The sequence below is a fragment of the Falco punctatus genome, assembly GCF_963210335.1.
Source record: "Falco punctatus genome assembly, chromosome: 13".
In the NCBI taxonomy this organism is placed as follows: domain Eukaryota; kingdom Metazoa; phylum Chordata; class Aves; order Falconiformes; family Falconidae; genus Falco; species Falco punctatus.
The window spans coordinates 23,142,047-23,263,942 of record NC_137593.1 but is presented as its reverse complement, the minus strand read 5'-3'; the positions used below and the strand labels follow the sequence as shown (position 1 = coordinate 23,263,942).

Genomic DNA, 121,896 nt, shown 5'->3' with positions numbered 1-121,896 from the left:
CCTTCCCCCCCCCCCCCCTTTTTTTTTTTTTCTTTTTTTACCGGGGATATCAGCAAAGCCATCATTTCACCTGGCTGCCGCAGCGGGAGGAGGCGGGAGAGCAGTGGCTGCGGGCCCCGGACACCTACGCTGGGGGGGGGGTGTGTGTGTCCCTGCCGGCCCCGGTGCGGGCGGGCGGCTCCCGCCCCGCAGCCCCCCCAGCGCTGCGGCCGCCCGGCCCCGCCCCGCCCCCGCGCAGGGCCCACCGCGCCCCATGGCGCCACCTGGCGGCGGCAGCGCTGCGTGCCGCGGCACGTCCCGCCGCAGCCACCCCGGCCCGGCAGCGCGCCCAACTACGCGGGGCCGGCGGCTGCTGCGCGGGGCCGGAGGCTGCTGGTGCCAGGGGACACTTCCCCAAGGGCCCTTCACCCAAAGGGTCACCATTTCACAGGCAGAACGCACTAGATAACCGAGGGCACGGAGCTTTTTATCCCCCCGAGCGTGTCGTGAGGCAGCATCGCTTAGTGAAATAAGGGCTGCAAAGCAGGCTGAACGGCCGAGGCGCAGCGGGGCATCACGCAGGCATGCTCAGCCAGGGACCAGAATGATTTTTCGGAGGAGCCTTAGGCGAATATCAATCAGCACAGAGAAGATGCCGTGGAAGGTTCTCCTTTACAAGCAGAAGCACAGGCATGGCGAAGTGATGCCCAAGAGAGTCAGTATGCTGCGCTGTGTCCTGCAGCTCAGCACCCTCGCACACAGGCTCCCGCGCTGCTCACTGCAGCAGAGGTGAAGACAAGTAGTTTCATTCTTTCGCTAAGTCCTGCTGTCACAGCCCCCTGCCTATGTGCCTTCAGGTGGACACCTCCAGCATCCAAATGGTCCACACTCAGAGGGATGCAGGATGCAGCAGCTGGCAGCCACTCTCTGGTGGGCACTCCATAACAGCCCACGGCTCTGCTCTCTGGCCACCTGGCCCTTTTCTTAACAGTCAAACTGCAAACCAGTGCTCAGTGCTGGATTCCAGGTCTACCGAGAGAGGAATTCCTCACATCTGGGGCAAAAAAACAGGTTTCTGTTACCATAAAACAAGGTGCATGGTTTGATACCACTCTTGAACTTTGGAACCACCCATCTGTTCCTCAAAAAAAAAAAAGCCATATTAAACATTCTTACAACATCCAGGCTCCAGCAACACCCAAAGCCTTTCCCCCTATGCCTGTGTTTTCACCTGCACATGCCGCAGCCTTTCCTGGCCCAATCTCCTTCCCACTGCCTGTAAGCTAACACTGCGGGGAGGGGGTAAGCGGGGGGGCTGCAGTCCCCCTTCAGCACTGCCCCTCGTCACCCCTGTAGCTCAGGGGGAGGGGAGGGGGAAGGGGATGGGACTGGACTGCAGGAGGGAAGGGATACATCCTCCTGTAGCTTGGCCATGAGGCAAGGTAGCCTGAGAAGCAGCTGAACTGCAATGGAAAACCCCTTGGAGCTGTGGGCTTGCCTAAGGTGCTCAGTTCAGCTTCTCCCATCAAAGGGAGAAGTCCAAGGGCCCTCTGGAAGGAGAGAAAGCAGGAGGCCCTTGCCCCTCCTTGGTGCAAGTACTACCTGTAAGGGCAGCCTCAGCAGCCTCTGCTGGAAACAGGGAACATTGCCAGCACAGCACAGGTGGCTGGAGAAGCAGCAAAGGAGACCTGAAAGCTGATGTTGCTCTTAAAAAAGACAAAGCAGAGTCCAGGCAGCAGCAGAGAAGGGAACCTAGCAAGAAAAAGCAACATTCAAACAAGATGATTGAGGAGAAGTACTGGAAAACAGGGGAAAACAGATAGGAACTCCACCATTTTTGCCTCTGCGATTATCTCTGTGTTCTAGGATACACTGTCCCTCCCCGCCCAAACCTGCCAGGAAGGAGTTTTGCACCTTACGCAGAAGGGTTTCTTCACCTCCAGACAGAACTCACTGTCTCTTCACGTGGACGGTCGAGTTAAACACCAGTCCCACCTCCCAAGGGCTGCCTGTCACACCAAAGCCCAGCCAAGGCTGCTGGTTCCTCACCTCTGTCCCCCTCAGGTCCATACTGACAAAGCAGGTCTGAGGCCAGGCTGTGACATCAGCCTGTGGGCTGGGGTTCATGGCCAGACACTGGTGTGACCAGGGCTGGAGACCAGCACGTCTGCCACATAGCTCAGACCAAGACTGAAGGTTCTGGGATGATTTGAGAGAGGCTCCTGGGCCACGGACAGGGGTGTGGGTGGAGGGCCCGGCTGAGGTTCGTCAGGCTAATTGGAGCCTATCTCAGGGGCCTGACATGGCAAGAGAGTAGCTTTGCTGACTACAGCTTTGTGGTGACTCCAGAGACCTCACTGACAGGCAAGGAGGGATCTAACATGGAGCAGTTGGCAGAAGCACGGGGAGAGGGCGTGCTGGTGTGCAGCGCCATGGCTGCAGCAAGGAAGCGCTGTACCATGGCCCCAAAAGCCCAGCTTCCCTGAAAACAGCACTTGCAACGGCAACAACTCCCTTCCAAAGTGACTAGACAGAGGGCCACCACGGATACCCTAGAAGAAAAGAGGAAGGAGCAACATATTTTGAGAGTAACTGCAAAAATCAAACATGTTATTTCAGAATTTCACAATGGTGTCTGTGACCCCACAATTAAGCAGGGTTTGGAGAAGCAGCTGCAAGTTTCAACAGTTTTCTGTTCCATTCAAAAGCGACACATGCTCTGTCTCCCTGCATTTGCAGCCTGAAATTTCGAGGCAGATCAAGCTTCACCATGCTGGATTTCCTCACCCTCAGCCCCTCTGGAAAACATTTCATGTGCGCATAGCATCTCTCCACAGATTTTATTCTCATTCCAAATCTGCAAGTACAAATATAGCAACATTCCACTCTCCTAATGCACACTTAGGAGATGTGCTGAAATGTCAGATGCTAAACGGTATAAAAAAGCACTTTAGCACATTCCTGTTGATGTGCGATATAACAGAGAAGGCAGAAATTGCTTTAACATCTGTTGATTTATTAGATCTGAATATTCTCCTTTCATCTGGCAGCAGTTAGAGCTATTAATGCTGCAACAGCTTCCTCAGAGCTTGCAACAGCGCGCTGGTAAACACATACCTCGAGAACAATCTCATTCCTGCAGGGTTTTGAATGCAACTCCTTGTATCCAAACCAGAGCCGCCAGAGCGGAGGGATTATAGGAAGGTGAAGCCTGCAGAGAGGAGCGGACAAGCAGGTAATACCCCTGCTGCCGGGAGGAAGCAGGGGTGAGGCTAGAAAGCTTCCTACCGCTGTAGCTATTGTCCCACTGCTTCCTCTGCCGCACAGCTAGGGAAACCATCGGTGACGCAGCTGGTGGGGTTGAACTAACCCAGCAGCAGTTGCAAGGCTCTGCCAACCTGATTGGAATTGGTTCTCGACAATTAGTATTGCTGAGTCATCCAGATGAAAGCAACACAGGGTCATTCCCCGTGGTTGGCATTGTTTCTCATGCTGCTAAAAACAGCCTGTTGGCAATATTCCTTCTGCACATTTGTATTACCCTGAAAACTGAGCTCAGCCAAAAAATTTGAGATAACAAGATTTTTTCCTCCTTCTGGATGGGAAACAAAATTCTTTGACATACCAAGAGTCTTCAGAATGAAAAAAATCAAGTTTTTGTTCTGATAAATCTGCATTTCCTCAGGGAGTGGAGGGCCAGGGAATCACTTTGTTAAAATTTCCCAGTCAGCTTGAATAATAAGGATATGACCTTAAAGAAGTCAACTGTGACATGAACATTTTCTCATAACATAAGATACAATCACTACCTTACTGTGGGTCTTAAGCAATATGACTGATACGCTGAACACCGTCCAAAGGAGAAAATGTGTGTTCAAGTGGCAGCATCTTATCCAAACCCAAAACTCAGTGTCTGGGCATCTCAGGGGAGAGTTCACATGCCCTTGCACCACCTCTGGTCCTGCCCTGCTGCAAGGTTTCTAAGGAGACAGTTGGAGCTTTTCTGCTTTAGGGAGGCAGCCTACCCCCTCTTGGAGGACACGTAAGGAGAATAGCTGTCACGGGCTGTTGAGTTGTCAGCGCAGCTTGCTGATGTGTTGGCTTTTGCAAGGGTTTCAAATGTCCTCCAGACTGACCCATTGCTCCCTTCCCTGCCAAGGGCACGGGCACAAATCTGCTCCGAGCACCAACCTGTCAGCTACAGCAGCTGTCAAAACCCTTACGCTGAAAAAATTGTGAGGACAAATTTGTTTGGAATCAAATTAGAACTTCACTGTGGGATAAGCACCAGGTTAAGCTGAACCACCTCAGGAGCATCCTTTAAACAAGCAGTCCTCAGTTCTCCTTGTCCGCTGGCAGGAAGCCTCTTGACTTCAGCATATCACTTTACTCAAATACTCTTACATTTTCCTAATGCTGAAATCGTAAACTGCCAGAGCAGCTAAATATAGGAACAAAATCAACTACATGTACAAGAAAGAAAAGCTTATTTTGTGTCTCTTCTGGTTTTTTTAATAATATTTCTTTCCTTTTTCTAGAGTTTCTTGCTGAGCTGGAAAAAAAAAAAATCCTTGTTGCCAAATCTGTACTTAATCTGATGTTTCTTTCTATGTATTTGTCATATTTTCTTTCCTTTTTTCAGTCAAGGTTGCTCTGTAAATTCAAGTTCTCCACATCGTCCTAGCCAAAATATGTGCTATATTAGTGGGAACTAACCTGTCAGTACTCAAGGAGTGAGTCCCAAGGGATTTTTCTTCAGCAGAAGGTCTGTAATACTAAGAGCACTGACAAATACTGCAATTCATGTCTTTCATATATTGTGTACAAAAGTTAAACTTCTCACAGCTGCATTTCTGGCTGCGATCTCCATGGAGATGTCACTGACAATTTCCCCCCTGACAAAGGGAAATGTGCAGCCTAAGATGGGACTTGCATGGCTCCTAGAGCACGCTCATGCTGCAGCCACGCAGCCCCTTCTGCCGCCCGGAGTGTGGCATCCCAGCCGGCACACTGCCCTGCAGCCAGGCTGGAGGGATCGCTCCCAACAACCGCTTATCTCAGTGCGTTTGGGATCAACCCTTCCATCTGGAGCACTAAACCAGTGGTGACCTGAAATCGACAGTATAGTACAAACGATCCTGAAACATTTTTCTGCATCTGTCTGTGTTAAATCCAGCTAACTTTTGCCATCTTCTGGAGGAAGGAAATAAAATTAGGATGCTCAATTGTATTTGTGCTTGATCAAACTTAAGGCATTAAATAATCTATCTCAACCCCTTTCTTTAGTTATGCTGAAATATATATTGCAGGTATCCCCAAGAAAGCTCATGCTGTGATGACATTACACCCACTTCTGTTACTCACTTGAGGCTCTAAATTGAAGATATGACTGATTTTCTGCATTACGCAGTAGTGACCGTAATGGCATATGTACTTCATTTAGTCATTTGATCTTTATTTGCTACTCACATAAAGATCGATAAGTTTGTAGACTCAGTGTGTGTGTGTGTGTGTGTTTAACCATTTCATCCCCAGTTCTCCAATGATGTTTTGATTCCACCTCAGACTCCAGAAGCAGCTTTTATCTGGCCAGCTTGTTTCATTCTGAGTCCTTTGTTCTCTTCTTTTATTAAAACATAGGGAATTTCTTTACACCATTCAACCCTTTTGACCACCTCAGAACTCCTAACTTCTACTTTTTTTCTATATTTGATGATGACAACCCTGATCTCCAGTGGCTTGGGAATGCCTAGCCCTTGACCCAACTGGGTTTCTAGGTTATTATAATGCCCAGAGGCAGGTCAGGGATGAGGACAAAGTAAAGTAATACCCAAGACATGGACAAGGTAGAGGACTCTAAGGAGGCCAAGAGCTGGCAGGCAACAGCTGGGGTGGTAATATGGACTAGAAGAGGTCCGATTCATGGGGACACTAAAGATGACACCTCTGGAAAAAGCAGAATATGGTATTTCTTTCTCCCTAGCAAGCCCAAGTGTGCAACGCTGAACTCAGTATGAATTTGCCATTGACTTCACACTGGTGCACTATCACCTTCTTCATCAGAAATGTTCCCAATGTATGCAGGGCATAGTTGGGGTCTCCTGACAAGTTTTTCAGCATTGCAGCCTGCTGAAAAGAACTGCTCAGTACCAGAGCAGTGGTGCATTTCCCCTCAACTGCAAAACCTCCTTCGCAGGAGAGCTGTGCTTTCCAGTGATGGTGAACTCACTTCCTTCTGTTTTGTTTATAGCTGTATGGGAGGTTTTTCCTCTTCCATTCCCTTTTCCAAAAGCAATGAGACAATAAGACATTGTTAAGTGTTAAACATCCATGTTTCTATTTCTTGTCTTCATAACAGGCCTATTAGAATGATGAGAAATGAAACAGGGAAATGATGAAGGAGAATGGCAAAATTTAACTCAGATTTTTATCTGAAACAGCAGAAAAGACATTCAGAAATGGCCCAGCAGTGTCTGGAAACCTTTTTTTTCTACACCGCCACCACCACCCAGAAAAAATACAGATTAACCATGTAACATTTAATGAACATGCAAACCATGCTTAAATAGAAAACTTTGTACTCTAGAAAAGGCAATTTGAACAGTGACAGCTGTAACAGGGCATAGGAATGAAGCAGTACAGGTCACTAACAAAATGCAGAGGTGCCATGTCTAACAGCACCAGGAAATAAAGTATCCATCACAGAACTACAAACATAGTGATCCCCTGGACTTCTCAAAAAGGTGCCCTCCCTGGAGGAACAAGCGACAAATGCAGTTGTGGGAGGACCTGAGGATACCTTCTGAGATGAGGAAGCTCTCCACAATGTATGGACTAAAACTAAAGGAGTCTGAGCCTCCTCACACCCTGGGGAGAACCTCTAAGGCAAGACAAAACGGAGCTGGAATGGCTGACCCAAAACTAGGAACCAGTGCAAGCCCAGGACCCAGCTGTATGGGGATGCTTACCCACATGGACATCCAGCCACAAATCAATCACTGCACAAGATGAGGAAATTTTCAGTTTGCCACTATCCTCAACACCCTGGGTGTGGTGGGTGTGACAGTTTGTCCTCGAGCAAGAGAAGAACACACACAGGGACCACGAGCAGCTTTGAAATGAACCTTGTGGTCAGCTAAGAAGATCCAGAAAACACATGTATTTGGTTTAATGAGAAGAGTCAGCCCAGCACATGGATGATGGGAGTTGGCAGAGAGGTTTGGGCAGCACACCTGCTCCAGCAGGCATCAGAAATTCCTTGGGATGCTTAGCTGTCTAATGTGTGTCACACTGATCTGCCCAAGCCAGAAGCCTCACTACTGCTCCCATCCCCCTGAGACAGCCTTCCAACAGCCTGATGGTTGACCACATCAAATCCATTTTTGCTTGCCAAGTATGTTACTCCTCACACAGTAACAAAGCACAGTTAACTGGGCATGACTATAAATAGTCTTAGTCAAAGTCCCCAAGCCAAAGGTAGAATGTGATGTTAAGATAAGAAATGGCCTGTTTTAAAGGAGGCAGATTCTGATCAATATTTAGCATTGTTAAACTAACAAATAGATCGATTAAAATATCACTTATTGACTTTTTTAGCCCAAAAAAGTTTGAGAAGTTATGCCATTTTACTAGCAGCTTGCATGTAGAGGGACAGACAAGGCAGAAACAATTAAAAAAAAAAACCAAACCAACTAACTCAACAATAAAACATTTGATGTAATTTGGATCGGCCAGTGTGAAATGAAAATGTTGCCATAAATATCAACATAAGGAAGCAGCGATTGCAAACACCAGTGATATTGCAGCGGACAGCCCCGAGGTCATATCAGGTTCTCATCTCACCAGGGGCCGCAGAAGAGGGGAGCCAGAAACACCATTTCCAGCTCCGAGAAGGCAGGACAGAAACAGCAAACCCAAACAGCCAGCGTGGCACGGAGGAAGGGCATTGCTGCTGCCGGACACATGGCAGCCTGGGGAAAACCGTGACTCTGGGGCATAGCGCGAGATCCCCAGGAAGCCTTTAATTTCTATGTAATTTTATTTATGTAACTATATGCATAAAGATACATAACCACCAAAGAAAGACCCTCCCACATACTTTCTATACGTAAGTAGTATTGTTTAGGGCTGCTCCAGGCTTTGTTCTCCTAAAGTGAAAGCTTCCAGATTACACAATAAAATGTCATTTTCTTGCTGCTTTCCTTCTTTTTCCTATCTCATAGCTTTCCTTAATTTTTTTCTCCTCTTTTTTTTCTACTTCTTTCTCTCCCCGCTTCTATTCCTGGTGTTGCCTACCCCCCCTCATTAGCATTTCATCTCTCCACTCATTCTTACTCCTTTCCTGCTGCTTCTGCTCTTCTCTGTCTTTCCCAGTCACTCATTTCTTTCATACTGAATTAATTCTACCCCTGGTCTATGCATGCTGACAATCTATCTGTTTTTAATTGTTGCACTAAACTTAGCTGGACATTTCAGAAAGACGTGTACATTTAAACCGAGGACCTTTTCAAAGTCTTCATAATTCAACTTGATTCCACATATTTGATACAGGAGCCATATGTTCTTGAGGATCACGTATTGTTTCGCACATGTGAATACTTACAGAACAGACGTGCATTTGGGTATCAATTGCTTTTGCTTTCTGAGCTGTCAATTAATTTTGTGCTATGTAATAGCATGGATACTTTGCAACATGCAGAGATTTCCTCCATACTTCTAAAAATACTCTGTAAATGTAACAAATGAGGGCTCACAGTGCTGAGGGGACCTGGTTTGGCATCCTTTCACAGGTGAGAAAGAAGCACTCACAGGTGACTCCCTGCCTAACAGGGCTAACAGGATGATAGAGACTGAGCAGCATCCAGACCACATTCCTTCCCCACCACCATCAGCCTTGTTAATGGCTCTTCACAGACACCACAGGTATTTCTAGGGTCTATTGATTCATCCCAATAAATCCTTAGATACATCCCTAGAAATGACCAATTCATCTATTGCATCCTCAGAGCAGATCTAGTAGCATTTACTCAGACAAAATTTTTCCTGCATCACACGCTGATGCTACATCTGTAAAGAAGGGGAGAGAAGAGAGAGAAAATGATCACGGATGCTGGCAAAGGTGTGTAAGAACGGACCTTTCCTTTTCAGCAGTTAAAGCATGAAACCAAACATTGGAATCCTACCCTAGGTGTCCCCAGCACATCTTTGTATCAAATGTGTGCATCTCCAGGGAAAAGTGGACAGAGACTAGCACTGATCCAAATGGAGGGGAAAAGTTCTCACACTGATTCAATTAGAGTAGTATATGTTGTAATATAGCTTCAAGGGATAACTGAAACTTTTGGAGAGGGCTTCTTTTTTTTTTTTTTTCCTTTCTTTCCCTTTTTCTTTCCTTTGGCTGCTGCCACATGGAGCTCATTTCACATTTCAACTATAATGTAAGTGATACAGAAAAACAGTTCTCACATTGTGTCAGATCCACTGGTGCCGAATCCACAGGCACCCTCCTTCAAGGGCGCGTAGAGCTTTATCTTTCCCACCCTCATCCTGCCCCACCTGGGTTTCAAGAGGATGAGCTTTCCTTCTGACCGCTAGCCAGAAAATACCAAGTGACCACCAGAAAACAATCCATCTCACTCAGTTCTCTGGGAAAAAGTACAAAAGTTAAATCATGACAGTTGTTCTGTGCTACATACAAAAGTTAAATCACGACAGTTGTTCTGTGCTGCAGCGATGTGGAACACAGGATAAAGAGAAAAGTACTATTAACCGAATATGTCACTAGAAGTAGAAATCCACATCTAATATGATGAGGCTGTGCTGACTTTGTTAACTACTGTGTTGACTTGCACCAGTGAAGCATCAGTCCTGGCAAGTTCTCTTGCAGGGCATCCTTCCATCTGAGGCAGCCAGCAGTCCAAAAACATCACAGAATTATTTTGACTGGGAGGGTTCTCGAGACGTGAGGCTGCTTCATATACGGTGGTATTGCAGCAATGCTCCAACCTTGAGATGTAAAGCTGCTTCATATACTGTGGTATTGCAGCAATGCCCCAACCTCGCTTGAACAGTAAACAAACAGAACAACAGCTACAAACATAAACTGCAAAAAAAATTCCCCTTCCCCCTGGAATTCCCAATGCGAGGTGAGTGCCTCCCTCTCAGAAATGGCCAGCAGCCCATCTACCCACTGCGCTGCTCGAGCTGTGGGTGCTCTATGCGTCTACCGTTTGGCTCTGCTCTGCCCTTTATTTGGCACTCAGAAGATGAAAGATCTAAAGAAAAAACAGCCCTAGGAAATCAGGGGGGTCGCTAAGGGTGGAGAGGTCCCCTAGCTCAGCCCTTCCCACTGGGCGATGACATCCTACGGTCAGAGCTGTGGTGCTGCTCGGTCAAGGCTGAGCGGGAAGGTGCTTCACCCCTGCCGGGTGTCGGGGGGGCTCCGCAGCGGTTTTACATTTTGGTGTTGGCAAACAGCTCACAGCACAGCTCACCCTCTGGCTGGGCCGGCTGCTGGGGCACAAGGACTGGAGTCATCTCCGTCATCTTCCTCAGCGGGTACGGAGAAGAGGAAGGTGGGGAAGCCCCGGCAGCCCTGCTGCCAGCGCCCACACGCCCCTGCCCAGCCCCAGCGCAGAACCGAAAGGGGGAAGGTCCCCTGGCAGGCCTCCTTGGCCGAGCCCATGTCAGTGCAGGGAAAACCAGGACTTCCCTCTGCAGCCTGAACTGTTTCCCTGTGCCTTGTGCTTCTCTCGAACCCACCGCACTGGATTTTCTCCAGCAAATCTTCTTTCTCCTAATACTTTATAAATATTTGCTTCTTTTTCAAATAAAAGGCGATAGCTGATCATATAAAGAACATTACAATTCATGTAGGATCTAATAAACTGTGAGCACCTTAAACTCTGCTACAGCAGGAACTGCAGTGCTCGGTGATTTTGTTCTGTAAATTACAAACTGCTGCTATAGGCTCGCCGCTACCCTGCGCCCGTACATGAGCACACGTGAGCAATGTATGGAAAGGGGTATTTCCTTCACCTACAGCCTTTTTTTTCTTCCTCATTTCACATTTCATAATCACAGATGTGCTCATTTGCTCAAGATCAATGGACCAGACTGTGACTTTTTGGGTCTAAGGAATATAAAATGAAAGTTTATCACCAAAAATTTCTGCACACGAGTACAAACCCCTTTTCTATAGTTATAAGGTCTCAGTTGCCAAAGGAGGATTTTTTATATAAACAGGTATTGTACCCCGCAGGTATTTACAAGGAAATTGGGCTGTGATGATTACTTGACACCTTCTAACTCTCCTACCAAGTGCTGCTCTCCGCACCGCTTTACTAGTGTTTGTACAGTATTTGTACACTGTAAAACACAAGGACTCAGAACGACTCGTTACATAAAGGGTTTTTTCCTTAAAGAAGAGATTAGTTGTTAAAACTATGGACTAACTGTAAAATGGCAGAAGCCTGCTGTCAGGGTGGAGAGCTCCATGCAGCCCTGCGGTGTCAGAGCCAGCGAGCGGTGACAGCAGCAGCAAAGAGGAAAGGGGCGAGGGACAGGCAGCTGCGCGCTCCTGCCCGCGGCACCTCCCCGGGACCCCGCGGCACCCCCCCGGCAACCCTCCGGCACCCCCCGGCACCCCGCTGCACCCCCACGGGACCTCTCCGGCACCCCCCGGGACCCCCCCGGGACCCCCGCGGCTCGGGCCGGCGGGAAGGAGCTGCCCCCCTCCTCCCGTGACTTTCCGGCGGCCGCACGACCCCAGGAGCAGCCGGCGGCGACGGGCAGCGCCCGCTCCCTCGGGGGATCCCGCAGCCCCTCCGCGCCGCAGCAGCACGGGGCGCCGGCGGAGTCGCTCCCCGGGGCCGGGACGGGGCGCGGCGGGACCGGCAGGGGGCAGCGCCGGGACGGGCCGGCGGGGGCAGCGGCGGGGGCAGCGGCGGGGCGGGCGGGGGCAGCGGGGAGCAGCGGCGGGGGCAGTGGCGGGGGCAGCGGCGGGGGCAGCGGGGGTCAGCGGCGGGGCGGGCGGGGGGCGGCGGCGGGGCGGGTGGGGGGCAGCGGAGGACAGCGGCGGGACCGGCAGGGCGGGGGGCAGCGGGGGACCGGGCGTGGGGCAGCGGGGGTCAGCAGCGGGGCGGGCGCGGGGCAGCGGGGGACACCGGCGGGCCGGACGGGGGGCAGCGGGGGACAGCGGCGGGGCGAGCCGGGCCGCCGGGGCTCGGGGAGGGAGCTGAGGACGCGAGGGCTTCCCGCATCGGGCCAACTGTAACTACTTAGGCTGTATTCCTGCTTTAAACTCCAAAACGTGTAATGTGGAACATCAGAAAGGCACACTGGTGAACTCTCCGCCTCTAATGGGAAACAGTTGAGAGCTCTACCAAATCTGTCACTTTTTAAATGAAAACATGAAAAAGGGCTAAGATAAAACAAAACAACAAAAAAAAAGAGAGTTGGAATAATGCACTTTGATTCAGATACTGAACAATTTTCCTCAAGGAATGGAAAAACTGATCGGGGGAACAACAAACAAAAAAAAATAAGAAGAAGAAAAAAAGAAAAAAAAGGCAAACCGAAATCTTATGGTGCTTGTAGCAGCCTGGGCAGACATTCCTCCCTGTAATCCCCTCGCTCCCTTCCCGCTCCGGGAAGGGAAAAAAAATCCACCCAAGCCTTCTGTGATGGCTCGTCGAGATTTTGGGACCTTAGGATGTTTAAACAAGTGGTTCCCATTTCTATTGCAGGGCAACTGGTGACTGTCCCAGACAACACTTGGCTGCTCTGGGCTGAACTGAACGGTAGTTTATCAGAAGAGGCAAACCGAGGGGCTCCCAGAGCAGGCGCACCGGCCCGGGGAAGGGGCAGCCGAGCAAGGGCTGTTCTGTGGGGTGCAGCTGCCGCCGCCGGGCAGGAGGTGGGATCCAGGATGTGTGTTTCCAAGGACCCTGCGTTTGGAAAACGCAGCCACCTCTCGGGGGCACCACAGGAACCCGCAAGGCGACCTGTGGGGCGGCGGGCAGCACAGCCGCCCCTGCCCCGCGCCCCGGGGAACGCGAGGTCGCTGTCATGGCAATCCATGAGGACACGCATTGCATTGAGGTGTCCCGGGGATCCACCTCCCGCGGGCATCCCAGCGGCCGCTTCCGGTCGGTGCGGTCCCTCCTGCCCCGGTGGCGGACGGGGCTGGCAGCGCCCGCCGGGACGCCCTGAGAACCTTGTTGCAAACGAATCCGGGGAAAATTGCAGCTGCCAGACCTCCGCCTCCCGCGGCCCGCCAGCCCCGAAACCCTCACCGGGGGGGGATGTGTCTTTCATCATCCCGCCCGCCAGCGGCGCTGAGGGGTGGCCAGGGCCGTGCGAGCCGCCAGGGGCAGCGGGGCCGCTGCGGGAGCGCTCCGCAGCCCTGTGCCGGCTGCCAGAGACGCTGTCGCTGATAAGCGCCAAGCGATATCGCCTCCTGAAAGCAGGGAGCAGAGGAAGCTCAGCACATCGGCAACATCGTGTGCTCACCGCTATCATATCTTTCTGAACATCTCGTTAAAAGCGACACCTGAAAACCGATGGGCGGCGCGTGACAGCTTTTTGTTTCTTCCCCCTTTTGATAACTTCGGACGTTACGCCTCGTGTTGTGCTCAGCCTCGCCCTGTCCACCGGTTGTTTGGGTTTTCACAGAACGATAGTAATAAAAAAAATCACAGTTACGGTGAGCAAAACCCGGGGGAACAGGCGCGGTATCTTAAGCAGCGGGTCACAACTCCGCTTTGTGGAGCTGGCAGTGAGCCCCCAAAGCCCGGGTCTCTGCACGCCGCTTCCCGAAGAGCTGAAAGCTGCCCCGCCAGCCCAGGAATCACGATTCCTGTCCCCTCCCTCGTCCAGAACCCGTTTACCGAAGCCTCACGGTTTGCTCAGACCCCCCCGGCTCGGCCAGGTGCCAGAGCTCCCACCAGCTGCAATGCTCCCCCGAGGGCCAGGCGGCGGGTCCCGTGCGGGCATCCACACTGTGCTCCTAATGTCACCGAAAATAGGCAACGGGAATGAGAAATGTGATGTTCCATCCCGTTACTTCGTAATCGCTCCCAGTTAGCTGTTCATGTGCTGTGAGGGGGGAAATCCCGTTAGAGAAAGACAGAAAGAAATAAATTAAACGAAGGCAGGTGATCAAATCATCTGCCAGCAAAACTGTGACATTGGCAGGGAGCCGCTGGGCAGTCGGGAGCCCCCGCCGATGGCGGGAGGCGGCTCCTCTCCCGGGCAGGCTGCGGAGCCGGCGGGGTGCCCGCGCTCCCGGGGAAACCGTGCTCGGGACCCCCGGGACTTGAGGGCAGGGTATGCTCCCTCCCAAAGGCCGGGCAGGGAGAGCCAGTGCTTCAGTGCACCATCCCACCTGACGGGATTTCTCACCGTGCTTGCTCGCTGTGCAAGTTGAGGGCGAGCGGGGCTCCCCTGCCTTGCGCAAGGCGCCGGTGCCCGCAGCGGGGAGCGGGTGGGCTTGGCCCAGCCTCGGTGCCCGCCGCCCGGCTCCGTGTGCTGGGGCGGCAGCAAGCACGAGGTTTTGTCGAAAGCCGATTTCTGCTTTCAGGCAACATGCAGCTGATCTTGAACGAATTCCCACCAGCCCACCAAATCCTGCAGCTGCTTGTTTGGCTAATAAAACCCCATGCGGTTTCTAAACTTACAGAAAGAAAAAGGAAAAAGATGTCCATCCGAGTAAACTGTAAGTGAAAACTCATTGATTACCTCCGCCTTCCTGTCTCTGATTTGATTAATCGTTTGCCATCATGCTTTCCGAATCACTTCTGTGTTGGTTTCCCTCTGCCTGAATCCTGCAAGACTTTTCCAGAAGGGCGGCTGTGATGTTGAGACCAACATACTGTAAACAACCACAAGAAGCAGAGCTAATGTTTTCAATACAGCTCAAGGACTAAAATAAACTCATTGCATTAGGCCAGCCTGAGCGATTGTTTTGGTGAGCGCTGCCCAGGCCCGCTGCTGAGCACATCCCCGGGGCTACCTGCGGCGGGCGGCGGCGGCCCCGGGCAGCGGAGCGGGCGGGCGCCGAGCCCCGCCGGGAGGACACCCCCCCCTCCCCCGCCTGCCCGGCGCGGGGCCGCATCCCTGCTGCGGGGCAGATGTGACGCTGCCGCAGAGCTGAGCCCTGCCAAGATGCCCCGCAGACCCGGGGATGCGTTTCTGAGGGGTTGCCCGTAGGTGGATGGAGAAGGCGCAGAGGAGCCGCAGGGGCGGGACCCCCGCCCGAGGCGTGCCTGGGGATGCGCCCGGGGCTCCGCAGCCGGCTCGGGGCTCTCCAGGCAGGTTACCCCGGCCCTGTCCGTCCCTCGCTACAGCGCCTGGCTTTTTCGTCCTCGCAGTATTTTTCCCACCGCCTTCCACTGCCTTAAAAAGCACCACGCCGGCCGGCCATGCTCGGAGCTGGCCCCCTGCGCTTGAGGCTGGCCGGCCTCCGCTGCGAGCGGGCAGGACCGGACCCCGCGGGGCGGGGTGGGGGCGAGGAAGAGGAGGGGTCCCGGGTCCCCTGTCCCTGCCCGCCGCCCGCCCCGCCGAGCTGCCCTCCGGCAGCGCAGGACCCGCGGCTCGGCCCGGGGCAGGCGGCCGGTCGGGGCCACCGGAGCTCGCAGCGCTGCCGAGCGCCGGGGCACGGCAGCCGGGGAGAGCGGCCGGGAGCCGCGTCCGTCACACACGCAGAGCGGAGATTTTTTAAGTAACAAATGTACTTTTTTATTTTTGAAACAAAAATATCGTTTTCGGCTTAACAATAGCCGGATCTCGCTGAATGAAGCCTTTGCATATTTTCCTGTTTTAATTGGTTGTATAATAAACAGTCCTGACCCCGCACTCTCTTTTCAATGAGTTCAGGGTGAAACGCGGACCATGGGACTGGAAATGACTTTTTTACCACTTAAAACACGGACAAGAATACCAGGAATCAGGCGGTATTAAACAGCCGCACCGGCCGGGACGGGAGGGGGCCGCAAGGTGAGAGCTCTGTGTGTGCCCCCCACCGCCACCCCCGAGTACGGCACTGCCCTGCCCACGGGCACCGGCACCGGCGCCCACTCTCTCCGGGCACGACAAGCGGAGCCGAGATGCCCCGGGGCGCGACCGCTCCCCTGGGGTCTTTCAGCCGGGCGGCGGGCCACGCGCTCCCGCCGGGCCGCAGGCAGAGGGCAGCCGTGCCGTGCCGTGCCGTGCCGTGCCGTGCCGTGCCGGTGGGCAGTGCTGCCGGCGCCGAGGGCTCTGCCACCCTCCAAGCACGGCGGCTGGCAAAGGACCGGAGAGGAAGAAAAAACTACGGCCGCAAAACAGCCCCGCGGGACTGGCACTGCCCCGAGGGCTGGAGCGGCCTGAGGGCGGTGGGAGCCCACCCAGCCCCGGGGAGCGAACCCTCCCCTTCCCCCGAGGGGCACGGCGGCGAGCTGCGGCGGTGGCCGAGGCGGACAGGCTGCTTCCACGCCCGCTCCGTGCAGGGAGAAAACAGCCGTCGCTCTTCTGCTTTCATCTCTCGCCAGCGTTGCATAAACCTGGTCCGCTCCGGCAGGGCAGCGGCGGCAGCCCGGGCGGGTCAGCCGCCCCGAACGCCCCTGCCCCGGCTGCGGCCCCCGGCGCTGCCCCGCGGCGGGCGGCGTCCCCGAGGCCGAAGGAGGCTCCGCGCCGTGGGCTGGCCCGGCCAGTGCGTCCCGCTCCACGGAGCGTTCCTCCTGCTGTCATTTATGTAACGGGGAACGGCCTTACACAACGCGCAAACCCAGCTCCGGCCAAGGGACCCGGCGCTCGGCCGCTTGCTTTCGTAAGGGGCCGCCGGGGCTGGGTGCAGGGCGGCCCGGGGAGTGGTGGGAGCGGTGGAGAAGGCGCGGCGGCCCGGGGCGAGGCGACGTTGGCTGAGCCGCCGCGGGCACCCCCTGGCCCGGCGCCGTTCGTGCCCACGGGGCTGCCTGCACGTGGGCTCGGTGCAGACACAGCGGCTACCGCCCCAGCTGCCAGTGTCCCGCGCTGCGGGCCCGATCCTGCACCCCGGCAAGGCTCGCCAAGCGGACCTGGGCGCGGGGGCGCGGCGAGGCGAGGCCCTTACGGGAGGCTGGGTCCCTGCGTGCCAACACCTGGGTGTTTATCAGCGCCCAGCGAGGCTCCCGGCGGGCCGGTGCCCGCGGCCCAGGCAAGCACCAGCGGGCAGGGATGCGATGGCCGCCCCGCTTCGCAGCCCGGCGGGACCCGGGCGGGAGGCCTGGTCGCTCCCGACAGGAGCAGAGGTCGCGCTGCTGCCGGCGGTACCCGCACACCGCGGGCAGGCCGGCCCGGGACGGCGGCCGGGCTCCGCTCCTGTTTCCCTTCCCGACCGCGCAGGGCCGGGGGCAGAGCGGGGAGGCGCTGCCGGGGCACGGCCGGGGCTGGAGGCAGCTCGGGGCCCCGTAGGGCCCGGGCGGGGGAGCGGGCTGCACCGGGGCTGCCCGGGCGGTCCTGAGGAGCCAGTGAAAGGAGGGGGCTTCAGCCATGCCCAGGACACGGTGGCTGCTCAGTAAACCACGCGAGTTTACATTCAGTGCAGCCTCTGTTTATAAAATACAGAAAACGATCGTGAAAACATCCTACAGGAGCGACGGCGGTACCGGCTGGCTCGGGGATGCACGGATGCCGGTGAGCGGCAGAGCCCCGGCCGGGCGCAGGGATCCCGGCAGACGGACAGGCCCCGGGCTGCCGGGACGAAAGGTGTCCCCCCACCCTGCCTGCCCGCATCTCCCCCCTGCTGGGCCCAGGTCGCGGAGAGCCGCAGTAGAGAGCCCCCGCTGGGCGAAGGCTGGCCGGGGACCCCGAGGGCACCTTTGCCGGCTTCCAGGAATGCCCCACACCCGCGCACCGGGCACTCCCGGGCCGGGGGGGGCACGACCCTCGCCGAGGCAGGGACTACCGGTGATCGAACGGCAGTCAGACGCGCGGCTCGCCCCTCTGTATTGACGCGGCCGGGTGCCGGTCACACACGGCGAGCCCCGGCCCTCCCCCTGCGGCGTCACCGCTCGGAGACCCCGCGGGAACCGGAGCAGCCCCAGGGGCCGCACGGCCCTGCCCGGTCCCGGACTGCCGCCGCCGCCCCCCGGCCCCAGGCACCGCCAGGTATCGCTTCACCCAAGGCCGGCGAGGCCCGGGGCGTTTGCCAAGGCCGCTGCAGCTCGGCCGAGCGATGGCACAGCCCGGGAAGGAGCCTGGTGGACGCTGGCGGGGCTGCGCAGGGCCCGGGACGGCGTTCCCGCCCTCCCATCGCCCCATGACCCCGGCCGGCGGCGGGAGGGGGTTCCCTGGCGAGCTCGCCGTGGCCCCGACGTACCCCGGAGGAAACATGCGGGACCAGCAGTACCTATCGAGCAGCAACAGGCAGCCCAGGCCCTGACCCTACCGCTCGGGGCGTGAGCGATGCCTCCTCTCACGTCCTGCCCGCGGGCCCGGGCACCCTGAGGCTCCGAGCCCGAGCCCCGCTCCCGCCGCGGCCGGCAGGGCCACGGGCGGCCCAGGTGTGAGTCGAGGCCGTGTGCCATGTGCGCTGGCAGCCCCGGGGCCTCCCGCCGGCCCACCCTGGCCTTTTGCCTCCCGTTACATCAGTGCTCGTGTAGGGACCAGGCTCGCTCTTCCCTCCCGGTCCCCGCGGCAGACACTCGGCCCCGCAGCCTCCTCCACACAGGCGCCCCACAGCGACCCCGTTTGCCGCAGCCCCCCGTCTCTGCCCGCCCGGGGGCGAAGCCCCTCGGCTGCACCGCCACTCCCAGAGCCCTCCTGTCCGGGCCAAGGCATGTGGAGCGGGGGCAGGGGGAAAAGCAGGGCATCCAGCCCGCCCTGAAGCCGTGCCGGCCCGGCGGGTGGCCCCGGAGCCCTTCTGCCCTGGCCGTGCCCGCCGAGCAGTGCCGCAGCCGAGGGGCGACCGGTCCCCGCGTCCCCCCCCCGGGATTTTTGCGAGGGCGCAGGAGGCTGCCGCTTCCTCCCGTGCAGGGAGCCTGCAGAAGGCCCTGGTAGGGAGGGAGAGCCTCAGGCAGCCGGGCAATAGGCCTGTCTGCACTCACATCTCTGGTGGGCCCCCGCTGCAGGCCCCCGGTAACGGGATGGGGGGCTCACCCCCGGTACCGGTTTCAGCCCTGACACCCCCTCTCCGGGGGACCAAGCTGCCCGTGCAACCCGGAACAAGTGGGACACCCGCATCCCCGCTCCCGCCTGTGGAACAGTGGGCCTGGCCCGGGCTGCCGTCCAAGGGGACCGGTCGCGTCCCGGGCCGGCACCGGGTGGAGGCCACCCGGGCTGCTCCGCTGCTCCGTCCCCTCCTAAGCCCCCGGGCGCCCGCGCAGGGGCCGCTGCCTGCAAGCGTGGGCAGGCTGCGAAGCGAGGCCCAGGCCTCGGGAGCGCCGCTGCCGGAGCCACCGACCCGGCTGAGGAAAGCGAGCCCAGCCAGCGGCTCCCGGCACCGGCCGGGGCGCAGATAGGGGGGGACCCAGGGCAGCGCGGCCGGGCCGGGCCCGGGCCGACACGGGGCTGCGCGGCATCGCCCGGCGCCGCGGCCCCGAGCAGGCGGGGAAGAAACGAAAGCGGAGCCGGGGTCTGCGGCGGGCACAGCCCCCGGCACTGCCCGGGGGCTCTGCCTGCCGGCGCCCCGCCGGGCCGGGCCCACGGGCGAGGGGCCGGCGGCTGCCCGCGCCCCGGAGCGGAGTGGCTCCCCGTCCCGCCCGCGGAGCCAACAAAACCGTCCCCGCACCGTGTCGGCGGCCGCCAGGACAGCCCCGGGCCGCCGGCCTCTCCCGCCGGTGCGCGTAACGGAGTCGCTCCGCCGCCCAAGCACACAGCCCGCGTATTCCCCGCGGCGCGGCGGAGCGGAGCGGGCGGGCGGGCGCGGCGGCGGAGAGCGCTGCGAGCCCGGCGGCGGGGCGCGGGGCCGAGCGGGGCCGTGCCGGGAGCAGGCCGGGCAGCGCGGAGCGGCCCCGGCACACGGCGCTCGCCCCGCTCTCCGCCGCCGCTTCGCGACCGCCAGCACGGAGGAGCGGAGAGAAATAAAACGATATGAAAAGAAGGAAAGGCGTTTTATTGGAGACTTTACAATGCTAGAACGTACAAGAAAAGTGCTAGTTCACTCTAGAAAAGTTGGTCCCAAAATGGTACTATGCCACAGCATCTATCAGCTTACATAAACATTTACAAAATCGCTATGAACTGGCCCCTGTATTATAAACGCTATTTTTTTCCACGTTAATCTATGTAAAATTGAAGGATCAAAACTTTTTAAGAAAAAGGTCAAGCATTCAAAAGCAGAACCTACCGGAAAACCCATTTTGGGCCAGGTTTGGGGTCAAAAACCCCGAAGATAGATTAAACTTTCATTATTAATAACAATATGCACACGGAAAAATATTCCAATTTACAGGAAACCGTTTCTATTTTTTTTATAACATCAAAATATTTTTTTAGACCTGTATAAAATTACTTTTAAGACCTCAGAGGACATTGTCTCCTTTAAAAAATATATTTACCACTGCCGAAACGTTTCACGAGTGACCCTGGTGTGTTTTGTTTGTTGGTTTCTAATAACCAGCAACATCGCCCATCTCTGCTGTTACAGCAGTCCTCACACAAGTACTATTTTGACGAAAAGACCCAGCCTGGATGAAGCGCGGTGCTTTGCAGAGCGAGGAGGAAGGAAGAGAAGATGAAGAGGAGGAGGCCGAAGGCACAGGGCGCTGGCTAGGCCCGCCAGCCCCGCACCGCCACGCGTGGAACTGCCTCCGCTATTTACAAGCTGCGCTTCACTCTCCCCGAGACTGAGCCCCAAAAGATGACGGCCTAATTATAAAGGAGCAGAATTCTGAGGGCTAAACAGCCTATTTTTAACAACGTACCCCCCACCCCCCAACCCCTCACGAACAAACAGACGAGCAGAGAAACGAACGGTAAATGCGAGCGCGCCCGGAGGCAGCCGGGCCGGCCTCCGCTGCGCCCGGCGGGACCCCCGCTCACACTGCCTTCTCCTCACCGTGGGACGGCTCCGGCACCGACACTACACCCGGAGCAGGGCTGCTCTTCCCCACCGCAACAGTTTGGGCACAGAGGGAGGAAAGTCCGCAGCTAGAGAGGAGGAGACAGACAGGAGAGCGCAGGAGACGTCGGATCGGAGAGGGGCAGCGGGGCCGGCGCAAGGGCCGCGGCCGGCCGGGGCCTCCCTAGATGTCTATGCGGGAGTGCAGGGCGCTGTGTTTGCTGTCGTGCTCCCAGTAGGAACAGTGCATCATGGACAGCTCGGCGGGCTGGCGAGCGCAGGCGAACTGGAGGCCGGCTCCGTTCGCCGCCGGGGCCGCGGGCGGCGCGGGGCTGGCCGAGCTGAGCTGCTGCGGGTGGTGGGCGTGCGGGTGGTGGTGGTGGTGGCCCATGCCGTTGTAGGAGTTCACCATGCTGGGCAGCGCCATGCTCTGCACCCGCGAGTAGGGGCTGTAGGACGCCGGGCCCGAGAGTCCTTTCACGTTGACGGGGCTGACGTTCCCACCAGACATCTGGCAGGAGGCGTAGGGCATGGGCGCGGGGGGCTGCGCCAGCGGCCACGAGTTGTTCATGAAGGTGGACTGCAAGTACTTGGGCGGGGAGAGGTAGCCGTAGCTGTCGGGGCTGAAGAGGGTCTTGCCGGGCTGGAAGTGGGTCGGGGGCGGCCGGAAGGGCCGCTTCATCCTCCGTCTCCTGCGGTAGTTGCCCTTCTCGAACATGTCCTCGCAGGCGGGGTCCAGGGTCCAGTAGTTGCCTTTGCGCTCGCCGCCGCCCTCCCGGGGCACCTTGATGAAGCACTCGTTGAGGCTGAGGTTGTGGCGGATGCTGTTCTGCCAGCCCTTCTTGTTCTTCTCGTAGAAAGGGAACTTGCTGATGATGTACTGGTAGATCCCGGACAGCGTGAGCCTCTTCTCCGCGCTCTCCCGGATGGCCATGGCGATCAGGGCCACGTAGGAGTAGGGGGGCTTCTGCGAGGGGTCCGGCTTCTCGGGGCCCTTGTCGGCACTCATCTCCTCCTTGCCCCGCTCCGGCTCCTTGCTGCCGCTGGTGTCATGAGCTAGCAGTGCCACTGTGTCCTCCTCGCCGTCCGGGTAGCTGCTCATCATGGTGCCCCGCGTCCGCCGCCCCGCCGCCCGGGGCGCGGTGCGGAGTGCTGCCCGGTGCGCGGAGCCCGGTGCTGGCGGCCGTCTCGCCTCGCGCTCGCCGGGACCGGGAGCGGGACCGGGTCCGGGGTCGAAGCCGAAGCCGAGACGGCGAGCGGAGGCGCCTCTCGCGGCGCCGCTGGTCCGTGCAGCGCGGCGGCGGCGGCGTCCCTGCCCCCGCGGGCTCCGCTCTCCTCTGCCGCGGCGGCCGGGCTCTTTTCTGATTTGTATGGGCCCGGCCGAGTTCCGCTTTCGTCAGGAGCCCGCTCCCCTATCGCCGCCGAGCCGCTGGGCACGGCCGAGTTCACCCCGCAGTCACGGCGCCGCGCTCAGCCCCGCGCACACGCGGCCCGACGTGGCCCCGCGGAGCGGCGCGGAACCGCCCCGGCTCGGCCGCGCCGCCGGGGGCGGGGGGGCCGGGGGGGGCGGCGTCCGGGGGGCGCTGAGCCTCCGTCGCCCGCCCGGGGAGCTCGGCGGGGCCCGCGGCGCTGCGCTGCCCTCCCGCCCCGGCAAGGGGCCGCCTGGAGGCGGTGGGTGCGAGGGGGTGTGCCCGCAGCCGCGCCGCTCGCCCCTGCCCCGCCGGCTGTCATACGTCCAGCCGCACACGCGGTCGCGTTTATATGTCTTGGCCCCGGCCCCGCCAACTGATCGCGCCCGGGGATCACAAGGAGACTGTTGCCGCTCCCGGCAAGTCGGTTCTTGCAGCCCTTATGCGCAGGAGGCAGAGAGCGAAAGGTGTCGGGGCGCCCCCCGTGCCCCCCCGCAAAATGCGCGGCGGCAGCAGCGCGGCGGCAGGGCTGGCAGGCGCCCGAGGGCCGGGCAGGGTGGCGAGGCGGGGGCCGGCACATCGGGCAGCTCTCCCGCTCGCTCCCCTGCGGGGCTCCGGCTTATTTCACGGTTCCTGGAGCAGCATATGTGGCACTGACATTGCCCTGCTTCTTCCCCTTCCCTGCCTTCACGTAGAGCCCCCCCGAGCCGCAGAACGGCAGTCTCAGCCGAGCACCAGAGGTGTCGTGTAATAGAGCAAATCACTGACACGGTGCCGCTCCAGTCGCGGGTGCCGGAGCGGACAGAAGACACTTTGCACTGATTTCTAACGGAGCCTTCGGCCCCATCCCCGGGAGCGGGGCAGCCCGGCCCCGTTTGTTCCCCCCGCCCTCGCCATCAGCCAACGCGGCCGCCGGCAGCCGCAGGAGCCGGGCCGAGTCCCGCAGGGCCGGGGCCACCGGCGCTCCCCCGCCGCGGCTCTGCAGTGAGCCTGCTGCTGCCCGTGCGGGCTCCGCACGGACCCGACCTTCCCTCCCCTACTCGGCCACAGTTCGGTGTTTCCCCTCTCGGGCTGCCCAGGAGCGACCCACGGAGGAGCTCACACGGCTGGCGGCACCCGCAGACCCGCGGGCCGGCAGGTCACGGCCCTCAGGCTCGCTTCTGCCCTTCTCGAACGAGACCCGCCGCGCAGCGCTATTCCCCGCCCCGCGCATTTTGCGTGCTGCATCAGTTTTCGTGACCGGACGCAAGCCTGGAGGGCCAGCAGCTCTCAAGCAGCTTGCCCGGGGCAGCCCGCCTCTCCCGTAGGGGTGCCCCGGGGCTTCGGCACCCCATGCACGGATCTCGGGTTCCTCTGCCTGGCCACGGGCACACGGGTGCCTGCTGCCTTCCCGGGGAGCGGTTGTTTGTGAGAGAAGGCTGTCGAAGATGTAGAAGCGTATTTTAACCGAGAAATATAACAGCCCTTGGGGCAGCTACTATATATTATAGATATTATTATATTTCTCGGTTAAAACACGCTTCTGCGTCTTCGCCTATAGCCATAGAACGAATCCCTTCTCTCCAATCGGCGGAGAAACGCACCGTCTGAAACCCGGGGTGCATCACTTCGGTGGCAGGAACGAGGCCCCTGTGTTTCCACGCACAGCCGCGAAACAGCGCCCGCCGCCCCTCAGCACCCCCCCACCGCACACAAACGAAACCGCGGCGGGTCGGGGCCCGCCGGAGAGACGCTGCGCTGCCCGGCGGGCCCCCGGCGTCTCCCCGGCGGCTGGCTGGGCGCGGAGCGGCGGGGCAGCCGGAGCCAGCTGTGCCTCGCCGCGGCGGCGCGCCCGGGGCCGGGGCTGCCGGGCTCCCCAGGGCCGGGGCCGGCTTCTTTCTGCCGGCCACCCATGCTGCTCTGGGCGCTCCCCCTCGCAGGCATTTCCGCGGCGAGGGCCGGTGCAGGTGTAACAGCACTGCTGCGTGTGTCATCACCTCCGCCAAATGGCAGATTCCTCCCTTTCCACTCCTAATCCGGGCGCGCAGCTCTTTACCAGGGCTCGCTGGCTCGCAGAGGACATTTGGCATCCGAGGGGCTTGTTTGGTTTTTTTTTTTTGACAGCCCCACCAAGGGAGATTTCGGATGAACACCGGGGCAGAAGCTCAGCCCAGCGCTGGGAGCGGCGATCGGGCTGAGCGGCGGCAAAGGTGAGCGCGCAGCCCCGTGTGCGGCGACTTGTTTGGGTGACACCGGGGCCGGCAGGCGCTGCCGGGCGCTCCCCCCTCCCCAGCGCTCGCTAAGTCTTTCTTGGGACATTAAAGAACCACCTGAAAACGTAGGAGCACGCCAGTGCAGCCGAGCCTGGGCACTGTCGCTGCAGTTACGCGGCGAGCCGAGGTGCTGACGGCACTAGGAAATGTGGCAGAGAGGGGAATGCATGTCGCAGGGACGGGCAGCGAGCACGGCGGCGCGGCGAGCGCTTCCCCGGCGAAGGGGCGCGGGATGCCGCCACGGCCCCGGGGAGCGGCCCGATCTGCCGGTGCCGGTGCGTCCGGGTGAGCCCGCGCCCCGCCGGCCGCCGCTGCCCAGGCCGGGCCGGGCTCTGACAGCGCCGGGCGCAGGGTGCGCGGAAGGGGCCGGAGCCGCTCCCGGGCCGGGCCTGCAGCCGCCTGCGGGACAGGGGAGGCAGGAGCGGAGCTGGGAGTGGCGGGGGGTCACGGTGCCGGTGCCCGGACCCCGGCCCGCTGGGGCGAGGGGCAGATCCCACCGCGGGACGCTGAGGCGCGGCGGGGAAGGGCCCTCGCCTTCTTCACACGAGGGCGGAACAGTCCCGGCCCCAAACCGGTTCCCGGTGCAGGGAAGCCGGGAAGGAGGCGGGCAAAGCGGGACTCAGCCCCGGCCACGCAACCCCGCTAAGAAGCGCCTCGCGAGGGGCTGCGAATCGGGGCTTCGCCCTGCTTCTCCGGTACCGAGCCGGGCCGGGTCGCCCTTCCCAAACAGAGCACGGGACCCTCCGCTGCGGCCCCAAGTCCGGTATTCTGGCTGGGAAGCGGCTGAGACCGTACTGGCGGGTGGCACCGTTGTGCGAAGCGGGGCACGGCAAGCTGCGGGGATCTCCGCCGAGGGCAGCGGTGAGCGCCGCCCCCGCCTTGCGCCGGCGGCCCGGGCAGGGCTTCCCGCGGCGGCCGTGCCCGCAGCTGCCGCGATGTAACACTCGAGTAGCCCGGGTGGATTTTTCCTACTCACCCCCATGCAGGCAGCAAAGCCGATTTCTACCTGGAAAGTTTGGCGTCGGTTTGTTTGAAAATGTGGCAGGCTTCCTTTCCGCAACACCCCCTCCTTTTTTTTTTTTTTTTTTTTTTTTTTTTATGTCTTGGAGAGAAAACGTGTCTCCGGCGGGGAGCGACGGGACGCCCCTGGCTCGGCGCGCCCCGCTCCCGTCCGGCCAGCGCAGCCAAGCCGCCGCCCGCAGGCACCGCGGCCGGGCTCCCTCCTCCCGCACCCAGACCCGGACGGGGACAGGCGACACGGCCCCTCTGTCTGTCCTCCGGCTCCCGCTCCGCTGCGGTGCCGCGCCTCAGCTCCCGCGGGCGGGCGCACGGCTGGTGCCGCGGTGTAGGAGCCACCTTTGGGGACCCTCAGCTCGCAGCGCTGCGGCGTCACCGCTTTAGCGCGCTTTCGCTCGGCTCGCGCAGGGACGGCGCGGACACGGCTCCGCAGGCGGAGGGAGCCGGGCGAGCCCCGTTCCCAGCCCCGTTTTCCCGGCGAGGAGCCGGCCAGGGCCGGGCGCGCTCCGAACGCGGCGCCGCTCCTCGCCGGAGTAGCCGCGACGGGTCCCCGCGCCACCCTTCCAGCTATTCCTAGCTTCTGCCCTTCCTCTCCCCTTCTTTTCCCAAATACTATTAGTCTTTAGGGTCGGGGAGTATGCGTTACCGTAGCAAACACCGGAGAGTAAGGTTACACGCAAACCCGGCATGCGGGGGTCTGTGTGTGCTGCGCGCCGGCGCTCCGAGACCTAACAAAAAGTACTGCGGGACATACAAAATATTCTGGCCTCAATGAAAATTAATCAGACTTTATCTACTAAAAGGCTGGAAGGCAGAGGCATGTCCGTCTGTTAGCTACGGGCGGGAGCGCCGTGTCCCTGCGGGCAGAGCAGCGCGGGGTGCCCCCGGCCCCCGGCCCCGCAAGCCCCGGCGCCCCCGGCCCGGGCCGCCGCCACGCTCCCTCCCCGCTGCCCTTTTGGTCCCCTCTCGATCCGACACCTGAAGGCAGGGCTCGATCCTGGAGGTGCCGCTCAGCGGCAGGAAAAACAACCTTTGTAACCTCAACACGACCATTGTGTGAGGCGAAACTGCCTTGTCGCTCCCTCCAGAGCCTGAACCCTGGCTTGGAAAAGCTTTCCTTTCCAGAACCTCACCTCCCACTTGGCCTGCAGATCACCTCGCTCATCTAGGGACACCACAAACACACACGATCCTGCTTTCCTGTCTGGTCAGGAATCCCAGCAGCGCAGTCCTGAGCATTTCATAAACGCTCTTTAATTACATTACTTGGCGTGTGACGCCAGAACAAGGCAATATTCACCTGGAAAGTGTCTTCTTCTGCATGAATGAGTCGCATTGTCAAACCCTTGAGCATATATAGGTGCATATATGTTTTGCAGTGGAGAATTTAGTTTCTCGTTTATACTGTAAAGCTAAAAATTCTGGTAGCTTCAGGCTTGTTTTTACAAGCTCCCAGCCGTACAAGGATTTCTGTTTTTACAGGAAAACTAAGCAGTCCATAGACCACGATGGCTGTACATCCATAATGTGAGTTTCATGAGGAACAGAGCAACTTTATTATGATCTGGACTGAAATCCCATTGAATAAAAGTCCATCTAACAGAGCCTGAGGGAAAAGTCACAAAGGGGCTCAATTTTATACCTGCTCCAATGGGAATTTTCGAGGGAAGGTATTAGGATCAGGAGAGTAGATTTCCCCCTTCAGCCGACACTATGAAGATACTTTTCAACTGTCCCATTTCATTCTGAGCCTGTTCCTACTGCCTCAATATCAAAGAAATCTATCTCATGAGAAAAGGCAGCCCCAACCTTTTCCCTCTTGTGTTCTTACTTCCCATCTCTTCTCTACTTAGTTTCTCTTCTGTAGCCCGAGCCAGAGTCTTCACTGCAGTATATTTGTTTATGCTTAGGGGACAGGCCTACAGGAAAACAAACTATATATTTCACTCTACCATTTGGTAGTTCCTCTCTTTCATCTGAAAACACAGCCTGATCCAGGGAAGGTTCTTGAATTCACACAACCGGTTACATGATGAAATGCAAACAGTTTCTTGTGGTATTAAATGGCAGCCCGCAGCAGAGTTCAGGTTGGCTGTTATGGATTCACTGGTTACGTCTCTGCAGGATAATCCTGTGTTACTGCCATCCTGCAGTTAGTGGCCTACAGCAATGCTGCCGAATGCTGCAAATAAAAACAAACAAGCCAGCCTCCTCTTTTTAGACAGAGTAGAAATTATGTCTTTTTAGGAAGCTCGAAGCAAATATCGTTTGTATCAGTCTGACAACTTCCAAAGCAAGCGGCTCTTTCTAGCACGTCAAAATTGATGCTTATTTTTCTACAAAACATGGGTGGGGGAAAAAATAAGGAACAAACCACCTCTGAACCATACAAGTCCACTCATGTCCAGATCACCCTGAAGTTGCAAATTAATAGCATTGTACAACAAAATTAGAGCCAAAGCAGGCTTCTCCTACTGTTGCTACTGAGACACACTGTTTACCAGATCACTTTTAGGTAATAAAAGATCTGCATGCTGGATTAGATTGTTTCAAAAATTTCACTGTTAAAGATCCAAGCAGGGAAAATGGTACAAATTTCAGATTATTTGGAAAAAAAAAAAAAGGTTTCAAGAAAAATTCTTCCAACCAACCTAGGGACATCAAAGATAATTTATGTCTTCTATTATTTCTCTGGGAACATGGGTCCCAAACTACAGCCATGATTCTCTCTGAACTCATATAATCTACTTAGGTTTGTTTTCATCTAGGATCTAGGACATTACTGCTTTGAGGAAACAATATTTGAAAAGGTTATCCAGGTTACAAGTTGCAACTCCTAAATTTAGGAGACATAGATCCGTCAACATAACATCACACCACTGGAGTGTTAGTGACTGGGAGAAGAGCAATCCCTCATCTGATAGAACTTGATTGACAAAAGCCCTTTTAGAAAGACAGCCGAACTGGCAAAGCTGTTTTAATCGGGAGAGCCTGTACACCAGGCTTGAGGCTGAAGTAAGCTCTAGCAGTTGACACTTAGTTAGCTGCGTCCATACTGGCAGCGCTGTGCTGTGGCAGGACACAGGCATCTTCAAGCTGAATCTTGTGCCAGAGGCTCCCACTCCTACAACAGACCTGGCCAGACAGGGACATGCTTGCACATGTTTGCAGCTACGCCGATTTTGGTTTGAGTGAGCAGCTCATGGTGACTCACTCAGGCCACTGAATTTGGGCAGGAGATCTGTGTAATCTGAATTCAAGTTTTGTCTTTAGCAGCTTCTTGAGAACTTGTGCAGGGCATGTTCAGTGCTCTCTGTCCACTTCCTGCAGGCTCCTGCAGGGGAGGTGCTGCCCCGGGAGCAAAGCTATACAGATACAGCAACGCACTGTAAGATCCACATGTTTACTCAGATTTTGCTGTCTGTATAATGGCCATGTAAGTCATGCTCCTTTTCCATTTCTGAGCATTAGAAGCAGTCGGACTTGGTTAAAGCTAAGTAGTCATGTCCCAAGCTCTTCCAGAGGTTGTAGAAGGGGCTAGGTTAGCCAGAAACAGTGTGCTTTTGTTTTAAAATAGACTGTCCACATCTGGAGTTTATGTACATGTTACCTACATAAACAATTTGTGAATAACTCCACATACACACAAGCTTCTCCCCATCTGCTTATTGAACAGAAGCCCTGGCTGAAACACTCAGAGAATATCCTGCCAGATCCAGAGGGCAGAGTTAAGGTGAGGGAGGACTACCATGCCCCTAACAAACTGCATCCACCTCCTCTTAAAAACTGGAAGTGTTAGATGCAGCCCATGCTCAGGAGGAATACGTGCCATTGCCACACTGTACACGCAGTATGCACAAACTGGAACAGTAAAGCCACTTCTGTTTTCTAAGCTCCCTGGCTGGAACTGGTGCACTTGGGACAATCTACCCCCTCCCAGCACTAGCTGTGCCTCTACTCAATACCTGCTGCACTTGAAAACCATTAGAAGCACAGGTCTGTTTCCTTTTAAATGTAACTACTATGTTTCTAAATGATTCTGAGATTGCAACTTATATAATTAGGTCTGTTCTGAGAACAAATCTGTTCTGTTGGATCAAACCACATACCATGTCTAGAAAATGGGGTTAAAAAGTGGTGTGATGGAAGTAATTGTCTTCCTCCTGGAGGAAAAGAGCTAAACTTTGGCTGAAGTCAACTTCAGATTACACACAGTCCCCCCAAAACTTGAATGTATGACTTGAAAGTGTGCAGTCATTGGAGATACAGGTTATGGTGCCAGTGGAAGGTGGATCTGACCCTCGGACACCTGTTAAGTCCCTGTGTTGTCCCAACCAGCCAGTGGGCTTGGAAGCACAATGCGATAAGATTTCCCTTCCCAGCAAGAACAGAAACCTTGAAGAAGCTGAGTATTTCAGTTTAAGCTCAGCCACCTAAATTCTGGAAGTTGATTTTTGTCTGCACAATCACCCCAAGGTCTTTTTGTTTATCTCAATCTTATTTCAACCTTCTGAGTATGCAAACCTGAACTGGAAATCTACCAAGCATAGGAATTTGCATGACATTTCCAGCTTGTCCTACTTTTGACCTGGCCAGAAACAGCATATCAGAGTTGCTCACAGTTTTCCAGCATTTCTGCTCTTGGTTGCAATGAAAGCAAAGAAATGCAGAGCAGACCAAACAAAAAAATAATTAACCAAACTTTCTTAGACTCTCAGAAGGGGCTTGGTTCAAATCCAGTTGAGATGTAGATGAAAGTTCAGCCTCTTCATTTTATTACAGTTGGTTTACTTGCATATAATTTCATTTTAGCCTGTTTGCTTTTTTTCATCCATTTTGTAGCTCTCCCTTGCAGCAAATAAAAGAGATACACCCATTATAAGAATAGCTGTCGGAAGAACTTAAGGCTCACAGGCAAGTCCAGCCTGTGCTAGGCACTAATAACGCTACCCCGTGACCCAACAGTTCAAGCCAAGGATTCTGTCAGAGCCACAGCACAACCTGGTCAGCGAGCAATGACTCTGCATGCTCAGGACCACTAACACCTTCCCAGTGGTGCGATTCGGGGCTGGCCGGCGCTGCCCACCGCCACGACGCTGCCTGGGAAGGGGAAGGGTGAGGAATGCCCTCAGTTTCACAGATTCAGCCCATCTCCCAGAGACCTTTGCCACAGCAGCTCCTGCAGAACTCTGGCCAAAGGCACTGGTGTATGAAGGGTAAAAACCCTCAGGGCTTGTAAGGATGGCCATGATGCCCGTAGTGGGGTTCAGAATATAAACATCACTTACGTTCTTTAACAACAAAATGCAATTATTCACAAAATGAATCTCTCTCCCACTTCTTCCTTGTCCCGTTAGGTACCTAGTTAGCTCTGTATCATCCTTCTTCATCTTCCTGGTGCCATAGGTGTCTCATATTAAGCATAAAATAATGTTATTTGCATAGGAAGGCTACTAGCCAGTGTGCCACGTGACTGAATGTTGTATTGAACCAGTTCTGTTCAATGGCTTCACATTTGGCTTAGCTCTTGCAGTGCCCAATAAATACAGAGGCATGTCTTGCACTCAACGTGTGCTAAAATCTTCAGCAGCTAGTCGGAATAATAGTTAAAAAAAATTACAATTTGTTCTTTTCCTGTGGTTCATTTTTTATGGGCAGGGCAGAAGGCTTGATTTTTTTAAAACTTGATTTTATCTGACTTAAATCAATAGCAGAGGAAATTAAGGGGTTTGGCTGTTTCTCTTCTGTTCTGTTCTTTTCTTAAAGATTTTTGCTTTGTGTATCCTAGCATCCTTACAGATAGCAGCTCTGAAAATGTGCAGTGCATATCAAGAAACAGCTGCAGCCCTATACATGGCTTACACTCCTCAGCTTCACCCAATAAGTTTAGTGCATCAACAACTACAACTCTCCTTAAAGCATGAGTCTGTATTAGCTGATGTTGTGATTGGAATAATACATGGCATTTAGGCAGCATGTTACATTTCGGGCACTTCAAGTATTTTACAAACAGCATCATTGCTGGAAGACATAAAGCAGAGTTTCACTTGCTGTTAGATCCTCCAGTAGTCATTTAATGGCACTTTTTTGTATGTGCGGTTTCTCAGAATTAGGTGATGCACGGTATCTTTAAATGCACCTGAGAACTCATGTGTCTAAATACTGGTCAAGATTGCTAATGTCAGACATCTCAGTTTGAAAATGTAGCACTTGGTGATAAGAGGCATTAAAAATAACGAATGAAGGGCACTTCAGCAGACTTTCAAGGGAGGTATCACTCCCACTGAAACCAAAGAAAGAAAGAGAGAAGGTAACAATCATGTGTTACATGCCCTTGAAGAAATGTTCCTGAGTACCAGCCCAGAGGCAAACCCTCTCTGACCTGTAAAACTGATCTAAGGATGTAAAGAGCTGTACGTCTTTTCCCTGCTTGTAGGACAGCAAAGTGATAGAAACACCAGGGCTTTAAAACAGGCTTTCAGATACAAACCTAAATTCTGGTTCTTTTGAAGCTAAAGAGGAATTTCCCTCTTGTTCTCAAGGGCAACAGGATTTCCCCTACTGTTTAAGATTCTTCATAATGAAAAGGTACTTTTCTGTTTCAGTTCTTTCTGTAGTGTGAGGTGTTAATCCAGCATTATAATGGCCTCACAGCCATTTTGCACATTTGCTGGGAATTAACAAAAGGAGAAACTACAGTTTGTGACTAATTTGAAGCCTAGTTTTTCTAGTAAACTATACACTTAGAAACCAGGTTTTTACAGCCAGCTTTGGGACAGGAAAAAAAAAAAAAAGAAGTAAGGCCATCTATCCCTTCTTGCTCAATTGTCTGTGCATAGAATCTAACCTACCTCAGAGAGTTACTACCTTAAACGTTACCTATAGAAGGACTAATGTGAGGGACAACCCCATAAACAAATTGATTCATGGAGCTGGTGTAAGCCTGTATTTTGAGAAATCATTAGTTAGGAGGCTCCCCCCTTTCCAGAGAGACTGTTAGATTTTTAATCTTTGTTGTAAAAGAGATTCTTCCCTGAAGCGAGTAAAACACTTTGTTTTTGAAAAAGAAAATGTGTTTTTATAAACGACTATTTTCAGCTGAACAACATAATAAAAAATCCCAGCTTGGCTTTAGCTTTTCATTAGAAATACGGTCAATTTTTGACAAAAAGCAAAACGGCCTAACTATTCCTTTGGGCAAAGGTCAGCCTCTCACTTAAAACTGTTTTGAGAAAAGATTTCTGATCAGTACTGCCCTGTGTCTCTGAAATGTCCAGCTGAAAAGTACCCTGGGCAGGAGCAGAGGCTGGCAGCTGGATTTGAGCGATGCATGGGCCAGCTGTGGCTTTACCTTCAGCCCACAGGCAGCGGTGAGATGCTTGTCTCCTGCTGCCACGGAGCACCTCCACTGCCTCACACCCCAGCCAGGTATCAGTCACCAGATAAAATGTTTCAGGGAAGCTTTAGACCAGCAGTATGTTTGCTGCTATCTAACCAGAAGAGCTTTTTCACAGTTTGGTCTAGTATTTTAAAATTGATGTTATTGTGCAGCAGCTCCTGCGATCGCACCTACAGTTGTTTGCTGGTGGGTTAGAGGCTGCTCCCCTCTTGCCAAACAGCTGTAAGGGACACAGTGCTTATTGTGCAAATAGCCGGGTCATCCAGCTACAGTGTTTCCTCTCAATTTCAGTGTTTCTGAAAATTGGCAGAAAAGCTCTCTCTCAGGTTCGTATGCCCATGACATCAGGGCTATCACATCACTACAACCCTGATTAAACCAAAAAAAAGGAAAAATCGAGCTCATGTAGCTTTTTCTAAATGGTGATAACTGTAGTAAATCAATAGAACTGCTGTTTGTATGACTGAGATTGGCTTACTTTGCGCCATTTCTTCCAATAAAAGAATTATAAGATCCGTAAGGGCAGGGTGGCTTGCTCCCTCTTACCTCCTTGTATCAATAATTAGCTACCACGTTCTCCCACTCTCCTTCCCCCTTTCCTTAAATGTGATTTCTCGAGTCCCATCATGTGTAGGCTGCAAGGCTTATTTTAGTTCTTTAGTGGCTGCATTAGTCAAACACACAGCAGATGTCAGTGCATTACAAAACTTGGTTTGAGAATAATAAAAGAAGTTACGAATGAGAGAGTTAAACAAGAAACCAAAAATGCAGGGAACTGCAACGCTCTGAAGCTATCGAGGAGGTCATCCCTCTGTGACGCTATCTCAGTAACCACTGGCACTGGGAGCGTTCCTGCAATTTGACAGCTTCTCCCGTTGAACCTTTCTAAAGCTTTTAAATCTCTCACCCACCCAGGCTGTCCGGGAACTGTAGCACATGCTTCCCAGCTGGCACGGGGAAGCGATGCCTGGGTATTTTTTTCCCCTTATGCACAATTCAGACCGTAAAAGTGCAGTTAGAGAGTGGGGAAAAAAATGAAAGCATTGCTGCTGCTGGCTTCATTCTGTAACTAGAGATTCTCTCCCTGCTTTAGGAAAGCCAGTCTAAGCAAAATATTTCCCTGGCCCGGGTGTCACGGCTGAAACAGAGGTGGGTCATTTAGAGTCAAGCTACACATACCCTAAACCAGACCTCGGTCCTGCTCCTGATCCTCCCGATTTCGTTGAAGTCGCAGCAATCCAGGAACAAAAGCGAGATCCAATTAAAGGCCTCCCTTGTTTCCCCCAGAACAGAGAGCGCCCTGGAAAAATAAACAGCGGCTCTCCCCCTCCGGGAGCCGCGCAGATAAAGCCCCCGGAGTGTGTAGGGACCCTTGGGCGATAAGCACATTCTCAGGAAGCCAGGGACACACACCTCAGTCCAGGGGGCTTCCTTACTTTGTACACCCAGTTTCCCCACATGACACAGATCATTGTCTGGCAGTGGAAAGCCTCAGCTCCAGAAAGCAGCTCACATCCAACTGCCTCGCAGGAAACTGCAGAGGGTTTTTTTTTTTTTTTTTTGTCCTTCTTGGAGAAGCAAAGCAGAATGTTTATCTTTCTTATCTCAGAAAGGAAACCTATGGGAAATGCTATGCCATATTCTCCACTGTTCTCCTGTCATATAATTATAATGCATTACACAAAGCAAAATCTTTTGGAAAAGCAGTAGGGCTAATGAGAAGACAATCCCTTATTAGAAGGTGCTTTCCTTTTCTTTCCAAATTCTACAAGTCTCATCTGAGTAGCCATTGGTATAAAAACAAAAGATGAGCTAAATATTTGTGTCAGGAAAACACAACGCACCCCGAGGGTCCCATGGCATTAGGAGAATAATTGTTACACAAGGCAAATCTCTTTTCCCCAAATAACGAACCTAGGCCAGATTTTTTTTTCGGACTTCAAAGAAAGAACACAGTAGGGCCTTTCTACTGCCAAATTGCTAAGTGGAATAAAAAATTGTGATTTTGCCATTAAATACTTGGTATAAATTCAAGATACTTTTTTTTTTTTTAAACAGCAATGCTATTGCATTCTATACTGGAAAAGGATAAATTAGAATTTCAAAGCCTCGAAATGGTCACTGGAGAAGAAACTGCACAAAACAGTTCTGCACCATGATGCACAGCTTACAGTGTTCATGATTACAACCCCCACCAGGCTATGTTCTAGATTTTTTTAAGGTCAGCACAGATTATACCAAAGAAGCATCTAATGCTGATGATTGGTATGTGTCTTACACTCTGCCAACAGAATTTTCCTTTCAAGACTTACTACAAAGCTCACAGTATTTCTCTAAGTTCCACTACATTAGATTAAAAAAAGGCTCAGGAATAGTTGGGAAGGCTGACATGGACAACATCTCTAATGAACTGAATTTTCTTAGTCAAATGCTTAATGAAAATCTGAAGAAGAGGATACTGAGACCATATAAAAGGACAGTAACAAACTCAGTTCTCCAACAGCGCAGTCACTGCAGAAACTTTAAAGAGCTCAGGACTAGATTTTGAAGACTTGAGCACACACAGATAGGCACAAATACATACTTTAAGGAGTGCTCAGCACCCAGTTGGTACCACTGTGACTCTAAGAAACAGATACTTAAAAAAAAAAAAGTCTAAACTGCTGGGCTCTTTTCAAATGTAGCTACTTGTAACCAGACCTAGGTGGGAACCAAAATCCTTCGAAAGAAAGAAAGATCCATATTATTTTCCGATTCTGCAGCCTGTACTCCTCAGGATTGGCTACAGACACACACTCAGGAAATGATACTGAATTAATGCCTAAAGTGGATTAATTAATTGGCCTCAGTCCCCAACTTATTTACAACCAAGAGGCTTTTAAGCTAACTAAATTAGAGGCAGTTTGGAGCACTCAAATTCTAAAAAGAATTCCTACACAGCATTTTAATGGCGTTAAAGTAGTTTGCTTTAAAGTCACATCTTCACTTAATTTGTTGGGGTTTTTTTAAGCCTTCCTATGTAAATGAGTGCTAAGGCACCACAGAAAAAGGAGTTTGGATAAGTAAACTTGTAATTTCTAAGCAAACAAAGAAAATAATTAATATTGGTAAATATTCCCAGATCATTTAATGAGGGCTGTACAAGCAAGCTTTGAAAATATGCTGTTTTTTAAGCAAACATAAGTACAGCAGCAAGAAATTTCTCCAATCAGAATGCTCCCCCACAAGTATTTGGCCCGCGGTGTAATACATACAATCACCTGAAAGTGTTTGCAGGTATTCCAGGCTTCTTAGTAGTTTAAGAAAAACAATGTTGTGACCCAAAGAATCTGATAAAACCAGTGAGAATAAAACGGCCCATCTGAGCCCTGCCAAGCCACCACGGGAGCCCAGGAGGTGTGTGCTGAAGGGGGTCCCCAGCCCTCGCGGGGGGAGCAGAGGGGAGCAGGGCATCCTGGCTCTGGTGCTCAGCGGGACGGGGGCTCAGCTGCTCCCAGGGCGAGTGCAGGGATCCTGCTGCCCCATCCCTGGGCTCACTGCCTGCCTGCGCTGCCCGTGCTCAGGCAGGTCTGGCTGCAAGAGTTAAGACAAAAGCAGGTAAAAATGTGTGTGTTTCTACCTGGTGATAGCCGTGACATGGGCATCCTCCTCCTGTCTGTCTGGAACCAGTTTTGTAGGAAAACAGGCCTACCAACATGGATCCTTTGACAGTTACTGAAGTGTACCAAATCCACTACTACTGGCTTTTTTTGTTCTGGTTGGAATTTTGGTTTACTATAATACATCTCTCATTGCTTCTCTTTTCTCAGTTGCTGCTTAAAAATAAATGGTTTGTGTCAACGAAGGTCTATTACTTGTCAGCTGGCCTCAAGTTTAGGTGGCTTGTAACACCTTACATTAACAGGAAAACCCTCAGCTCTTTCTGTGAAATATTGCAAATCCAAAAGCTTAAATAAAGGGAGATAAATTATTTATTCGGACTTCAGTATTTGTCATACTTGCTTGCATCAACAATAGTAAACTGCAAAAGCAGACAGCACGCACCCAGTGTGACAGGCAGTGGGAGCTTTGCAAAGGACAGTCTGTAGAAGGTTTCTCTGAGATGTGACTGCAACACCGCTGCAGCCCTCGTGGCCCTCTTCAAATGGAAACATAATCAAAACAAACGCACATCATGCCTCTAGATGAGGCCTCAAAGGCAGCTGATTTAAACTCTGTGTTCCTTTATGTGGAACTGTTACCCATATCCGACTATATGGATGACACCTAGAGAACATGACAATCCAGATGTTGCTCCCTAACCCAGCTTATTTCCTACTTTCCACTTACAGAATGAAGATGTGGTGCCCGTCATTTGCTGCTACCGCTGCCCTAAGTGCTGTGGAACACTTCTGGCAGACCTGGCCAGAACCTGACCGAGAATCAGACTAGCCCTCTGCTCACACAGGAAAACAACTCAAAAAAAAAAAAAAAAAAAAAAAGATGCAAATGTTGTCTGTGAGATTCTAACTTCATTGTTTACCGCTTTACAATGGCTAAAAGTAATAATCCAGACTTACATACTCCTTAGAAACAACCATACAAAAAAGCAGCCAACCTGTTACTGCCAACCATCGCCATTGCATTCCCTGCTTTCACAGGATGACTTAACTACGCAAAGTCCATTTACAGCCTAAGTCAGTGAACTGAAAAAGAAGAACCTCCACGCTATTGTTAGATTTCATCTACATATTATGTTTCATCTGCCTATTTCACATTTGAGAACAGGGCTACATAGAGACACCACAGCTCTGGAAAAAATAATTACAATAGAAAATGTTTGTCCCAGAGCCTATACTCGTCAGTTACAAAAATAGTAGTTACTGCGCAGTTTAATATGTGAATAAAGGACTTGATACATAGGAAGGTACTCTTAAACTGGCTGTGTTTTCTAGCTAGACAAGCTTTTTTTAAGAGAACATAACCAGAACTGAAAGCCAGAAGAAAAGGCATACCGCATTTCCTGGAAATTCAGTAGTCTATAGAAGATTTCACTGGAGCCTTTAAAGCAGTATTAAGACAAGCTAAAACAAAACAAGAGCATCTGTGGGTTAAGCAGCAATATAATGCTTCTTTTATCTCAAATAAATTTAATCTGATCAAAAAGTTATTTAAAAGGCAATGGAAATTATTATGGAAATGTTATTTGTTGCTTATATTATAATGAAAATAGTATTTGCTGCCTTTCAGTGCTTTGTATACATCCTGGGATCATAATGCAGCTAACAGAATATGGAAAACAGAAGCACTGAGTTTCTTTGCTGTCAAAACTATACTCCTACTCAAAGCAGGAGCTTCATTACAAAGCTATTTTCAGTGGGTGTTAAACTGCTTGAATGGAAGCAAATAAATACTCCTATTTATGTTGCACTTGCATAGTAGCACAAAACAGTACAAGAGGGGAAAAGGCTAGAGACACACTTGTAAATCCAAAGCCCTCGTACTAAGCTGAGTTTGAGGCTAAATGTGCTCTGCTGCAAGCACATGGCTCTTGCCTAGACATGCATGCAGGCAGCGCTGGGATCAGAATCAGGCAGCGCTGGCTACTGTGGAAATGTCCCCCCTTGCGTGAACTGCAATTGCCTTTTCAGGGCTGAAATAATTCAGGATGTGGGTAGTTTCTGATCAAGCAGATTTTCAGAACAGGACAGAAAGTAAAGAATGAGCTTTTTTTCATCACACAGTTTCCCAAGGTCCCTTACACACACATGAATCAAGCTGGGACCACAGTTCACTTGCTCCTGCTTTAAACTCCTCTGACAGATCACTTGCTACCTCTGCCTTTTGTGCAAGGCTGAAACAGAAATTGCAGCTTCACTAAAGCAAGTGGAAATTTACCCTTGACTTTACAAGGTCCAGGTCTACATGGGTCTTAACAGCAACTAAAATTATACAAAATTACTATTTCTATAAAAACCAAAGCTCAGAATAATTCACTGAAGTGCAATACTTTCATGTAGGCAAGAGCGCAATCAGATGCTTACAAGGGTGTATGACAATCGCTGTAAATAGGCTATATTTTTTTATTATTATTATTTTAATAAATATCAGTGACACAAACTGTTCCCTTCTGGAGGGTCTTTTAAAAAGTGTAAGCTCTTTTGGAGCAAAATGCTATTTGAAATAATTAAATTTATGCACGGTGTATCAGCAAGACATTTAAAAAACACAATTACCAGATATTTCCCATCGGAAAATATAATACATAATGCTAGATGCAGAAACATCTAAGGTTCATATACATATAACAAAGGTATTCAGCATCAGTTTCCCTGAGTATATTACTGTCAGAGGGAGAAACGCATCACTTCATCCTCCACTTCTCAAGTAGAAAGTTTACCCTCTATGTACCTTTTAAAAAGCCACACAAAAGGGGCTGTCAAAGCAAACAGAGAGGAACTGCTTGTTGGTAATACTTATTGGAGGGAGATAGTATATTGCTGTAGCTTCATAAAGTTTTAAATCTGTGCATGGTTTTGGATTTCCTCACACACTGTCTCCAGCTGCCTTCTCCTGCTCTGGTGTTTCCCAAAGCAACCCAACTATCGTCACCCAATTAGTGCTGGAGGGAAAAAAAGGGCTTCCATCAGACAGAACTCCTTAAACAATTTAGTACAGGTCCTTAAAGACGTGAATTGGGGTTTACAACCTATTGTAAAGATTCATGCATCAAATACTTTCAAATTTGTGAGACAAAAGGAGTGGAAAATAAATTAAAATTATTTACCACTGAATATAGTGAAGCTTGTGAAAATATTGGCAGTAGAAGTGTATAGCAGAGATCCTTATCGCAGCAGTTCAATCACAGGTGTTTCCCCCCATTACTAGATTACCCTTATCCAGAATAAATAATATTAGTATTAACAAAGAAAATCTGTAGCTCCAACAACAGCCTCTGTGCATTTAAAGCTCAGTGACAATTATCCGCTTCAAAACCAATTGAATAGTAAGTATGAGACAATTTTACACAATACAGGTTTTCAAATAGTAAAGAAAAAGCTTCCAGTCCCCCGAGGCGCCTCTTCATAAGCCAATACTCCAGCCAGTTCTCCCTGCTGGGAGGCAACTTGTTCAGAGCAATGCTTTTTAGCTGCCTTGACTGATCTTTTATCCCCACAGATGTCTTCACTTGTGTATACAAGTGATGTATTAATGTAACGCATCCATCCACTGCAATGGAGGACAGGATTCCTGACAGCAATTTGTTGCTTGTACCTCTCAGGAGCTTGCACTTCAACTCACAGTCTTTTCTCCTACTTTGTAAATCCCCTCCACCTAGGACTCAGCACAAATTTAATTTTGGTGTAAACAGCAGTGCTGAACCAAGGTGGGATGATTTGAGAGGAATCATTTGAGTGTACTAGTAGTGATTAACACTTGATGACTTGTGAATTAAGGTCTGATCTTGCCCGAGTGGGAATGGGGAAACCTCAGAAGAAGATTCTCAAGCCTGATACCCCCAAAGCCTGTGGCACTCTTTCTGCCAGTGACAGACCTTTGGGTTTTTGGAGAGGGGCATCCAAGAATCCTCCTCTCTATGCTGAAACTCCCCAGAGTTTTAGAAAGATGCAGCAGTTGCATAGCACTATGGTGCTACCAAGAAAAGTCCGAAGCCCACATTTGTGATACAGAAAATACTAGGGAAGGATCCTTCGGGTATTTTGGATGTATGGAGAACGCAGACCCCAGCATGGGCACTGGGATGTGTAGCTCAGGGGATACTGAAATCATTACGTAAGATTCACTGGATGAAATGAGAAAATGGGTTTCCTGCTATAACCCTCTCTGAGATGGCATACAAGTGCAAAATGGATGCGATTACTTTCATGCAGCTTAGATACCAGGTGATTCTTCCCAGCTTTAAATACTTGAACACTCTCAATACACAGCTAAGCACAAATTCAGCTCACACACAAAGCTTTCATCTTTTTTCCTAATTCTCAGAAGAAAAGCAGCAAAGAGAGGGTAGCAGAGACATAGGCTTCTACTGCAAAACTTCTTAATTTTCTAACTGTCAAAGCTCTTCATAGCCTTCTCATTTTCCTAATTTTGACCTCTTTCTCATGGAAATTCCTCTGAAAGGTCTTTCATCATCAGTACATTCAGGCTTGACTTTCCACCTCTTCTCTACCCTTTCTATATCCTGTGCCTTGCAGGTCCCACCACCCTTGCAGCAAAACGATTCTGTAAGTGCCTTCCCTTCCACTGCTGAGCTCAGACACATATCCCTCCTTTCTTGGGGGATTTTGCCCTTCTCAACCTCTCCTACATTCTTTTCTTATGAATTACTGAGGCTGCAAGTTCTACCGGCTTGTTCTCCTTTATTCACTCTTTTTTCTTTCTCAGAATTTTATGAGTGGTTTGGAGGGGATGAAAATCATCCCTCCCATTGGAATGACTTTACTAGGGAACTTAGGGAGGTAGAAGATGACAGACCATCAGCTCATGAGCCACATGTGCTACCCTGAGGTCCCCCAGTGTGCATTTGCTCCACCCCTGCTATGTCCCTATGATCACTCATGCTCTTTCCACTTTCCTTTTCCTAGTTTCTTCTCTCACTGTTTCTTCTCTCCTAATGATTCCCATCCTTCTTTATTTCTAACCAAGCAACTCTCCTTTTTCCAAATAGTTAATTTCTGGAAAAACATATCACAAGTTGTTTTCTTTTTGCTTTTCCTTTTCTAAAGCTGAAGTACATCTGTCTGGATTTGGTTATTTCTTATGGCATTTTCTTCCTTTTTTTTTCTGTTTTAGGAGAAAAAAGAAGAAAATTCCTTATGTCTTTCACACTATTTTGGCAAAAATTAAGGTAAAAGACTCTAAAGAAAATAAAGTATGTTTAACAGAACACCATTCTTTGACCTGATCAAAACTATCAGTGTTTTCTTTCAAGCAGCCTGCATTAATCTACTGGGGGAGAAAAGAGTGGTCAAGAGTGTGATGAAGTGGTATGGGGGGGAGGATGAAGATGGGGACGTGGAAAACCTTTGTGAGCAAACCCGGCATCTTGTGTCCTCCTGCTGAGTACAGCTCTAGAGCTGGGTCCACTCTAGTTGAGTATAGGCAGCAACACAGGGCATGAAACAAGAGCACAGCGCTGCACAAGATCCTTCTTCTGTAGGCTCTTTCAGTAGCAACAGTTTCCTTTGAATATAATCACTTTATCTTGTGGTTTTAAATCCAGGCCTGCCTCCAAATAGCAGAAATCTTTATCAGAGATAATTGCTTTTGGCTAGAAGCAATTGTTAAAGATGACTGATAAAGGCTGTGCAATTATTGTTGAAATGATTATTTACAATTAACAAACACCAATACATCCTCCGTATCACTTCTTACCTACACATTTGCACCTTTTCTGCTCATTCCTTTTCCTAATGCTCCTGTGTGGATGCAGAGAGGGTGCAGCTCACCCACTGCTACAGCACAGCCCACACAGAGAGGGCAAAGCTGAAGGGGGCCCTGTTGGTGCTACTGACCCTCGCCTGACCGCTGTGCTGCTCGGCTCAGCCCACTGACCAGTCTTCTCCAGTTGCTGCCCCCTGCTCTTTCCTTCACACATCTACATCCACCTGCAGCCTCTCAGATTAAGCTCAGGGGCTTGGGACTACCTTGGGTGTGTGTGTGATGAGACATGGGGTCTCTGCTGCAGGCATAAGGCTCTCCCTGTTATCACAAAGCAAACAGGGCTGGAAGCTGCCTGCAGCACAGACCCGATGGGCTGAGCTCCGATGGGGCTGTGGTGGTCCTCGGCATTCCCAACACAAAGGAAGCAAGCCAGCCGTGCTCTACGTCGTGGACACTTAGCACCGAGGGTCCTCAGGGAGACCAGGGCATCTGCCCTGTGCACTGCCCTGCAGGGACCTCGAGGACAAGCCCACACTCAGCTGGGTCAGACAAGAGTGGACGGAGTCAGGCGAATTGCTTCCATACGCAGCCCAGGCATCCTCAGCCGGCCAAATCTGCTATTCTTAATTGGAATTATTTACAAATGCATTGGATTTCTTTTTCTCTTGTTTTAGTTAGTTCCAGGAGCTATGGACTAGATTCCAAAAAATAAAAAGCTGGGGGCTTTTTGGTTGGTTGGATCTTTTTTCTTTGGATAAGACAAACAGGGAGATGAAAAGCATCTCCAAGCTTTCTATATACTCATGGGAAGAGTAATTTCCATTAACACAATCAGTGAAATTGCCTGATGGAATCAAAACTGTTTATACAAGCAACAGTTAGAGGACTGGTATGATACCATATAGGTGGAAATAAATGGTGCTAAATTCAGCCTCCTTTTCAGTAAACACAGGATGATATCATTTTCTTACGCTTCCTAAGATAAAAAGTCCACTTTGTCTTCATGTATGGCACAATACTGTTGTATTAAAAAAAAAAAATATAAGGGAAAAAGTACTTGTTCCTGCTGCCTCACTGTACCTACATTGTAGGGTACAGTAAGAGTCTCTTTTCAAAGTCTTGTACAAGTAAGGCTGTAAAGCTGGGCTTTATTTGTGCTGAGGAATGCAGCATTAAAACCAGGCTTCTCTGTGGGACATCTCTGGGGGACCCAGAGGAAGCCTTGCGCGAAGTGCTTCCTGCATTTTGCTGCTTCTCCTGGGAGGGGATTAAGATTAGGGACCTAATTCCACTGAACAACCTCGGGTTTTTTAGCTGTCCACAGAACTGGCTTCTCGCAAAGAGCCTCATCTAATTAACTTAAACTGATGACTGACTGATGCGTGCTATGTTATGAAATCTAGATATGATGGCATGTTTTCATACTGCATAGCTGAACTGTCCTTCCCCACAGTGCCATCAGGATGGCACTGTGAGCAATATGTTTAATGTAGGCACGCTGCCAGCAAATATAGAGGTTTCCTGTCCTTTCATGGGTCCCTCATACTATCTTGCCTAAAAGATTGAACATATTCCACAGTTCTAATAACAAACATCGTAACCTTGCAAATAGCGACACTTGGAGTTTTCTTTAATATTTATATTTTTTGACCCCAAAAGGGAAAAGAATTTACCATACATAGACTGGAAAAACAGTGTGCTAATTTCACTTATCAAAGGCGTTCAAACCAAAGAGCCTGCCACTAATAATAGTGTGTTAAAAAATATTCTTGAACGCAACATGTGTTACTGTATTTTAGTACATGCTGGTACCTAGCTCTAAATGTCAGTATTTTTACAGCGTAATTCATGTCAGCTTCCAGCTTTTATGACATCAGAGGATGAGTTCAAAGGAATGCAGTTTTCTGCTTTATAAAAACAGTTTAAAGATAAAAGCCAGTTTCAACTAAAAAAAAAAAAAAAGAGAGAGAGAGAAAATGAAACTATTAAGCACTGCATTAGCCAAACAATTCTATGAAAGGCAAATGCCAATCAAAAGAAGATGACAGTACTTCATAGTGAAACCATATTAGTACAAGTGATCAACTGCTGTTGCTTAATGCCTTACACGATGCTCAGTGTCTTCCCCACTAAATCATGCAGTTGAGGAAGTGGTAAAAACTGCATCAGCTATTGAACAGAGAAGATTGAAACAGAACTATCCTTTTTTACATTGCTGGACAATGTTTAATACATGTAACACATCTACTATCCCTAAAACAACTTTTCTATCTGGGTGAGTATGCAGGAAAGAGAAAGTGATAAGAGTATTATTTTCCATATTTATAATTAAAACAAATAAATATCAATCACATGGCTTTAAGCATTTAGTTTTCTGTAGATCTTTCAAAACTTTTTTGACCCAGCACTCGGTGCTCTGGAGCTTATCAATGACACCAGGGGTCAAAAGTGTTAGTGCGACTAAAATTACTTGGACAAAGCCAGAACCAGGTCAGATCGCCATGGGATAGTCCCATAAGGCCTCCTGTAGGCTGCTGCCACCAAGGAGTTCTAAGGAAAAGAAAGGAAAGACCATGAATCAAACATCCCAGAAAATTCACAAGCAAATGTGTTATTAATCAAGGAAAATAAAAACAAAGTTTATTAAAATGCCTTGTAATAGTACATTTCAAGACAACACAAAGACATCTTATGTGATGACCATTTTATCACTGAGGCTCATTCCAATCGAGTTACATTCTTCAATCCCAAAGAGCCACAAGTGTGCCAGAAAAGAAAATAAACACTGGAACGATGTGTGCAGTCACACATCTAATTTGACGATTGATCTCACAATTTAAATAGACGCTTTCCACCCAAAATAAATGCAGAAGTCTATCAATGGCACTTCTGCGAGCTGAAGCTAATGGTAGGAATGGTACAATTTACACATTTCTATCCATGTTTAGCTAAGAAGTTCAAAATAGGACCTGAATCAAGTTGGAGAATAAGAAAACAAAGCAGAAGGGGTCTACTACATTCTGCATGATTTGAAACACCATATTAAAATTTTTTTGAAATTACTATAACTTTATTTATTGCATAAATATTTATGAAGGGGACGGATCCTTACACAGCATGAGCTGCCTTCAATCCACTGGTTTCAGCGAGTCAAAGTCAAGGAAGTTACAACAATTTACATCAACCATGAATTTGCCCTGGCGTGTTTACACAGGAATTTCAAATCGAATTCTCTGCTGCTCCGACTCTGGGGAATTGATGGAACTGTGACAGCACATGAATTAGTCTTTTACGCTCTAAACAGACATCAAAAGATGGATCCTGTTTCTCCCCTCCCACAAGCTCTTGTTTACATGAATATTGTCTGTGAAGTGACTCATGGGAGTGGGGATTGAACTATTAGGGCTGCTTTTGAGCTAACGAGGCTAATACAGAGTGATATTTGAACTATATCAAGTTTTTAAGCTAAAGATGGAGGTCAAAGTTACAATTTTATCAGTTACATTTTGGAGCCCTTCACTTGATCATGACAATACCATGTTCATAATACAATTATTGTAATCATATTTCCAGTATTGCTTGCCTTCAGTGGAAACAGATTGCATTAAACTCAAAAGCTGCCTGAAATGGTATGCACATTTCAAAGTCAAGTAAAGGTTATAGAACAGGACCTTTGAATTCATGTGCAGTGGATAATCAGTACTTGATCACCAAAGATATTTTTGAGGCTTTCCTGAACTTGGCAATTAGGGTTAAAAATAGGCATTGTATGAGACGGGATAGTTAATAGGTAATAAGCAGCTCACTGATTGTAAAAACTTTAGCAAGGCCATGGGTAGAGCTGCGGGCTCTACACGATGCCTGCACTGTTATGATTTATTCATGGATAGAATTTATACCAGAGTGCAGCTTATGTCCCTGTTGCTGCAGTAGAGATCTTTACAATTCTCCATAGCTTGCCAGGTGGTGTAGGTCAGTAAACCTTCACTGCAGCCAGTGCCCCCTCCTGCCAGGATAGAGCTTATTTTGACTTGTTTCTGTTCAAATCTCTGTTTTATTAATATTTACTAAAGAAATCAATTGGGAAAAAAAAATCACTTTTGTATCTTTATAACCTTGCTTTCTGAAAACCTTTACCTGTTAGTCTGTGCAGTTATTAATGATCTCCAGTCACTAAAAAATAATTATATTAGAATTAATTGCCTCCAGTCTTATAAATCCTGAAGTAGCTTGATGTAAAAATGAAGCTATCATATTACCAGGGAACATAATATAAGTAATATGTGTCTTAATTATTTGAACAGAAGCTGGATGAATATTTATCACCTCACTAGCTCCAAAAGATTGATGACTGGAACAAAAGAAGTTTTGTTCACTAACTAAATCAAAAGTTTAAAACTAATTTTTTAACTTTTTCTCCAGCTCTCATAGAAATGAATTTCTGTTTTCAGAAGTTTTTTTTTTTTTTGTTTGTTTGTTTTTGTAGTGGGTTAAATAAATCCTTTTACCTGTGCCAAGGTGAAACTCTGATTAAATTTTTCAGTTTTTGCCAGTTTACAGAGTTACCTAAATTAAAACTTTGGATTTCAAAATAAAAATGTCTTTTCATTTACGAAATGTAAACTTTATATAAATATTGCAAGAAATGCTTCTTGGAAAATCTATTCCCTTATGCATTAGAAGTTTTAATTTTAGTAAAGGATTTTGGAACTGGCATTTCTGGTGAACAATAATAGTAAGCTGAAAGGCATAGAGTTGGGTAACCAACTCTAGCTATAACACTGCCCATAATCAGGGAAGAAATCACAAAGCTCACTAGAAGTGCATAAAAACACTCAAGACGAAGCGAGACAGAACATTGAGTTTATATGGGGAACAATTTGGTTATTAGTAGGTTTTTGTTGTTGTTTTGGTTTATTAGGTTTTCATTCTTATGAGTAAAGAATTAGCCAGCTGCAGGGGCAACTCAGGGTCTGAAAATAATGGCAAAATCCTCTTCTCCCTGGCTGCAGCCTAGCTCAGCATTAACGCCACAGGCTCATTTACGGAGGATCTCCTCCATGTCTTGCTCCACAGCATTGTCGTGTCTCCTCCCTGCCATATGTCTTACATCCACACATCACAGCGCTCCAAACAGCTCCGGAGCCAGTTGCTCCCAGCGCCTGCCAGCGCTTACACAAAGGCTGAACTTGACACTCCCCGGCAGTTCCAGGGAAGTTCCTCAGACTCTGCACATGAAATTAATGGGGAGTACAGGGACATTAGGAAGACCCGAGCCTAATCAGAGACACAGTAGAAGAGGAGACTTGAGTAACAGGGAGGATAAGAGTTCTCTACAAGTGGCATATATGTATTCAAGCTTGCTGTACACGCTCTTTTATAGTCCCAATAGATGTGTGACCCAGAGTAAACTTTACTAGCCCTAGTACTTTATTTAATTTTTATAGATTGTAAGGTGATCACGTAACATGTAGTCTGACTTCCTAAATAACACAGGCCAAAATAACCTCGCCTGCTCTTTTCCCTCTCCATTTGTACAGGCTGTCTTCACCTTGGAAAATATCACTGATGCGAATACGCAGAAGAATGAGCAGAATGCTGTTTCCAGCACGGAGTCCTTGCTGGAGCGTGCTGGCTCCTGCTGAAGCCAATCCAGCCCTTGTGCATGCAGAGGGCAGATTCGAGCCCTTGCTGCCTAAAAAGAAACTTTACGGTGCCATGCTACTTTTGAATCAAGAGTTTGGGGGTATTTTTGGGAACTCCCAGCTAGGGTCTAAAGGCATTTAGTCTCCCCAGCCTGCGGCAGTTCAGCACCAACCACCTTAAGAAATCTGGCTCTGATGTTCTGCAGTCAGTCTCAAAAATGAGAGTGTGTGCTCCAAGTGCAGTACTAGCACGGAGCTCTTGGATGGCTCGTGGCAGTTTGCAACAGCCGGATCACAGGACTGGAGTCTTGGTTTACAGCTGCTTCAGGGCAAGAATCATGGCTTTGTCATTTGCTTGTGAGATCTATAGCTCCACAGCTCTTAGTCTCTGGCAGGATGAGAACACCAGGCAAGCTATTTGGAAGCGGGTCTAGCTAGTTTAAAAGAATTTCGGTACTTCTTTCATGTCTCTGAGTTTGCAAGCTCACACTGTCAAATCCTACTCCAGTAGGTAGAGTTGATCAGAAAGATAAAATGCTGTGGAACCTCCAGGAACCAAACCTTGCCGGGTACCTTCCAGAAATCCTGACTGGGACAACCTGGATGCAGCCTTTATCCTAGGATAAGCCCTGGGAGGGAGTCACTGCAAACACTCCCACTTCAGGTTCCCCCCTCTGAAGAAATGCCATGAATTGTGTGCTACGTAGCGCTGGATGGCCTCACAAGTCCCTACTACAGGTTGCTGCTGTGCATGTCAGCCGTGACTGGGATCCAATAATACACTGGGAATTTTCCCAGCCCACAGAGATCACGTCTATGAAAACAGGAAGTGATGAGTTCCTAGATATTCTGAAACGCTAATATTAACACAGTTTTGGTTTATATCAGATGCAAAGAGGACTTTCTTTTAAAGTTTGCTTTTTTATTGCTGGTTTTATGATAACAGACTTAAAAGGAAGAGATTAAATATTGCCTAAACTTAGTAAATGTTTTCCACAAGTGCAAAGATTAAAGCAGAAATGAGTGGTGGTCTATACTGCAACCTGAACTCCACTAAATAAACCAAAATATTCACTTACTTGAACATCTAATGAAGGTTAAATATAACCCTTAAAGCATGAAAAGAATTATTTCAAAAGTTTCCAAGAGCCTCTTAACTCTTCCCCCACTCTGCGCTGAGATTTTGGGGCAGTGATGAGTGATACTTCTTAGCTGCTTCAGTAATTGCTGAATCTCTTATTAGATATTTAAGAGGGAAGTTTTCTCCTGCTTCACTAATGACTCTCAGGCTGGGGTTTCCAGCATGGACTGAGACGAACATTCTCCCTGGAGCTTATACAGGTGTCATTTGTATGAGCCTTCGGTGGTTTTATACAAATGATCGCCCCAGGGTTCTTAGTAAAACCAAACAGCCTCCTTCCTTTAACATATTATTTAAGCAATAACCTCACTCTAGCCTCAGGCTTGCAATGCAACAATTGCAACCAAACTAGCACTTATCCACAGAGACACAAATGATATATTTAAATATAATAGCAGTATGTAAGCTAACTTTAATTCAGAGAATAAGTAATTGAAGTATCTGAAGAAAACATTAAAGAGATGTTAAGGACTTATATCCACATTAAGCTTAATCAGGAAGCTAGATTAACATATATTATAGCTAATAACATAAATGATATAATGGTCGAGTAACAACAGTTCGCATCAACAGTTGCAACGCTCAGAGTAATAAAAGCGAGCAGAAAGAGTACCATACTTTGCAGGACAGTTACTGCAATAAACTGAACTATCTGGGTAAGTTGGCTAGCCTGTTACAGAAAAAAGGAGTTGATTACCATGGGTAAAACACATACCTCATTTTACCACTCAGATCTACTTGATGACACATTTCCTCTCTCCTCTTACAGCCACACAATTTTTCCTTCTCACATAAAACTTTAGCAAGATAAAGTTTCCATTTAAAAATGAGATGACATTCCTGCTTGTGAGGATTTTGGTAATAGAATAATACACACTATCAAACAACAAGCGTCAGCGATGAAATCAAATTTTGCAATGTAGGTCTGAGCTCAAGACACAGAATCATAGAATAGTTTGGGCTGGAAGAGACCTTTGAAAAGAAATCATCTAGCCCAACGCCGTGTTGCAGGCCTCCTTGCAGCATGGCGGGGTGCGCGGCTGAAGCATCACACCCGGGCTGGGTCCAGGAGCTCTCCCGGGAGGAAGCACACGGGGAACAATGGCAGCAAGGGGTGCCCAGCTAGCGGGGCTGCGTGCCTGCCTCAGCTCTGCCAAGTGGCCTAAGGGCAAAGCTGTGGCTATGTCAACATCTGTGAAAGAATTTCCTATCCATTGTGCACTCGTACAGGACAAACAGCGACAAAGAATTAGACTTAGAGAAATGAGGAACTTGCTCAAACTTTATTAATTTGCTCTGTCTTACACAACACTTGCCAGGTGAGGTAAGCTCTGTGTACTCACACAAAGCAGTTCTGCATGCGTGGAAAGTAAATCTTAACTGGCCTCAGCAACAGAAACAAGAGCTTACATGACTCGCCTACAGAGCCTGTCCGGCAGTTTCTGGCTGAGCCACCTAACAGTTATTTCCTGATTTTAACCATTGCCACAGTCTTACCAAAAAGCAGCTGTTTTAATCTCTTTTAGCTATTTAAAACTAACAAACCCCTTTAGAAAAACAACTAATTTGTATTAAGCTCAAGTCTTTTGGAACACTTTAGTGAGACACCTAAACTCCCTTTTTCCTAATGAAGACAAGATCTGTATATCTAGCTCCAAGCACAGCAGCCTCTGGAGTTTGACTGGGGTAGGTAGGCACCAAACACAAATAAAAAGCATCAGAGGTGTTTCTAGTTAGAAAGAGGTTTCTGCAGCCAGCTTGCCTTGCTAATTGGAAGCAGGGTGTTGCCTTCCCCAAGCACACAGAAAGAAGGCACTCGAGGCTGGTTAGGATGTGCATTTGCAAGCAAAACCACAAGCAGCAGTGGGAAAAATACATGAAATTACTGGGAAAGTGGGCCCTTAAGAAAGGAAACCAGTAAGCAGTCAGTAAAAAGGATGCTGGACACAAGCACTGGGGTTGACTGTGATCTGCAGGGTATGTTTTTCTCCTTCCTCCTTCTGCCCCCAAAGGCATTAGCATGGATTTCAATAGAAACTGGTTCTCAAACTACTATTGCCTGCCTCATTCACTTTGGTAAAACTACCTTTAACTGTGCTGAAGCCTGAAAGCCTGTCCTGTGCTACCTTGTCCTGTTACATCCACTGCCAGAGAGCACTGTACGGAAAATACTTCACGTACGAACTAAACAGCAAAGTGTGTCCATGTCCTGTGGTGATGTGTGGGGAGAACTTTGCTGCCATGGGCGGTGGGTCTGAAGCAATGACAGTGTTACATTTCAGCAGTACAGAACTGTGAACTCATTAAGTCAGTCCTTCCAATCATCCTGTGCTTGGTAGGTATTCAACTTTATTTCTACTTGAAGAGTTCTCTCTGTCCTTCCCACACCCTACACACACCTATTCTTAAATGATTCTTAAGAACAGGAGCTGATGGGAACATTAGAGGGAAAAAAAAATAATCAATGTACAAATCTATTTTATTTGCATGGACACTCTCTGTATTTTTTGTATTGTGCTATTTGCCAGGCAGCAGAGGTAATTTGTTAAGGTCTGATTTTATTCTTGTTACCTCTCAAATAAAAAAATAGCCAATATGGATAACGTGTGTGGGGTCCTCCTCCTATTTGTTTTTGGTGGCCAACCTTTTTACTTTAGGAGGGTTAGAGAAATAATTATTGAACCCTCTTTGGGTAACAGCCAGAGGTTGTTTTCCTTAAGCTGCTCCAGATTGTTACAAGGCAAGGTTGAAACTATAGGCTTTCACATGGCATTTGAAACGTAGGTGGTGAGTCAGAAAGGCAGCAAGACACAGGAAGGCTGCTCCAGGTGGCAGAAGCAACAGGGTCAGAGAGAAGGCCACTTCTAGCTGAACAGAGGAGAGCAAAGAGGGGAGGTTATTTAGCAAGGTTGGAGTTAGCCCAAGAAATCCTGGGGAGAGGCCTACAAACAAGAAGGGCAGTTTTGAATTGCATCGGGGAATAATGGAGCTATTTGAAGTTGGAGGCTTTGAGTCTGTGCTGCTTTATCTAGGAGGCTCTGGGTGGGAAAATTGCACTTGCACGGGGACTGTAGAGGAAGCAGCAGCACGAAACTGAAACATGTGACAAGCCATCATTAAAACTGCAGATCTTGGCAGTGTGAAGGACCAACAAGCTTTAGGCATCCGATGTTGAACGCCAGTTGCCTTGGGTTTCAGCACAGTCAGCAAAAACAACACCAAAAAGCAGCTCTTCCAGAGAGCTGTTGTAGCCAAACAGAAATTGTCTGAGCTCCAGATGCTTAGGTAGGTGGTAGGACTATCCTGCTCTGGAAAGGGAGATGGATGAGAGGAGGCCAGAGAGCAGTAAGGGCCACAAAACAACAGAAGGTGCTCTCACGTGTTCATAAAAATCAGTACTTCTTTCAGATATTGCTGCCCAACTCCCATGCTGACACCAGCGGTCCACTTTGCAAAGAATGGTAGAGAAGGTGGGAAGAAGGGATTTCAATCAGTATTTCACAGCTCAGTATCAGCCTAAAGAATATAACAAAATGACACAAATTATTAGTCTATTAGCACAGAGAAGGACTAAGCCAAAAAAAAAAAGAGAATCGCATTGAGGTGTGGAAATGGAGCAAACCACACAATTGTATGGGCAGGTGTGCAGCTTGGCACAGGGTTGGATGGAGGGTCAAAACCTGCACACGACACCAGAGAGAACGACGAGGGCCTGTCCAAGAGAAGGTGGCATCTGATGTGGCCAAACATCATATATATATATGTATATAACTCAGCTATATATACACCATGTGCATATGAATTGTACTATATGCCTTAGAGTTCTGAATAGCCGTATCTGCAGACATTGCCGTAAAGAATGCTTTTTTATATGTTGAGATACTGTTGTGGTCTCAAAAAATCTGACATGTTAAATAAAAGCAATCAGAAGAGACCTAAGGGATTTGGGGATATTTTTTTTTTAAATACGTGATATTAAAATCTATGTAATAATATCAAGAAACTCAAATGTTTGAAAATATGGAAAAACCAAAAGCATTTTGCAGTTTGAATACTATAGCAGGGACATTCTGAGAGTATTTCACTGGAAATCACCAGAAAATGTTGTATAAAACAGAAGTAGATACCTGAGGAATTTCAGATATTCCACTAGCCTACATGACTGACACTCTGGCAAAGCTAATTTGTATTTTAGAGATTTATTGAAAATTAGATTTTGTTCCCTTGACTGACATTCAAGGTGCACTTTACTAGCAAACATCTGACTGTACAACCAGGGAGGGAAATTCAGTGTTTTTGTTATTCAACAGGATTAGCAGCCTAGATTCAGGTTAAAGTGATACAGAAGGGCATTAACTAGTTCTAAATGACTTAATTCCCTGAAAACAGTATTTTTTAATGTGCTGCTAATTAAAATATTTAAGAACTCACTGTAACAACATTTTGAAAACAAACCAGAAGAACCAATGTAAACAAAATATCATTTTACAAACCAAACGGAATCACTTAAAATCCAATGTAATTCTATGTTCCAATAAAAACAAATATATATACAGGTGTCACGTTAAGATTGTCAAGCACAATCCCAAGATACCATCTAAAAATGAACCAAGAAGTTAAAATTAACCCCTCCTGTGCTTGTTCTTACTTTTTGTGTCTGGCAATATAATTTCCTGTGTAGCACCTACCTCTGAAACCCATGGCACTGCCACACCAAGAACACAGGAGTAGGAGAGTCACTAAGAAATGCTTTGGTGGAAGTTCACCAGAAGTATCCTGCAGGACTCCAGTGCACTTTTACCAATATCTTACATTTTCAGGTTTTTACTCAATGTTCCTAAAAGCTAGAAGACGTTCTCTGCAGTATTTTTCTTATCTGGTGACAGAAATCTCAGCATGGCAGGTGGAGATTTAAAAAATATATGCTGTGCAACATGACAGTGATCAGCAGCCTTGGTCCTCTTAATGACTGGCTTTTTAAGCAAAAGATTACTCTTGCTCTTCTCCAATACCTTGTATTGACACAAAATTACATAAAGAGTACATGCTTTACAGGCTACAAAATTTTGCGCCTGAAGTTCAGACTTATTTTTCCATGTTCATTAGTTTGTTAATCCTCGGAATGTTTTAAATACTGCTTAACTGTGGTGTGGGCAGGATAAGAGCAAAACATTGAGAAATAATCATTGAAGGCCAGTTGCATGAAACAAACCTTGTGCCTCCGAACAGACTGATCCCTCCACCCGGAAATAGCTTCTTTATAGAATCTGGTATTTGCACATTTCAGACCTGTGTCTCTTCTTGCATTCAGCTGCTTCGACACAGCTAACTAGCTAGCTTCAGGAGAAAGGGAGAGGGGACCATCTCTTCCTTTTAATTGACTGGCATTTCCCTACCATTTCCGAGTCTTCATGTTTTAGGTTGGGAGAGATGTTCTTGGCCATGATTTTGTGGAGCACAATTCCATGACTGTGCATCAGTCAGAATATCACCCATGTTCAGTTCAGACTTAATCTTTCCCTGGTAATCTCTCTACTGTACTAGCAGTCCTGGTATGCTGTTCAGGATAGATTTTCACCTATATAAAAATGTTTACTAGACTGCATGTCATTATCCTCCTAAGACAACACCTTACAACCATCTAGTGCAAAGAGATGCTCAGCATATAGATGACAGACAGCAGGAGAGCATCAAATTGTAGATGTAGTGCTTAACTCTAGCAAGCCATTATTTTCTGTGTACCAGCCAACATCAGGTTACTTGCAGTGTAGCTTAGGAAGTTTTTCCTCCAGGATTTATTTTGGTTCCAAATTTAAAAACCCAACATGGGATAGAGGCTATTTCACAGTTGGAATGACAATATTACATCAGAATTCTGTTTTGTCCAACAACAGAATATGGCTGGTAGATTCAGGACAGAAAAAAAAAAGCTGCCTTTCCCAAATAATCAGGCCAGCAGGTTCCTCACCTTCAGCATGTCGGCAGGGACCAGTGCTAGTACAGAAGACAGGAATGTTTCCTAGGTGATCTAATAAAGCTAGAAAAAAACCTCAAATCGATCAGCAATAAGGGGATATTGCTGATAAGCTGTTGCCATAAGCTCTGAACTCTCTTGGATGTTTCATCTTCCAGAGGTTAATTTTTCATCTATCAGTTCTTACAAACTAGATGATCTTGGCCATGTCATCAATGTTGTGGTTAAATTCAGTACTACATTTCAAATGCCTTAAATTTGACAACTTTAAGGTGACAAAGGAGAAGATGTTGCACTTCCAGTTACTTGCCTCTTCCATACACCCAGTTCTAACTATTACCTTTGTTGATGGAAAGGCCCAGACAGCCATTCACTACTCAGCTCTATCTTTTCCTGAAGACTGGAGTAAGTGTCTCCCAGAGTGCTGTGAAGGAGGTAGTCAACATGGACCACTTTCTCTCTGGAGTTTCAGAGAGGCACCAAGGTAAAAGAAGGAACGCACAGCCTGGATTCCTACTTCGGATCCCCCCACCTTTACTGGCAAGTGGCTACAAAAAGCAGAGATATGGGGATGCTGCCAGAGCAAGGCTGTGGAGTCATCTTGACTGTGAAACTGTTGAAGAGAAAGGACAAAACTGTCTATTCCACCACCTCCCGCAACCAAACCAACTCATCACAGTTTTAGAAGCAGGAAATTTGCCACACGTTTCTTTGCAGTCCTTACAGTCATCGGCAATTCCCACACGGGTACAGGATTCTCTGCAGATCAAAGATCAAACTGAAGGGTCAGCATGAAAAAATAATGTATTACCTTCATTAAAGGATCTTGAAGAGCTCCTCAAAAGAAAATTAAACCCAAATATTATTTTATGTTCCTACTGCAGAAATGAGCGCTGCAGTCAACTGAATGCCAGCTCTTAACCAGCTGGGCAGAGAGCCAGAGGGGCAAGAGGGTGTCAGATGGAATTTCGGCCAGGCAGGCAGGAAACACCAAGAGGAAACACCAGCAGCAGCTGTAGAAGCAAAAGAATGGGCAGAGGCTCTAAGACAAATAATAACAGGCAGCAGTAGCAGATGTCAGACTAATGCTTTCTGGAGGGGGATGGGATGGCACTTGTGAAGAAAGGGGATTTTTTTTTTTTTTTTGTTAAATCGGTTTGCATTAATTATCTGAAAAGGGATTCTTCCCTCAAACCCTTTGAAACTCTGTTATTTCGGATGAGTTTGTGAGGGAAGAGATTGAACCGAGTACCCACTCAACATGTGCAATGCCCGGGGCAGGCACTGCTGCTCATCCTAGTTTAGTTTCATGTATGGGTTTGAATTCCCCCAGAGGCTTGTGGAGGTGTTAAAAATAATTTTAGAAATCAGTTTGGTAGAAGGATCCCTTATTTCTAGAGTGGTTTTACTGAATGGTTTTCTGGACTTTCTTTAGGGTTCTATAACTATTATCAGGGAAAAGGAGGAAGTTCTGCTGTTCCAAAAGATGTTGCAATGCTGCTTTTGTCAGGACTGTAATTTGTAGGTTAGTTGGTACTTGTTCAATGTATCAATCACATCCATCAGTTAATTGCTTCACTGGGTAATGAGAAGGAGCACGTGCATCACAACAGACTGTGTCATGGTGATGTCTGTCACTGAGTTTTGTCATTCCTGAGAAACCGGTCCTCGTCCATGCAACGTAAGAGGCACTTTGCAGAGAGGGTACTACACTCACTCAACCACGTTTACCTAATGCTGTATTCAGGAGGTGGTAGGTGAAAGAAGAGCTAATCAACCATCCTCCTCAAACGGCATCAAAAGAGGAAGCGTCACCTGTCCAACTCCAAACAAGTAGAGCACGAATTCAATCAGGAACCAGAGAGCCTTATGAAATAAAAGATGTGAAGAGAAAAATCTAGAACTAAGCGATCTACACTAATTATATCATCTTTGTTTCACTCAGAAAAAGCAGTGTCATTATACAAATAAAGGAAGCACAGGACATAGCTCAAACAGCTTAATGAGTTTAAAGACAGGGGATTGGCTTTGGGAAGCAAGTCACCACAACTGGGAGGGACTGAAACCACACATTAACAGCATTAACCCAGCGGCTACTCTCTCACATGCACACATTATAATCAATGGTTAGACCACCAGCTCCCCAGATAATTAATGAGGTGAACCACCTCCTGCTCCCTGTTGGCGTGGCGTGCTGTGCGGCAGCCCAGCGCACTGCAGAGCCCTCCAGGTGGTCTCTGGGGTGGTGAGACACGGTCTGGCACAGCTTCTGTAAAGTGCACTCGCCAACAGCCGCCAGCCGCCTTCTCCCCGTAGTATGAGGATGGCAATCCGGGGCACGCCAGCCCTTCAGGAGGCACCTGGCATTTAGATGAAGTAGAGCTTATAGTGACATTTGGATTTCTTAATCCCTGCCAGAACCTAAGAAAGGCATGAAGTAAGTAATTTTGATTAGATACGGATTATGTTGGGGTGAGGAAAAAAGGAAGAAAAAGGGCAAAACTACAAACTCAGCAGTAACGAAAGGAATGCTTACAAATTTGTCAGGATTTTGTTTAATTGTTCATGCCAAAAAAGCAAAAAGATTCTAAACAAAATACTTAATTTAATTTTTTTTTAAATGAAAGTGTTGTATTCAAATTGTCTTTTCATCTCGAGGTCATCTTCAATTTTATCTTCAAGGAAAACCGCTTGAAATGAAAGGTAATAATTTTATTTCACATGAGATCATTTGGTTGGGCTTTTGAAAAATCTATTTCAAGAGTTTATTTTCCCAGTTTAAAAAAAAAAATATCAAGGTCTAACAAAGATGATATTCTCACTTCTTAGGACCCTTGTTGAACCTCACCCTATATTTCTAGATATAGATATATTCTAGAAATAAAACATCCCTCCAGAAAAGTTTTGTGGACCAGCTGGTCAGAAAACACACAAGAACAGAAACAATTCTTTACTGGCTCCTGAGCCATGAACATCACTTGATTCAAAATGTTCCTAACAAGAACATTAACGCTGATAGCGCATTGCTGCTTGTAGAAGCAGAACATCCATTACACTAGTGCTTTAATTACAGAGTATGAAGCTTGTTAAAAGAAAATTAAAATTAGAAGGTAAACCAGAAATTCTTGTACATGATTTGAAGACTACGGGAATATTTAAATACACATGTCAATGGACAGAAAATGCACAGCTATCAAAAAAAGACTTGAGAAAGACCCAAGAGACTGGAATGGCTAAGGGTCTGCTAGAATATTTCTATGGAAAGATAAAGTTGGGTACAAATGAAGAAAATAAAAAACCCTCAGGCAAGCCAAAGGTAAAAGCATATTGATGTAGGTCTAATAGACTTTAAAGAACAACATATTACAGCCATAATGACTAAAATCACTCCTCCTTCAAATGCATCAAGAGCAGAAAGCCTACAGGAGACCAAACTATGGTGCAAGTGTGGAAGGCTCACTAAAGAGGTTAACAACATTGCAGAAAGACTAAATGAATTCTTACAACAGCGTTCACAGTGTGAAGGATGTTAGTGTGACACAACCTTCCCTAACAGGGTACGTCATGAGTGATGTATCTACCTGCTAGTGTAAGTTTTAGAATGAGTTGATAAAACAGTAGAACAGGAAAGTACAAGACAGGTATGAGCTCTAACCAAAGTCCCGGTGAAACTGCAGCAGTTAATTTTTCTCACAAGGGCTGGAAATTGGCAAAGCTGATACCCAGTTTAAAAGATTCTGGAAAGTGAAGGAATCCAACTGCAAACCTGTAAACCTGGCATAGATACCGTTAGAAATTATACTTAGGAATATGAAAGAATAGAACCATGAGACATGTGGGCAATGAGATGTACAGATAAAGATTCCCCCTGTGAGAAGGCATTATATCTCTGAAATCTGTTTTCAGGAGTCAGTAAACACAGATGTAAGTGATCTTACTCATATACCCTACCTGCATCCCCAAAGAGCTCATGACAAGTTCTTCTCCCTCTCAGCTTTAAGTTGGTGAAAGATTAAAAAAAAAAAGTAGGTCTTCACATTCATAAATAACTTCTCAAAAAATACAGTAGGAGTCCTTTTCCACAGGAAACTACGGAATTCCACAAGAATCTGCTTGTGGCGTCTAATGTATTTGTAAGTGACTTAGAAAAGAAGGTGGAGAGTGAGATGAAGTTTCATGATGATATGTGGTTTTCAATATAGTAAAAACCTTAAGCCAACCATAGAGAATTACATGACAATATTATAATCTATTATAAAACGCCATATGAAATTCAAGTTTTCATAAATGTGGAGTGATTAAAAATACTCTCGATTTTAGACGTGCAGTGATGGACTCTGGCCATTACTATGCAACAGAGGTATTTTGAAATAGGTGGTTCTACAAAAATATCAGCTCAGGACCCAGCAACAGATAAAATAGCAGGTGGAATATTATGAATTATTAGGAAAAGAGTAAGGAACATAAGGGAAAACATTCTTATATCACTACCATATACCCATGGTTCACTCATATACTGAATACAACATGTTGCTTGGCCCCATCTCAGAAAGGACAAACTGGAGCAGGCACAATCAAGGGCAGAAAGAGAGATACGGAGCATCTTTCACAAACAAAATCACAAAATAGACCAAGACTTTTCAGGAAGGAAAAATACACCATTGACAAAGACTCAACATCAAGTAAATAAAACTTAGCAGCGTGGAGAAGATGAACAAAATATGCCTTAGATCCTTGTACTAATGCCTGTCTTTCTCAAGCCCTGATCAGTCTATTTGTCCAGCTACTCCCGGCTTTAGACCAGGATGGCTAAGACTCCAGCAACTTCTAAATTGGGTTTTCTCCTTCCTTATTCCCTTCTTTGATCTTAATATTTCCATACATGTAAGTGGTTGCACATAACTGTCCTTGCACACCCAGCCTAAGCTGCCTCCTCACTGTTCTTTCTGATCTCCTTGCCCATCTGAACATTTGCTGTTCCCCAGGAATCATGTGCTAACCTATGCCTTGCCTTCGAGCACAGCTCACAATCTTTCTGAGTTTAACTCCAGTGAACAACTTCTGTGTGCTGCTTGGGCGTCAGAAAACCCCTTTCTCCTCTGCTGCTGAAGCTCTCACAATGGAAAGACTGTCTGTAAGGGTGAAAGCAGCCCAAAGGGTTGGATATAACACTGCACCTACATCTCTAGAAAGCATATGTAGTGTAACCAGTCCTCTCAGGAACATACTGAAGCTCTGAGAGGTGAAGACACACTGAAATCTGGTGACGTCCACGTAAGCTTGGCACATACCATGACAACCAGCTCCAGTCACCGTTCTGCATGCCTTGGGCCAACAGAGGAAACATGCACGCGGTTCCTCCACGGAGTGCTGCGCAGGGCTGTGGGCTTCCTGCGAGGCGGTGAACTTAGTCACTGCTCTTCCTCTGCTCGCAACACCCTCTGTCTTGTAAATCATCTGTCAGCAAGAGCATCCTGTATGAATGTGAGGGACAAGGGAAGATCTAAGGGCCATGATCTGAGGGTCATGGTCTACACAGCCTGTAATCTTCCGCTGGCTTAGGAGGAAGAAAAGGACTCCTCCTCACACAGCTTGGGTCTTTTCCAGATCTGTCTCAGAACAAACCATAGGCTCACATTAGCTTTTCTGAAAGGGCAAGCAGCCTCAGATGGGACAGACAGTCAGCAGCCTACTATAGACAACATTTTCACTGATGTCAACCGCTTCCTCTCCTCCACACATGCCAAACTGATACATTCAGCCTATTTAGACAGGGCCAGCAAACATCTGGTTGACACGAGAATCAGAAGGTCCCAGCCCACAGTGTTTTGAGTTTTTACTTTTTTTACGTGCTTTTAAGTACACCAAAGATATCAGTGCAACAAATGATCCTAATCCATTCCCCCACAACCTTGTTTCTCTCCCTCAGATGTGATTCATTATATAGATGCAAAGATCTGTCTCCCTTGCTGAACTGGTCAGATATGTGACTGAATGCTCTGTCCTGGCAGTATTTTGTGAGTTGATTTCAACTTCATATTTTATAAGCCATTTCTACCACTCAAAGAGGACAGAAGAGCCAGGGTAAAGTCCTTTGGAATTTGGTTATTGGCTTAATGTCAAAGGAGCATAAAATCTCCATGTACTTAAATGAGCCAGTTGATGCTTACTGACAGCCTTCACTGAAGCAATAATACAAATTTATTGCTCCTTTAATATATGTTGAATTTTTACACCTAAATTAGCCGCAAGAATAGAATGAATTCTGAGAAACTAAGTAAAATCGCAGGCTACAGTTTATTCTAATAATTACCTTTAATTTAAAATTGAATTTGTTAAAAGTAAAGATGGAAGTATAGTGCACACTGTATGTGGGATTTTTTATTTCTTATGCATGTTGCTTCAAATGTGAAGATAGAAGTGTACAACAGTTATTTTCTTGAAGCATAAAATTTCAAGTCTGCGGATTTTTCACATCACCTTTTATATAACTTCATTTTAAGCTTTCACAATCCCTTCAGATTCAACAATGTAAACCAAGTCAATCTAGTGCCTGTCAACACTTTCTTTTTCACTTCCAGTGTGCATGGATTTGCATTTATTAGCACTGAGCCTGTTTATTTCTGTATCACCCATTTATCTAGCTCAGCTAGTTATGCGTATTAGAGATGGTTATCTGTTTTATTTCCTGATTTGACAGGTTTTATCATGCAGCCAACCTCCAAATGTCATTTTTGACTAAAATTTAACTGAATGAATACTGATTTGGTGACTACTGCTACCATGTAAGAATCAAATTCTCTTCCAGATGAAGTCAATGACACTACTGTTAACTATACACACAATTTCAGGAAGAAAGAAGTAGAATAAGTATTGATAACTTATTATTCTCATAGTTACTGATGCATATTAATATTACTGACAGAGTGCTAAATCAGAAATTCATGTCAATTTAAGGACATTCCACGATGTTAATCTGAAATCTACATTATTAATTACATAATTAAGTTTTCCTGAATATCCTACTAGTCACTACTCTTGCAAGAGTTAACATAGCTGTACTTTTTAAAATAATGCAATCCCACCAGTCCTCTTTGTTGCTTAATTTATGTATTATGCATTGTTCAGCTTTTGTAAGAGTCATGGTCATGGACCAGTTTTGGCCTGGTATACTACAAAGACAGAACACCAGAAAATATTTTGCATAGTATAGTGATTTGTAGAGCAACTACTTTACTCTTCTAATGGAACCTCGAAGGAAGTACAATTAGGTTAATGCAACAATTTATAATTCCCACCACCCCCCCCAAAAAGATTTTTGCATTTGTAATGATTTAAACTCAAATATGGGTACTTTAATGGAATATATTAAATATTGTGTTCATTCTGTAAAATAGACCAAACAAAACACATTAGCATCCACAATACCTTTTCATTGACAGATCATAAAGCACCTGACACACATAAAAAAGTTCAGGTAACCTTGCTACATAAAGAGTTCAATTTCCTACAGAAGCGTTAAGCAATTTCAGTATAATCCTGTGGGCAAAACCTGTATATTGGACCTTGGGGAGTCTCAGCTTTATCAATTTGGACTGGTTAGAGTGAAACCTGTGCTTAAAGTATCTCATCTATAAATTGCAAGCAATTATTTCCTTCCTTTTGAGAGGTTATGCAACACCTCTAATGTACATGAAGCTGATAGTCAATTTGAGGTAGATTTCATGCAGTTAGAAGAAGTAAGAACATAATACAGGACCTTCTGATCCTCAGCCATGCACCTGTTAATGAATCAGACACTGAAGAAAACAAAAAATGAAGCATTCAGCTTCCCAGATAGTCCTCCCTCCACTTGAGAGAGGAAACCGATCATTCTGGCACTAGTATGGATGAAACACTCCCAGTCCTCTAAGTTTTTTGGAGGATTACCTCACAAAGTTTAAACTGAGTATAAAGCATCCCTTTTATACTGACTGTCATGGTCTGCAACTGCCAAAACAACCTTATTCTCAAGAGCCAACAGTACAGACTTAATGTTGAGTGTTTATTTATTTATTTATTTAATTATCTTTTAAAAACAGTTGCGGTGAGGTGGAAGGAGAGGAAGGAAGAGGAAAAAGGTTGCTCCCCCTTTAAGATCTAGTTGGAGTACAGGTGGCTGGACTGAAGCATCTAACACAGCTGTACTCCCAGAGCGACAAAGATTTGGTGTGTTCAAGAGTGACCCAAATCTCTAGTTTCAGGCAAGTGCTGAGCTTTTATGTTACATCACTCCACTGAGATGAAAGCAGCACACTGATAATGCTCTTGTCTGTTTGTATGTCGGATTAACAGTATGAAATACTTTCAATTCTACTTTGTAGGAATAGTGAATATTGCATTTTTTAAAAGATGGTGTATATGGAGGAGAGCAGTTGTGATAAGAGAAGAAAGCAATACATCTGTGCAGGGATTTGAGCAGGCGGAGGTGTGGAGTTTAGTTTTAAATACAGGCATGCAATGCAGTATCCCACACAGGGCTGGGAGGCTAACAGACAGCACTAGATCTCAGAACTAGCTACCTTCCTCCACTCTTCTTTATTGACAAATACCAAGAACTTCCAAAAGACTTCCCCAATTCTTTCGTTTCAGAGGATTTCTGAGATGAGAACTTATTTCGAGGCAATGACTCTATTAGAGATACCCTGAATGACTTTCTGTATTTTTTTTAACCTCCATTTCCTGTACAGTATGCAATTACTAGAAGGGTGGAAACTTCTGAACTCCCTAGGAGAGTTTGCTATGTCTCTCATTTCAGCTTAATAAAATATAATATGAATTGCAGCATCTGTAGGACAGAGTTGTTCCCTCTCCAGCTGTTCTAACTCAGGTTATTCACAGGATGGGGAAGAAAAGAGATTTTCAAGAGGGATGCTGAAATTATTTGGTAAGAATAACATTGCTAGTTCTTCAGTATTTTAGCGTGTTTCCTTGTCAAAGTAGTTGAATTAGAAGGAATTGCCACTGTTGTGCTGACTCAATTTATCTTTTTTAGATTGTCTGCATTTTTACATGCATTACGACTTAATTGATACATTCTCTGTTCATTATCTCCCTAGGCTACCTCAGGACTTTCATGACAGTAAATGAATCTTCTGATTTAAAAAGCAGCTCTGCCAGAATTCAGATGATGTGGGGTGTTCCTCTAGTAAGTTTGCTGCTATGTATTGGACTTTGCACGTGCACATGAACTTGAGTCAGCTGGAATCCACCGGAGCGGTGCTACACACCATCACTGGGCACGCAGGAGCCACGGACACGGGCAGCCGTACCATGGGTGCCCTCAGAAGCGATGTACGGAGCAGTGGTCAGAACAGGGTGACCTGTGTCTGTCAGTGAAGGGTGTGAAAAAGTGCAGAAGTCAATGTCATCAATTTGGAAATTCCAGGCATTAAGTTGTGTCTCATTTTTGCCGTTGTACCAACTGGTAATAAACCCTGCAGCTATTTTGCAAAATTTGGTGCTTCTAAATAATTTATTTCAGTTCCTGGGAAAAAAGGGCAGCTTTCTGGAACAGAAGTACTACCAGTTAGAAGGTTTTGAGAGTTTATTACCAGGAAGCAAAAGGGGACAGTATACTCTTACCAACACTGAACTCTCATTTACCCCTTAAAAAGAGAGGCTTCATATAGTCATATGAGAACAGTCCAGCCACTTAACAGGTTCATTTAACTAGACCCTTCAAGGTGAAGGAAAGGGTAAAACCAGCAACATGAAAGTGGGGAAACCAGAGAAAGCTTAAGCAAAGTGATTGTTAGACCCAGAGCTTTTATTTTGCTAGTTAATTCCCTCAAATTATTTGCTGTTGATCACTGAAATCAAGGAAGCTGAATCTAGCCCTGGATAGAACACTCCAAGATTAATCTACTGTGAAGAACTGAAGTTCAACTGTAAGAAACTACAGCTCTCTATCAGATAGTTTAAACCAGGGTTGAATAGACACTTATTTTAAAGAGTGAGACACTACAGATACCTTCCTTTTTGGTCAACAGCTCCAGCAAGAGGAAAGTAAAACCTCATTGATTCCCTCTGAATGCGGAGGCATACAGTGAATTTTCTCTGTTACTTCTCATCCATAAAACAAAAATCCATTTAAGATGAGAAAAGGAGGAAAGGAGGAAAGGAGGAAAGGAGGAAAGGAGGAAAGGAGGAAAGGAGAAAAGGAGAAAAGGAGAAAAGGAGAAAAGGAGAAAAATAAACAGAAAAAGAGAAAAAGAGAAAAAAAGAAAGCTAAGGAGTCAAATCCAGCATGATGGATTTCCACAGAGACGTGTTTGACCACATTAGATTTTTATGGGAGTTATTCTAATATGTGCCTAGCCAAACTCTGAGTAATCAAAGAGTACAAGTGAGTAATCAAACCTTGCTTCAGCTAAAAGTTCCTTCTGTTCAACATTTGCTTTTTAAGAGTTCTTTGGTAATCTGTATACATTTACACTGCTTACAATAAATAAAAGAGAGCTTCACCTGGCACACAATTTATTTTCAGGAAAAAATACGTGATGAGATAGGAGGGAGTTACATATTCATATGTCTGGAATGACACTAAAATCAGCTACTGGGAAATAGCTTCTTTGTTGCTGATCATCCCGCTTTTGTCTAATCCAGATTTAAGACTGAAATAATACATTTATGAGATATATAGTATTTATATTTATATTTATTTACTTACATTTTTAGCCTTTGCAACTCGCTGAATTTCACAGCTATAGATATAACTTGTACATTAAATATGTTCCTACACCATGCCACAGTGAGGTCTATTTTTCTGGTATTACAGAATGACACAAGTGCATTAGTCCCAAAGCAGTGTTTGCACTCAGGAAACGTCTCTCAACTACACAGGGTAAAAAAAAGGTCTTCAGGCAACACAGAAATGGCTGTGAATTACAAGACAGGGAATTCTTTTTTTATTTCCTGCTGTACACTTCCTAAAGGCATTTGCTGACAAGGAATTTGCAAATCTTGTCTTGTTAACGACTGTAATGCTCCTTGGTATTACTCAGATATAATCACCTGTGTACCTGTCCAAATACAGCTTAGCAACCGCCAGTCTGCCGAGCTGAGAGTTTCCCTCTCTGACTTTTCACCAGTGATCAAATAACAAAGTTTGCCTGCAGTAACCTTCTCCCCAGTATCCTTGCAGATGTTGCCCGCCCCCTCCTCCCGAAGGCTGTCCTGGAGAGAACATGTAGTTCCAGGGTGACTCATACCCACACACTATCCCTTACTCATTCAAATAGTTTCATTAAAGGCACTGGACCACAATAGATAAACCTTAATTTCATTGGGAGCCTGTTTCAGTAGGAACACCCTAGAGAAGAGAATAAAGACCAGGACAGGGGACATCCACGGATAAAGGACAGAACTCAGCTGGGATGCTTCTGCAGATCACAGCACCCCTTATTCAAGCATTTATAAGTGTTCATTAATTTCTACATCGCAGAACTAGTGCAAATATCTACAGCCCCCTCCTGCCCAGCAATGTTGACATTTGCTATTTTGCTTATTTATTTATTTCAAATCTTTAAGGAAAAAAAAAGAAAGAAACCATATATGCCTCCCCCAGCTCACTCCTTTCTTTATGAAAACTGAGAAGTGCACAGAAAGCTCTAAGCTCTCCGGCTGGCTGTATGGGACTCTGAAGTCCATGAAGCACGGATGAGATTTGTCACCAAAATGGTACCCTATATTTTAACACATCTTTAAATTATTTTGAAATTAGAGGCTTTCCTTTGCATGCTTCAGTAACCTGAGAAGTGCAATACGGTCCTACTTCTCAGAGGATAAACTGCAAAACCACAGAATGTAAAGGCCACTAAGTGTATAAAAACAGTTGAGGAAACAGTCAGCAACCACTGAATCAATCCTCTGCGGACAAAAACCTGGTTAAGAACTATCACAGAAGAGAGAGAGAAATGGCAGGAGCAAAGGAAGAGGAGAACTAGACAGTATGGTGGCACGACTGGTAAAAGACAGATCAAGGTGACTACTTGAGCTATTCTGGGCAGAGACCACCACCGACATGCTGGGAGGAGAGGTACAGTGTCTCCAGTGCAAAGGATAAAGCCCACAAAGCTAATAATGATTTTCAGTGAAACAGTTCGTTTGAAGTCAACAGTTTGAAGTCAACATCAAGCAGGTTCATGCTTTTTTTTTGTTTTGTTTTGTTAATTGTCTGCAAAAATGAGCTAGAAAATGCACGAGCACATTCTAATCAACCATTGAAAAACACATCTGAATTTTCCAGGAGGCTCTCTGCATGAGGGATCCTGTAAGAATCACACTGATCTAGGCAGGACAGGGAAGTACAGGCTGCCCAGCCCTGCGAGCAGGCAGTTCTTACAGTGATCTTCTTATACATGTCATGAAAGAACAGTTAATATATGTGGAAGTTATCAGATAGCACTAAAGCAAAGGAGCAAAATTCATAGAAAAGGTGATTTGCTGAGGATTTTGCTCTTGCCAACATCCAGAGTGCTGCAAGATCCACAGCCACCCACGACAAGTCAGACCTAAAAATACTCCTTTCTCAAAATAAACCAGCCATACTGCTGCTGCCAGTGCAGCTCCTGTCCCTCCACCTTTGTATTTACAGCCAGAGCTGCAAAAGCTTATTTTTCTCTTTGGTTGCTTTTTAGACAGCTGGATACAGTTTGTGAAGTTATATGAGAACTAAAACAGCCTGACAATCCTTTTCTAACCCTAGAAGTGCTAATTTCCTAATAAGCTGCTTTGATTAACTAAGAAAAGGCAGAGGACATGCTGACTTTGTCTTGTTTCCCCTCCCCCAATTGCATTTTCACAAAACTCCAGTAGAGTCTTAACCAAAACAATGTGCTGATAGGAGAAGCTGTCTGCATTCCTCTTTTGCAATTCACCTTACACTCTACATGTTACTTGAAGATAAGCTCTTCTAGATGCCAAAAAACTCCAGCAATAGGTGAAGGCTTCTTTGCAAGGGGTTGAGCGCTGCACAATTTTGTCAAGTTATTCACTGCATTCTTGTTTGCGCATCCCCACCCTTAGTGTAATCCCTGCAGTTGCTCCTCTTCCAAGTGACCCCAGCAATGCTTCGGGGTGGGAATAGCCTGTCTCAAACCTGACTATTAGATAATCAACATTAGATACTGATTTAACTTCTTCAGTTTCACACTCATCTCTCTATGGAAAGCAGCAGCCCACTAATCTGACACTTGCAATAAGCCTGCTCCGTTTCCCCTGCAGGAGGCAATATCCAGGGGGCTTTCTTCATTAGCAGGGAAGTACCCTCATATTCTAGGATCTTTTGAGTGGGAAAGGGAGGGGGGAGGAATAACAGTTCTAGTTGTATTATTTCAGCTTTGCTCTAGAGAGGTGCTCTCCATAAACAGTAGATAAAAACATTTAAAGGGTATTAGAAGAAAAATGCTTTCTCCGGGACACATTTATATGCACCACCACCCCCCCCCCAACAGAATAACTGCAAAAGAAACACACAGATGTATTGAGACTTGCACTATCAAATAGGTGCTAAGCAGCAACAAATGCTGTAAAAAACTAAGGTATGTCAGGACGAGCTGACAGTAAAGTGGTGCTTTCTGACACAATTCAACCTTCCCTTTTAGCATACACGTTTTATGACTTCTTTCCACAGAAGGCATGTTCCCATCATCCCCCCCCCCCCCCATGTTGTAGCTGGTACCAGCAAAACAGAACTCAGCTTCAAGAAATGGTGTCAGCAAAAAGGAAGAAAAATCCATGAATCTTTGAAGAAAATCTGAAAAAGCATTAGGAGAAGGAATTACATTTAGTCCTAAAGCAACTTTTTGGTATCTCCAAAAGACCTCCTGGAGCCTATGTGAAGACAGAAAATGCAAAATTACTTAGGCCCTTTTGAAATTCCCAGCTTAGGCATAATTTAAAGCTTTTTCAGGGAAATGATGACAATATGTATATGTAGTGACTTGGACAGTAGGATCCTGAGCCTATTCTGGAGCTTATTGCAATGTTACTAATAAATATCACTATTGGAATTAACTGTTCATCTCTCAAGCGTTTCTCTGACCTGAGAAACAGAGGTCTCGTGCTTTGTATTTAAAAATAGCAATTAGCAAAAAAACAGCTTTGAGGGAGAAGATAAAGCTGAGGTTAAAACATCAGCAGATGAACACATAGTAAAGAATTATACAGATAAGACTGCCTTGTGGAATCAAGCCCTTTAAAAACTAACATAAAATAGAACACAATTCCACTATTTCTACCTTTTTTCAATGAACGCACCTAAGTGACATGCCATGCAGATCACAACACTTTCAAAGGAGCCATCTGATTCTGAACTATAACATAAATAGTAGTAGAAGGTTATCTGAGAAAGATCAGAATCATTAACTAATATTTAGTTATGCAAATCTTTGGGCACGTTGAAATGAAAAAGATATTCTAAAACTAAATTCAATGAAGTGTTAATGCCCTTTAAGTCTATAGCAATATTTCCTCTACCCACTTCAAACCAACATTATTTCATAAAATTAGAGGTGAGTAAAGGCTGGAAAATGTCCTGTCACCAAAACACAACCACTTCTGTGGTGAAATCCAAAAGCTGCTAAGAAAATCAAGCACCCCTGCAAATTAATGTTTTGGGTTTTTTTTTCGTAGTGCTAATTTTTTAGCTACCTTTAATTATTCAGTTGTTTTCTCTAGGAAAAGATTACAATTTCTCCAAACCACATTAAGATTGGGAAACAACTGTAAGTCAAATAATTGATTTTGGGCTGGTTCAAGTGCTGCTTCAGAAGAGCTGAGTGGCAGTCTGAAAATGAATTTGCTCATTGGCTCCTTTATTAACTCATGAAGTCAGTTTAAAAGTACTACAGTTCTAGGTTAGGAGAGTTTAATCTCCCCCTCCTTTTCACATGTGTGCATGTTCTGTGCATGTAGAGAGCTTCTTCTTAATAAATATTTAAAAATATACATTACACAAGAGAAATCTATATGTCTTGAAGTTGTGTTGGACAAGCTAACATTTCCCCCTGTTATTTGGGAACATAGAGCTGTTGAAAGTAGTATAACAAAACTCACAAGGATAAAAAAGAGCAAATATTTACTAGATAAAAGGACTGAATGTCACAAATTTAATGCAAGAAGCAATGTGACATTGCTCATTTAATCTGAGCTCTGCTAATTGGTCTACTGCACAAGGAAAAAATCTTTGGGAGTCCTTCTGGGAATGTCTCACATCATTCCCTATCAGCTGTTGACATACAAATACTCTGGTAATGAAAATATTTTCATTCCTTCATAACAGCCTTCCCTGTCCTGTTTAATCTTATTTTCTCTCTTTCTAAAAACAAGCTTCTGTGTGGGGTTTCTGAACTAACGGACCTGATGCCATGTATCAAAAACGTCTCGTGCTCCTGTCAAACTTATTAGGGGTCCACCCAAAAAAAGCTAAAGGGAAAAAACCCAAGGATTTATAGCAATGACATAGAATTTTAAACACCATTTGAAATTCATCTCTGCATCATTCCAAAGGACTGTGAATGCAACTGGACTAGTGTTAAGCAGTACCTGCACTGCCTTAAGAGTCGCCATCACTATATACAATGTGTGTACATCACTATATAACAATAAAAGTACCTGGCACAGGATCCAGCCTGGATTGCATCTGAATCCAGATTCCACATATTGGAAAAGGGGAGGTTTGCAAATTTCCAGAAACATCGCAAAGCAGAATATTTAGCCAATTTTTACAACTCTACGACTGTAGTGAAAAAGAACATTGAGGAGCAAACAGCTGGGAATCCAGGGTGCCTTCCTGGTCTCCAGCCACGCTCTTCTAAAGCCTGGGCTCCGGTTCATTAACCATGAGGACATCAGGGGTGTACTACTGGACGTGAATAAAGTGGTGTTGAAAAGACTTTAGCAACTCCTCCCATGCACACTCCCATCTCCAAGAGGGTATCAGCATCCTCACGGCAGACCCTTCTGCAGAGGCTGCAGTATGTTCCGACCTAACAGCAAACCTTACTTGGAACAATTTTTATTTTCAACATGTTACTTCTAAGTATTTAGAGCCCCAGTTCATGCTCAGGCAGCTCAGGTGGCATTCTGCTGTGCATGAAATCCATGCAGCACAGTCATTACTATAGTCTCAGAGCAATTGCTTTTGCAAATTATTTCCAAAGTTACTGCATTCACATTGTGCTGGAAACACTTCTCTTCCCCTGGGAAACTCCATACCTAAACACTGCTCTGAAACTATTTGGCTTTTTAAAATATTTGTCTTCAATACCACAGTTCTTCCAAATTCAAGGTCTGAAATGCGATGCAAGATCCTGTTCCTCCCTCCCCCATCCCTCTCCCCCCCTGGGACTTGTACCTCCACCCACATCCTGCTGCCCAGGTTGTAACATTCCTTTCTGCACCCTATCACTGTCACACTCCCTCCTGGAAACAGGTGCAAGATTAAAAACCCACTCATTCAGCTGGGATTTTCATCTGTTTGCACCTTCCTCTTTGCCACTCCTATATGTCAACATCTCTTGAGCAGAAGGTGGTGGGAAGGCGCTATCTCTGTCGGTTCATGTTGTTTGCTGTTTACAGTGAGCAGCCGGAGTTTTATTTGAGGGACAGCTATATCAGGAGATAGGAGAAAACTTAAAATACAGAGGCTTTAAATTTGGTTGCAGGTTTTTTTTTTCCTTAGAAAGCGTATATGTGTTTTGTTAAAACTAAAGTTTAATTTGAACTGTCAGTGGTAACGGATCCGAAAGGGTAATCAGGTAAACAGATCCAAAATTTTTGAAAGATACATTAATTCTGTGTTATGCTTTTTAATTCCTAGATTGTTCATGATCTGAGGATTGAAATATTGTACCATTTTTTTAGTTATCAAGTCATTTTATGTCAAGCTGTCATTGCAACACAAACAGAAGACTTTGACCTAGAAGAGACATCATTCCATGCTAAGCGGTAACTGCACTTAATATTGTAAAAACAAAGATAGTGTCGTGACTGAAACTGCCTTCCACGGTAGTGCTGTACTGCTGCAACTGATGTTGGGAAACAGTATAACAATCTTTGCACTCCATTTGAAAAATTCAGAAACATTTCTGCAGACATCTTTTTCCTAAAAATTCCTAAAATTGAGGAAATGTTTTGGGTCCTGTTCACCCCCCACCCCCCCCTTCATGCTGAATCAAAGCAGCCTTTACCCTCTTACCCCTATTTTCAATTGACAAAGTCTCCTGCAAACAGTGTTTCTGGGTTTTTTTTATTACTTGAGCACTTGCACTCTTTAGACTTGTGGTCTGTGTTACAGAAGTATTCATCTTTGCAGGAACTCTCAGTTTTCTATACAGAAGGAGCTCTCTGGAATTCCTTGGGGAGGACAGGCCTCACAGGGTAAGGACTTGTCTGTAGGCAGATGTTTCCCAGAACAGCCGTTCCCAACACTCCCAGGAGAGTCCCTGGTGTGCTACACACAATTAGGATCCACACAAGATCCTGGCAGAGGAGCCACTCCTGAATAGGTTGCTAAGAGCAGGCAGACCTTCAAGTCTGAAGTTGTTCAGTGCCAAGGTTACATCCCAAAACCGATTAAAAAAAACTGCTGAAAACTGATGGTTTCACTCTCTTTGCTAGCAAAGTGCAGGCTGCATAAATGCAACCAACTGGAACTGAACCCTCAGGGGCAGCTCCAGCAAATGATGTGGATCTGGGTCATTTTCTCATCTCTGTAACACCGGATCTTTAGGGCTAGAATGGAGAAATGCAGCCTGGAGCTGGGACACTTTTCCTTTTGCTGTCTGCCACAGGGGAAGTATGGCATGGACACTGGTCAGCAAACAGAAGCTCCTGGAGTCAAAAGGGTAGACACACTCTTGTGTCACATTAAAGGGTTTGTTGGAGAGGGAAGGACTATGTGAGCAAGAACAGCTGTAGAGATTGGTCCTAATTTTTCAAAGATAACTTCTTAATTGTTTTGTAAGGAGGAGCTTGTTTCAGATGTGATGCTTGAGCTAAAAATGCACAGGTGAACACACAACTGCAAACTGAGTGTAGCTGAATGTGCTTTTTAGAGCTTTTTTGGTTGCACACTTACACACAAAGATCTAATATTACACACACATATCTAATAGATGAAGTGTTTACACCTCCTTCCTTCAGTGCCCCCCTCTCACGCAGTCACAGGTTCCTACTTGCAGGAAATGCCAGTGGCTGATGAAGGACTCGCCAAACAAAAGCAATCGGGATGGACCCGTCCCCAGAACGTACCCACCAGCACTCCCACCCAGGACCAGTGCCCTCCGCTCTCCTCCTGTTTCTGGGTAGTCCTGAACGAAGATTTTTCCCTGATGTGAGGCAAGGAGGGCAGAAGGGGGCATCAGTGAAACGGTGAGCGGTGGAAGGGGGCCCGGGGTGAGGCAGGAGCTCAGTGCAGCAGCAGGGCAAAGTGCCTGCTGAGGCATTTCTGCAGGAGCCTGAGCTTTCACCCGGCCTTGCCAAAGATCTTATGCTCTATAAACAAAGTGAAAACACTAAGAAAATGCCAAGCAACAGATATGGCAGTTTCTCTTCTGAACAGGAGTACTATCTTTGCAGCTAGAAAAATCTACTAGCATGCAACGAAAGGAAATAATATACTCTTAATGTTTAGAAAGATTTTGCATGGCTGTTTGAATGTAGCCAATGATTAGGGGAAAAGCGTGAAAAAGCATGTATTATCTTCCCTGTCTAATCTTATATGCCAGGAAAAAAAGAAATTTAAATTTCTATTTAAAAGGAAATTATTATTTCAAGATTTGGTTTTTCAAAAGTAAGCCAAGAAATTTGGCAAGTGTGAAATATTGTTCCTAGCAGATATCAATTCATAAGAAGTTCTGGCTTTGTAAGACAGGAGAGAGAAAATTTAACTGATGAGTTTCCAATTGCACATGCATGTGTTAAAAATACCACTATTATAAACAATCCAATGGTGCTTTCAAATTAATTCCTACAAAGTCTCCAAAGCCACTCTCAACATTTTTTAAAAATAGCAGGGAAAACATTAAGTCAAGGGAAACCTGCAGTACTGTTGCATTTCCAGCTCTTGGTAAGGACCACAGTAGTAAGCTAATGTTTTAAAATACATGTGTTTGCAAACATTTGTTGTCATCCTTGCCTCAGGTACTGCCAAGCACCATGACCTGGCCATGAAGTGCTGAGCGATGCTCTTCAAAGCCCCTTGCAGAATATCTGCCTTGAAATTTCAGAGTCCACCAGGTCAGAGCCAAAGCAAATATTCTGCTCTGCTCGTTTGCCCTCTCCTCATCCACGCACTTCAGCTGCCTGCTTCAAAATCCCTTCAGTTTCAATGAGAAAATTGTGCAAGGTAACTCTGAGCACGACAGCACCAAATTACACCCAGCCTCCTGCTGTCTCCTGGCTGGGTGGCAATGATGCCTCAGCACACTCCTGGTACTAGGACAGGATCAAGTTGCTTAGCTCCCTCTCTATTTTAGCCAATCCTGCCTACATCCCCACTTCCTCTTCAACTTTTGTCTAGTATCGCCTCACTTGGCTTCTGCTTTATGCTCTCCCACATTGAAAAGCCATCCAGTAGCCACAGCCAGTCACTGGGTTTTTCCTGGAAGCACATACTCCCTGGTCTAAAGAAGTTTTCTGCCTGCAGCCTCATGTTGCAACTCCTCACCTTTCCTGGCTTTAACCTGAGCAAAATACAACCCTTACCCCATCCCAGGAGCCGGCACAGGGGGTGTGTCTCTCTTGCTAAGTCAGGAGGGAAAAAAAAGAAAAAAACAAAGAAAAAAGAAAGAAAAAAAGGAGAGAAGCCTCTTTCTCTCTTTAGTCCCACTCATTCACAGGACCCTTTAGGATTTAATCTGTATTTTAATTTGGTATTACAGAAGAGCTATGTGTATCCTCAGAGAGGAAGCTTTTAAGAAGGTGGGTAGCTCAGCAGGATATATGATCATACTAATTTTAATAAAAGGTGTATGTCATTCAGGCTTCCACAGTCTGAAAATCTACTCCTGCTTGAAAAGTCACATTTTCCCTTTAAAGGAAAGAGGAAAAAAATACGTTTGTCCTTCAGAATCCTTAGATGTTTTTACTGATCTTTTGTTGACCATTTTGTGAACTCAGAAGTCTGATGTCAGTTGCTCTATAGAAAGGATACAGGCTGTTCTACCATAACTGGAATTATTTTTAAACACTTCCCCCGACGGACTAAATCCTTGGGGCTAAGGGGGAAGGCAGACCAAGTGGGTTTATATCAAGAACTGGACAACTTACAATAATTTAGTTCAGGAAAAAATAAGGAAAGTGTGGTGAAAAAACACAGGTTATACATATTTGTGGTGGAGGTATTTTGACAGTGTCATGGGAGACAATCAACAACTTATTTCTGGATACAAAAGCTCAGGTCAAACATTTCAATCAATGTGCCTGCATATTTGCATCCCAGTCAAACTACTGGCAGATTGATACGTCCTCACGATTATTAATAATTATGTCCCTGCTGCAATTATCACAGCTATTTGAAATACCCACTCAAAGCCTGGGCGTCAGAAGTTTCTCCCCTTTACACATACAGAAAATTTCCTTCGCTTTGAAATTCCAGGCAGAACATCTCAGGAAGAAAACAAAATAAAAACAAGCAATCAAGCCTTCTGCCTGAGTAGCTCAGCCACAACAAATAACAGGGGGAGAAAATTTACTGGAACGACTTGGGACAAGTCACAAAGGATACAGAATCTGTAACTTCTGAATAGAATATTCATGGAAGTATATAAAAGCAAAATAACAGAAACAGGCTTGGTAAGATTTACTTTTAGTGGAAAAATATTGATTTTTCAGCTGCTTTCCCCCTCAACTTGCAGATTTTAATTTCAGGTTGATTTTAGCCTCTCAGGTTGAGGTAAGAGGTGACTATAGCCCTATCTACTGGGGTTACAGTGAGAAGCAGCTGAAGCTAAACTGCTAAGATCAGTGTCGAAAATACCAGAAACAACAAAAGAATAATGCTTTCCTTTAACTCACTTTCAAAATGATCATAAGGAAAACGTAACACCAAGCAAAACTTTCCAGCATTTGCAACCAGCTGTATTCTCAATGTCAGGTTGCAGATACTTGTTTTTAAAAAGATATTCTCTCACTTGTCTCTCCTGCAGTTTTCCTGAGGACACAGTCAGAACAGTGGAACTGGAATTGGTTTTTAAAGTACTGATGACCAAGTAGCATTCCTGTCCTCTGTCACACACATCTGTGCCTTATACCCTCTTTTCAAACTAAACATTCCTACTGCCAGCTTCACAACACTGCAAGGATTACTTAATAGTTCCAGTTTGAATTCGACTAAACTCAGTTTTTCTTTGTTTTTGTAATTCCTACTACTTTTGAGAAAGCCTCAGCTGTTGCAGTCACAGAAGACTGCAGCTTCTACGTTGCAAACGATCACCTATTCCACTTAAAAGGTGAGGGGGTTTGCGTCCTGTGATTGCAGATAAAAGTTAGAAGTAGAAAATGATAAAAAAATAAATGCAGTAAAGTATGTTGCATTGAGATACATTTTAAGTGAATCTCACAATTTCGGGGACTTTTAAAAAAAACTTTTGGTTAACTACAGAATAGGAATGCAAGTATGTAAAACTACAACAATAAATACACTCAAATTTAGCTAGAAAGGATAAGACTGTGTTCATGTTAATGACAGCTATCCCAGAAATCAGAAAGAGAGCTTAATTTAAAGATATATGCTACATCTCTGGCCTACTAAATTTCTCTTTCAGATTTTAAAGAAAAAAAATCAGTAATCCTTCAGTGTCATCAAGTGACAACTAGCACAATTGAAACAGAACTTGTTTTCTGTGCTGCCCACTGCAGCAACTGAAATTTGCTGCAGACCTCCATAAAACTGAGCTCATCACTGTACCTGACAGGGTCCCTGGGTCACTGGAAGCAGGCCATCTACCAGATGTCACAGCTTGCAGAACCTTGTCATATCCTTCCTCAGGACCCTTCCGAAGTGTTGCGCTTTCTGAGAGGTTTCTCAGCCTTGCTGAGGATGTCTGTTCAAGAAACAAATACACACTTCTTTCAGAAAACAAATACTATGCTTTTAGTAAATTATTTGTCTTCGGGTATTGAATAATACTATTTATGTACCTGGAAGCACAGCTGAGTGTATATCTTTTTCCATTAATAGCACAGATTTAATCAGTACCACTTTTAATATGGAATACTATCTAGAAAGTTTTCTTTAATGAAGTGGACAGAGTTTATCAGACATGTTACAGAACTGCTGTAGTTTTCAATTTTTATTTTTTTTTAATACACTACACTTTCTGTGCCACTCAAGTAGGATTGTTAAAGTGTTAAATCTCTAAATTCACCATGTGCTTTTTACAAAATTTATGTTTACTATTCATACACTCAAATGAATAGAATAATATTTTTACACAATCTTAAACAAGTACGTACATTCTTTAGTGAATGCAGAAGTGTATTTTGAGTTTAGTGGGACTGAGAGTAAGACAAGACAAATTCAGGAGATAAACACATCAAAAGCATTAGTAAGATTTATGTAACTGCCTTATGCGTTTTGGCCATCCGATAGGGTTAGATCTTTAGAGCAGAACTGATCTGCGGTTGTTCCCACTACCCCAGTGTGTCCAGATGCAGAAATGGCTACAGTCTTCCAGTGCCAAAGTGAAGCACAGAGCCGGTAAGTGAAGAGCAGCTGCCCAGCTGCCGTGCAGTGAGCAGAAAGAGGTTATGTAGATTTTTAGTGCCTTAAACTTAACTTGGGCATGCACTGTTCAGTCACTGGCACTCACACACAGAGTGAATTTCTTTGCATTTGTCTTTCTAGATGGTGTAAGACAAGACAGAGATATATCAATCCCAGCTACACTTCTTATGTGTATTGCAAAATAGGCTTCACTTGAACTTAAACTGATTCACCATTAAATGTTTGTGGGGTTCCAACAAGGATTCCACAGTCACAGCCCAGCCCATCCATGCAGCGCTAATCCCACAGTCATGGCCTTGAAAGCACTCGCATTGTATTAACACGCAGCTTAAAGAAAACACTCAACTTATTCATTCTTTAAAATGCATTTAGAGCTTTTAGGGGCCCTGCTGAGATGAAGGTGAAATCCATGGGGACGTGACCAGCTTGGTTAGACCTTCACTGTCAGAGGAGCACATGTAAGGATGCTGGGGCTGGTGGGCTGGCCCGCTGAACTGTCTTCTCTTTTTAGCTTAGGAATTACATAGGGAGTAACTAGAACAGGAAACTTCTCCCTCCCCCCAGCTTATTAAATGATTTCCTGTCCGTCCTTAGAAAAAGCAACTAATTGCTCAAAGCCTTAAGGAGAAGTTGTGAGTGGCTCACGCCCGGGCCAGGAACAACAGGAAGGGAAGGACAAGCAGAGCTAATTGGCCTTTTTACACTTTGCCGGGGTAGCCAGCGTGCCAGAGATAAGCTTTCTTCACTAGCGATACCCTGTCGGTTTCTTCCTCTCTTTCATTCTGCTTTGCCTTTAAACGTGATCACGTCAGATGTGATGCTGGCCCACACCCACGGGTGACTTAATGACCTTCTCTGCATATCGGCTTTCATGGAAGCTACATTTAAATCTGGGCACTCCACCATTTCCCATGCACAACAGAAATAAGAGGTTTTTCCAGTGGCCTCATTCACGTCATTAAAAAACCCCAAACCATCACTAATAAGATCACCTAATAAGTAATTACCTGACTCAGCCAATAAGTGACACATTTCATTGGTAGAATTTATAGTCATAATTTGTTAAAAGATGCACCTTCTCAAAGTGATCTTTGTAAATGTATATCAAATGTTCTTCATATTTTTTTCTGAAACAAGTACCTTTCCAACAGCAGCCTGGTAAGACAGTCCCATAGACAAACAGCTTGTCATCTAGACAACTAACTAGCTGGTACTATATGCTAGGTTCCAGTAGTCCCAGTCACAACACAGCATCCTGCTGTGTCCATACAGCCATGCTGTGCAGACACATTTTTTCTGAGGTAGGCTCTAAAGGATCCTTCAAAGAACTAAGTATTCGCACTCCTTTAACCGCAACTGCAGAGCAGCTATTCCTTTCTATTTTCATGGTCTGCTGCCAACATGCAAGCACAAAAAAAGGGCACTGATTATATTAATACATACCTGATTTACTGACAGATCTGCATGTTTAAAATGCTAGACAAAGCCCATTAAAAAAAACAAACCTTGCTTTTATCAAATTCTAGGAATTACTTGTAACAAGTCAATGAGCATTATCACAGTGACTTAGGCCCTGAGTGACATTTCCAGACCTCAAAACATCCTGAGTGCTCAACACCGAATCACCCCCATCGGTACAATCTGTTCTGCATAGGATGCCCCATGCCTAGCGCTTTCCAGCACTGCTTGAATAAAGTAGTTACTTCACAGGTCTCATCAGTAACATTCCAATACTCCAGTGTAGCGTGGGCCTTTCCCCTCAACAGCATCATAGTGTCAAGGCACATTCAGTGTGACATAAAGATGAAGGAGCTGTAGTACCTGATACTACATTAGTCACTGACTATTGTTAGTTTATGCAGTTGGTTACTCCTGTCCTGGGGTGCTACCTCACACTCATACTTCTTGACTAGAAACCTGCAGATTCAATCTGTACTCTAATCTTTCAACAACATTTTTGATGGATGTGCCATACCCAGGGTCTCTGCGGAATCCCACCCTAGAGATCCTTCTGTTTGGCAGTGAATTGCTGATAACGGCTTGAATACAGGTTTCCACTATGCTTCTCACACACAGGCTTGGCAGCAAAATTCAAGATCAAGGTGCAACTTGTACTCTTTCCACAACTTTTACTTGGGTTCAGATGTTTGCAGCATTTGTACTTCCTATTCTGTGCTGTATTTAGAGCAAAAGATGATGGCACATCCTGGAAACATGTACTCTTAGAGGTGCCATCATTTATGACAAATAAAAAGATCTCAGTAGAATTTAATAAAAATCCCACCATTATTATAGATGCAGAGCATAAAAATAAAATAGGATGAGCACACTTATTATTATTTTTTTTTTACTTTTGACACATCACACTTCTGTCTTGTTATTTTAAAAACACATTTGTTGTGAACTATCACAAAGTTTGGCCATCCTGAAGAAGCAATTTGTGCAATGTGCGCAAGCTGGAAGGGGGAAACAAAAAGCACCTAACGGAAAAACCACATTTCTCTACTGATAATCAAGCTTTTCAAGTAAAATGTTCCAATGGTTATACTTCATCTAACAGTTAGAGATGTTTCATTCTGCACTGAAGACAGGCACTTTTTTTGTCTCCTAAAATATGTTTCTAATTTAAGTTTGAAAAAATATTTCCATTGTGCCATATATGCGGTAACTCAAAACCAAAATGAAAGGATTAAAATCAGGGCTGCACAGAATGGTTTAAATTAAATTCAGGTAGTGGGGAAGACTGCCGTATCTGGCAAGCTCCCACTCACTGAGCTTTCTGGCCAAAAGGCAAGATGAAGCATAACAATCCTTACCTGCCAAGTCTCGAGCAATTTTGAGGCTTTTATTCATCTCTTAAAATAAAATGTTAATGCTTTTGGATGGTTGCCTACCCATACAGTAGATCTCACCTGTCTTTTCTTTATCCTCACACAAATGTACTATAGTACGCTTCAGTAATGACTGAAAATGTTTTCAATCTTTTTTTTTTTCTTTTCTAAATACATGGTACTTAAACTTGTCGCCCATTACACTTCAATGGAATACGTGACTAAATCCTACAGGTATTTTAAAAATCTCAGCTAATAGGTTACAAATTATTGCTAGCAACACAGCATATGAAGAGCTCAGATTTGGGCTGTGGAATGCCCTTTTTGCCGTCCGTCACTTATCACACCTATAAAACCTCTTCTGTCCCCACATGGTATTCCTAACTAAATCTACACCCCTCCAAGTGCTTCTGTTTATGATAGTGCAACCTGATTTATTTGTGATTCATATCATTACTACAGCCAACATGAAACAGCCCCAAGACTTCCCCAAATACATAGTTATGCCCCTCAGTGGATTGCTCTTGGCTAAGGAAAGAAAGGGTGAACAGAGCTCTGTCTTTCAGAAAAGGCATTGGTGCTGAAGAATTAAATTTTTTCAATGAGTCCCTTAGGAGATGCCTCAAAATAGTAATATTACATTATTTTTACAACAATTTGGGAAAAAAGAAAATATGTAAATAATACGTAGATGTCTCTGGAGCTTTCTCCTAGTCTTGTATGAGGTTTAAAGATTTTCAGATGGTACCAGTAACAAAACAATTTAGTAACAGCCTGGCCTAATAAGGCCACAGTTAATCTGTACGGATCATCTACCTTCAGAGAGTTCTTTATTCCAAGCCAGGGAGTTCCCAAACTTTTTCTGCTGCATGTACAACCATCAGCAACAGCAAATACCTTCACCAGCAGCATCAGCTCCCATTTGTTTGCCAGGCTGTGTGCCGTTTTAGTTTGTGCCCTTCCAGGTAGTACATTCATCACATTATCTAAGCTGTTACATCCTACAGCGATCTAAAAATCATTACTTGCTGTAAAACCTGAAAATTTACAACAACAGAATCACAGAATCGCTTAGGTTGGTAAGGATCTTTAAGTTTGAGTCCAACCGTTAATCCAGCACTGCCAAGCCCACCGCTAAACCATGTCCCTAAGTGCCACGTCTACATGTATTTTAAATACCTCCAGGGATGGTGACTCTTTCCTGGGCAGCCTGTTCTGATGCTTGGCAACCCTTCTGGCAAAGAATTTTTCCCCAATATCCAATCTAAACTTCCCCTGGCACAACTTGAGGCCGTTTCCTCTCATCCTGCCACTTGGGAGAAGAGACCGACCGCCCCTGCCTGCAGCCCCAGTCAGGCAGTTGTAGGGAGTGATAAGGTCCCCCCGAGCCTCCTTTTCTCCAAGATAAACACCCCCAGTTCCCTCAGCTGCTCCTCATCAGACTTGTGCTCCAGCCCCTTCCCCACCAAGAGCATACCAAGTCACAGGCATGGCTGATACGCAGAAACTGCTACCAAATCCAGCGTTTTAACACTATTTTCCATCTCCCTTGAAGATTTTTTTTTAGGATACATTAACTAGGAAATTTTGACAACTTCATTAAAAAACAAGTTTCACATCTTTCTGGTTGGGACTAGGGGCATTGTAACAGGTCAAACCCAGAAAAATTCTTTTGTTTTGCTTTATTATATATCAAGATCATGTCTGACAAAATGCCGTGAGTTCTGAGCAATTTGGGGTGGACTGACAACAAGTAATGGGACTACTCCTAGTACTATTCATTCTGCAAAAGAGTAGTTTAAGAAAAAGTCATAGAATCATTCAGGTTGGAAAATACCTTTAAGATCATCAAGTCTGTTAGCTTTGTTCTTTATAATCTGTCAGGAAAAAATGAAAGGACTGACTAAGCAAGCTTGTAATAAAGGCTGCTTTTGTTAATAATATTTTTCTTTCATGGACCACATTTTATGAAATGGGATAGTAATTCTTGGAAACTAATACTCACCACTTGTCACTGAAAGGGAAAGTAGGCAAGGATGCCTCAAGGCAAAGAGGTGGTACCCAACTTGCCCTTCTGCAGGCTGCTCTCAGATTGATGTGTACTCCAAAACATGCAAAGCTCCATGTGGAAGATCCTGCAAAGAGGGATCTGCCTGATACATGGTCTGCAGAACGGTGGAGTTAATGTGAAACTTGGCAACTCTGACCAGGGCTGAAAGACCAGGGAAAGAAAACTGCACTGTCAAACAGGAGGTAAGTTTTCAGTTTTGCTTAAACTCATGTCCCAAGTGACTTATTTCATGACAATTTCAACTGCCACATCAGTGACCTTTGTGTTCAGAATGTGTTTCCAGTACTGGCACATGCAGAAAGCTTTCTTCTTAAATTACAGAGAGTTCAAATAAGTATAATCCTAAACGGGATCTCAACTTCAGAACAGAATCAGAGTCACTCGTGCCATTATCAGATCATCTTCTCAGACAACCCGAGGTCAGGCCAACCTAGGCAATTATTTATAGTCATTTGTGTGGAACTCATGGCATTTGAAAGCCTTGTGAAAGCTCATCAGGCTGCACAAAACTCCAGAGGTCATTTCTGTTCCCTCTTATTATACCAGCTCTTAACAGTGAGGAGATTAGAAACACTCCTTCAATTCTAGATGGTGATATTTGGCTTATTAAGGAAAACTGATGTGCTTCAGCCCACACTGAAGAGGAGACTGAGCCTAAGGACTAAACTCATGTGGCAAGGCTGTTCTGTAACATGAGACATCTCATCAAGAACAGCCTCCCTGCATGATCACAGAAAGTCATGGAAACACTCTGCACAGCTACAGGCTGAGACTGAAAACGTGGTCACCTAGCTAGGAAGAGAACAGAAGCACTGAGGTTTTGAGCTTGCCCACATTCATTTCTTCTGAATGCCTTAAAAGTGAGGTGGACTTCAAACATCATTATTAGTACAGACAGGGTGCTGTTAGGACACCACCACACAGAACTGGGCTCCCGCACAGGTGGTCATCTAATGGTTCAAGGCGGACAGACCTAGCTGGATATTGCACTGTAAGGTCTGACAAAAAGCTAAGACTTTTCACTACTGTTCTCGTCTCCAAGCAATTCTCTTTTCTTTTCCCAGACCTTGCTCTGGTTTGTGAGGAAACCCACAGAAATCAGATAAAGACAATCATAGTACATTTGAAAAATATATACACCCCACATCCCATTTACCAAAATACCACTAATTATTCTGATACAAAGATACTAAAAGGTAGCTATGGAAGCAGAAGATACCCTTCACATTAGAGGCAAAAGTACTGCTGAACTTATTACAAAAATTACATTTAGGGAATTTAAGCAATCTCCTCTTTTAGTACGTACCATGAACTGGATACAGTGATCTTTCTCTGCTGGCAGAAAACCAATCAAACAAAAAAAACCCAGCAAGAAACAAAACCCCAGCTGTATTACTGCTAGTCTGCCAGACAGCAGGCACCCAGTGCTTCAGCAAGTAGACACAGACCTTTTGCCTCAAAGGGTATTCTGAACTTTTTCAGTACACATAGCAGAACCGAATGGAGCCCTGTGCCTAGGCAGTGGGCACCAACACACTGAAGCACAACATGGCAGGAAAGCGGCATCAGCAGGACACGATGAAAACTCTATAGGAGCACAAGGAGCTGATCCCACCCATCCATGTCCAACTCCCTCATTTGTTATGAGCTGTCAGAGTAATTATAAGTTCCATATTTTCCACATCTACTTTAATATATATATTTACATAAAAACAGTGTAAAGAGGAGTTTAATTCTATTAGGCAGCTACCTTTCTACTCCCTCATCCAGTTGCTGGGAGCCAAGATCCACTGCTGAATAGACTTCATTCTTAATTTCTATTCTGCCTTTTATCACTCACTTGCCTGAAAAAACAATCCCTTTATTCATGTGCATGTGTTCATTCTTTCAGGCTACTGCTCTTAATTATTACATCGGTGATGTGTAAAAGGAAAAATAATCAGCATGATCTCTCCACTCTCTTCCCCCACAGAATTTAGAGATGATCTAATATTAACTTCTGTTTATACAGCTATGCCTCTGACAGTGGAGTGGCTGCTTTATTATTTTCAATTTGGCATATCTCTTTAAAAACAACTGTTGCATTCCCTTCTCTAATACTGTTTTACTTGAGCATTTATCAAAATGACAAAGGAAAAATGTGAAATATGACAGTATGCACAGCTAAGACGTGTGCAACATGGCAGGTTTACACTATTACTTATTATAGAGAGAAAGAAGTAGCAAAAAAGATCTAAGCTGATTAATACTACACTACTTTGAGTGTGCACTGTCTTGGTAAAACATAGTGTATAAAACTGTGGTGGCTGTTCTTGTTAAAGAGCCTCAGAGCCTGAAGACGTCACAGGCTGGAAGCAATCTCCTAACATTGTATCCCTCTAAGATGACATACCTCCCAACATCTAGTGCAGGCTTAGGGTATGTAAAAATGAAAGACACTCAATAGGTTCTGGACATAAATGTATAAAGCCTAAATAAACTGAAAATTCCCCAGGATGTATAGTGTAGGAAAGGATCTATTTACCCAAGATAAATCACCTACTTTTTAGAAATTAAAAGATTCTTGGGTATTCCCAAATCTCTCTCTCCAAATATTTTAATGGACTTGGAGAAATTTCTTCATTCCCAGGGAGCATCTTCTAACATCACTGATTCAGTAGCATAATTCTCCGCATGGCAATGCTTGGAACCTGCAGTCCTCACCTGGATCTTGACCATCATATTAACATGTTCCCTTTATGCCCTTTATCTAAGTTTGTCACGCTATCAGGTGACAGATAAACAGGTGTGGAGAAATCAAATTCTACATGCAGGAAAGGAGTTGATCCATGAACTGATGCTCTGACCATTGAATACCTCTGCCTGCAGTTTACTTCTCCACAGCCTGAACACACCAGCAGATGAACTGGTGCATTACAATCTTCTGGACCATGCAATGGGAAGTCAGGATGACAACCTAAGACACATTGTTAAACTCCAGCATAACAGAGATACCCCAGAAGCTGTGTTTTTGGTGGTGGTTTTTTTGTTTGTTTGTGTGTTTGGTTGGGTTTTTTTTTGAGAATTAATGCCAAAACAGCGGTCACAGCTTCCCTCCTCTCTGCCCACGACTATCAAGCGTGAGGCTGAACAAACTGACTGGTAGGAAGCTGAACTCATAAATTTCATTACAATCCCCAAGTCAGTCTCAAGAAACAAGATACTTGCTGGGGTATGTTCCCCATCCTAAGAAACACAGGGAGTGAGTATGTCTGCCATGACTCCTTCACACGCAGCACAGGTTTTGAAGCCAATCGGAGAGGTCAAAGCCACATGGAAATGATCCATTTATAAATAAATAAGCATCCATCACAGAATGGTCTTCCCAGGGCTAGAGCCTGGGAAAATAGAAGATCTGTGAGGGCACTGAAGGTAAGGGTTAATTAGAAATCCGTGACGCAGTTCAACTTAACATAGAGAGAAGACATTTGGCTCTGGCTCAGCCAAGCAGTTGAGAGAGGTTGGGAGAGAGATGCGTATGCTGCCCCTTTTCTGCCACACACAGAACATGCGGAGGCTGCATGGCTCTGCAGAGCTGCTGGTGCACCCCTTCGCTCACTTGCACAGGTCAGGCATGAGTTCAGAGCTAGCCTTTGCAGAAGAAACGTATCTTCAAGAATTTGAAAGCCATCGGGTATGTGCCTTTAAAACCAGCTGGCTGCTATTAGGATTTCATTACTGCACACTGCTCATGATTTTGGCAAGACCGTGTGACAATTAACATGAATTCTTCTGGGAGGGATGCAACGTATGACATCATGCAGTAAATCTGATATTAGAACCTTTAATTTGTGCCCTACTATACTTGTTAGGGTAACAAACTCAAAATGAAAAATGTAACTACCCAACAGAGCTTTCGATTGTATCATAAATTAACTTCTAATACTCTAAATACTCGCTCTCAAATCTGAATCTGGCACAAAACACAGTGGAATATGAAACTTGACAGATCTAATCAGGCACTAATCTGATTCTTCGACAGACACTGATTTAAGAGCATTTTATAATGGAAAATCTCAGGTAAGATAATAAAATAAAACAATTAGCCTTCTCTGACTTACTGCTGGATGCTGAAAACTCACATGCTAGCAAATGCTAAGCAAAATGCAAGACCAAATAAAGCTGTCTCAACAGGCAGCATTTTGCAGCCAAATCTTACTGGGAACAACTTTCTGAAAATATTGATAATACTGGAAACCAGTTGTTCACAAACCTGAAATTGTTTTCTGAAGCTCTCCTCGGTGAATTTTTCCTAACTTCACAGGCGAGTATTTTAGACAAAGATTAATAATATGACTTTAAAGAATAGTCACCAAAAAGATATAAAAAAGTAACTTCATGAAACAAAAGCGAACACATCTAGGATTTACTCAGATCATTAGGACAACTCCACCTTAATCCTCCCTCAGCTTTATTGGTGTAGTGAATTACTCGACAGGAAAAAGGAACTGTTATTCTGTACTACTTTTAGGCTGAGTTACCAGGTTTTAGGACTTCATGTACTTTTATGCACTCTCAATAGCAGATGATTTAAACAAATAACCATAGGCCAGGCCTCCCCACTAGTTTTAATCACACTGGTATTAACTACCCCTTTTTGTATGAACTTCAACTTTTGGTTAACTGAGTAAACAAGACTGTTCATGCCCCCTCTTCATTTCCTACTTAGTCTTTGTACTGATCACTATAGCTAGAAAAGGTCACAGAGGCAGACTCTTCCGCATTTGAGTTCACTAACACAAGCAAACTACAGTATTCATTTTGAAAGCTATGACGCTATCCCATTACAAATATTAGTTTCTTTCTTTTGAGCTGCACTTTCCAAAGATACTGTGCAAGAACAACTCAGCAGCACTCCAAAGCTTTACTTTTCTTGGTATTTTTTTTTTTTACAGGGGAATACTTAAAACTTCAAAAGAAAAGCTGAGGCACTGCTAACATAAATTTTCCAAGCTTCATCAACTACAATAGGATAAGGGCAGCATACATCCTCAGAGAATCTAGCACAAGTCCCTTACCAGAACCATGACACAACACTGTTTTCTTTCTTAAGCAAAGATACAACCTTTCAAAACAAATTTGAGACCTATAATCTTCCAATGTTACAGACTTTTCTATTCTTTCACTGAAAATTTATTCTACTTATTCATATGCAATGCATTGTCCTAGAATTAGCAGCAGTGAGAAAAAATTGAAAGCATACTTACTTTTTCTTTGTTTATTAATTCAACAGAAGGCAAAGCTGTTTTAAAGACCTTCAGCCCTGTGTGCTGGTTTTTGAATGATTCCACCACTAGTTTTCAGCAAAAGCAGAAAATAATTGGAATTTCCATAAAGATTGAGAGCACACCTTGTTTTAACTTTCATGTATTCTGCCAACATTATCTCCACCATCACAGCAGGGTAAAAGCCAAAAAGACCCAACCCCCTACATAATATATTGAAGGTAAAGCAGTAAAATAGATCAAGGTGGGATGACTCCAAGGGATCTCAATGACAGAAATGAAAATTCAGCATATGGTATAGAATTATAATGAAGAAGGCTTCAAAATGCTCACAGCATTGTATTTGTGGTATTATACTAGAACAACATGATTTGGCTAGGTGATCTTCCATACTTCTAATTTTCCCTAACAACCTTATGTTTTACCTTCCACTCTTTTCTTCGGCTTTCATTTGTTTACTTTCCTTAGAGCACACACATCTTCCAGCTCCAAGGTAAGTATAAATGAGATCTATGTCAGAGCTTGTCTCCAGAGTTATCTTTTGATACTTGCCTCAAAACACCCTCATCTTAAAGCTAAGGAGATGGCTGATTGCCTGTGATAACTTCTCACAAATGAAAACGCTAAATAGCAATTCCAGGCTATAACTTGATCCACCTCTCCTGCATACCTTTCAAAATAACTTTTTTGTCAATTGTAGATTACAACTTTAAAAAACCCTCTTCATTTACATCTGTTCTTCTTGTAGAAACAAAAGTTAGCTGAGCTGCCTATAAATACCTAATATTCAAAACACTGAGTTCTGATTATTGCAAACTAAAAAAAAAATCTACTTCCTAGCATTTTACCTTATCATCACAATCAATCTAGCTAGAGGCCTTTACTCTGTAAGACTCAAATGTTCTTTAAATTATTTCCATCAACATAGCCTGAACTACATCATAAATCCAATATTCCTGAAGTGCATAGGTAACATAAAATTCTTTCACATCGTACAGAGCTGAAATCCACATGGAAGCGCGAGGGGCAGCACATGCCAACAAGCAGGGAAAGGATCTGGACTGCATCCCCAGCTCTGCCCTTGATCTGCTGTGGGACCCCTTTACCTCTTTGTGCCTGTGTCTCCTGTCTCAGCTGTGCCTGTGATACTGCTCAAGCTGCAAGCCTGTTGCTTCCCAGGAGGAAGGTTACAAAAGCAGTTGCCGATAATACTAATGGCATTCTGATTTTGTGGAGACTAAGCGTTCTACTACAATATCTAGAAATAGTAACAGTTAAGTCCCACTGCCCTGCTGCTTGAATTAGGATAAGTTTGTGCAGCATTTTGCACAAGTTTGCTGACAGCGAGTTCTTCTGCAGGAATGGCTCACATCCTTAAAGAAGCAGATCATTTACTAAAGATTTGCTGGGCGTTTTAAGCCAGCCTCGATACACTGCTTTGTAGATCAGTTGTTTCCAGCCTTAAGTTTACATTCAGTTCACTGACATAAAGGACGTAAAAGTTAGATGTGCAAAAGCTGACTGCAACTCTCATACACAACAGAAGCTAAACTAGCCAACTTACAACACCAATGCATCCATCAAGAGGAAGGAAAGCAGTTTCAGCCCAGACAGAAGAGAGGTTTATATAAGGGCTTCTTGATTTTTTTTTTTTTGCTTTTTAATTTCATTTAACCAAGTAGGGTTTTGGCAATCCTCTCCATAAAACACAAAACTACATGCTGAAGTTTATCACTTAACACAAAAAAGATAATAATAGAGACTTCAGAAGAGGGACGCAGACCCACCCTGAAGTTTAGCACCCCAATTTGTGTTCTTGTAGCAGTTACATAGAAGTAAAAAGCAATGTTGATGAACCATTTGCTATATGTATAATGTTAGGCACTTGTTAACTTTAGAACCACTTTTCTGTCTAGAGGAAAAAAAAGTTCACTTCATTAGCTAATACTGTACCTTCTTCTTTGGGCATAAACAAACTTTCCAGGTAAGGTAGATGCCAAAGGTAAACAGCAGCTGAGGGATTTGGGAGCTAAACCCAACAGAATCTGGAAGAAAGCGCCACATGGAAATGTAACTGTTAAGGCACTAGTGGTGTGTGGGCTGTGTAAGGCACGGTGTGGGGCTGTGCAGATACACCAGTTTGGATTGCAGTGTGGTACAGCTCTGCTAGAACGTGACTGACTGGCACAGGTCAAGAACTGCAATTCTACAACTCTATTTCCTTCATTCCTGAGTTAGCTCAGGTCTTTCTGAGAAGCACTGATGTGAATCCATGAAAACATACCTGAAAACAGATCTCAGAAGATCGAAGTTAAAATTAGTTCAGTACTGTGAAATCTTCAGTAAGTTGCTTCCATTTCTAGCCCTCAGTTTTCTATTCAAAAGATGGAAGTGACATTTCATTTCTTCCCACTCTTCAATCATGTACTTGTTTGGAGGGGCACATACAATTCCTGATAATGGATTTCATTAAACTCAGCATAAGCTGAGTTCAAATAAAAAAAAAGTTCCAATTATAATATAGAATTAGCAGCCGCATCCATTAACTTCCTCCCTCTAGCTACAGAAAGGTACCAGAGAATTTCCAGAACAGGCTACTGCAAGCTTATGCTTCTTTCACGTACTAGAAGAGCTGCTTCTATAGCAAAACAGTAAATGAAACTATTAATTTAAATTTCTGAGACAGCTGTTGACAAAGATGTCATGTATGAAAAAAAAAACACTTTTATGGTGTAAACTCTCCACCCCCTTGGCCTAGTATTCAGGAAAATCAAGTAACCACCATGCTGCTGTTGTGTTGTGTGATCTGAGCTCGCTCTAGTGCCTTGGAAAATAATTCTCTACCTACCAACACTGGCCCACTCAGCCTTCCAGACTTTATTCAAGAATCAAATCCTTCCCTGTCCAGTACGGTCTGCTACATGAATGCAACAAGCAATTCCCCTAGGGGCCCTTCAAGCTTACACTTTAAACCAAAAAGGTTAAAATACCTATTAAAAGATTCAACCTCTGGAGTTTCTAGTGTATGTATGACTAGTTAAACACTCTCACCTCATGTACAGGGGACTGTCCACTCAGTGCTTCTGGTCATACGAGCAAGTTTTCAGTGCAGTCTTTCAGTTGCAGTGTTATAAGTACACAGTGGGTCACAACAGAAGGAGAGTTAAGTCAGATCAAGCACAGCACCATGCAGAGACACTCTAGCTCAGGTGGGAACCAGAGAATGCCATGCTCAGGCTCAGCACCCTCCGAATGCAGCTAGTCTCCTTGTGCAGCGTTTTTGTCCCTGCACTGTGCAGCACTGGGAAGCTCAGTGGAAGTTTGCTCTGGGCCCCCTTATAGCCTTAGCACTGCACAGGCAGATGTGAGAATTTGCATAGAAATTGATTCACCATAGCCTACCCCACTCTCTTGTGGCTCTGAGTTGGCCCAGGTACTTTGGCACTTCTCAAAGACTTAGACTGGTAATGCCAGAATGTTCCTCACCAATGATAAAGCAAGAAGGTACAGGAAAACATATTCTACAGCGACAAAGTTATGTGAATTTTAAAAATGTCCTGAAATGGATAATGAAATACTGAATTACTGCCTCCTTCCCAATGAAAAAGCCACTGCAATGCACTGAATGAGGCAAGAAATCTCGCACGCCAACTCAACATACAATCATGACATTGAAGACTAACATGATAAGCAAACACTGGGGCTAGAGTTAAAGTTATATGAACTATTTTGAATATGAACACTTTGCTGTAATGCCTTTGTATTTTCTGTCAGCCTTAAGCTCTATCTGCAGTTGCAAGTGTTGCTGTACAATAGGAACAGATCTGCAGGGTGAAGAAGCTGATGCAGAGGACCCAATATCAACACTATTCTCAGTCTGAGGGTGTTACTTCAAACTGTCCCTAATCTGGTCCCCACGACTGAACATCCATTAATGGGTAGAGCATTTTAATTGTCTTTCTGAAGCACATTTTCCATGTTTGTTTGCGAGCTCCAAGACTGGCCTGTGAATTGAATCAACGTACAGTAAGCAGGGATGTTCGGGAAACTCACTTCAGAAATGCACTTCTGATCCACACTGAAAGGTGAGCATGGACACATCCTTATGTGCAGACCACCTCTGTGCTGGGGTAACTCCTAGCTATGTGCAGAAGGCATCTGGAGGAAGACGCTATTCAACATCTGTAAAGATGCCAGAATATGGCTTACTATTAGGACTGCTTCCTTAAAATACACTCCTGGGGTAGAAACCGAACTGCAGTACCTGCTTAAGTCAATGGGATGGCTACAGGGTGAGTTTTAAGACATGGAAGTAGCAGGTATATATCTGTTACGGGGTGATTCTTCATATTAAATAATATTTTCCTTTGCTTTTTTTTAAAAAAGTCATAAACAAGTCAAATTAGACAACTTTATTTCAAATGAAATATATGTAGCCCTATGGCTTCCAAAGTTTTTATTTTAAAAGTAATCCACCTAAGAGGTGGTTCAGTTTATGTGTCTTCTCATAGTGGTTACTATCTGGGATTATTGTACTACGAACCAATTTTTATTTATGTTACTAGTGGATATAAGGATTTTGTTAGTGGAATTTATCTTCCAGATTAATTTCATAATCCCTATGCCTATTACTTAGGGAGAAGAAAAAAGCAGAAATCAAGATGACATTTTAAAAAAAAGGAGCCTAGATTGGTCTTGCAGGAACATCTAAATCCTTTCCCTTATTAAATACCTTATCTCAACAGCAGTGCACCAGCCATTTAGGAAAATTAAAGAGGGAGATAGCAAAAAGAGACAGCAGATGATAAAGTGCAGTAGTTTCTAGTCACATAGATAATGAAGGGACTCAGCCCATGGCCTTTTCAGTTTATCCCTGCTTCGGCTTATCCTTCATCTGCTTAAATTCAAATGGATCAGTCATTATTAAAATGATTTTGAAATGAGCTACTCCAGTTTCATGTGACTTTCTTGTGTATCCTGTAAAACTTGGTAAGTGTTTGGGAAGACAGGTACTGTACACTTTTGCCATTTTAATTCATTTTGGGAATTGATTTCTAAGCAGTAACTGGTAGCTAATGCTTAAATAAGATTGCTTGTTACTCACTAACACACATAGCCATTTGTGGGCCTTTTATCCCTTCCAGTGAGTTATCACCTAAAAAACATAAAGGCTTCCTTGCTGAAAAATACTGAATATTTTCTGCAGGATGCTGTGGGCTTACAATTCTAGAGGATACTAGAATGAAAGGACATTCTAGACAATATTTCTTTTCTTTATTATTAGATAAATATGTGTATGTCATGCTTGGGTTGTTTTACTTGCTAATTCTGAGAAATGTTGTATAAGTAAGAGTATGGATGAAGCAATCATTAGCCACTCTGTTAAACATTTCAAGTAACTGCTCTGTTTTATGCAATTCTTACACAGACACTGGTCAGCCTGACATTAGCATCTGCTGGTACTGGCATCAAGCAACGTGTACGGCTTGATTCACAATGTTGTTCATGTTTGTTTCCCCAGGTATATAAGCACACATTAAAGCTCAGTCAAAGCAAAATTCTCCGTATTTGTTAAGTGTAGGTGGATTCTCTACTGACATCAGAAAGATTACATTATAGAAACGCTCCTTCTATTTGGAACAGGAGGTAGAGAAGGGGGAGGCTGTTGGAAAAGGGTATGCCTGCTCCTTCTTTTTGAAGGAATAATACTACAAACATGAGAGAGCATTCCCTTTGATTTCTCCAGGAGTAAACAAGCATTTTAAAAGCAACCTACTGCATGTTAAGTGGTATACACAAAATGACTCTTCACATTATTTACTTGAGTGTTTTATAATTTTTATGCCGTCTTAATACACTTCAGTAGCCAAATTCTGCTTAGTCATACATCTCCTTCTCTCCCTTCCTCCTACCCAATTTAAAATATTGCATTGAGGACCACTTATGAGATTTCTGCCAAGCTCAAGCACTTGAAGAAACCAGTGATGGTCCTTACCTTCACCTTGGGCAACATGGTAGTGCTTTAATTCTCCTTTTATGGCTCCTGGAATACTAACGGTAGTTAGTATATCCATCCAGCATGCACACACCATATTGAAGCAGCTGACTGCTCTCAGCTCCTTTCTGAAGATTGCTTATGACTTCACTGGCTTTTGGCTGTCATTAGTTCCCTGATGAACAACACAGCTCCTAAATGAACTGTTTTGCAGTGTGCTTCACTGCCATGTCATTTTCTTGGGACCACTTTGCTCTGGGCCTTAATAACACGATTCACACTATCCAAGTATTTGCTTCTCCCCTGGTGAAACAACTGGGGAATGACAAGAACCAAGGTTCTTGAATAATATTAGGTCTTGAACCTCCGGCCATTGAAGTCAACAGCAAAGAGTTCTACATCATTAATTTTTAAAACAAAATTGTGTTATTTAACAAGGTTAAAAAGGCTTAGAGACTACAGAACTTGTATATGGTTAAGGACAGTAAGAATCTTAAAATTCTTGACTTTGGTTTTAAATACAAATGAATTAACATATCTCCACCACGTAGACTGTAAAAATATTTGCAAAAGTTAGCTTTCTAGCTGAGTTAACTCAAGTGCGGTTTTTGCCTTTCATCAGCCAGACCGCCTCTTTGTTATTCTTTGCAGCTAGATGAAATGGATAGCTTAAACATCAAAATAACACAGCCTTACATTCTGCTTACATGCCTCTAACAATACTTCTTCCCACCTGTAGGTCACCAGTTCAGAGGTGAACAGGTCATTTCTGTCAGTTCTTCAAATCTAGGACTAGGAATCCACAGTGCTTAAAGGTTTGAGATCAGCTTCTTTGAGTCAAAGTTCCTCACCACAGGTGCGTGCCTCTATTGTCAGTAATTGCTATAAAGACTGCTGATTTTTTTCTTCAAGTGACAGTCTTTTGAAGTTGGCTTGTGCACTTTTCTGCTACCTTCCTGCAAGTATATACTGTGGATTAAACAGTGACAACAGTGCTCCTACGAATCATCTGTATCAACTGATCTGGGAGATGGAAAGAAAACAGCAGTGGTTACTGTGAATAATCACTGCCTAAACCACTCAGTAATAAAGACAAAATTTCAGAAACTGTCTGTCTGTGAAGGGAAAAAAGTATGAAGGAGATTATTCCATTGTTAATTAGAAATGTGTGCACTTCAAGGGAATGTTTTCGATTTTTACATATTCACAGGCTGAATAAAATTCTTGTAAGGCACTTGAAGAAAAAAGGACGAGTTACCTTAATGAAGATTATAAAGGTTCAAAGCTACAGCTCTTCTGCCAAAGGCTGAGGCTGAGCATTTTTGGCTCAGCCTTGTGTAAGAGGGTACACAGCTGTGCTGCCACAGAAGGAGCCTGAGCCTTGGGAAAGACCTGCAGCTCAGGTAATGCTGTCCTTATTGCCAGGGAAAGTTAAGACGAAGCAGTCAGGTACTACAAGTCACTACACACTGATGTAACAGAACAATAACACCACCACACTTTGTCACAAGGACCTTAAACTGGGATTGTCCAAGAGTGGCTGCTACAAATTACTAATTTAAATAGGATAGTGCTTTGCTATCTTTTCTTATTGTTTTCTCTCCAATTAAATTGTCAGTAAGTACAGTAAACACATTTCAACTCCATGAAGAGTTAAGAACCAGTGTTTACACTTCTGTCTGTCAGTTGACTTAGCCCTAAGCACCAGCTAAAAAGCATTGTCTTCAGATTTCCCAGTGACCTGTCTGGACCTGACAGATCTTGAGACATATTTAGTAACATCAACACCTCGCTCCTCCCTGCACTCCTTTCTGTCTTCCACCCGCTACACTAGGAAGCTTAGTGCCCTCGACATAGCACAAATGACTTCATATGCATCATTTAACATGAATGAAACTGTATTATATTACATTCCACACAATACACGTTACAGATAAAGTGATATCAAAATTGAATAGTACCTTTTGAACTGCATTTCAAAGCTAGTAAGGAGAGGCCAGATTCTGCCACCCTTCAGTTGTCTATTTGTCTAGGATGTTCCAAGTAATTTAAAAAGATTATTGGAGGAGTACAATATTTATAAAAATAAGTCATTATTTATGTAACAGCTGTACCTTCAATACTGAATCATAAGGGAGCTTTAACACATATCAAGACATATATTGATAGGTTCCAGCTCTGGCAGGCTTTAAACAGCTCTTCCCAGTAACTTCTGACATCGCCTTGCACTGCAAGTTGAACTCTGGCAACACCAGTGATGTTGGCTTTTATCAGTCGAGGATGTGTTCCCATCTCTTTAAATCACACAGTCATATTAATGCTATTCTTCCTCTGACACTTTCAAGACTGTAGTTTGAGATGCTATCAGCTCTCTTAAGCGCTGCAATTAACTCCTTAAGTTGTATGCTAATATGAGCACCATCCTTATCTACCCTCTGGACATGGGCTACACCACTTCTACATTGGTAGAGAAGCAGCTTGTGCAGTTGGTATCAGCTTTCCCACTGCAAATGACAAGTTTCATGTGCTTAGTCCTCAGCCTTCACACACAACATAACAGATGAATTTTGTTACTCTCAGAGACATATGTTTAAAGCAGCTACAGTAGTTAAGCATCGTACTTTATTTTATATCCAGAGGACCTCCTCATAGTATGGGAGGCAGCCATAATATTTTCAGGCAAAATTTACTCAATATTTGAACAAAATAACATTTGTACACTGGTTTGTAGAATTGCCAAATGTGTGTTTTAAATTAAGATACTGAAGTATAGATTAAACCTTCAGTGACAGGTATTGCAAAGCTACTGACATGTCTGCTAGATCAAGCAAGCTCTTACCCTTATGGATAGAGAGAAACAGATTACAAATACACCCGCTTTTCAACAGCAACACCATCAGAATTCATACCTCAATTCAGCTTGGATGTTATCTCCTCTCTTATCTTCGCTTCACTGTAAGTAAGGAATTTGTGTACCAGTTGGGCAGTCCTTTCCAAAAATCAGTTAGACTAAGAACCAGTAGGAAATTATATTTATTTTATTCAATATAAAAAGCTAATTCATCAAAACCAGTATGAAACATTAAGGAAGATTTCTTGAGAGAATATGGAAGGACTGGATGGAAAGAGAACAGCAAGGAGCATTCATCTCCTTAGATGACAGAGAACTGCTACAGATCACCAGTCCTGAATGGTCCTTTGGGAGACTGAGGTGCAATTCCAGTCACCAATAGTGTTTTAAAATCCCAGCTGTGATTGAAGCAACACAAAAAGAAAGAACGAAAAAGACTCCCAAAGTAACCTGTTGTCTTGCTGGTCATTGCTCACTCCAGAAATGGAGAACTGAGGCTGCAGTTCCACCACAGCTTACATTGGTGGGAGTCACCACTGTCAGGGTCCCTCTCAGCAGTACAAAGTCAAAGTGTCTGAGATGGCATCTTGGTCACGCAAAGTCAAGAGCAACAAACCTACTGACCCTAACTTCTTAAGATATCACTCCTGACTTATTTCATCACTTCATTAAAAGTGACCTTTCTTAAATCATTGCAAGACACAAACACTCCATCAAAACTGTCATTTCATAGTTCAGTTCAACACATACATGCGTTGAAATAAAATAGATCCAGTTCTTTTAAAAAACACTGCCTCAAAGATTCAAAGCTTCAACCTGTCTGTGTTTGAAGCAGGGTAAAGCTTTCAGTACTAACATTAAGAGCTCTGAATGTGTAAGTCATGCTATGTTACTGTCTTTACTACATCTTGAACTTTTACACCATACCAGAGAAGTGACAATTGTGATTCCAATCAGCCAAAATATTTTTGATTTCAGATTTTTAAAAAAATCTGTAAGAAACTTGGAATAAATCTTGAAAAAATTTTTCCTGCTTTGTAATCTAGTTATGGAATAGCTTGTTGATGTGATGCACAAATCATGAGCAACATTTCTAATGCCTATACAGTAAAAAAGTGAAATACCTTTCCAATGGCAAAGCCCACTGATGAGCATATGTAAGAGAAATGAGAGAATAAATGACAGCTCCAGCCGTACAAAGCCTGAGCAACTAAAATATCATTTTTTTGTAACACAAGCACTGAACTTCCAGTTGAAGACTGAAAATGAACAAAAATTATTGAAAAGCCAAAGTATGTATTGCAGAAAACAAACACACTTGGATGTACATCTGTACTGCATTCAAACTATGTCACGAAAGAATTCCTCATCCTACATCTTGTAGTGACTCAGCCCAACACTGCCACTTTTTAGGAAATGTGAAACCATTAATTGCCTTATCTGATGAACTAGAGTCCTGCTAATGACTTATCAATTATCACAAGGCTTATCTTTCAGTTTCTTATTAACCAAAGATGTTCTGGACCAGACTGTCCATGGAATTGCTTAACATACGGAGACCAGACTACTATGGAAGAAACAAAACACTTTCTGTTCAAGAACACCCAAGCACCACAGCATCAATATTCCAGGAAAAAAATGAAAAAGGTCAAAGGAGATATTTTTTAGCCACATCAGAATCACTTTTTTACTTAATTCTCTATACATCCTTCACTTTTGAGACAACTGCTGAGGAGTCTGATTTTATATGATAAAAAGATACGTGGGAATAGATGAGCTCTTATTAGCTCAACCAATGTCACTGGAACAAATCGATAGGTTCTGTAAAATGTTGACTCCTCTTCAGGAAAATCTTCAAACTAAAATTTGTACTCACTTGTGGAGCAGGGCAATGATAGGTGCTTTGAAACACCCCACATTTGTAATTAGGTGATTAGTAACTCAAACCAAGTAAGGCAAGAGCATCGGATTATTGGTTTCACTTACAAGCAAGTACAAAAAGACACCATCAGATGAATCTAGGGGCAATTCATCCATTTACTGCATAACAGTACTTCAAGAATGTTTCCTAAAACAGGTTTGCTAGGACTGTGAAGTTAAAACTTTATTAAAACTTAAACTTCACTGAAGTATTTGGTATGAACATTTTACCAAGTAGTATAGTAAAGTCATTAAACTCTGAATCAAAGATGACATAGATCAAAACAGAAACCTTGAAAACAAAGCAAAACAAGCCCAAAGCCCAGGAGAGTCAAATCCTTTCCACATTTTAACATTTTCTTGGGAGTGAAGAGGTAGCTCTTGCTGCAATGGTGAAATCAGATCAGTACAAAGCCTGTCTAATTACCTTAGGTCAGAAATCTGCCAAGAGAGTTGGTAACCTATCCAACTTACATTAGCTAGTATGTTATCCAATATATAACAAATCCAGCATAGTCCAGGCTAACAGTCCGTACTGATAAGATTAGTTTCTAATATGTGCTTGTCTGTTACAAAATTTATATTTGGATGTTTAAAAATAACAAATAGGGAAAGAGTTGGCACTACTGATAAATTTTTCTTTTTTTTTTTTTTTTCTTTTCTACATTTCAGTGAATATTTACTTTGAGTATTTATGGTATTTTGCTTGCTGTACTTGTAACACTGCATATGTGGGAAGCCACACAGTCTACCTATAGACTTTGCCTGTTTGATATGCTACAATGTGCTCTTAAAATTCCTTGTAAAGAGCTGTTGTAGAATTTAACTGCTTGTGCCACACTGATAAAATCATTGCTTATTTTGTCAAGTACCCTCTGATACTGTTCTATGGGATGCTTTATAAGGATAAATTAATAACTATCATCCTTTGTCATTTAGGATATGGAAAACCAACCCAAACCAGTTATTGCAAGTTTGGTAGTGGCTAATACAGATTCCAATTAGGTCTGTGATCTTTTTTTCTTGTGGATGGGGTTGTTTTTATTACATTGGTATTTTAAAAACTGAGTACTGCAGTTCAAAATAGGTTTTTCAGCTGTTAGGTACACAAAACTTTTCTGAGGAAGAGCAAGATAACACATGGAGATAAAAAAAATAACTCCAGAAGGGAGCTCTGATGTTAAATCCTGTATATATCATGCCAAGCACTGGTGAATTAGACACCAAAAAATGTAAGTGCCCTCTCAGGAAAACCATCTGGCTGTTGCGCGCAGGACTGGCAATTAAGACATCTGAAGTTCTCCCACTGCTAAGGCAGTCAGTATGATAATTATGTCAGTATGAACAGTGACTTTACCTCTTCGTGTTGCTGTTTGCACCATGAGCACTCTAGGCTAGCAGATGCATAGCAAGGTTAACAATAAAGTAGTAAGGGTTTATTAGACTCTTGGAAATTAAGATATTCATAAGTTAGTCCCTAATTCAGTAAACTCTTGAGTACATACCTTGATATCTTGCTTATTTAGACCTTCTGAATCATCAGAAAGTGTTTCAAGACACTCAGAGGATCCTTTACCTGTTCTGGGTGGTCCATATCAGTTCCTATTTCTCATAAGTCCTTTATCTTTGCTAAAAAAAAAACCCAACAAAAATCCAACCAAAACCCCCATCCCCTAAAATTCCAGACCAGCATTGATTGGGACCACAGTTGTGATCTTTCAGATCACAGTTGATAGCGACACTAAAAAAAATGTAATCAGAAATCCTCTGTAAAACCTCTCCTTGGACCGCTGCAAGCCAGTAATCATGTGACATTTAATCTAAACCAAAGGCAAACTGTTAGCTATGAATATTTTTCCTAGTCAGTACTCTAAATGTAATAATGGTTTTCAGAATGTGTGGGTCTGGCTCACTTCAAGTGGTTTTGCTCCTTCCTTGACTCCAGCTGCAAACTACTAAACACATACTTTTTTAGGTCATTATGGCCTAATGTCTGTGGCATTACATTATTTCAGTGACATATCTTTGAACATACCGTAATTCCAAAACCTGCAGGTCATCTTTTAGGCTAACTGGAGAGTAGGATTGCATATTAACTCCATCCTTTGTCTCCGTCTCACTTTTTAAAAAACCGAAACAAAACAAAAAAATCACACCGAAACTTCCTTTCCCATTATTCCCTTCTTGGTAATGAGTCTTATAAACTTGCCCTATTAGGAAAAACCACTGCTAGTGGCAAGACGTGCACCACCACTGAGAACATCCTCCATCCTGATAAATCCTGGCACCGAACCAGACACAGAGGATAGCTAAAGCACAACATTCATAATCAGAGATTCTTGGACAAGGAAACCTCGCCAAAGATGACTCTACTCCTCCCCTTAAAAAACAAACAAAAAAACACACACAGGCATTCAGGCCAATGAAAGATGACAGCTGTCTTCAAAACGATACTTTTTATGGTCCTTTTCAAAAGGAAACAAGAAACTAATTCTTCATTTAATTTGCTTAGGTTAATCCATGGCCTGATCAGTTAGATACATATTTACCTACTTGTACTCTAATTAGCTATCAAAATTAATTTGGGCAGTTTCTGTTTAAGAATGGAATACTCTGAAGAGAAAAACTTATATCAATCAGGTGCAGATTCTGTCACTAGTGACAGAACTCCATGAAATAATTGTCAGACTCATAATTTCAGCTATTAGTGACAAATTTAATAGGAGCACACACACTCAAACGCAATTTCAGCTCATCCTATGAGTTAAGGTATCCGACATGCTCCATTTGGTCAGTTTAATCCCAGTGAAAAATGGGAATTCCAGATATTTTATCAACATAGATTGTGTGAGGTACCATCTCCTATGAGCTATGCTATCTTGCGAGCAGAAAAATACCGGTATTTTGCATGAGCACAAAACTTAAGCTTTATGGTATAACACTGGCAGCAGTATAAAGCATAATTTGAACTATGCAAGCACAGTACATTGAAGGAATCACTCTCCTTATTTCATATTCGTCCTTGCTGCAGTAGGTAGCAGCAGAACACAAATGCTTTTTTCCAACAGAAAGCAAGCAGGCATAACATGGAAATTGTTGTCTCTATATCATTTGTTTGTACCTTCTGCTTTTCACCACACCCAACCATACTCAGATTGTCCTGGACACACAACTCCAGCTTCCTAACTTTAGTGAGGGGAAGGAGGTCAGTGGTTCTCCAGCAACCAGTGGGGAGCGTGAATTGAGCTGTGAAGCCACCACTGGGGCAGACCTTTACCTGGACAGGATTGGAAGGTAAAGAAAATTCCAGATTGCATTCTCCACCATCTCCCTTCCATGCCTCCATGCATGTGCAGACATCTGAAAGGAAATTGCAGAGAAAGGCACCTGTAAAGATTTTCATGTTACTCCAAAATGGAAATTTCAGTGTTGGCACCAAAGCCAAAAGACCCACAGGAAGCCCAGGGCACAAGAGAGCCATGCCTGCAGAAGAAATGGAGAACAATCTCTCAGAGGTGGACAGCGTCCTCAGACAGCTCTCCTACATGAAAGCAGAAATAAGTGCGTCAAACTATTATCTTTACACAAGCACTTTGGAAAGCTGAACTGTTCCTTAAAGGCACTTGCATGTTCAAAAAAGCCTCTGTCCCTGCCCACCAGTTTCTTATTCTCCTTACCAAGCGCTCTGGCACTTTTGGCTCGCTGGCACTGGAAAAGCCTGGCCAGATTGTTCATTTCTCAACAAACTCTTGCTGCAGACTGAAGAGCTTTAGCTAAGCATGCGCATTTTGGATGTGTATCCAAACCAAACCCAAACATCTTGAGATTCTTCCTTCACTAACTCTAAACACATTTGATATGCTCAAACACACATTGTATTCTGTCAGAAACCAAATGGCTATTTGCTGTTCCAAATAATCAGATATATTTTGCTGGATGATTAACAGAAATATTGCTCACCCAAAGAAATCAAACTTTCATTTACATGTTTAAGAGCCTGACCTACAGCCCCTGAAGTCTGTGGGACTATTTCCAGTCACTTTGACAGACATTGGATCTAGCTCCAAGCAATTTTTTTCCCCTGGATATATTCATCCATTGAAGACTGAGCTCAGTACAGATTTTTTCACACTGTAGCTAAAAGAATGAATATACTTAAAGCTTCTTGTAAGGCCGGATATCACTAGGTAAATTGAATACAGAGGCTTGTTTTCCTTACATTTGGTTTTGATGTTCTGTTCACTGAGCCTATGACTGCAAAGGTTATAGATGATGCAATTTATTTTCCTTCTGCTTTTTACCAGTAGAATACTGCTCCTCTTCCTAGATTAAACACAGGCTTTATTGCACATTTATCTCAAAATACACTTCTTTGAAAGGTCCAAAATCTAACAGCATGTTTCACATTTGCTAGTAGTCTCTCATTTTTATCCTAGTCTTGTAAGGAGTCTGCTTCCAAACTGGTTTTGCCCTCCTAATGTCAATGGTAGGTTTGTCCAGACTTCAACAGAAAGAAATACTGCTCTTGAAATCTTTGGAAGCATCCTGTTCCTACAGCAAGCACTACAGATGTTAATATTATCACCATTCCATTACGAACATGAAATTAAAGACATGACTATTATGTAAGATAATAAACTATCTTTTAATTTACTTTTGAGTTTCATTTTTTCCTAGTCAAACTAAAGTTATGTACACTAGTAGTTTTCCATGTTTATAACTACCTATATGCATAAACCTGCTCATTTTCTACTCGGTACTGAAAAGTGTTGAATTAACTGCAGAATGTTGATCAAACTATTACATGCTATGCTTAAGTACTTAGGCATTATCTTAAAAATACAATCATATTTCTTGGTAAGTATGTCGGATAACATGTAGCCATGCTCAGTCTGCACATCCTCATACCACACAGTGCTTTTTGTTCCTTTGTTTTCTATAAATACAAAACTGAAATCAAGCTCAAGCCAAGAATAACTGTGTAACTAACAGTTTGCACAAAGGTTTTGTAAACCAGACTTTTTTTCTTTTTACATTCACCAAATAGCTTGTCTTAAAAAAGAGGCTATTATTCCTCATTTTATTTTTCCAGGGAAAGTGGGATCTAGCCAGTAACAGGTAAGTTTATATAATCTTTACAATAAAAGGTGGGTAGAATCTGCATTAGGAAAGCTAAAAGCAGTGTAAATTAGATCAAAAGTAAGCTTTCCAGTTACATTATTTGACATCAATTAGTGTCTAAGATTGAAGGTAGATCTACTCATTCATAGGTGTCACGTTGCAAGTCTGTTTTACAGTATTCCTCTGACACTAGCCAATTAAACGAACTAATTGAGAGCAAAACATTCCGATGCTGCTCTTGTCTTATCCAGCATTTCAATAGTTTCCAGAGGTCCATTCTGGGTACATGCCTGTATGGTACCCTTAACTTACAGGCTTTAATCAAATTATCTTCCTTTTTAATTGGTTACAGTTACAAGCTGAGCAACTAAATATATATAACATTTTAACTGGTATATTCAGCAGTTATCTATTAAATTATTTAAATTTCTTATCAAGGGAATAAAGTTGACTGCAAGCAATACAATAACCTAAAATAAGTTGTAAACTTTCAAATAATCAATCTCATATATGCAAGCAGCTGTGACACTTTTGTTCTAAGTATTCTTAACACAATATATAGGACAGCCATAGCTAGAAGAGTTCAGGGAAAAAAAACACCAGGAAAAGGTAAGAATGGTAGGTAGTACCCTTTATTTTTAATTACTCTTCCTATTTTACAGAAGCAGCAATGTTACAGTTACTGTTGTGCTCTCCCCTGACTTGCTGAACATATTACTAAAAAAAAAAATATTACTCAAAAGAAAATATTACTCAATTATCACTACCAAGACTTCATGCTTTGACCATTTTCACAGCTACTGCAAAGCAAAGCTTGTTTACAAATTCACTGTTTCAATGTAAGAAAGAAACGAATACTCAGATGATCGAATTTCAAAGAGGTCAGGATTGAGATCAAACTTTTCACAAGCACTTGATACACAGCTCTTCTACTTTGACACCTATTAAGCATTTACAGTCCGATTTTAACTAAGCACCCAATCAGGATTTTCTTTCTCAGTTCAGTCCCATACATGATCAAGATTTGAAAGTCCTTTAGGTTCAGAGGAAGAGAAAACAGACTATGGACATGATTCAATTCCTAAATAAAGCAATGGAAAAGCTCTGCTGAATCTAGCAGTGCCTAATAAGCTCCAGAACTTTTCGAGCTGCAAGTCAAACTTACCAGCATTTATCAAAACACTGTACAGAAGCATTTAACTTCCTAGAAATGGGTGGAATAATGAAGAGTTAATAAAACATTAAAATAACATAAATTTTTAGAACATTCAAAATTGAAAAAGGGAAACTACTAAATACAAATCTATGATTTATATTTATTGAGGAAGAAAAGTAATGGAAACATTAAACTAGAAAAACTAGTTGTGCTTTCAGAACTAGAGTTGAGGATAATGGTCAGTATCTGGTACTATGCAAGCTATACAATACATCAGTCACTTCTCCGACTGAACAGAAGTGAGCCAGTGTTTCAAAATTGTTTTCACAAGCAGAAAGAGAAATGCATTCTGTTGGATCACTTCATAAGCATTAAACAAACAAAAAAAATTATCCCAGCAGAATCTCTAAAACTTGCGAAAATTTAAATCCCTAAGATGCTTTTCATAAAGCACTGGTAAGCACACACATTCTAGTTTTACTTTCAGTACTTTTGCAACACCTGAATCTTTTTTTTTTTTATAGAAGTCAACATAAAAAGGAAAATTACTAGCAATAAACTTTCAAGGGATCACTGTAATATGTAAATAGTATGGAATTAAGTTCAATCCGCCCCTCAGTGAGGTCTCAGTGAGACTTTATTAAGTAGACATGATCATCTGCTTTCCACTACAGCTAATTAGCAGAGGATCTACTCATTACAATCGGAGTAAGGGATATCACTTGTTCTCTGGGAGGAGCTGAAGAAGGAAAGTTTGTAAGGGAAAGAAAACAAACTGCAGCCTCACCGCTGTCCTCCCATGCTGCCAAGGGACAAATTCCAGAGTAAACAAAACATTTTGTTGCTTTCTCTCTCCACTACTCTCTTAGTAAATATTATCCTAAGTACCTCTTTAGCAAACAGTGTTGTAAATAGCTGCCTGTTCATTGGAATGATGCTGAGAAAGCGGAGTACCAGCTAGACTCCTTCAGGTGCACTCACAATGTCTTCAAACTGGTAGTGTAGGTTTGACTGGGCTCGCTTCAGCAAAGCTGCCTTCGCCAGAACACGGACTCACTGATTGCAAAGAGCCAAAGAAAATGTATATCCTAATCGCCGTTAAAGCTGCATTTTGCTGAATGCCTTTGTACATCTTACTCCTGTCTGGGGGCTTTTTTATGTGCAAGAGGACATAGATTTCACCAATGTCAAGCCTTGTAAGCAGAGCAGCTGAGAGTTACTGCAAGCCTAGAGGTCTGCGCCCTGTATGGAAACATTATGGGATTTTAAGTTGTACATGTACATTGTGTGACAAAGAGCATGAGGTGCCTTCTGTCCTACGCAATTCATCTCAGTTAAGTAGAAATAACAAGATAGGGACTCACACTGTACAAAAACGAGCTAATGCGTTTAGCAAGCTGTGATAAACATGTCTTGAAGTTATTACAGACACCAGACTAACAAGACCATATAGCCAGTAACTATATACATTATATGAAAATCCTTTCCTGAAAAGGAGAATATATCATTTCAGGAGGTTCTCAGGCAAAAACCAGCAAACAGTGCTTTCGAGGCAGAAGAGCTCAGCTACCACAAGTATCTCACAGAGGAATAGAAACAGTGCAACGTGTTCACCGCACACTCTCGAGATACTGCTTGATAAAAGAGGCTACAGCCTTTCACAACAGCCTCGCCTGAATCCCCAGAGCAGCCGTTACCAAAGGAACATCCAGGTGTTGCTGAGCTTGAACAGGAGAAGGGGCTGGGAATGAGAGGAATTCTGCTCCCCTGCCCACCCCAGCTGCCAGTGCCTTTTGTTTCTCTATTTTTCTCTCAACTACAGCCACATCCCATTTCTGAGCAAGTGACAGACAGCTCCCAAAACTTGACCACCTGGCCTTTATCACTAGGCATAACCATAAAGCCCCCAGGACCTGGGCCAGATGGAAAGTAAAATTCAGCAACATTCATGAACAGAAGCACTTACACTCTAAAGTCTTGCTGTTTCTTGGTGAAGTTGAGCATTGTTTACTGACAGGTCAGTGCTAAGAGTAAATCATCTCCTCTAGGAGTTGGTGTCAACACTTCTCTGGCCACTACTAATTGTTACTCTATACTTATGTCACTTACAGACATCACCACAGTAAAACACAGTTTGTAAATGAGTTCACCTTCATGCAGCAAACCAGCACCTGAAGTAAAAAGCAGTTTGCTCACTTGGCATTTTAGTAATGCACAAAACATGCTGCTCCCAAGCTCCTCTGAAAACATGCAAATGACAATTGCATTTATTTGATGATGAAGTGAAAACAAAGTTTGGGTGGTTTTGTTTGTTTTTTTTCGTCTTAACCAGGATAATTGCTAAGTCTCTGATAGGAAACATATCCAGAAACACAAAAATGTTTCACTAGAATTTTGTCACTTTACATTTGCTGATCTCCCAAGTTGCAGATTTCCTTTTTACCAAATGCTACTCACATCTTTTTGCTTATATGATAAAAATGTTTAAATGTTACTTGCAAACACAGCATGTTAACAAATATTTTTTCTGTTGAAAGGTGACTTGCAAAGCAATTTTCAAAGCATCTAAAAGGAACGTAACTACACCGACTAGCAGGGTACCCCAGGACAAGGACTAGAGCACTGCAGTAGATGTCACAGCAGATGCCCAGGGAGAGCCCTTTGCATTAGAGGTATGCATGATTAACCTGAAGCCCACATGTAGCCTCATTCATTAAATGCAACAAAACTATGCAAAATTAAAGGATTTGCAGGTTCTATCATCTGTGAGGACTGCCTTGTCCCACAGAAATATAAAATGCTGTTCTTCACTTCAAAAGCTTTAAAGTATCAGTGGGGGGATACTTTATTTTAATCAGGCTGAGGAAATTTATGTTCCAAGCCAGCACACTCCTGTCCCTGATTTTTTTTATTAATTAAATCAAGCATGGTCTCAGGAAGAATATTTTGCACTTAAGATTAACCTAATGTGTAACTGTTTGCAAGCTTTCCCCCTAAATATTAGTAGAGGGGCAAGTATGAAACAGCAGACAGACAAATCTTACAAATAAATATTTGCAGAATGTATAATAAAGTAATTGTTATAATATTTGTGCTTTTAGTAATCAAAACATATAGAGTGCAGTGTTAAAAAGGTGTGATATTCACTAATCAGACATGAAATCTTTATTCTGCACATAATTTCAGACCAAAATAAGCTTTTTCTCAATAACAAAGGACCAACATACATATTACTTATGGTGTTTCAACAAGAATTTCATAAGGCCAGACCATCCCTACATAAAGAGATAAAAATGAATCACGTGGTTTCAGAAATACAAACTTCTGAAATACCACTCTTTCACTGTTAATCCCCAGGACTGAAGAAACAAATCTAGTCTTGATAACCTTCACTCTCAAAAAATTTACTATATTTAAATTAATCAAATGGTAAAAAAATAAATACAACTTTACGAGGAACTGTCTTTTCTTATTTCTAAAGATGCAGTTTTCCACTGTTAGAAGCTTTTGTTTTTCATTGTGAAGGCTATGAAATTATTAGTACTAAGATTCCCTTATTAATTCTATGTTAATATAGTGCCAGAAAGCTCCATTTAAAGGAAAAACCAAAATAATGAAAGAAAAATATCACAGACTTACCATGAATTCAGAAGCTGATGCTACTGTATTAGACCACCTTGTTAAGCTATTTAAGAGAGAGACCAAAGAAAGGAATCACAAACCTAGCTGGCAGGGTACCCAACTGACTAAACAACTTTTCTTCCTTTATTCTAATTGCACTTCCTTTAGAAAATAGAGACAAACACCCAGAACGTAGAGACACTGTTTGGTGAAGTTGTTTCTGTTACTACAGGAGATGACAAACTGTTCAGCAAGCCTCAGACCACAGTTTGGCTTATGTATCCCCTTACACAGCACCTTTGGTGTCAGGAATTCAGCGTTATAAAAGCAGCAACAGATTTACGTTGCATGGAGGAACTGTCTGGGAAAGAGGTTTAGTCTTGTGAGCATGTATGGTCCTTAGGGGTGGAAGACGGAACTCTGTCAATAACATGACAGTCTCAGGGATTCATTCAAATATCTTCTTGCCTTAAAAATGGGTAAAAAGCCTATACAAAACCAGATACTTATTAAGCTATATGCTTAATGCTCTTGAGATCTTGCAAATTTAGTTAATGCATTTAGTGGCGTGCTAGATTAAGTCATTCACTTCAACATTTAAAAAAAGATTCTTAGGTTCTTTCTGCCTTTCCTCCCTTGACCAGCCGTACAATCAGCAGTTCCCTTTCTGCTTCTGTGACACGGTAGAGGAAGAGCTGAAAGGAATATTAACTACTCCAAGTTGCAATACTAGAATTTAAATCTATTTCACTGTCATCACTGGTTTGAAAAGTTGCATTAACCTTTCCTTTCAACTTCATGTAGTAGCAGGAGCAGTGGTATCGGTATCAACGTAAAGTATAGACTTCTTGGCTAGAAATACTGTAATGAACATTTGTAAGTTGTTATAAACTAATTTCCAGATTTGTTTAGGACTAGGCATATCTGAAATCTGGCTTTTTTAAAACATTCTTTTAGGTAGCAATTGGCTGCTTTAGATAGGTATAATGATGTGACAACCTGCTTTGTTTCAGTTCTTCCAGACTCTAGGACTTCAGCTTATGCTATACCTATAGTGAAACAAGCAAATCTCCCAAATTACCTGAAAAACAATAATGTAAACTAAAGACAGGATCTCTAATATTTTGTTCTTTTCTAAAACAGCTTTTATAACCATACAGAATTTGTTATTGTACTCAAGACAAACTCAGACACACTAATAAATTTTGCATACCTGGAAAAGAGTCTTAAAAAACTTTTTCTGCCTTATAATGGGGTCAGGGCAGGGTGGGGGTGGATAGGGATGGAAAAAGACTATTGCTGTATGTTAGAATTTCTTCACTTTGACAAAGAATAAATATTCTGATACATAAACATGACTATGTGCAAAAATTAAAATTTTACCCTAAACCTTTAACAAATTCACTAAACAATGGCTATTAACTGAGATCCTCTGTGCTTCTAGCCAGCAAGACTAAGAACTTGAAACCATTTTCTAGGCAAGATGCACATTCATTAGCCTTGGTCAGGGCGGTGACTACACTAATTAGCTTTAATTGCCCTTACTAGCCTAACCTGATACTCATTGCCACTCCTCAAGCAACCCCCTTTAAACTCAGGCTGGGGGTTTTAGTCTTGTTGTGACCTATGTTGCAGTTGTACCTAGTTCAGATTTGTTTATGCTCTTAACTCCTGTGTAGCTACTGGATATGTGTTGTAGCTTTGTTTCTAGTTTGATCTCTTAGACCCAAACTGTAGCTGGTTTCATGTGTTTTCTCTAGTCCTATTCCCTGCTGCTTATGTCGGACCTGGTTCCTACCTCACCCTGCCTGGGGCTGTCAGTGGGTTCTGTTACTAGCACCCTGCCCAGATGCTGCAGCAGTCAGTGAGGGCACTGCCTGACCTGTGGCCACCTGTGACTCCTGGCTTGTCCCCCTGTTTTTGCTGCTTCCTGATACTCTTAACAGAACTGCAGACATTTTCATTTTTGAGCCAAAGGAGCTTTTGTACCATCAGTGTGCAAACAAAAAAAGGCATGACTTTTTCAGTGAGCAGGTTTGAACACCGAAAGTATTCTAACTATCACAGAAATCTGGGAGACCGCTGTGGTGTAACTGTACAAATGCCACTGAAGAACTAAGAGCATGCTATGGGTCTCAGAAGAGAACTGCAGCTTAGCTGTCAAGTAAGAGACTTGCTCTCTCCTGCCAGCCATTGGTGCTGGTAAAGACTTCTGTTGGGTTCTGTCCCCTTCAGCTGTGTAAAGGATCTGGACGTGAACTCTGGCTCCTTGGAAAAATCCAGGCTTTGCCCCAGTGTATTTTGACAAAAGTATTTTTTCCTCCATGATGTGGGATGCTGAAGGTGCCACTGCCTCTCTGTTCCTGAGAGACGTAATATAGCTCAATATATTTTTACTTCAGTTCACAAGTCCTATTTCTATTTTTCTTTTTACTCCTGTGTCAAGTTAAATATGTTCCACGTTGAAAGACACTGATAACATTGACAGAGAGTGCTCTGCTATTCTGCCCAACCAAAGCTTTGTCTTGAAACTAACCTTTCCCTCAGCAGACAAAAGTGAAGGGCACTAATAGCAAATGAAAACACGCAGTTCTGTTTATTAGGGCTGTTGGTCTGAATGCCAAGTTCTCAGTACAGGATTAAGTGCATTTTGTATACAGCTGGAATATGTCATAGATACATTTAGGTCTTTGAATTTTAACATTCCCAAGCGATTTGGTTTTTTTTTTTGTTTTGTTTTGGCTTTTTTTTTTTTTTTTGTATTAGCCTTTAGTGCAAAAAGAAAACTGGATACCTTTTAAGTTCTGCAATTATGAAAAAAATAGTTATCAAAATTAATGCAATACTATTTAGAGTAACATCTATTTTAAAATTTAATTATTTTGAAGGAATTGCAGAAAAGTAAATGATAAAACTATCAGATCTTATAAACTTTCTTTGAATTGAAGCATTTAATCTTTAGTATCACTTCAGATATCAGTCTCCAATATCACTTCAGATATCTGTCTCCAATATAATATTTTATTTTGTGTCTATTTACATCAGTGGTGAAGTTTTCTAATAATTTTACTCACATATATGTCCAGTTCCTCATGAGTAAATTCAGTAGAAAACTTCACCACTGATTTAAAGCTTTACAAATTTACTAAACAAAGAGGCAGCCATCTTCTTCCATGTGCTTTTGAAACAATACATTAGTTCCATGCAAAGAAAGCAAAGGTTTCTGCCTGCTGTAAATAACTGATATGTTTTATAAAATATGCATTTATGGTCTGATGTGAATCATAAAAATATTCCCATTCTGGGGACCTTGGGTATAGTCCTTTGACAAAATTGTTTCTTACAATTTTCTCAAAGTAGTCATTTGGGAATCATGATATTAACATCAAGGGTTTTTTTATACTTATTCTGATTAGGTTGGTTTCAGCTTTGTTTATTAAAGAATGCAAATAATGGTTATACAGGAATTTATTTTGAGTGGTGGCATTAAGAGATGTACTGAAAAATTTGACAGGAACACAAAAAAGAACTGAAGAAATGAATTGGATGTTTCATATATGTGAACAATTTCTATGACCATCCTCTTGCCTGCCACCCCTCAAATCCAGCTTGTATTTATCAGCTGTGTTTTCATGAGAGATTAATGAATTTGGAAGGCAGATGAAGACACGTATTAGCATTAGATCATTACTGTGTGGGACTCGGTCTATGAACTCATTTATTCAAAGAAACACTCTGCCTACTCTATTTCTTTATATGCGCCCTTGCCTTAGGATTTTTAGGCAGGAATGGTGGCTTATTATGCTCCTTCTCAGTGTGTAGCTGGTCAAAAAATGGAGGCCTGTCTGCTGATAAGGACCTTACCAGAGTTACTTATGTCTTTGACACTTCCATGCTGTTTTGCTGCACTGGCCTGTATTTGAAGTTAGCCTTGAAGACCACCCAGAAGTACCAGCTGGTGCAGAACTCTGCTACTCATATCCTTAGTAGAAAGGAGCTGCTATCACCATAAAACAAACTGTGCTCAATGTTTTGCTCTGACTATCTTTTGCCTGGTGCTACAACAGTGTGCAAGTTGTACTCAAGAGGGCCGGATAGCCTGGCAACTGATTACTTGAAGCTGCCTCTCCCTACTACTCCATCATGGCTTGCTTCTCTCAAGTTCTTTGATAAAACCTTTAGGACCAGCGGCAAGCCACACTGAGTAAAAGATCAAACTCTTACCCTCTGGCAGTTTGTCAGCACAAGAACTCGGTAGGGCATAGTGCACATTTGTTATGGCAGGTTTTTAATTACATCTTTGATACAGCAGTGATAGGATTCCATATGTGAGAGTAATGTAGCGTACGCACTGGCAAATCAAGAGTTGAAACAAATTTAGGTCAGATCCTCACCTGATGTAAATTAACTGTTTCACTGACTTGTGTATTTCTCACAGCTGAGAATGTGATTCCTCACGAGATTTCACTGAAATGTCTAGGCTATAAAAATTACAATAACAGTAGATATTTTACGTAAATGTACTTTTCTCTCTCTCCTAACCCTGGAGCTCACGATGTTACTAAACTGTTGGTGAACTTTTAGGAGAAGCAGACCATGTGTTGACCTGTGTAAAACACATGAAACCTTGAAAATATTAGAAGGTTGTGGACTTTGGAACTGTGAACCTCAGCTGGAACTTCCTGCCGACTGCTTTCCCAGTTAGAAGGCATCAGGTCGAGTTTTGTGCTTTGTAGCGTACAGCATGTCTGATCACAACTGACAGACAGCTTTGAAAGCAAGCAGTAAGGATGAATGTTTAATCTGCTGCATAATATGACTATAAAAAGCTTTCTAACTAAGGGAGGCTAATAAAGTAAAGCCCATAGGGGTAAGATGATTTGTTTATAATATAATGTGCATAATTTGATATCCATAAATGACAACAAATTTGTGTGCGTCTGTAAATTTTGGGAGACTGGTCAGTTCAATTTCACTACAGTAAGAACATCAATGAAAATAACGTTAAGTTTCTAAGTAGCATTCTGTACCAATCTTTAATTACATAAATTATGGGGTGTTCATATTATGCAGTTGTTTACATTCAGTAAGTACCAATTTAGTTTCATCTAGATAAAACGTCTGTAATAAAGCCATCCTACTGCAGTCTGCTTATTGCAAAGCTGGAATCATAGCACAGCTACGCAGCCAGATCATGCAAGTCAGCCTGGCTGTGCACATAGCTGCCATCAGTTTCTAAAGACCAGTTGCTGATGATCACCAGTTTGGGATCTCACTGCTATTTTTATGCTACAGAATGACTTCAGAGAAGATCTTTACTCTGAATCCATTAAAAGATGTCCTTTGTAGTTCTCCTCTCCCCTTTCTCTCTCTACCCCGCTTCCTTCCAATTACCTAAAGGTCAAATATTGAGGCTTTTTTTCTGGTCATGCTGAACAAGATGGTATTTTACTAATTGCTTCTCAGAAGACAATAGGACTGTTGTCAGTGTAAGCTACAAATAGGTGCAGATACAAGTGGTAGACACCAAAGTGAGAGCTCAAAATATTGTTTCCCCTGACTCTGGTAGGTCCTCGACTGGACTGTCTGGGCAGCCTGTTGCCCATGATGTGTACATTAGAATACCCCAGACCAGTGGGTTCTATCAAAAAGTGATTGTAAATCAGGATCTCATGAGAAGAATAGAGTAATATGTGTGAGTTTCAGCTACCACACTGAATTCTGTTAGAATCAGAATTTCTCCTGCAGGTTTGGGCCTTTCTTCAGCTCATGCTCCTGTAGGAGTGAGGAGCTTAACCTTACCACAGAAGGGAGCAGGAGCCCACGGTACCATGACATATGAGGTGTAGAGGATGGGGGGGACAACACCGCTGTGCTCTGACCTAGCCTTTGCATTTGAACCCCTGGCTCCTTTTCACAGTGTGTTCTGCAGCTAAACATCCACAGGTGATAAAGTGCCTTTAGTAACTGACACAGTTTCCCATCTTTCTCTTCTGGATCTCCAAATCTGGATAGGGCCACTGCAAAAGTTCTGAGTGAGTATGAAGAGGAAGGAGTGTAGTGGGGTGGAGAGAAGGATGAGGACAATCTGTGTTCGACTGTGTTCCATGACATTATAAAATATGGGAATTAGGGTTGGCATTTGAATCTCAACATTTGAGGGACTAACTTCAGTCTCCTGAAGAAGAAGGAAGGGGAGCAAAACACCTGATGCGTGTTGGTCTTTTGCTGGCAGGACCAGCATACAAAGTGGAGGGCACACCTGTTTAACAAGACAGCTAGACAGAGGAAACAGAATGGCCGCACTATGAGCCTCAACCCCGCATTCTTCGTATGTGAGTTCAGGTCATGGTTTGAATGCCTGAGAATATGCTGAGATTTTAGCCCAAGGGAAGAAAATGACAAGGCATTGACCCAAAAAGGAAATGTTCAAGTCTTACGAATGCTTTAAGTCCTGTTTATCAAACAGAATTCTCAGCTTTTCCAAACACAGTATTTTCATTTCATGCTTCCATTTTCTATATCATATGCACAGAGAAAACAATTGAAAATGTTCTAGAAGGATTAACAGTATATTGCACTAGAGAGTCAATTAACTTTTCTTGCTCCCATTGCACCAGTGTCCCTCAGTTTTGCATCAACAGCCAGTATGTGAGGCCTCATGATGCTGCTACCACGAACATGAGAAATCAGTGACAGGAGTTAGGTGTCTTTTTGATGTATTGTTATTTATTACTTTTATTTATCATCTTGCCTCTCTGAATATAGAAGAAATGAACACACCTTCCTTTTAAAGAAATCTTTGCATCTCTCACACCTATAAGCTCTATGAGCTAGTGCACCAAACCACAGAGATGGATAGAGTGATCAGAAAGAAAAATGTACAGTTCAGAAATTGTTCTGGTAAAATGGATTATATGTTTGGGTGGAACAAGGATTTGGGAGAACAGAAATGTTTTTGCAGGGATTTGTGGTTAATCCAAGCTATTGTGGTAAGATATACAGGAAACCACCACAAATTTATGGCTGTATTCACAGAACTAATTTTATTGACCTCTTTGTAAAATTATCTAGCTCTATGCAGACATCTTAAATATCTTAGGTGCTGGTCTAGCAAAAACTTTTGCACATACTTAAATTAGTTCCACTGAACTCAAACTACTTGCATGACTAGTGTTGAGCAGCTATCTAATGATTTGTAAGTCTATAATTTCTGTCCAAAAATTATGCTCTTCTACATCCTGTTTTAGACAACACAATATGAATGTGTATCAACCACTTTTCTGTCAGTCTTATGAAATTTAACAAGAAAACTTTAAGGCATTCTATAGTGCTAAGAATTTATAGCAACCCTGTAACAAAATTCTAAGGGACACCTAAAAGAAAACATGCTTTGGAGAAGTACCAACTCTGTTATATTTTATAACTATCTTTTCCCATGATTAACACTGGACTTTCCTCCCTCCTCTGTGGGATGTTGCAGGGATGCTGGTCTATACTTCTGCTAGATTTTCATTTTATTCCTTATTGACAGGCCATGATTTTACATGTATCACTGTTTTTCGGTGATACAACCCACACTGTAAGTTTCAATGAGTTTTAAAATATATGTAAACTGAAGGACAGACACATTTTTACTGAAAACTTAATTCATTTTTTCTTAAAAATGGATCTCTCCAATTGGACAGGTCCTTCAAGGATACAAGAAAAAGCAACTTTCAAAATGAAGATTTAGTTGTACAGCATGTATTTTACAAGATCAATTTTTAATGTTAAGTATGATTAATGAAGGAAAAGGGCAAGAAGTTTTCTCCACCAGCTCCCCATGAATAATGTTGATTCTTAGCTATGCAGCATTATTTGTCCACTGGAGTTTCTCAGGTAATTTTGCCCTGTCTGACTAAAGCCTTCCCCCCCTGTCAGAGTTGCCACACGTAAGCTCTAGAAGGTAGCAGAAAATAGCTGGGAAGAAAGTAACTGAAAAACATGCAAGAGAGTGTGAACATCAGGAGCCTGTGTATTTTCAGAAAGTGCTGGAACCTTTGGAATCTCCATCTTCTAACAAATAGGTGAATCTGAACAGAAGCAGCTGCTCAAACAACAGATTTACTCAGTTTTCACTGTGTAAATTGGGACTGAGGAGGAAGGGAAGCATATTTCACAGAACAACCACCAATGAGAAATAATACTATTGCTTTTAACACATATGAAACTGGCAGCTACATGGGACCTGAACTCCATGACCACACTCTCATAAACAGTGACACAAAGAAACATGTTTCCATAAATGAAGACAGTCAGAGTAACCTCCAGCAACTTGTAAAAAAAAAAAAAAAAAGATTAGGAATACGTAGAAATAATCCCAGCCCTGGAGCTGTCTAATGCATATACTTGTGATGATGCACATGTAAATTGTACTTGTTTGTTCTTATTCTGTTAAGAAAAACTACTGGCAACTCCTTCCACTCATTTGTTCCTACCTTATTCACCCGTTCCAAGCATCTCTCTATAAGGCATTTATTATTCATTTTCTCCAAATGTAGAGCCTGATCCAACTGCTACTGAAATCAGTGGCAAATATCCCACTGAATGGGAATTGGATGAAGTCCTTAATGTGATGAGCAGTTCCATAAGAGGGCAGAAGAGACAGTAAAATACACTTATCCAAAACATCTCTGTATTTTAATAATTTTACAGGTGAATGAGCACAATTTTTAAAAGGTATAAATAATATACCAAGTAATTTCAAAGATATAATTTTACATGTAAAATTCACATTGCTACTAAGTCATATAAGTAAGCTTCTAGCTTTCACAACTTCAAGACAAAGAAATCACTGGAGAAGAAACATCACAAATCACATTGGAGGAAAAAAGTGTTTTCTAATCAATGACCTAATGAACAACATGTTAGTCAGCATGCAGGAGGGGAAGGGATATCCATATATATTAAAGTAGTGGGTTTTTTTCTCTCTCCTTAATTACAGGCTATCAACGAAACGATTTGGCCAATAAAAAGGATGATAGTGATTATTCATTAGACTATAAAGCCTTTCACATGGATACCATGCTGTTAGAGAATGTGTCTTATTTCACAGCTGGTTAATACAAAGAATATGACCAATAAGGCTTAACCCAGCATCCTGTGAAGTCTTAAGTACTGTTTTCCTCTATTTGCAATAGCCGTCAAATTGGTTTCTTAGTGGAAAAATTCTCTAGTGACTTACACCTTAAAATTCACATAGAATGAATAATATTATCAATAGTAGAAGTATTAGGAATAATATAATAATAAAGTAATAAATAAATAAATGCATATTTGTGCAAAATTTGATCTATATATATCTAAAGACTGTTAATGAAACACCCTTTAATTTAAAAATTAAATGTGCTGTAAGATTGCTGCCATACTAAATTAAAAAAAGGCATTGCTGAAGTAATGTTAATTTATTGGTTTAAATTTATGTTTACTTATCCACAATGGCATGATGATACACAAGCAGAAGCACAGCATAAAAAAGGGTCTAATTAATCTGTGGCAAAATACAAGTGAAGGATTAGATGTGATAGAAATCCGTTACCTGTGAGCAGCAACATCAGTCATTGCAGAAGAGATTAGGGCTACAAACTGGACATGGATTTGCCTCTAGATTAAAGAATGTGTAGTTTGAAAGGGTCTCCTTTCGGTCTGTAGGAAGGAAACAGGAGAAGGAGTCAGTCTTCATCTTAAATATTACCTCAGACAGGAAACTTAGCCTTTACAGAAGAGTTGAGGAACCTCTCATCAAAGCTTAGCTGAAGACATTAAATAAATAAATAGTCATTCCTTTGCTAGGAACTCTGTGAAAGGGCACTGAGCTCTTGCAGCAAGGCCTCTGCTTTCTTTGTTCTTAAAAAGGCTAAAACTGTCTTGGTCAGTCCCCAGGGACAGGGCTGTGTTGGATGCAGTCTCAGGTAGTTTTAAACTGTTAAAATGGCATTTTGTTCCTACAAGCAGATCCCGGATTGCCAAATGTGTTCCTGCTGTGCTTCCATCTCTTCATTACAAAGCTATGCTTCCTGAGAGGGGGTCATGCTCATCCTACTCTGATTTAGACACACAAGTTCTTGTCCTTAATGTCAGAGGAAAAGGAAGAGGGTCCAGCCAGCCCCTTGCCTTGCCTTCCATGATGCTGCTCAGATAGAACAGCTGGAGCTCAAAAAAAAAGTACATTTGCATCCTTAAGGGAGATGGAACTTATACTGTTATAAAATGGTTGTTGATACAACTTTTCCAGTGCTGTGAATAGAATAACCTATACCAACAAACTATTTTTTCTCTTCCTGTCAGCACAGCTTTGTTGAGCAGTGGTAGGATGTTTGCTAGGATTATGCACTCAAATGAAAGTTCACCTCAGAACAGAGTCCTAGCACTCTCCCATCCATCATGTTTTCTTCTGATGGATTAACCATCAAATATATACCACAGTATAAGGAAATGTCATCTTAAATCACATGCCCTCCAGTCAGACTCAGGCTTTGTACTGTCATAATAGAACAGCTGTGTTGGAAAGAACCACCTTCTAGAAGTAGATGTAATTCCTAAAAATTACTCTGAATTACCCTAACGCAGCAAATAACTAGTGCTTGCATTCTGAAGATGAGCAATCACCATTGTAAAAGACACTTAGTTGCTTCTATTTTGTGCATAATGAATACATTACTCAAATGACAAATTTTAGGTGATATTTCTCCAAGATGGATTTCTCAGATAGTTCTATAATTAGACGTGATCCCCATGTTTTCACCAATGGTGTTTACTAAACTAACCTTTCAGTTCTCAGTAGTATCTTTATATTAAACATACCTAGTATGTAAAACATATCTAAAGACCTCAAAGAATTTTTATTCCAGTTGATATTTTCTCCCTAATATATACTGATAAGGTGAAAACACATTACAGAAGATAATTCTCTGGATTACATTTTTTAAAGTAAGTAACCAAGATGTTTTCAAGAATCATTGGTAAAAGAGGAATAAAACTTGAAAGACAGGCAATGCAGAAGTCTGTAGTAACCCAACAGTAAAGTTAAATATAGAAATCCCAAGCAAAATAGCTACAAATCAAAGTTCCCAGGAAATCATGACCTTTGCCTGCCATGATTTAACAAAACAGTAATCCTTTAATGGAATTATCATAGAAGACATTAATTTGCCCCACTGGTTCATAGAAACACAGCATGAAACACAGCAATTACACTGGCAAGACCCCAGCCTATGTAGTCTGCTCTTCCAAATGGCAACCGTGATGAATGACCGCATGCTTAGACCCAGTTTACGTTTATTATATCAGAATATACTTCAGAAACTTGACCACAGGTTCTTGGGAGCAAGTTGATCTTCTTATTCCTAATAGCTTAAAAGCTCTCTGCAGAGTTCACGCAGGCACCTTAATGCTGTGACTGTCCATACTCAAGTTTAAACTTTCTCTAAAGAATTACAAGAAATAAGAAATATAATTGGGAAGTCTTACAATTTTTCTTAGGAAAAAAATCTTTGCTGGCCCTTACATAAATAATATTAGCACAGCCACCGTGGTAAGCTTGAAACCTCCACCAGTTAAGCGCTTTTGTGGCCTTTATGAAATGGCTCATTTAGTTTTGCAGTGGAGGCTCTGTGTACCTGACGCACAGAGTTGTAAGCTGTGCAGGGATTCTGTGATGGGAAGGCTATTAAAATTACTGCAGTATAGTTTTCCTTATATATTCACCTTGTTTATTCACCCAAAGATACACAGCAAAAGATTAAAACAACAAAATTGTGCATGCAGAATGTGCTACTAAACTAGACGCTAATCTTTGCATTCTTTGATAAGCTACAGTGCCTATGCTAAAGCTCCTGTGAAGATGCAAACTGTTTTACTATAGCATGCTCCTGGCATTCCTTTGGGATGTTCTTAATTTCTCTTCTTTCCTAGGACAGTATCTTTAATGTTTTTGCATTTTCTTTCCTCATAGACTCCAGCTTAAGCATCACAAGCCTTGCTAGCTTGGTTAGATATAGTTCCTCAAGCATCAAAGTATACTTTATGATGTGATCTTTTCATTGCCATGCTTTGTCTTCTCCTTCCTAGTCTTTCCTAATTTATCTTTATAAAGCTGAACAGGATAACATCACATAGGTAAAGTGAGGTGTGTATGGTATTTACTCAAAGAATATGCAAAATCCCAAACCTTCAGACATTTTCATTTCCTTGCTAATAAACGAAATTTAAAAGGTCGCTAGCTGAAAACAGTTTTTAAAAAGACTCCAGATAAAAGGACAGGACCCTCCAGGTAAAATGAGAGGAGCCTACATAATTTCTGTGTCCGCACACCGTAATTTCTATTTAGCTATGAAAGGATAACTCAAAAGGAACCAAGAGGGTTTAGAAAAGCAATCCTCTTTTGAAGAAGGATCTGAAAGAGGGACAACTTCCTAGAAATAAGCAGAAAGAACGATTTCCCAGATACAAAAGAAGTGATGTTATCTCTTCCATCCTTTAAAGAACAGAGAGAGAAAAAGCAGCTTTCAGTATTCTTGGGAGGTCTGGCAGATTTACATTTCTGGCTTAGATGAGATTTTAACTTCCCAGTAACACACTGATATTGGATAGACTACAACCACACAGAACTATTTTGCTTCCTGCAATATTAAATGGCATGTGAGAATGGAAAGTAATCATAATGGCAGAAGTTAGTTGCCTAAAACATTCACACCAGATGACCACATTTAAATATACTCCAGCTTGTTTCTTTTTATGTTTGGAAGGAATATGTATTGCACAAGATAGAAATACTATGTAATTAAATACAACTATATTTTAGCTTCGAAAAAAAGATATCCTTATATTTCTCATCATCCTCTATATTGTTTCTCAGTCATTTCTCTGATTCTAAACATACTGCCTGGTGACTATAAAACCTTGTGATGTTGTGGTTATATTCCTGTAATAATAAGAAATCTGGCCTTCACTGATAGAATATGCTGAATCTGGCCTATATGGAAAGAACAAGGAAACATAGAAGGAGTAAATTAAAACATATGTATTTCACA

General features: G+C 44.0%; 1 protein-coding gene across 1 annotated transcript; it reads right to left on the bottom strand.

Moving 5' to 3' along the window:
• Positions 1 to 20,033: 20,033 nt before the first annotated feature.
• FOXL2 (forkhead box L2) lies at positions 20,034 to 72,422 on the bottom strand. The gene has a single exon (XM_080409306.1). The coding sequence runs from the start codon at positions 22,101 to 22,103 to the stop codon at positions 21,183 to 21,185; it is 921 nt and encodes a 306-aa protein (XP_080265432.1). The 5' UTR covers positions 22,104 to 72,422; the 3' UTR covers positions 20,034 to 21,182.
• Between the last annotated feature and the right edge of the window lie 49,474 nt (positions 72,423 to 121,896).

Bases quoted from the DNA above. Each gene is read 5' to 3' on its own strand.
- FOXL2 (XM_080409306.1), bottom strand. From the start codon at position 22,103: ATGATGAGCAGCTACCCGGACGGCGAGGAGGACACAGTGGCACTGCTA.